The 134,191-nt window shown below is 39.9% G+C and overlaps 7 protein-coding genes across 11 annotated transcripts; 2 read left to right on the plus strand and 5 right to left on the minus strand.

Annotated features, from left to right (window-relative positions):
• Window positions 1-721: 721 nt before the first annotated feature.
• Window positions 722-26,492, minus strand: LOC311003951 (WD repeat-containing protein 37-like). Its single transcript, XM_083995868.1, has 14 exons — window positions 26,327-26,492; window positions 23,892-24,202; window positions 20,774-20,870; window positions 20,541-20,636; window positions 18,985-19,049; window positions 14,168-14,306; window positions 13,056-13,127; window positions 12,786-12,830; window positions 12,562-12,638; window positions 11,440-11,674; window positions 7,964-8,105; window positions 2,351-2,485; window positions 1,248-1,362; window positions 722-1,144 (listed from the first exon to the last, which is right to left on the minus strand). The coding sequence occupies exons 2-14, from the start codon at window positions 24,042-24,044 to the stop codon at window positions 1,013-1,015; spliced, it is 1,503 nt and encodes a 500-aa protein (XP_083851994.1). The 5' UTR covers window positions 24,045-24,202; window positions 26,327-26,492; the 3' UTR covers window positions 722-1,012.
• Window positions 26,493-26,619: 127 nt separating this feature from the next.
• Window positions 26,620-33,366, plus strand: idi1 (isopentenyl-diphosphate delta isomerase 1). The gene is made up of 7 exons (XM_083995877.1): window positions 26,620-26,762; window positions 29,196-29,350; window positions 30,446-30,618; window positions 30,700-30,792; window positions 30,908-31,038; window positions 31,720-31,824; window positions 32,618-33,366. The coding sequence occupies exons 2-7, from the start codon at window positions 29,199-29,201 to the stop codon at window positions 32,828-32,830; spliced, it is 867 nt and encodes a 288-aa protein (XP_083852003.1). The 5' UTR covers window positions 26,620-26,762; window positions 29,196-29,198; the 3' UTR covers window positions 32,831-33,366.
• Window positions 33,367-34,447: 1,081 nt separating this feature from the next.
• Window positions 34,448-46,615, minus strand: LOC311003970 (copine-3-like). Of its 3 annotated transcripts, XM_083995896.1 has the most exons (17): window positions 46,245-46,615; window positions 44,016-44,164; window positions 43,499-43,678; window positions 43,034-43,108; window positions 42,855-42,926; window positions 42,667-42,747; window positions 41,999-42,088; window positions 41,128-41,226; window positions 40,271-40,357; window positions 40,109-40,168; window positions 39,872-40,005; window positions 39,344-39,398; window positions 39,190-39,241; window positions 38,945-39,078; window positions 37,628-37,864; window positions 37,245-37,356; window positions 35,873-36,010 (listed from the first exon to the last, which is right to left on the minus strand). In XM_083995896.1, the coding sequence occupies exons 2-16, from the start codon at window positions 44,145-44,147 to the stop codon at window positions 37,246-37,248; spliced, it is 1,599 nt and encodes a 532-aa protein (XP_083852022.1). In that variant the 5' UTR covers window positions 44,148-44,164; window positions 46,245-46,615; the 3' UTR covers window positions 35,873-36,010; window position 37,245. The 3 variants fall into 3 exon arrangements, with proteins under 3 accessions (XP_083852021.1, XP_083852020.1, XP_083852022.1); XM_083995895.1 differs by lacking the exon at window positions 37,245-37,356 and having other exon boundaries at window positions 34,448-36,010; window positions 46,236-46,615; XM_083995894.1 differs by lacking the exon at window positions 37,245-37,356 and having other exon boundaries at window positions 34,449-36,010.
• A 770-nt stretch (window positions 46,616-47,385) lies between these two features.
• On the minus strand, window positions 47,386-59,501 carry LOC311003968 (copine-3-like). 2 transcript variants are annotated; one of them, XM_083995891.1, is made up of 17 exons: window positions 59,397-59,501; window positions 57,453-57,653; window positions 57,108-57,287; window positions 56,949-57,023; window positions 56,797-56,868; window positions 56,462-56,542; window positions 54,450-54,539; window positions 52,604-52,702; window positions 52,428-52,514; window positions 52,175-52,234; window positions 51,884-52,017; window positions 51,503-51,557; window positions 51,338-51,389; window positions 50,892-51,025; window positions 50,505-50,741; window positions 50,299-50,413; window positions 48,586-48,763 (listed from the first exon to the last, which is right to left on the minus strand). In XM_083995891.1, the coding sequence occupies exons 2-16, from the start codon at window positions 57,612-57,614 to the stop codon at window positions 50,303-50,305; spliced, it is 1,629 nt and encodes a 542-aa protein (XP_083852017.1). In that variant the 5' UTR covers window positions 57,615-57,653; window positions 59,397-59,501; the 3' UTR covers window positions 48,586-48,763; window positions 50,299-50,302. The 2 variants fall into 2 exon arrangements, with proteins under 2 accessions (XP_083852016.1, XP_083852017.1); XM_083995890.1 differs by lacking the exon at window positions 50,299-50,413 and having other exon boundaries at window positions 47,386-48,763.
• A 1,618-nt stretch (window positions 59,502-61,119) lies between these two features.
• On the minus strand, window positions 61,120-67,559 carry LOC311003969 (copine-3-like). 2 transcript variants are annotated; one of them, XM_083995893.1, is made up of 16 exons: window positions 67,455-67,559; window positions 66,871-67,061; window positions 66,592-66,771; window positions 66,428-66,502; window positions 66,164-66,235; window positions 65,980-66,057; window positions 65,785-65,874; window positions 65,006-65,104; window positions 64,823-64,906; window positions 64,377-64,436; window positions 64,148-64,281; window positions 63,854-63,908; window positions 63,618-63,669; window positions 63,369-63,502; window positions 61,956-62,189; window positions 61,120-61,566 (listed from the first exon to the last, which is right to left on the minus strand). In XM_083995893.1, the coding sequence occupies exons 2-16, from the start codon at window positions 67,045-67,047 to the stop codon at window positions 61,447-61,449; spliced, it is 1,644 nt and encodes a 547-aa protein (XP_083852019.1). In that variant the 5' UTR covers window positions 67,048-67,061; window positions 67,455-67,559; the 3' UTR covers window positions 61,120-61,446. The 2 variants fall into 2 exon arrangements, with proteins under 2 accessions (XP_083852019.1, XP_083852018.1); XM_083995892.1 differs by having other exon boundaries at window positions 67,451-67,524.
• A 1,059-nt stretch (window positions 67,560-68,618) lies between these two features.
• Window positions 68,619-75,229, plus strand: rmdn1 (regulator of microtubule dynamics 1). The gene is made up of 10 exons (XM_083995440.1): window positions 68,619-68,768; window positions 69,309-69,414; window positions 70,666-70,750; window positions 71,405-71,564; window positions 71,659-71,748; window positions 72,467-72,522; window positions 72,924-73,011; window positions 73,160-73,190; window positions 74,261-74,394; window positions 74,534-75,229. Exons 1-10 carry the CDS (start codon window positions 68,640-68,642, stop codon window positions 74,573-74,575), a joined length of 921 nt encoding a protein of 306 aa, XP_083851566.1. The 5' UTR covers window positions 68,619-68,639; the 3' UTR covers window positions 74,576-75,229.
• A 1,127-nt stretch (window positions 75,230-76,356) lies between these two features.
• Window positions 76,357-108,766, minus strand: wwp1 (WW domain containing E3 ubiquitin protein ligase 1). The gene is made up of 26 exons (XM_083995866.1): window positions 108,603-108,766; window positions 102,625-102,682; window positions 101,410-101,501; window positions 101,121-101,259; window positions 99,859-99,983; window positions 98,546-98,689; window positions 97,972-98,044; window positions 94,221-94,402; window positions 91,832-92,396; window positions 90,678-90,773; window positions 90,151-90,325; window positions 88,341-88,395; window positions 87,947-88,031; window positions 86,790-86,918; window positions 86,125-86,197; window positions 85,964-86,035; window positions 85,779-85,867; window positions 84,749-84,908; window positions 84,509-84,642; window positions 83,168-83,308; window positions 82,950-83,070; window positions 81,806-81,910; window positions 81,554-81,650; window positions 80,474-80,546; window positions 78,192-80,252; window positions 76,357-77,854 (listed from the first exon to the last, which is right to left on the minus strand). The coding sequence occupies exons 3-25, from the start codon at window positions 101,477-101,479 to the stop codon at window positions 80,153-80,155; spliced, it is 3,003 nt and encodes a 1,000-aa protein (XP_083851992.1). The 5' UTR covers window positions 101,480-101,501; window positions 102,625-102,682; window positions 108,603-108,766; the 3' UTR covers window positions 76,357-77,854; window positions 78,192-80,152.
• Between the last annotated feature and the right edge of the window lie 25,425 nt (window positions 108,767-134,191).

The following is a 134,191-nucleotide window of genomic DNA, read 5'->3' on the forward strand; positions in this document are numbered from 1 at the left end:
CGAAGAAGAATAAAATCTGTGCTCTCATCCATCCATCCATCCATCAATCGATCAATCAAGGCTAATAGCTTCCTCCTTGTAGGAAAATGACACCGACGATGACGGTGATAATGAACCATGTACTGTATCTCCTCCTGGCTTGGCGGATGTGGAGAAGCAGCGAAAAACACGACGAGAGCGAACGCACCTCACAGGGTCGACGGGGGGAAAACACTTAAAGGACCGGACAAATTCAATTCACTCTGGGCTGTATGTTCCTAACATTTTAGGTCTAAAAGAAGGAACCTGAAGATGTTACATTTAATTGCTCCTGTTTTGCAGTAGTTGTGTCTGTCCCCGCATCCCCACGGCAGTGATGAATGGAGCAGATTGAAGTTCCACAGACAGCATCAGATGGCGACTCAAACATGCACCCAGAAGTTCATTTACTTCAAGCAAGTCAAGAGTTGATGTTCCTGTGTTTATGACACAAACGGGAGCTTCCGACTGCACCTGAACACACCGAGCGTCAACTTGGGTCTCTAGATCTAGTTTTACAAACATGTCGGCTTGCTTGAAGTAAATAAACTTCTCGGTGCATGTTGGAGTCGCCATCTGATGCTGTCTGTGGAAAAAAACTGTAGCTTTAAGGGATGTAAACAGCCTAAGCAGCAGAACTTCAATCCACTCCCATTCATCGCCGCAAAACAGGAGCAATTAAACTGAAAATCTTCATGTTCCTTCTCTTAGACCTAAAATACAGCCCCGAGTTGAATTTGCCCGTAATTGTCCTTTAAAGCAGAGGAAGAGGAGGAGGAAGAGGAGGAGGAGACCACAGGTTACAGTGTTTTTATTTGTACCGTGCTGAATATATACACATGGAGAGATTTCTGATTTCTTGCCGCCGCCGCCGTCGCCTATATGTCGCTGTTTGTGTGTGTAATCATGAGTGTGCTTGTATATATTATATATACTGTATGTGTGTGTGTGTGTGTGTGTGTGTGTGTGTGTGTGTGTGTGTGTTTCAGTGGCTTCACTTCTCCTGCAGCAGAGCAGGGATGTTGATGTTCCAGCCGATCGCCTGTCGGTCGAAGCCGCACGTGAACAAGTTGCACGACTGGTTCTCTTCGTTCCACGCCGTGCAGCAAACCATGCGCCTGTGACCCTGCACACACACACACACACACACATTGATAATTAAAATTATTAGGTTGATCAATTAAAACACACTTCTTCCTGTCATTTTGATCGCTGACTCTCTCTCTCACCATCCTGTTGCTGCGGGGAAGTCTGGCCAGCCTCACTCCGCTCATGTCGAACAGTCGCACTTGTCGGTTGTCGTGCGGCAGAGCGATGATCCTCTGGTTGGCGGAGACGCTGATCCTGAAAACACAGAGAGTCACGAGTTCATAAAATCACCAAACATGTCACTATAGACTAAGGAATCATGTTAATTTGAAACAATAGTACAGCCAGAATATTCACATGTAAAAAAAATATTTGTCCTGTCTCTGTATTGGCCAATGTGATCGGTTTGTATGTCTAATCTATGTAATATATGTTGTTTTAATAGCTTTTTTGCTAATTACTCTTTTTTTTAAGCATACATTGCATGGATGAATGGCGAATCTATGTAATGTATGCTGTTTTAATTGCTTTTATTTATTATTATTAACATGTCTATTTCCATCTGGCGAAGGGGAAGAAATTAGGCCTCAGCTAATTCGGGCACATTTACTTTCTATTCAGAAATGTTGATTAACGTGCACTGTCCCTTTTTAAAAATAAAGAATTTGAAAAGTGAATTTGAAAAAAGGATGCAAAAAATTCTGGTTTGAATTTGTGTTTTGGCCTGTTGCACCGTTCATCGGCATCTCCCAATTACGAAGTGGCATTTCGACATCCAGCTGCAGCTACAAGCATTGTGGATTATACTGTATCTGACGTTGCTAAGATTAAAAGACCTTGGTTATGACTCTCAAAAACGTCTTGACAAAAGCAGAAACAAAACCAGGATCTGCACAGGAGATGTGTTTGAAAGATGGAGAGGACATGTAGAGGAAAGTTTTTCTGCAGCCTGAGATTTTTTATCCTGGTTTTGCTTTATTTTACTGTATTTAATTGATTATAAAGCTCTGTCTGTGTCTGCCAGAGGTGTTACAGTAAATAAACTTTGCTGAGGAGAAGTCTCAAAGGTTTAATATTAACAGAAACATCGAGGACAAACTCACATTTCATCTTTGTTCAAGTTTATAACTGGACTCAGATCAGTAACTGGGAGAGAAAACTGTCTCCACATAGTCGAAAAAAAATCTATTTGATTAAAAAAAAAAAGACCTCATTAATCTCCAACTTTCATCCCGTCACCAACCTGTTGACAGCTGAGTCCGTGCGGATGGTTGCTATGGGCGACCTCATGTTCTTCAGGTCCCAGACCTTGACGGTTCGGTCGTCGCTGCCTGAAACCACGTTGTCGCCCACGGTGAAGACGGCCGACGTCACCGTGCTGCAAAAAAAAAACAAGACAGATGTTACACAACATGACGTACTGTCGTTTTAATGACAGTCTGAACACCAACTGTCTCCTGTCACGTACGTTCAGTCACATACATGTATCGATTAGTTGATAATCTATTGAATTTACTTTTTCCTTTAACGGTATAAAACACCAACGTGTGAAAGGTGCAAAAACTGAGAAAAGACGAAGTTTTCATGTTCTTCTGGTTTGGCGATGAAAAGAAAAGTGACAACTGAACCTTTGTCAGTTTTTTCCTGGTTTGATTATTAAAGGGACAACGAGGAGTTTCTATTCGGTTATAAAAAAGTCTCACGTTAATGTGGATGAATCTCCGCTACCCACACTTGTTAATGGGCCCATTTTCGATAAATATATCGTTCTGTCTCTATCGTTATTTTGTTATTATTAGTGGTGGCGGAGATGCTGGTCGAGCCGACCAGCGTTTTTTACTTTCGGTTTCGCAACGAGTCATGAGAATAACGCAGCTGAATCGCCGTTTATGGTCGGAACTCCGACGGTATGTGAACATCTTTGAACCTCTGACTTTAATTATTGATGAATGAAAACATGAGTCCGTCTTGCGCCGGTCAAAAGAATTTTACGGTGCGCGCGGAGGCTCATAAATGTAGTGTGAAAACGCTTCGCTTTTCCAAAACTCCTCGTTGTCCCTTTAATGGAAATTGGGAATTTAAAAAACTTGAGTGGAAAAAAATCAGCTTTCTTAATTTATTTGGTAAGACACAGAAGTAGTAAATACTTTTGCGATTTTGGTTTTCTCATTTCAAAACGAAATGTCAATTTCCTGTTTTTCAATCTACAAATAAATCACAGATTATTCAAGATTCAATAAAATTCATAAAAACAGAGAAAGAAAGAAAGAAAGAAAGAAAGAAAGAAAGAAAGAAAGAAAGAAAGAAAGAAAAAGTTGGCAGCTGTGTGCAAAATCCAATAGCTATGACGACTTTATTCTTGTAAAATTATGACTTTTCTCTTAATATTATGGCTTTTTCTTATAATTTTTCGAGAATAAAGTCAAGAAAGGTCAAAATATTACGACTTTTCTCGTAACATTATGACTTTTTCTTGTAATATTATGAATTTTTTCTTGTAATATTATGACTTTTCTCGTAAAACTATGACTTTATTCTCAAAGTCTGTGTAAAAAAATGTCTCAATGTGGCCAAATACCCCCGTCGTATGTATGCATTTATGTGCTGTTGTTATTCTTCCTTATGTGGCTTGTTGTTGGGTTGTTTTCCCCTTCTGTTGTTTTGGTTTTTGAATTTCCCCTCATCTTGCATCCATTATTATGAATGTGTAAAAACAAAAACAACTTTAAATGGGACTTTGGACTTTAAGACTATAGCATTACACACACATCTATGTTTCCACATCTAGTTTTTTTTGCCAAAACAAAACAAAAACGTCTTCCCACTTGATTCAAACCGATGCAGCATTAAAGTCTAACTGGAGTTTCAACTATGAGAGAAACTGCTGCATCGTTACCGACACCTCGTGGCACCGGGGGGGGGCGACGACCCAGCGGGAGGAGGAGGAGGGAGGGAGGGAGGGAAGGAGCGTAATCAGACAAGGTAATTGATTAAAAGGTTGATTAAGGTTAAAGGGTTTGTAGAGTGGGAGGAGGTGAGGAGGGGGGAGTGAGTCAGTGGGAGTTAACGGCGTCTCTGCAGAGTCTTCGACGTCCAAGGTCGAGACTCCAAGTGACTGGAGAGACGAGGAGGGAACTCAAATCATCCCAAAAATAATTGATTATGATTTGACCAATGATTAACACGCCACATCGCCACATTCAGGTAATAATAATGATAATAATAATGGAAATGTATTGATTATCTGATTGATCGGGTCTGACCAGCAGCAGCAGCAGGTGAATGGATGTAAATGTAAAAATGAAATAATTAAGTAGATTTAGAGTCGCTACAGTGAAACTGACAGACACCGAGAGCCTGGTGGTGAATTTCTCCAGAGAGGGGATGTCAAATCTGCACTCACACACACCTACACACACACACACACACACACACTTTTCCATCAGCTGCAGTAAAATGTGTGTGTGTGTGTGTGTGGGAGACGTCAGCGGACGGACGGACAAACGTGACATGGCGTCCTGGTTTGTGGAGCAGGTCCTCTGTCACTTCTCGTTTGCTCTCCGTCGTCGTTTTGTTGGCTCATGTGAAGTCGTCATTACTCTGCAATTACAGCTGTGGGGCAGCATGTGTGTGTGTGTGTGTGTGTGTGTGTGTGTGTAGGGGGGGAGGAGGTTACAGGGTGTGTGTGTGTGCTGCACTTTTAGCTGCCGCCGTTCACTGTCAGGGAGCGTTAGCTGTAATTGCCAGTGAGATCGGTGTAAACGAGAGGATGTCTTCCCTCCAGCTCTCCGCTCCGTTTTTTTCTTTCTGCCGCTTTAAAACCACGGAGAAGACGAAGAAGAGGGGGGGCGGGTAGAGGGGGGCGTTAATGCCTCATCGTTAAAACACGATTTTTGACTCGGTACAATTAGCGAGAGACACGACGGAGACGACGATCCAAGTTCAGACTGAAACTAACAACTGTCAGGGGAGGAGGGAGTAAACTGCACATGTGTCTGAGTGGCCGTCCGACCTTTTATAACTGGACTGAACAAACATACACACACACACATATATATAAACACACACACCATACAGGCAATACAATCATGGTTCCCACTCTTTTCTTGAAAACAGAGTTGTTTTCAAGGTAAATTCATGCAAAACCGCTGATGCACGTTCCCGTCGAGTGCAGTTTTTCATCAAGTAGTCTCTGTATTTCCCTCTAAAACAACTCTGTCTGGTAACGTTCTGTTATTATCTCATAACGTGGTGAATGTGCAGGTCACAACTTGTCCACCAGAGCGTTGTGGAGTTGTTGGAAACCAAGAAATCCCATGAGCCTAGCGTAGCGTAGCTCTGAGCAGCTCACGGCTCTGCTCCACCGTTCTAAACATAGCTTGCACCGTTGTTATGTTGAACTATCCCTTCAACCAGTTTGTTTCTATGTTTATTCCTCTCTCACCCCCAGAAGTCTGATTTAAAGATGTGCAGTCTGTGGCTCTGACTCTGAAATCTCTTACATGCTTAGAAATTATTACTAATTTAACCAAAAAACAACTCGAACATGTTGTTTTTGTTTTTAAACCACACCCAAAACACCTCTCTGCTGCTCCTCTATCTGTCGCTCAGCAGAGGAGAGAAAACCCTCATGCTCGCCATCCAATCCTGGAAACACTCATCAACTCAAAGTCTCTAGTTTTCTTTGGAAAATAAATCCTTAGCGGGGTCTGAAAAAGTCAAATCGAGCTCTGGTAGCTGAGGTCACATTGTGATACATTTGACTTATTTTCTAATTTTCCAGGTTTGCGTGGGAACCCTGACACTGTCAATGCACAACTACTTCACACAACTCGATGTCAAATAACTCAAACTGTCCCTTTAAAGGCAGAAACAGGAAACTTTGACAAAGCAACAATTTGTAAATCGACAGAAATCGTCTTTTTAAACAACAATAGTTAAACAATTCATCATTTTATCTCAGTAATAACAAGTGCTTCAACTTTCCCTTCATGCATCTTGTTTTGTGCAACTACAGCAGAAGACATTAATCTGTGATGAGCAATTTCTGTTCTTTGTTTATGTTTTGTAGAACAATTAATAACTTAATTAATTGAGAATGATTGTGATGGTTCATAATTGAGTGACACGGCTGCTGAGAGAAGGGCAGTAAAGAAAAAAAAACACATGAATGACGAATAAATAAAAGAAAAAAGAAATAATAAACTTAGACAAATAAGTTTCTTTCTTTGTTTTTAGTTACAGACTCAGTTTATGAGCTGCAGGTTGTAAAAAAAACAGGAAACAAAAGATTTTCAGCATCATTGAGCCTGTTTCTGTTCCTTCTCTCCTCCATTCATGGTCCCAGAGTCACAGATAATGAAGCTGATGTTACTGTCACAACATCAAACTAACTTTTTTTAAATAAGACACAGCATTTGATTATATAGACTGTAAATGTTGTTACACATTCAAAAAAATGACTTTAAGGGGAGACACTACAGGTGAATAGTGTAAAGATTTTAAATAACAGATATCACCATGAAACTTCCCAAGTTTATCACTTTCATTAAGACAAATATTTTTTGTATAACACGTTTTGTCAAATTGTATGTTTAAATATGTAAATGAGGCAATATCTGATTAAATATGCGTTAATTTGCATAAATTTCCAAAACCGAAATCTGAAAAATGGATAAAGCCCCTTTCAAAATTCTTGTTTTATTTTGTTGACATATTAGAGTCAGAAGTTTTAAAATCTCAAAATTGATCAGTGCATGAAAAAACAGTGTTTTTGCCTGTAGTGTCTCGCCTTAATAGCTCCAAATGTAAGTTGTTCAACATTGTTCCACGGCTACTTTCACCAATATCGGCCTTGTGAGTGTTTAAATCAATGCCGATAATGGAAAAAAATGCCATTAATCAGTCCATTACTCGTGACTCTAGTCAGGTTTGATTCATTTTTATATGTATATATATGAGTGTTTATCAGCTTTGTGTTCAACGGCTCAGGTTTGAGGGAAATCGTTACATTTTCCTGAGCAGGTTTGGTGCCTTAAATGCAGCAGTAAAAGGGACGTTTTTATCTTTTTAAAGCACATCGACAACCGTTTGGGAAGGACGTAAGGACTGAAGGATGGATGGATGGAGAGGAGGAGGAGGAGGAGGAGGAGGAGGAAGAGGAGAGCTGTTGTTAACTGTGAAACACTGGTGCTTAATCTCATTACACCAATTGTCTATGGGAGAGAATTAAAGTGGGATCTGCAGGAATTATACATGTTGGGGTCGGACATAATGAGCTCTATGTAATCCCCCCACTCGCAATCAAAAGGCTGCCAGCCAGCCAGCCAGCCAGGACACACACATGTAGACAACGTGCACATAAATACACACACATGCACACACACACTTGCACAAACACACTTGCACACACACACACTCTCTTTTTAAAGAGCGCTGCCATTGAAAACCACAGACAAGCCTGACAGTCATCGTTTTGAAATGAGCGGCTGCAATTGAGTGTTAACAGCGACGAGCGAAGTGCCAAATTACACAGAGTGGAGGGATTAACGCAGAAACGGACAGATAAATGAACAGGAGAGAGAGAGAGACAGAGGAGGAGAGGAGGAGAGGAGGGAGAAGGACGAGCAGCAGCAGCAGCAGCAGCAGCAGCAAGCCGCCGGAGTGAGGAGAAGTGCTCGGTAATGAACGAGAGGAAAGTGGCGGATTTGGCTTAGAGCAGCAGGGTCTGTAAATTAATGTGGCAAAAAAAAAAACAGAGAGGTTTCAGAGAGCGGAGGAACTACAGCACCACCCTGTGGACCAGAGGAGGACTGCAGCGTGTGTGTGTGTGTGTAGGTGTGTGTGTGTGTCGTACTCAGTGTGTCCCTGGAAGACGTTGACCGAGTGGATGGACGGGTCTCTGAAGTCCCACAGCCTGAAGGTCGTGTCTCGGGACGAGGTGACCACCAGACGCTGGGTGGGGTGGGTGCAGCAGTGGGTCAGCTCCTGGTCGTGGCCTGCACACACACACACACACACACACACACAGACACACACACACACACACACACACACACACAGGTCACTATACATACAGTATATGTAACTAACTCTCTGTTATTGATCCAAATCTCATGCGGAAATTCAAGAGTGAGAGAAGAAAAATTTAACAACCATGTGAACAAGTGGCAGCAGATGTTCATCTAAATGAAACTATCAATTATATTTTTGATATATATATATATATATATATATATATATATATATATATATATATATATATATATATATATATATATATATATATATATATATATATATATACACAGAGGAAATATATTCATGATTATAATGCTTTTATGATAAATCAATATTTAAATAAGCGGCTCACTTTAAATGAACTGTAAATGTAAATCCGGTCGCTTTTCCGCTGTTTTGCTAACCCTCCTCTTGGCCATGTGTATTTGTTTACAGATATCCTAGTGAAAAATCAATCAATAGAGTGGTACATAACGTTATATACTATATCATAGACAATGTTACGATGTGTATATAGTTTAATCTCAAGTAATTACGGGTTACGGGGCGCGTTTGTGTCGCAGTGCCCCTTGCACATAAAATATTTACTTTGAGTTAAACTGTGTAATAAATACACCTTGATATCTTAAGTTTAAGTTTTAAAACGTGTTTGGGAGGTCATAGCATTGTTTTTATGTATATTTTATGTATATTATGTATATGTTATGTATATTTTAGGGGCTTTTTTTGTCTTTAATTGACAAGATAGTTGACAGAGACAGGAAATGTGGAGGCACATTAATCTTCTCATTTTCTTTTCTATTTTTTTTGCTGTTTTTAACATTTATTGCCTGCCACATCTCAGTTTTCTGTAACAAAAAATGAAAAAAATCCAATTAAAGATTGATCACAAAAAAAGGAAATGTGGAGGCAGAGAGAGGGGGAATGACATAAAAGTAAAGAGCCACCCGATGTAGGATTCAAACCAGGGCCGACTGCAGCGAGGACTGTAGCCTGCTCAACCCGCTGCGCCACACGGCACCCCGACCACTGAACTTCGCCCAACAGATTCTAATAAATTCATCCGTGCGTTCAAGTTTGCACCAGATGTTGTAAAATTCCCTCCAGGTTTTTCCTGATGTTTCCCACTGACAAGAACACGAGGTCATCGTGACCTTTGACCTCTTTGCCCTGAGCTCATCGTCTTTGGGTCAGATTGAATGTTTGTGCCAAATCTAAAATAAATAAATAAAAATCGCTTGTGGCTGTTTTGAGAAATCACATTCAAGAAGCCAAAACATGTTGTCAGGTCACAGTGACCTTGACCTTTGACAACCCAAAATCATTCAGTTGAGCCAAATTTAGTAAAAAAACAAACAAACTCATAGTTGAACTTTACAGCTGACAAGTCTGACCGGATAAACAACATAAACTAAATACACACTTTTAAATAAATTAAAGCCCCAGTCTGTAACTTATTTGGCTTTTTATTAGCAAAAATCAAACATTACTTTCATAAATACTTATTTCACTGAAGGTGAATCACAGCTGCATACAAATGAAAGCTTTCTCGTACCTTAGAATGAGTTGTTACAAGTCGTTATAAGTGGGTGACGGGTGAGTAACCGTGTGTGTGTGTGTACGTGTGTGTGTGTGTGTGTGTGTGTGTGTGTGTGTGTGTGTGTGTGTGTGTGTGTGTGTGTGTGTGTGTGTGTGTGTGTGTGTGTGTGTGCTGTCGTAACAAGGTTTCTCCTGGAAAAACAAAACCTGGAAAGTCCTGGAATTTAGTTTGAGAGGTTAATTTCCAGGAAGATACAATACATTTAAAAGCATGTTGTGTTATTGAGCTCAGCTATTGTGTCATTATTGTTATCTTTAATATTATTATTAACTCATTGAGTTACCGAGGCGGCCATGTTGCATCGCCATTTTTCACGTTCAGTGGCAGCGTGACCGTAGGTAACCACGGAAACTCAGCGGAGCTGTGGGCTCGGCCTGTTAAAACTGTCACCACTGTGTAGTGTGAGGAAGACGGAGGCACCGATGTTGCATTCAGGTGCAGTCAGGCAGACGGCCGTCGGCAAACCAACCGGACGTCATTTTACTTAGAAAACTTTTACTTTAGAAAAAGCACGCACATCCCAAAAAACCTAACGCTGGGTGCTAGACAAAAAAAGGGAGTAGTAACGTTTCGCGCTCAAGTGCCCTTCCTCAGACTGCACATACTTTTTTCTTATTTTTTCTTATTTTTCCTTTTTCTTGTTGAATATTTACTATGAAATGTTTTGAAAATTGTGCATTCAAGATGTCTGACCTGATCGATCATGTGACCCAAGAGTATATTAGAGGCTCGCTTTCTTCACCTGCGTTAGTCTAAACAATACATTGACATCACCATGACAACATATTGTCACGCCTGTATTGTTTTGCCTCGTGCTGGCGGACCACTTGTTTAACATAGACGCTTGTTTATCCTGTTACATGCAGCGTCTGTCGTCTGTCTGACGTCTGCCCCATTTCACGTGAATGCAACATTAAGAATACGTTCAGATATGCAACCGCACCGCTAGATGGGGGGAATTCCTACACACTTGGGCTTTAAATATACACAGGGCCGGCCCTAGGATTTTGGTGGCCCTAAACCAGATTTTTGTTTGTGGCCCTGCACTCTAAGCGCAAACACCAAATCACTGGTTAAAACTGAATACAGACGTGTTTATGCCCTCTGAGGTTTGAGGCCATTTTCTCGAATTTAACATATTTTCTTAAATTTATCTTTTTAAGATACTTGCAGATGTAACAATACTCAAGTGTTTTATGTTTAAATATTAGAACCTCCGCTGTAAGCACACTGAGGCCAATTTGTCCTAGAACACTGTAGAAAGAAATAATTTAGGCCAAATGCTGGAAATTTGAGGTCTGCTTTTTGAAAAATGTCATATCCCTTGTGAAAACACACCTTCAGTCATGAGAATGAACTGTTTTGGTGCTTGAAATAGGATATGAATACAGTAATATATAAGTGTAGAAAACAAGTCTAAAATGAAATTTTGTAAGATTGCTTTTTGAGCACAAATGTTGTCATTCTGCCGTTCTATTTTCACCAAATGTCTCAAATGTGAGATAAAAGAAGCTGAATATTGACTTCAAATGACATATAAAGCTCATAGCGTGCACGTGCAGACCTAAGGTTGTTTAAATGACTTGATGAACCCCGGTACCTTTCTGATCATGTGGCCCCCCACCTAACGGCTGTGGCCCTAAACAACCACCATAGAGTGTTTACGGCCCTGAATATACATATAGATAATAAAACAAACGGTGTTCACCAACCAGTGAGCGTGTGAACCAGCTCCGACGTCTCCACCTCGTACAGGTTTGCGGCTCGGTCCCACGAGGCCGTCACCACCTGCCGGCCGCCGACCAACCAGTCGGCCGCGATCACGACGCCCTGGTGGCTCTTCAGCGTTGCCGTGGCGACGCGGACCGTGGGGACCTCGCAGGGGCCCTCGCCGTCCACCTCGCCCTCCTCTCGGTCCGACGAGTCCTGGTCGTCGTCACACGGAGCCTGTGGGACGACGACGACGACGCAAACAATGACTCATCGTTTTATTATTCATTATTATTAATGTTTTGGATCATTTTCAATTTACATCAACTCTTCTAACAAGTTTTTATCTTCATTTTATGTTTTTATGATGAGTTGCTGCATGTAATTTGTTCGCCTATATAAATAATGTTTGTTATTATTATCATCATCATTTTAATTAATTACACAACTCTGATTGGACCTGGTGCGATTAATTTACTGCTGTATCCACCTGCCGCTAAAGTCTAATAATAATAATAATCAACTTTATCTATACAGCACACGTCTAAACACAAATACAACACAATGAATTACAGCAGAATATAATGAGATGTGTTGTTAAGTAAAACCAGGACATGCTCTTTAATGAAAATACGTTTTGAGGTGACGACTTTTAAAACAGATTCTGAGAGTGGAGGCTTCAACTATATTGAATTCTACTATAACTACCATAATAATAATAATTATCACTGTTATTATCTTTCATCAGCACTTGTATCATTAGGAGAAACACAATTACCTTTAATACTATTATTACTGTTGCTGCTACAACTATCACTATAATTAACATTACTTTTAATGACACTATAATGTCCCTTTACATAACTTCTGTTGAGAATTTATACTATATACTACCTAACCCCACTACTACTACTACTATTACTATTAATAATAATATTAAAGATAACAATAATTACACAATAGCTCAGCTCAATTACACAACATGCTTTTAAATGTACTTTATCTTCCTGGAAATGAACCTCTACAACTATAATTCCAGGACTTTCCAGGTTTTGTTTTCCAGGAGAAACCTTGTTACGACAGCACACAATCACACACACGTACACACACACACAGTTACTCACACTGACATCTGGCGGCGGCTGTGGGGCAGGAAGCTGCACCATGTAGCGCCAGATGTGAGCCGTCTGGTCCCCAGAGGCTGCGCAGCAACAACAACAGCAACAACAACACATCAAGTACGCGTCAACAATCGCCACAGAGCAACAACAAAAGATGGTCAGCAGAAATATTAACTGTCACCAAATAATAATCACTAAAAACAAATCTAAAACGTTGCGATACGAACCTGTGAGCGCCATCTGCTCCGTCGGGTGGAACTTGATGGAGTTGACTGCGGGCGAACGACGAGACGAGAAAAGACACGTTACATATGTTGCATCAAACCGTCCTGTCATCCGACGAGCCGCCATGTGAGCACGGCGTTGACAGACCCGCTGTCGTATCTCACGGCAACACAACATATGTGCGACTCGTGAACCGGTGTTGTATTTACAGAGATATGACACAACAACGACAGCAGCAGTGAATCCATTCAGTTTTTTTTTTTTCTAATTACCTGATCCTGCATGACCGGCATACCGCAGCAGACACTTCCCCGTCTCGATGCTCCACAGCAGCGCTGAGTGGTCTGAGGGCGGGACGACACGAAGACACTCACATTATTATTTCACAGTAAACACATAATGATTTTGTGTTTTTTCTTCTTTTTTTTATATATACAGTATGTAGTGTCACTATCTGTTGTTGGATTTGTCTGGACCGCACAGACTGAGCAGCTCATTTACAGCAGAAACTGAGCTTTTACAAAAATATACAGGTGCATATCAATAAAGTGAGACCAACTCAACCAAGTATTGAGTGCATATAAATGGACATACTTTTCAGAAAGCCAACATTTCCATATTAAAAATGTTTTTTTTTTAAATTGGTCTTTAGTAATATTCAAATTTTACTCCCCCTTTTTTTTGTTTTTTGTCCATTTTGTTGATGCAGGGCTCTGCTTGTTTACTTGCTTTTTATTTTTGTCATTAGTCCTTTTTGTCAGGGATTATTTTTTCTCATCTTTTGTAAAAACAAGGAAACATAATTGTTGACTGTTAATTTCTTTGTTATGTGATGTGTGGTATCCTAAAAAACATATTTGAAACATAGTAATATTCAAATTTGTAGATACTGACTTTTAGGTCTTCATTAAATGTGAGTCATAATCATTACAATTAAAAGAAATGAAATAAATAAAGACAAAAAATGTTTCATCCGGTGTGTAATGGATCTATATAATGTATTAGTTTCACGTTTTGAATTGAATTAGTGACATAAATAAACTTTTCCATGATATTCTAATTTATTGACATGCACCTGGATATTCAAAAATAAATAATAATCATTATATTCTGTCTTTATAGCAATTAGCACTAACAACACTACTGATGCATAACAGACGACATCAATCATTGTCACCTTACGCATCATTTTTGCTCATTGCAACGAGGCATCACAGGTAATTTGACAGTGATATAACGATGTAAATACTGAACGTAGCACCTTTAATCTTGACTAATTACTCCCATTGAAAACCACAACGCAGCATGTTGTGTTTATTATGTGACATAGTAATAATAATAACCATGTATAGTATGTGTATAATAATAAATGCTGGTGGTGAACCTGCAGAGGCGGTGCCCAGGACGACTGGCTGAGTCCGTGTGATGCTGAGGTCCCAGATCCCGTCCCTGTGGCCCACGTACTCCTTCAGCAGCTGGCACAAGGCCCGAGACCCGGTGGTGGCTTTGAAACTGGACACGATCTGAGAGGGGGAGGAAGGGAAGGAGGGAGGGAGAGGGAGGTGTGAGAGAGACAAGAAAGAAACAAAATGGATTATATGAGATGATGTAAATATCGGCGTGTATGTGGCTTCGTTTATATGTCCAGTTACAGAGATGAAGGTTCATCATTTTTATAATTTAAAGGCCCCACATTGTATAAAAGTAGACAACGTCCATGTGTTATTTCATTATAAAGCAGATAAATTAAAGCTCAATATTAGTCCTGTGAAAAAAGTATCAAAGCCTCAGTCAGTCCACAGAGAAATGCACACAGCCTGTTTCAGAAACTGAGCCTTAAGACGAGCCGTCAGGACTCCCTGTGACTTTGTGATGTCACAACAAAGCGGTCAACAAGCCCCGCCCACCTTGACCCACCATTCAGTACATGCAAGATTTGGTTTCTCTGAGTGTTTTTATTCTGAAATCTGCTCTGTTTTTTTTTTTATTGGATCACTCAGAAAACAGTAAACCAATCAGAATAGAGCCTCAGAACCTCCTCTCTTCTGATTGGCTGACACCGGCCTGTTGTTACTAGAGCTCCAGAGAGAAGCTGAGAGACACGTTCATCAAACTAAAAATATATATCTACATTTTTTACACCGGAAAAGTGTAAAATATTGAACCTTTAAGTAAAATTTGGCAAAAAAAAGAGAAAATCATTCTGTCAACTGAAAGACACGATAGAAACTTCTCAGGTTTTACTCATCTCACACTTCATTGTTATCGTCAAACATATAAATAAGGAGATAAGAGGTTTGTTATTTGTGGGTATCTGTGTCTTGTATCACTAAGTGACAGGATTAACTAGCTTCTCTGGGCTCGACTCAGGTTTTTCCAACTTCATGAAGCTGATTCCTTTTTAATTGATAAAAATCTGTCGGCAGGAAAAACTGAGTCATCGTTTCTACAGGTTCCTGACGGGGACAAAAATATTAAAATTTAAATGAAAAGCAACAGAGACATTTCCAATAATGAGTAGGATAACTCTGCTGCTCGGAGAGAAAATAACACAGCCCACCAGAGACTAATGAACGGCAATTATATCTGAATATTAATTATGCATGCCATTTAATTATAAAGGCAACATTTAGGCATTATCTGCCATTTCTTTTCTGCAGCCACTTCTGCACAGACTCTCTGTACTCGTCCTCTCTGCTCTGGCAGCAGTGAAACATTTTAGTGATTTATTTTTGTCTTTAAGTGTAAAAAAAAAATGATGCAAATATTTACAATATATTTACCTAATTACTCTACCTCTAATTTAAAGCCATAGGGCGACATTTAACATTTGGATTTTGGACCCACAGTGTAATAAGAGATGCTTCATCCCATCATGCATCACTCCCCAACAACAGCCGATCATGATGTAGCACCGTTATGTCACTGTCACCTTAACCACAACCACCACTATCTATATATATTTACGTATAGCTGTGCTAGAATTATTCTACCTACTGCAAACGATCTTTACCTTCTTAGTCTCTTCTCAGTCAAATATTCAAGTCTATTCTTATTTAAGTTGTTTCTCTTGAAGACAGTTTTTATATTTTTTCAATGGCTGTATTGTTGAGCTGCTGTTTCATGTAAAGTTTCCCCACTGAGGGATAAATAAAGTCTTAACCCATCTCTCATCTTATTTCATAGCTATATTTATATCAGTTATATTTTATAGTTTTTCTACAGGTTCATCATTACATTATATATGTTATGCAACACTGAACCAGCTACTAGTTATAATGTTGTGGCTGATCCATGTATATTAACTATAACTCATTAACAAATACAGGTGCAACTACATAGAAACTGTCGTATAGATATTTTTAATTCATGTACATGAACAAATTCTACTGTAAATGGTTTCTATGTGGTGGTCGATCAGTTTAAATTATATATATATCAAACAGATATAATTGCAAATTGCCATGTAGATATTTATAATACAAACTGTTACTGTTTTCTATGCTGTAGCGCTGTAAGTCACTCACACTGAGTTGAGCTTTCTGAGCCTGCAAGAAGCCAAGTGTGTGTGTGTGTACATCCTGTTGTATGTTTTTTTTTTCACATCAGAGTGACTCTCTTCAACTGCCACAAAACCGGTTTCAAACTGCACCAAACTGTGTGTCACTGGTTTATAAATATCACGGCTGCACAGGAGCCAATTCGAGCTCCGCTGGACATTTACTAACTAACTAACTAACGTACGTACGTCGCCTGCATCATGTGACCTCGTGGCGAACAAACTGAGCGACGGCTCGACCACAGCGATGAAGCTCACATCATTAAGCTGCAGCAGCGAAGCATCAGGTTCAACACGTGTCACTGCGTTAACTTAATATACACTACTGCTGCTGTGTGTGTGTGTGTGTGTGTGTGTGTGTTTACATTCACATATTAAACTACGACACGATGCGATTTGTCGGCCGTCATTAGGAAGAACAGCTCATTCCAGTCAAGGTCATCCCAGCAGAGAACTGAGGACGCAGTTAGTGCAGATCATTAGTTTTATTTCTCAGCCAGAGAGGAGCACGAAGCTGCGACGTCACGGCGACGTTTTGACCCTGAAAATAAAACCTGGCACTGAAAACATGACCTAAACTGAGAAAGGAAAGAGTGGCAACCACATTTAATTTTGATTTAACATTGATGTTTTTCTTATATTTTGTCTTTTTCAATGATTTTCTCCTTCATTTTGCCTCCATCAGTAAATTAAATAAGATTAGAGTCTATTATAACATTGCAGTTTATTCGCTGCCATCCTTTCCTTTTGTTTTCAGCGCCTAATCTTAATTCTCAAAGTCAAAAAGTTCCCGTCACTGGTTCAGTCCCACAGCTCAGAGGTTAGCTGCATATTAAATAGCAACTAGTCGTGTCGGGAGGTTATTCTAAGAAGTCCGGCCTTGATCTCATGTTTCCTCTTTTTCTTTTTCTTTTCAAATTACAAAAGAGGATTCCAGCTCAGACTCTCCGGCTGCTTTCAGATTATTTCTTTGCTCGTACTGGCAGTGGTGCCCGCACATGAGAGATTTTTAGAAATAGCAATGAATGCATTTCTTTTTTTTAAACACTGAATCCTGAACATACAGCGAGCACAGGAGCAAACCGACAGGACTGGGACGTTATTACAACACTCTGAGTCATTGGCACTGGTGCATCCACACCAATTTTTCACTGACATCTGCAGAACGCTTTTGCCGTTGAGACCTGCGTTACAGGAAGAGTTTAATCATTTGGGGAATGACTCAGTCGCTTTTCCTGCAAAGAGTTAGACTCAAATATTGACACTGGAATAGAGCTGCAACAATTCATCGATTAATCACACAATAATCGATTATTACATTAATCATCAACTATTTTGATAATTGAATAATCGGTTTGGGTAGAAAGAAAGTCCAAATTCTCTGTTTTCAGCTTCTTAAATGTGAATATTTCTGGTTTCTTTGTTCTTTTATGACAATAAACTGAGTTTCTCTTTGGTTTGTGGACAAGACAAGACATTTGAGGATGTCATCTTGTGGTTTGGTAAACACTGATTGACATTTTTCAACATTTTTAACATTTTATTGACCAAACAACTAATTGATTCATTGTTTAAATAATCAACAGATTAATTGATAATGAAAAGAATCGTTAGTTGCAGCCCTACACTGGATATTGATGTTGTATAATCTCACCATAGCTCACCAGTGCACTGGTTCTGACTCAGCAACATCCTGGTCCACTTGTATTTACATGCACTAAGTCTTGGTTTGAGGCCAATGTTTCTAAACTCTTGTGAAAAATAAATAAAACTTGTATCATTATGTGAGAAAAACAGTCTGACATCCTCTAATTGAGATTCATCTGTAGTATAATGATTAAATCAATCCATAAGAAAATCCAAATTAAGTGTATTCCTTTTTGGCATTACTGCACTACTGATATGTTTTGCTTTGCACAAGCCACTTTTTTTCCATTACCTCACCTGGTTGTATTTCAAGTAAAGTTTTTTTTTTCTTTTGCATAACTTATCCTTGTCTATTTTACCTTGCTCAGTTCATACAAGCTGCTCATTTACTAGTATCCATGCCCAATCTGATCAAGCAACTTGTAGGCTATGTATAGTTTTTTCCCCTCTATTTAAATATGTTTTTATACATATTTTTGTTTTTCATGTATTTTTGCACACAGTGAGTGTCTTTATATCTTTATTCCTTACTTTTTTACTTGTCCTGTACTTCTGTGCTACTGTTGCAAGTGAATTTCCCACATGTGCGCTCAATAAAAAAAAAGTCTTATGAACAAATATGATAAATGCAGCCGTTCACCTACACAACCTCTGAGGAGGAGAGATGAGGAGTCAAGGTCAGGCTTTAGTTAACAGCAGACTCAGCCCACAGCTGTATAGCCCCCTCCCTCCCACCCCCCAAAATGCTTAGTGGCAAAACAAAGCATCCAGGAAGTTACCCATGAATCTCCACCCCACAATTCCCATGAGGCCACACTGAAGTTGCGAGGTCCACCTATTTTGCCGTGGAGGCTGTGCAAGCTCTGCCTCGGCAAGAGATCAGAGAGGAAGACGTCAAAACATCTTCATATTGATCCATCGTCGCTTCAGAACAATTAACAATAACAACACAGCTCAGTCATTCATCACCACACAGGTGGGAACAACACAGGTACCTTGCTGGTGGAGGCTTTGTAGGTCGTCCTCAGCTTCTGAGACAGTTGGCTGGTGCTGTGGCTCGCTGTGAGACGGAGACAAGAGGAGCAACGGTCGGTTTCACTGCAGCAGCAAATAATAAAGTTTATAAAGCACAAAGATCATCAGACAAATATGTTTTTGTGTGTTTGTTTTGGGGTTTTTTTGGTGGTTTGTTCTTGTTTGTGTTCTTGTTTCTGCAGGGACGTGTCGGTCACTTCCAGAGGAGAAGTTTGATAAAGAAGGATAACGATCCAGGTGTTTTGTTTGGGCCGATGCTGATACCGATATTAGTACATAAGCAATTCTGATGATTGATTGATCTGCCGATATTCCTGATATTCAACATTTCTTTGCAATAATCCCTCAAAAATGCTTCAAACACTTGTGACAAATACGTACTGGAGGCTCAACGTGTAACTGCAGTAAACTGTTGGAAAATGTGAATAAAATAAAAACAAAATAACCATAAAAAGGTGAAAAGCCTCTCTGCAGACTACAAAAAACTCTTCACATTGGTCCCTACTGCACAACCGACACACACTGATACTGATCGGATCAGCTGATTAATCAGTCTGACCCCGAGGACAAGATCCAACAAAAACACATTGTCGTATTTTTATATTCTTTGGGAGTGAAAATGAAAAAGCAGGGCGCCGTTGGCTCACTGGGTTGAGCAGGCGCCCCATATACAGAGGCTATAGTCCTCACCACAGCTAGCCCCAGTTCGAATCCCCCAGTGTGCCCTTTGCTGCATGTCATTTCCCTCTCAACTGTCCTATCAATTAAAAGCAAAAAGCCCCAAATAATAATAATAATTAAAAAAATAATAACATGAAAAAGCAAAAATAATCCATCGAACTGAAGTCATAATATCAGTGTTATATGTTATATTGCTCAGCCTTCGTCAGACCTACAGTATGTTACCATGGAAACTTAAACCAGCCTGGTCGGGTTAGTTCTCAGGTTCAACTTCCTGTGACCGTCGCCAGGTTTTATCAGCATGAAGATAGTTAAGACCTGTCAGACTTTTCCTGAAAGTTCCTCTTTGCTGCTGCAACGTGAACCTGAGCCAAAAGTTTAACTCGTCACATTTGTTTTACACAAACTGCAAAAACTGTGTGCACATAATCTGAACAACTGCAATTAATGGTTAGAGATTTATCAATTTTAATATTTGGGTTTAGTACTAGTTTACTATTTTGCATGTTGTCTTTTCTATTATTGTGCATGGAAGAGGACAGAAAAATTTAATTGTTTGCCAATTGTTATCGACCACTATGTGAAGTGACACATGCAAATAAACTATATATCAATTAAAATCTCTGACTGGAAAACTTTAGTTATTTCAATACTTAATATTGAAATAACTAAAGTTTTCCATCCACAGCACTGAGACACTGTGTTTACCATTATTTGGATGCCACACGATTATCTCTATCAAGAAGAGGAATTTGCTGAATGTGTTCAGTACAAAAGACTAAAGAGAGTAACAGACTTGTGTAACAGACTTGTGTGTGTGTGGAAAATCCTGGACCTTTTGTCTTCAGCGCTCCCTTGGTGGGGTCTCCTCCTTCAATCGTCTGTCCATCGCCTGTCAGACGCTCATTCAGGGAGTCGATCTCCCGGCGCACTGTAATGTTAGCACAGTGACAGGGCATCCATAAGTAAACACTACCTGCACGCTGATACCATCAGTCAGTCAGTCAGTCAGTCAACACCTGGGCATTAATACAGTAAAGGGGTTTAAAAAAAAGAAAAAATACTCACATTCAAGGTTTTCAATGTAAAGATTTTCAAACTCGCGCTCAATTTGGCCGAAGAGGTCGAGGAGGTTGTTGCGTAGTGAGAGAGGAAGCTTGGAGTCCTGCACACACACAGATATAAACACACACAAAAATGTATTATTATAATAAACTGAAACAAAAGAAAGTCCAATATTTAACCTTTGATGAGCCACACCTGTTCATTAACAAACTTTCCAGGTGAGTAGCTCATGAAGACGAAGATAGAAGAGAAACTAAAGTATGACACAACACAGTTCCTGTTTCCAGTCTTTGCTCTATAATGTAGAAAATATAGTCTATTAGGAGGAAGGGGGGGTCCCATGCAGCCAAAAGTTTTCTAACTTCTTCTTTTTGCAATCCTTAAGAATTTTGATGATCCCCACGCAATTTATTGTCCCATGCATGTTTTTTTGACCATCTTTTGTGGCCATCCTGGATTTCCGACTGTGAAAAATGAAAAATTGTAATCTACAGTATATAGCTCCTGAACTATACATCCTACAGAGACAATTGACCCCATTTTCATTTTGTCATGGCATGACGAATTCGTAGAAATGAAGATTACCATGATTAAATCATGTATGGTACATAAAAACTCAAGAAAACACAAAGAAATGTTAAAACAATGTTAAAACAATGGCAGAATTTGATCACAGGAACTCCTCCCCCATGCACCCCCACTGACATTTATATTTTTATAATCTTCAAGACGTCTTGTAAACACATGTTGATGATCTCAATGTGAAATATCGTCCCATGTATGTTTATTTTGGCTATATTATATATTATAATAGTCTAAATAAAAAGGTTGTGCTTGAACAAATCAATATGTTTGACCTGGAAATGTTACTGCTGCCGACATGATCTGACATGAATGTTTCTTGATAAGGAGAGAAGAGAAGGAGGAGTTTGACTAACTCATTAAATACACACCACCATCTAAACAAATTAAAAAAAGAGAGCAGCTCATAAATCTCTCATCGAACGCAGCCTGTAAATCCACCTGCTTTCATCCGCCTCCAGCTTCACACTCACAATGAACTAAACTACAATAACAACAACATCAAGGCTACCAGTCACTCAAACTCCACATTTCTCATGACTTACCTCCATTGTTAAACTCCTAGTAGAAGTTACCCAGTTATCACCAACACCAACACCAACGCTAAACAGACGTAAAATGCTGCCGCGAAAACAATGGACTGAAAAAAAAAGCTGCTTCTGACAGCTCGTCTACTCTGCAGCCATCTGAAAGACGGGAAAACCAAAACACTTAACCGTCATCAACCCTCCTTCCTCTCTTTCTTTTTCATTCTTTCTTTCTTTCTTTCTTTCTTCTGGCACGCGCTCAAAAACACCAGCCGTCAGTCACAGTGTCGCGAGCCACCTGACCGTTCGTTCTGTCAGCGACACATGTCTGTCAACACATTACTTTAAAAAAACAACTAAAAAACAAGGTCAATTAGCAAACAACAGGCCGCCCTCATCAACTCAAAGCTGCTTTAGTTGTGGCTGTAAAAACCTACAGCTCACTTCAGGCTAATAATGGCAGCATTCAAACTGTGTTTTATGTAGGTTTCTAAAGCTCCCTGTGCATGTGCATGTGCATGTGTGTGTGTGTGTGTGTGTGTGAGGTAAGAGGACTAAGCACATAAACAGGGCCAGCCAGCCAGCGATGCTTTGGCAGAGGAGAAAAAGGCCTGTTGAAAAGACTAATCAGACCTGGACAAGCAGCACATATTAAAACTTGATGAGACAACGGGCCGGTGCAAGCTGAGCTCTTGTTTTAGAGGCCGATAAGTCAAGGACGTGGTCGGCCAGAGAAAGTAAATAACCGAAGTGGTTTCCAAGGGCCGGTGCCGGTGAATACAGACATCACATGTTTAGGACTAAAATAAATAATCCACAATTAGTTTCATGTTTTCCGTTAAATCGAACAGTTAAATCGCCTGAAGAATTCACCGTACAGCTGCTCAAACTCTTTTATTATTATACTCTCTGACTGAGAGACACGACAGACAATAAAGTCGCTTCACAGCCAACTCCCAAAAGTTAACAACCACAAAATCTTGAACAAACAGAAACAGCTTTTTATTATCAGAGGCTCGACAGTTTGCCATGGACGGTTTTTTTTTAAATTTACATCAGGAAACGTCTGCTGCTCATCCATAAAAAAAAAAGAGAGAGAGAACACCCTCCTCTCTTCTTCCCTCTCTGGAAGGAATAAATCAATTGTAGCTCCTATTTAAATGTTTGTAGAGATGGTTAATCACTAACCTGGCTTAAAAAGTCACAGTAGGTGCCTTTGTTTTAAGAGGAAGAATCAGTAACCAACTCTCACATCCAAACCAGACAGTTGAGTGTGAAATCTACACAACAACATTGACCACCATCAAACCAAGTTTACACTTAAAAAACAACATCTGCATTTTTCCCCCCGAGGGGAGAAGAAACCACGTGGAAAAGGCTGATGTTGTAACACCAGGTACAGTAGAAAATAAAAGCAATGCTGCTCGACCGGCTGGTACTGTAGTCATGACCAAAAAAAAAAACACTACTCACACAACTATAGATGACACTCAAAAGGTTAAATAACAGATAACATCCTTCTAGTACGTGTAAATGCTTTTTTATAACCAGATGAACAAAAACAAGGTATAAAAGGGCTCTCACACCATCCCAACAAATAATAAATACACTGGACTTTTGCTCTCTGTCGATTGGACCACTCTGTGACTTTGTGACATGCCATGCTACAAGATGAGACTGTTGTTCACTCATGACGGACAAATATGGACACATGTGCAGAAAATGTTATGTCAAAATGTGAAAAAATATAAATGTAAAAAGCAAAAGACAAGAAAAGATTATGATGAAGATTTTATTCTGTGGGTAATGGGGGCGGAACTAGATAAACTTTAGCTTCTCCCGTTTCCCCTATCGGCCATGTGTATTGTATTATTTGAACTAAGATGAAGTGTGATGATGATGATTTAATTGACATGCCTGAAATAAACAAATTAAAAAATAAATGTTGGATATTCAATTGGCTGCATGTTTACAATGTGTGTGTGTGCGTGTGTGTGCAGGTGTTTGCTCACCTGTCCCTCCAGCATGTCTCCTCTCTGGACGCCCAGGGGCCTGTCCTCGGTGCTGTTGGTGCGCCGGATAGACAGACTGTGAGCCTTGCGCTTCTGCTTGGGGTGACGGGCGGCGGAGGCAGAGCCGCTGCTGCTCCCGCCCTCCACAGGCATCCCTCCTACCTGCCCGGTGGCCCCGCCCCTCGCTGCTGCCGGCTGCTGCTGCTGCTGCACACGCTGCTCCTACTGCACCTGAGAGGCAGGTGTTTCCCCCTCCTCCTACTCCTCCTCCTCCTGGTTGGTTGGCTGCTGGGTGAGTTATCACCACCGCCCTGCAGGTGAAAAAGGAAAAGTCAAGTTCAGGTTCAAGTGCAAATGCTGAAGAGTTATGCAGAGATAATTTGCAGAGAGAATTTCTTATTTTTCACATCAATGAATTACTATATTTTTTTCTAAATGAATTTAAGGACCTTTTAACTCTTGTTTCTGAGAATTAAGTCTTTGAAACCACCTGCACTGATGAGCTGCTTTTAGGGGTTGGGGTTTCCTTCTTTGACAAACACAGCTTGTGTCCAATAGGATTTTAGAAAAAAAAAGAGCAGACCTGAAAGTAACGAGTACTTTCAGCCTTCCTAGAAATTAACTCGAGTAAAAGCTAAAATATTTGTCTTGGAAATGTATTCAAGTAAGAGTAATAAGTACCAAAGAAATCTAATACTCAGGTAAAGTACAAATCCTCTGGATATGTACTTAAAGCAGAAGTAAGCGATCCGGTCGTTTTGGCTAATGCTGCGTTCCAGGCAGGCTTTTGAAACCGTAAATTACAGCTTCAAGTCACAACTTACGACTTTGTAGCGTTTCAGGCAACCCACTCGTGTTTTTCCGACCTGTTTTACCGGTGAAAGTCACTATAACGGCCACTCGTAACTTCCGACCCGTGAAGTCGTACCAGATTGAACTGGTACCACTTCACAGGTCGGAAAAACACGAGTTACGAGTTTCCTTGAACGCACCATAACAGTCCTCGTCCCTACGTCACCACATTCACGGCGTTCCTTGGCTGCACACACAGCCCTGCATGCCGTTCTCTCTCCTCATTGGATAAAAACTGTAGGATACGAGAAATGTTTTCTCCTCGGCTCAGAGCAGAGCAGAGTGACTGACAGACCCGTGTTTCAGACCAAACACTCTATGTAAGTGATTGCTGTCGGAAGATATAACTATTTAAGACTTATATTAACACAAATATATCACTTACTTCTGCTTTAAGTACAGTACTCAAGTAAATTTACTCCGTTACTGTCCACCACTGAGAGTAACTTCCCACAGAGATCTGAACTAAAACCAGTTGGTCTGACACCTGCTGCCCTGAAACAACCTCCATCCATCCAGACATCCAGCTGTTTAATGCTGCAGAACATGATGTAAGATCTGTTTTGGCTGTGGAACAGACTGCCACTCGACATTCACACCATTACTGACCTCAGTCTTTTTAAATCGAAGCTACACACTTTTTTTAGATTAGCATTTAACTCTGACTAGGGAAGTCCTGCTCTTAAGTGTAGTACTTATTTTGCCTGTTTTATTTTACTGTATGCACATATGAGGGCCTTTAACACCCTGCAGCACTAGTAGCACTTTCTTGTGTTTCTTGCAGCACTGTGGCACTTTCTTGTGTTTTTATGTATTATTTTACTGCTTTGATGTAAAGCACTTTAGGTAGGCTACCGTCTGGCTATTGTAAAGTGCTATGCAAATACATTTTGATTGATTGATTGATTTGACATGCTTATTTAAGTGTCATGCACATTTCTGGACAATATAAATACATACATCCAAAGATAGCAAACACATAGTTAAATGTGTCCATATAGACCCATGCAACAAAGATTTTCGCGTTAACAGGACATTATATTGATGATAAGGATAAATGCCCTTGATGCAGTGAAACCTGTGATTAAGGTCACTGAGTTTAGGGAAAACACTCACTACTGCTGCTGCTGGAGGACACGGCGGCGACAGAGATTAAAAAAGTACAAATATAGACAAATAAAACAATGTGTTGTGAATTATATCCAACCCGAATTGACTATTAGTAACCGAGGAAGCAATAGATACAGAAGTCATCAGCTATAATTCACAAATACTGTGCCAAACAAACAAGATGAGGTTATATTTGCGGAATTTTATAATGGAGCTCGGCGCAATGCTAAGGAGGGTAGACGCATTTTGTATCGTGCAAGCCAAAATGCGTTAAAATATCTATAAATAGCTACTGTTACATGCATGTGCAGCTGTGACAGAGACGACAGCACAGGTGAATGTATTGCACCTGTTGCAAAAACACACAGCCGGGGTGAATTAAATCACGGTTAGCTGCGTGTTTTTTCATGACTTCCGTGACCCAGCATTTTTTTTTTTTTTTTTCTGTCATGCACGACTCTCACGACACTCACCGCTGTCTGTCTCACTTCACACCGTCAGCGTTTCACGGTGCAAATATGATCAATTTATTAATAATAACGTTCAACATCAGCGACAGTTTAATTAACTATCATTTTCCTTTCCTTTCCCCCACCGACACATCCACGTATTTCGTTTTTAAATCACGTGGTTTGTGTTTGCTTCTTTTTTCTTTTTTTTTCCTCTTCTATTTTTTTTTAGCCAATCAGCTGTCACGTCGCGGCTCGGCCAACCAATGAGAGCTCGTGACGTCAGACGCACGCAGTGGAACGCTACGTGACCGTGACGTCGTCCGAGTTGCAGTGCAGCACCACCACACAGCGGAGCGGTAAAATGTCGCCGCCGTAATAATAACAAACGGAGAAAACGATAGAGAAATAAAAAAGAAAAGACGCGGGTGTCGTGCACCGGAGACCGGAGAGTGGTTCTGTAAGTAACCGAGCGTCTTATCGGTTTCTCCATAGGTTCGTGTTGTTGTGAGGCGGACAGTGCGTACTTTAGGTCCGGGTTGTCATCGGAGGCCTGGGTGGTGCGGAGCTCCGCTGTGGTCTGATGGGGAGTTGTGTCTAAAACCCGGAGTGGATCAAACAACTGGACCGGTTCCTCATCCATATATAAATCCAAGCCAAAGTCTGCATGGCCCTAAGCAAAATGTTATATTTGGGCCCTCTATTACTGCCAGTAATACTGATTATTGCTCATTTACACACACATAACTAGCCTACAAACTTATTTAAAGATTCACTATGTCAATTCCTAGAGAAATCCTGCTTCATTACAAAAGCCCTTAATTGTTGTTGCACTTTACATTGTTGTTACACATTGCTATTGCAGTTTATTTAAAACCAAAAAAAAAAAAAAAGCAGATGATGTGCTTACAGAAAATCCCTTGTCTATTAGTTAATTAGTTAATTTTAGTAGCCTTGGCTTAGATGACCGTCAGTATCCCACTGAGGGAGGACTGTATCATTTTGAATATCAAGTGTAAATCAAGCCCAGGATGCACTTTTAGATTAATTTAGTACCATTTCAGATTAAAAACCAGAGATGCCAGGCTAGGAAGATGATTCGTAATGACAGATTAGAAAAATTAAAGGGATAGTTCACCCATAATTCAAATTTCACTCATTATCTACTCACCCTCATGTCGACTAAGGGCTGGGAGAAGTTTCAGAGTCCTCCGTGCCTTCTCTGAGTTACAGCGGGGCTCCGTGCAGCACTGCATGTCCATATGACGGTTGCGAACAGGGGTCACTTTTCTTCGTCCAAAAAGACACACCAAAAACCATCCAAATACCTCCATAGTGCTCGTCTGTAATGTCCCTTTTGTATTGAAGCCCCAACATGAGAAATTGTTCCGAAAAAAAATTAAATAAGTATATATTTTAAGCTTGTTTGTAGCGGAAGCTCCCAGTGTTGCTCTTCCTGGTCCGAAGAAAATTTGAATTTTGGGTGAACTATACCTTTAATTTTTCTAATCTGTCATTACGAATCATCTTCCTAGCCTGGCATATATGGTTTTTAATCTGAAATGGTACTAAATTCATCTAAAAGTGCATCCTGGGCTTGATTTACACTTGATATTCAAAATGATACAGTCCTCCCTCAGTGGGATACAAAATGAACTAATAGACAAGGTATTTTCTGTAAGCACATCATCTGCTTTTTTTATTTTTGGTTTTAAATAAACTGCAATAGCAATGTGCAACAACAATGTAAAGTGCAACAACAATTAAGGGCTTTTGTAATGAAGCAGGATTTCTCTAGGAATTGACATAGTGAATTGCTCTTTGGGGCACTGAGCAGGTGCTTCCTTCGCTTAATTATGTCAATACAAAATTATTAGCCCCCCTATGAAACTTTCACTTCTCTGTGAGTATTTCCCAAGTGCTGTTAAACAGAGCAAGGAATTTGTAACACATCTTTTACAAACATAGTTTTATTTTGGATGCTTGTATTACACACAGGAACAGAATTATTTCACAAAAACCAAAAATTACCAGGGTCAAAATTGTCACCGTCCCCACTGTGAAGACGTGTTCTTCTGTTTAGTCGCCTCTCCCTTTCTTTCACAATCACTAGAGCTCAGCACAGGAATAGATCGCAAGGTTGTAAACCAAGAAAAACTCCACTTCTGAAGAAGAGACACCTTTAACCCGGACTCAAGTATGCTAGGGACAACCTGAAGAAAGATTATCCGGATGGAAGCAGCATGTCCTTTAGTCAGATAAGATGAAACTAGAACTCTTTGGTCACATTGATGCACATTGATGTTTGGAGAAAGAAGACATGTGCTTTTAGAATAAACTACCAAGCTGAGTGTCTATACAGTAGTAACATTTTCTTTTCACAACTTACAATGATTATTAATCAAGAGTTTTTTTTTGTCAGCTATAGGTGATATTAATTTTTGGAGGGCATCACCTTGAGAAATGTTAATCCAATCCAATCCATTTTATTCATAGAACACATTTAAAAACAATTAAGTTGACCAAAGTGCTTTACAGATATATAAATAAATAAAAATCAACATTAACATAATTCCCTGGTACATTACATGTCTTAAAAATACTGTGTATATCTCTTGATAAAAACCTAAAAGTACATTGAAAAATTTAAAGTACGGTACATCGACAAAAGTTTAAAACTGTAGTAACAATTATGCAATCCGACTTAAACGAGAGATATACTGAACATATGTTGATAACAAAATCATTTCTATGATCAGTTTTATGTAAATTCCCATCCAGGAATAATAAATCAGTGAGTGTATCATCCTGATCCTGACTGAGTGAACTCCAGTCCGGTTTTTACCGACACCCGCAGCTTCAACCCGTGTGATTGGTTTTCTGTTTCGGTCAGGCGATGGTGCGGGCCGTGTGGGCGGTGCTTAGGACAGTAGTGTCTTGCCACGGAGCTGCTGCGCTGAAACCAAACGTACCTGCTGCTGCTGCACCGTGGGTCCGAGCCGCCGCTGCCCGCACACCTGTCACCACCTGCCGCAGAGCTTCATACAGGTAAGCGGAGGTTTTTTACCTGCTGGATGTCACGGTTTGATGAAAGAAGCTGCAGCTTATTAAAGTGCAAATGACCCCGAGCTGAGCGACTAGACTGTGCTATTGATAGCTGATGAGCTTATGCTTAAACCAAACTGCAGCAGCTTGTTTGTTTGTCTTTGGAGGGAGAGAGAGAGAGTCAGTCCTGCTGCCAACTGCGATTAATAAAACATCTATTTTAATTCTGCTCTCCACGTGGTCACAGTGATAAAAGAAACCATGAGTGAGTCTATCCTTGAAGCTGCATGTGTTTCCATGCTACTCTGACATGCGCGTTTTATTGTCCCAGCTGCATCAAAATGCAACTATAACTGATTTATTAGATTATAGCAATTTAAATAGCCTGCTTGGGCATTGGGACTTTATTTTAATCTCTGTGTTGATAGTGGATAATGTTCTCAGTGGAGCTTTTCATAATGTAACATATGGTTTGTAACAGTGTCACTTTGTTATTGTTCTCTTTTTGTCTTTATTTATATTATTTTATCTGTAAAAACACCTTGTAACTCTATTTATAAAGGTGCCATATAAATCAAATTTATTATTATTTTTTATTAGAGGGCAGATTATGTCATAATTTAAAAAGTTCCAGACAATATTATTCTTATGTTGTTTGAAATTTAAAAGACAAAAGCATAAAACGGTAGCGAAAAATGATGTAATTCGACTTAAATGAGAAAAATACTGAAAAATAAAGAATATTTCTTGTCAAAATAATGTCTTTGATCAATTTTATGTAAATTCTAGTTCATGTCCATTGAAATTCACAGGAATAAAAAAAAACAAGCAGCATCCGGATCTTAATAGATTCTTAACAGAATTGTGTTTTTACAAACCTTATTATGGTTTGTAAAAACCACTTTGTCACTTTGTCATTGTTCTACTTTTGTCTTTACACTATTTTATCTGCAAGAACACAATTCTGTTGAGCAAGGTGCCATATAAATAAAGTGTTTTATTATTATTACTGTTAGTGGGCAGATTATTCAGTAATTTAAAAAGTTTCAGACGATATTAAAACAATGTTCTCCCTCTGTTGTTCACCTGTCCCTGCAGTCAGGTCAGACACCTGCAGTCGACCGTTAAAATGCCCGAGATCACCACCGACCACCTGGACGAGAAGCAGGTGCAGCTTCTGGCGGAGATGTGCATCCTCATCGACGAGAACGACCACCGGACCGGCGCCGACACCAAGAAGAACTGCCACCTGAACGCCAACATCGACAAAGGTACAGTTTCTATCTCCGGTAGTAGTACTTTTCTTTTTTTAGATTTATACCTACAGTGAATTGTGTCTGTGTTTGTTTCAGGTTTATTGCACCGAGCCTTCAGCGTGTTCATCTTCAACAGCGAAGAGAAGCTGCTCTTACAGCAGCGCTCCGACGCCAAGATCACTTTTCCAGGTCAGAGTTACTTACTTACAACAATAAACCCCCTCTGAGTTAAACCCTTATAAGCACCAGTCGCAGCGTTAGTATCTTAACATCTCTGTCTCTGTGTGTGTGTGTGTGTGTGCAGGCTGTTACACAAACACATGCTGCAGCCATCCTCTGCACACAGACAGCGAGCTGGAGGAGGCGGATGCGGTCGGAGTGAGGAGAGCCGCTCAGAGGAGACTGGAGGCCGAGCTGGGGATCCCCATGGAGCAGGTCAACACTAACACACGTCCTCCTGCGCTGATTTGATTTGATTGAAGTTTATTTCGAATATATATATATATATTAAAAACAAAGACAATAAGACAAAACATTTAACATGAGAATAGAAATTCATATTCGAAAAGGAGTGAGAAGAAGTTAAACTTATAGACTCCCACCCCTCTCCTAAAATAATGAACACTACCTAAACTAATCTAATGTTACAAAAGATGATATAAGTTACATATACACCTAACACAGAATTTATATACATGTACCTACACAACACATAGGTACATGCGTCTCATTTCGAATACTTCCATATTTACAACTAGCAACAGATTTTCATATAATGGCGGCAGGCGGATAGAGTTCACTTTTGAATCGTCCAAAATACACACTATGAAACATCCAGATACCTCCATACTGCTCGTCTGTACTGACCCAAGTGTCCTGAAGCCGCCACATGAAAGAGTTGTTCAGAAAAAATTAATTTGATCTCTGTTTTTAGCCTTGTTGTAGTGGTAGCTCCCAGTGGTTGTACAAGATTTGCTGCGAGATGTTCTTCTGTGTTTGCATCAGCTACTGCTACAACAAGGCTAAAAACAGAGATCAAATTGTGAAATGTGCAGCTCTGGTTTCTGCTTTGAATGGACGACGTGAAACTCTGAATCTTTATCTCGTCCGCCTCAGGTGACGCCAGATGAAATGACATATCTGACCAGGATCCACTACAAGGCCCAGTCAGACGGCGTCTGGGGGGAACACGAGATCGACTACATCCTCTTCATGCAGAAGGTAATTGGTTAGGTCTTAGACTTAAAGTACATTAGGATAAGTGACAAGCATCTCATTTACCTCACTTTATTCCTCACTATCCTATTTATTTTATGAATCTTTTCTCTATTTCTAGTGTTTTTCACTTCCTTTTATCACTTTCATCTTGTTTTAATCAACTGCTCGTATGTTTCTTGGTGCTTTTTACTTATTATGACTTTATTTGTTTAAATTCTTTGTGTCTCATTCTGTGCTTTATGTTATTTTAGTTTTTATTAGGGCTGGGTATCGTTACTGTTTTACTGAATCGATTTGATTCCAATTCACAAGGTCCCAATTCGATTCGATATTGATTCATTTAGATATTTCAGTTTTAATACCAATTTGTTTGGTTATGAAATAAGATTTTCACTAAACTAATGTTGCAAATTGTACAAAGATTGAACTCTCTAACCTGGTGTATTAATAAAACATATTCATGTTTACATTAAATTGACAGAAAAGCACTTATATCAATGCACATTTATTTAACATGACCCGATTGATGTTAGGATTTTATGAATCGATATCGGATCTTTCAAATGAAGATGGATATGAATCGGAAAATCAATTTTTTTTAAACCCAGTCCTAGTTCTTATGGCTCCTTTTTTAGTATTTCTATTGTCTTTAATTGCTTTCATCATCCTACATCTTACTGTGTTTCTTGCTTTTTAGCTCTTATGTGTTTTTTATGTTGCTGTTGTTGGGTTCCTCTGCCCGTATTGCTAATTACCGTTTCTTCTTTCATCATCATCTCTCTCTCTCTCCCTGGAGGACGTGGAGTTGAATCCCGATCCCAACGAGATCAAAAGCCACTGTTACGTGAGCAAGGAGGAGCTGAAGGAGATGCTGGAGAAGGCCAAGCGCAAGGAGCTGGAGATCACGCCGTGGTTCAGCCTCATCGCCGAGACCTTCCTCTTCAAGTGGTGGGACAACCTGCAGAACCTGAAGCAGTTCATGGATCACAGCAACATCCACCGCATGTAAACTAAACCGCAAACCGAGATCTAACAAGGCTCCTCCTCCCTCTCTGACCTCAGGGCTCGTTGCAGTTGCAGCACCGGCCTGTTGAAACAAAACGAGCACAGCAACAGTAAAGCCGATCTGGTGGTGGCTACATCTGTCACTGTAGTTTTAAAGTGTAGCAGCATCTCTGCACAAGATGAGGAATGTTTAAGCTTCGGTTGAAGTGAGAGGTGGACGTGATTTACTGTAGGTTCGTACTAGCTCTGACGTGCATTTATCTACACACGAGACGATGCAGTAAAGCAGGACTCTGTGTTTTGTAAAGAAGCGGTTCAGGTTGTCTATTCTGATTGTTTAAAGTCTTAATTTAAGAGGCGGATTTTGAAGAGAATAGTATTTTTATATATAAAACGTGTGAAGTGCCTGAGCACAGGTCTTTAAACAGTGAGATGAATAGTCTCAAACAACCACTGTTAACTCTGTATTTTCTTGACAACAGTTTCAGCAAACTAGCTCTATCTTTGTTCTCTTTTTGCACAATAAAGTTTTTGATTGTGCGCATTGGTTGTGTTTTTACAATCACACTGCAGGTCACATTCGGTCACATCCCATCCTTGTTGAGCAACAATAATATTTTTTCAAACGTGTGCAACAGCTACGAGCTAAGTATTCCTTCAAAGTCGCTAAGAACATCCAGACTATGGTGTAATCCTGAAGCTTGAATTAACGCCAACTCTAAACCAAGCTCCGACCCGTTCCATCAAACGAGATCAGCTGTAAGCCACACCAGTCAAGTGCTGAAAGTATCATAAAATAGGGAACGAACGCACCGAAGCTTCTCCACAGCAGACTAAAACGCTGCTTATGGAGATTTATGATGAATGTATAAGGGCTGTACAAGAAGAAAAAGGAAACACTGCTCTAAATGGATCAATGCACAAGCGGCGCAAAGTTCCTTCTATTTGAGCCTCATATGAATCCTTACTCTTTAAGTGTCCTATAGCTCAGTGGGTAAAATAAATTGTTTCAAATGTTTTAGTCCTCGCTGCAGTGAGTCTGTATGTTCCTCTCACTCCCTGTTTTCTGTCTCTTTCCACATGTCCTCTTAAAATAAAGGTGTAAAAGTCTTTAAAACCCTCATCAAAGGGACAAAATGAATGTAGATAGTGACACCTATTAACATTCAATTAATTTAGCCTAATAGACCTAAATAAAATTCACAAAATCTATTCATTTATTCCTTCATAATCTGTTTCATCGCTTTCCCTTTCAGTGTTGATGTAGTGACACAGATGTGACAGCAGGTGGCAGCAAATTGGTAACTCATTCTGGAGCTAAGTGTATATACAGCTCAGTGTCAGAGCTATTTTCCCACTGTGAAGTGAAGTGAAGAAGTCTCATTATAAACTACAAAACAGTAGGTTACAGATCATAATATTTTAGCCAATGCATCAAAAAATTAATCAAATGTGTTGCATCCTGTTAAATGTAGAGCAAAGACCAGTGGATACCAGTTTTAATGTCTAATTTCTAAGGTGAGAGGTCTGTTCCATCTGTAGACAAAACAACTTTTACAATCATCTCCATTAAAATCCATAAAAGCTCCATTTCCAACAATTCAAACATATTTATTGTGTCTATTCGCCGACATCACAGAAGACTCTTCACAAAGCTGCGTGTTAAATAACTCGAGCTCAGTTCATACTGAATACGAGGTACTTTATTTTGCAGGCATTATGCACTTTTTTGGATGTTAACACTAAGGCACATGATGTGTTTCTGACACACAACATGAAAAAAAAACAGATAACATGTTTTATAGATGCCACAGATAAATGTATCATAAAAAAACACTAATAATAAACAAATCACAATAGAAAATAAACAGCACTGTTAATGCAACAGGAAGGTAAAAGCTACCAGGTAAAAGCTAAACAACCTCGTTAAGGTTCTAGTGGATTTATTACACAACTGTTCTCTTGTTCCTAATACACTGAAAACTGAGTGTACGTGTTGCACATGAGGCCATGAAATTAAATCACGACTCGGTCAAAATTCAATGATTATATATCATTGGTAAAAACTTGGTCAAAAGACACTTCTTCCTCCATCGTGTCTTTGCTGTCCAGCCTGTGATAGATAAAAGTAAACTGGCATAGTGGTGGACCACAGCAAATTAGCATAATCAACATAATGTGGATGATAAGAGCGAGTGTTTTTCCAGTTATCGTGATATTTTGTATTAATACTCTGAGGTATACACTTTGGCACTTCAGTGAGCAGAATAACCAATCACTATATCATACTGTATATAGTTATTATAGGCGAGTCGAGTGCATACGGGACTGACATGTACGTAAATATACACATATGTCTATTGCAGCAACTACAAAGCAACTTTATATGATAAAAGATGATGCTACTAGTGGAGCTGCAGCTACGTAAACAAGATATATGTGGAGTTCACTAACCTACGCTAAGCTTCTTCACCTCAGCCTCGATCGATTTACAGACTTCATGATCTAAAGCATCATCTTTCCTATCTTTTATATAACTATAACTTGATGCTGCAGCCATTTTAAACAGGCAGGGACATAAAAAATACAGCAGCACAAGGAGTTCATAACCCAGTGTGGCTTTTTCTGCAATAAAAAATACTACAGAAACACTGAGGTTTCAATAATTGTGCTGTCTTGCTGTGTCATACTTCTTTAGATAAACAGTTTTTAAAGTGCATTCCTGATGATCATTGTATCTGTGTAAGGTGATGGAATGATTTAATGATTGTTTTCTTTTGTTAGTTTCTGCTAAAAATGAACATACATGCACATTAGTAAATCAGTTACTATCTATAGTTGAGACTGTAACAGTGTGGAGCGCTGACGAAGGATCCACAGTGTGTTGTGGGTTTGTTTGCATAGTGACTACGCTGCAGGCTGGCATTTCATTCAGGTGGTGAAAATCAAAAAAAATAGTTGAATTAGTGATGTTTGGAAAGGAGGGAATCCTCCAATATAACAAGATGGAGGTGAAGATGAGTGAGAGTGGTCTATTTCTGGACAGCTCCTTAAATTAGACGGCCGCTGGAGGGTTTTCTCCAGGATTGGTGTTGGGTGGAGCCAGTTTCATGACGTTGAAAAACTCCACCACCTGACCGGGGACTTCAGCCAACACGCTTTTTGCGAGCGCTTCTTTGGGAGCCTGAGGAGCCCAAAAGAACAAAAAAAAAGTTCAAAACAATTAACAAGACATTAAGATAACTTGTTAAAAATAATTCATGATGTGTGATCATTATCCCCAGTGATTAAGTTAGATGAAGAAAGCATGAATGAGAAGCAGAGAGTTGTGCAGATGAAAAACATTCAGAGGAAAAAATTCCACTTAAATATGACAGTGAACTTTGCGGCCTCCGGAGGAGTGGCTTCTTCTTCCATTGTTCTCATTCAGGTCTGTTTACAAGCCAGACATGCTATAAATATTCTCAGTGACGAGTTTTGGCCTCGTCCACATCCACATTTCAAACAGCGGCATTTCAAATAGAAACTGTCTCCTTCCAGATGTTCGTTTTTCCCACTAAAATAATCTCCCATCATCCTTTTTTTTTTATGTATTTAGTATTTATACCATCCATCCATCCAGCCTCCGTAACGTAGCTCTGAGAAGCTCGCAGCTGCGCTCCGCCGTTCTAAAAATAGCTTACACCTACAAAGGTAACAAACCTACTCCTAAAACTATAAGGATTATGGCAATGGGCCAAATGTTGAACTATCCCTTTAAGGAAACAGACTCAACTCTGCAGGTAGTTAGGTGCAGAAAATACCACGAAAAGGCAAGGAAAAGACAACTTGTAATAAAAAGCTGCAAGCAGAGAGCAAGCAACAAGATCTGCGATCATTGCTATCAAGGTGTTGTCGGTGTTGCATTCACCACAGCTACTCAATCTGGCTTATCTGACACGTTCAGGAAGTGAGCGTGGGTGTCGACACCACATGTCGTTGAGGGTCTTTGTTTCCGAACTAAATGCATCTCTGGTGTTTTCAAACCAAGAGCAGCAGAGGAGATACTATACTGTACGTGTGGATGTGGCCTCAGATTCACAGCTAATCTTTAAAAAATACCAAACAAAGATCGAGACATGATTGGAATTTGTGACGGCAACAAAGTTATCAAAACTCTGAATTGTGACTCACAGATTTGGGGTTTTTTGGTGTGTTTTTAGTGAACTAGAGTGGAGTTTTCCCCACTTGATGTAAAAGAAGTTGAAGTTGAAAAAAAAAGGGTTGGAAAAGTACAGTAGGAATGGAGAAAACGCAGCAGTGATTAATGCAGTGGTTAAGTGAGTTAGTTAGTAGTTAGTAAGTAAGTACAGTTATGTGGGCTACAGGACAGACTGGGATGTGGTGATGGGGGTTTAGGACTGAAATATTTGGGGTACCCTAAGAAGGACTGGTTTCTTTGGGGGGCTTCAGTTTGAATAAATTGAAGAAGGAGGGCACTTGTTGCGGTAACTCGGCCAAAACACTTTGGGCAAGAGCCTGGATGGGCGCCTGAAAAGACATAAATACACAAGGCAGGGGAATCCCAGGGTTTGGATGTTTATATTATAATATAATATCTTTTATTATATATATATATTAGCATTTGACGATAATGATGCTACTGTGTTATGTTTGATTTGTGTCATTTTAAAGCCAGTTAAACTGAAAACGTAGCAGTGAAATGCTGAAAGAAAAAGTGCATGCAGTTTTTTTTTACAGCAGTGATTTGACTGAAAAAAAATCAGCTGAAACGTGTTAAAATAAAAAATAAATCCCTTACGTTTTGGAACTGTCTGAACGGCACGAACTGGACGATGTCTCGCATGGCGGGTTCGCCGGACAGAGAGCGCAGACGTCCGTCGTCACCGTCCAGGACGTCCATGGCGCTGAAGTCGGCCCCGCCCACTCCGACGATGATGATGGACATGGGCAGGCGACAGGCGTTGACGATGGCGTTGCGCGTGTCGTCCATGTCTGTGATGACGCCGTCGGTGATGATGAGCAGGACGTAGTATTGCTTCAGGGAGACGACGACAAAAACAAAACAAAGAAAGCAAAAACAACGTTTACACAGCTGCAATCTGTGAATGAGTGATTCTGATTCATAAACAAACCCAAGTCTCTGTCTCTTTAGTCGCAATTTCAATAAATCTCTGGATTTTTGAAGTGACAGCTTCTTTTTCTTTTTTTTAAAAAGGCAAACAAATACACAAAGAAATCTAATAACTCTGAGCCTTTCATGAAAATGGCTTTCAGGGGGTAATCACTGACATCCTGATGCTCTGGATCAGGCCATTATCAAATCAAATCAAATCAAATCAAATCAAATCAAATCATGCTGTTGCACTGGGACAATTACACAAAGAAATTAGTTTTAACGTGCAGTTTTCATCCTGCTTCACTGTGGCTCTGCAAATAACACGAGGATAATAAAATTTGCATTTGCTACCAGTCCTGCCTGTTTTTCATTGCATAACAAATGCAATTCAGTCTCGGGCTGACAGAACGAACTATTCGAACAGAATTCACATTATTTTAAAAATGACAACATTCAAAGGTGGAAACGCACAACGTTATGCAACTATGCAAAATAACACTGTGCGTTGCAACATTCGGGGTAGTAAACATGTTATGTTATCGATCGATCCGCGGACCAGTTGCGTGCTGATCACAGATCAACTGTGATCCGTTGCACTGCTACTTATAATATTTAGATTTCCCTTCTTGAAGTTTTATATCGAGTTGGTAAAACTTGAGTGTGTTGCGAATGTTACATAACAGATTTGGTTGGAATGCCCTTTAGTGGACATGGGACGTAATAGGTGTGTATAATGAGCTAAAAAAAAACAAAAAAAAAACATTAAAATTCTAATATAATCTGAATATATAATTATAATATATAATATATCTGAATAATAAGAAGTGTTAAAATCTGATTTGGGTGAAAGATCGACAGCCCTGATTCAGTCCTCGAAATGTATGTTATTTTTAAAACTGAGAATTGGCACAAATCAAAAACCATGTGTGAAACCAAATGAGGGTTAGTAGTTTTATATTTCACCCACACACACACACACACACACACACAGATACTCACTGATGCGGTGGTCTGCTGCAGGGCTTGCTTAGCGAAGCAGGCCACGTGGTTGATGATCGGGGAGAAGTTGGTGGGACCGTAGAGTTTGACCTGAGGCAGACACACCCTGTAGGCCTCCACCACACCTTCAATACCTACACACACACAAACACACACACAGACAGCAGTGTTCAGACTTGCAAACTGGGTATTGCCATTTCTAAATCATCAAGGTAAACCTATGATTCAATGACTTGTGAACAGACCTGCACAAAATGGATTCGATGGGTTGAAATTCAGAGGAAACTCGTGGGAAACCTGAAACGAAACCATAACCAGGTATGATTTCCTGGACTATATGCAAACAGTTGTCTCATATTTGCATTTACTTTTTTACTCTCATGCTTAGCTTTTAATTACCTGCCATGTGGGAGGAATCTGGGCTCCAAATCCAAAGGCAGGAAACATCTTGTCACTACACAGAGAAGAGAACAGACAGCCATTGAAGTGGAGGAACATTATTACATAATAATAATTGTATTTATATAGCGCCTTTCATACAAAAAATGCATCTCAAGGTGCTTGATCATAAGGCGATAAGACAAGTGATAAACAATCATACAAATGCTTGAGCCTTTTTAAAGTGTTTTTCATTGTGTCTTGTATGTCTTTGTGTGTTCTCTTTGTTTCTCCACCTGACCTGGAACAACCGTACAAAAATTCCTATGTGTGTATGCACAAATGGCAAATAAAGATTTTGACTTTGACTTTGAAATAAAAGTTAGCCAGAATTAAAACAAAGTTAAAAACAGATAGATTTTTAATTTGTCTTTTAAAACCATTAAGAAAAGATGCCATTCTCATATCCCTAACAGTTTACTTTATTAAAAAGGAAGGTTTTACATGACATTTAAATAATTGCCCTAGGTGTACGAGGAGCTGTCAGACCTGTCGTAGTCCTGGATGACGTTGCCCACAGACCAGATAGCAGAGAGATACTCGTTAACTCCCTGAGGACTGATGTAGTGCAGGGACTGAGGAGACTTCGGGTCCCCGTTGGAGCCTGTGAAGTCGATGGCCACCTGCCAACAGGACACAACGACGACATCATTCCCCTCATTAGTCACTGAAGACCCCGAGTGAACAAAAGTTGGCATTAATGAGAGAGAAGCCCCGATGACTCACGGTGAAGTTGATCTGACAGCCTCCCATGATGTAATCCAGGAATGTGTACTCCTTCACCACCTACAGGGAGCATCGTGTGAGATCAAATCAAATCAATAATTGTAAACATGTCAAGTATTAGAGACTCTAAATGCTGAGATTAACTACACAGTGTTGTCGTACCTGGCACTGCTTCACACTGACGACACCTGAGTTCTTGTAGCCTTTCTTCTTCTGTTTCTTCTTGCTGTTGATGCACTCAAACTCTGCCTGAGGACAAAACACAACAGTACAGGTCTGTGTCAACACCTCGTTACGATTAAGAGTTGATTAAAAAGACTAAAAAACAAGTAAAGGGTTGGCATATCGTGTAATTTATGGGTCAGTGACTAATAATTAGAAATTAATGAAAATAAAATTGTTTTAAAAGCATATATCAGTTTTGTTAAAATGTACATTTTGTATTCATGTTGGTTTTATGTCATTTGAAATGACATTTGAACCTTTTTCAACTGAAGTAAGACTGAATGCCCTTACAATGTCAAATGGTATAACCACAAAAGAATAATATCAAATATTTTATACAGTGGACCGTATCATAATAATATACTTTCTTCTAAAACATTAAATTGAAATAGATTTTTTTTGCTGTATTTCTATATTTAAATTGTAATGCATTTTAGCAACACTGAGCAGGACATATCCTAAAAACACCACTTTTCTACTAAATAGTGTGACAAATGATGTAATTTTTTTGTCAAGAAACATGGTGTTGCATTGAAAAAGTGAATTACATTTATTCCACATGAGTCCAAATGTATTTTCCTGTGTATAGATATAGATTTTTATGAAAAATACCAGTTACACCACTCGACATTGGGTTGCATCACATCATCGACCCTTACAACAGATGGGTTGTTGTTAGAACTGTGCTTTAGCTGACTGAAATGGTAATTAAAGAGTCGTTCTAAACCGTGAAGATATTTGAAATGCCAGCTGTTACGCACACACACAATGTAAACACACCCACACGATCATACCGGAGATGAGTGCGATGCTTCTTGGAGGCGTGTCAGCGTTGTCTCAAATATCCCAATAAGATCATGTGAACCATCGTTGTCATAGTCGTAACACTCGACCTGGAAACGAGCACAAACACTTGATGTGAAAACAATACACACTGAGAAAACAGAAAGTTTTCTTAAGGAGTCGGTTCACACAAACCACAAAGTCTGTACAGAACCTACAAATTATCCAGTGACACAGCAAAATATTAATTAAAACAATAGAACAAAATGATCAAATAAAATCAAACGTATCCACACTGGAGGTACGAGAGGTTTTTAGGTTTTGTAATCTACGTGAACCGACCCTTTAAGTGCATTAAATACTGGAGATGTAGACACAAACAACATGCAAAAGTGAGATTCAAAGCACAACTCTATGTTATCCTGTTGGACTAGACAGACACCGGCAGTAACATGACTCCAAGGAGAGAGTATGTATGTGTCGACGAAGAGGAACGAGCTGGATGAAGGAAACTCAGAGGGCTGGTCTCAGATTATCTCCCATCACCTACTGCATTCACACACTTCACCCGTGGAAGTGATGGTAAGATGAAAAAAAAAAGACGAACACTTGTGGCGCTCTGGGTAACTCACTTGTCCCGTACGGTTGGAAACTGGTTCCTTCCTGACATGTTTGCTTTAGAGGTTAAACAAAAAGGCGTATATCATCAAACTAGTGCTAAATCAACTATAACGAGTTCATACTGTATGTTTCCAGACATCTGAGAAGGGAAACTTGTTTTTATCATTAGTTAAAGGTTAAACTGTGTCATTAACACGAAAATAAAAAGTGCCACTGAAAACAGATTATTAATCATTAAAAAAAGAAAAGTATTAAACTTACTTTTATTGGTTTGTCCATCTCTCCTCCACAGAGAGACTGCAGGGGGATTCGGAAAGGTCTCCATGTTGGATTCAAGTTGTTCTTCACCACCTACGGACAAAATACACAAAGACAGACAGAAAACTTTACCAGGAATAAATCCACGATGAATTTATAATTATGTAGATTCTTAATCTCTGACTGAAATCGCATTTATGCAGTAAAAAGCAGAGACATGGTTCTTTAAAGACTGTCGTTTGGGAGAAACAAGTTCTTCATGCCAGAGAGAATTTAACTGGAAAAACTGTGCTTGTTTCTGGCTGCTGGAGATCCTGGAGACTTTTGGAGTTGCCCACCAGTGACTTCATCCTGGAATCTGCCCCTTTAATATGAATTACTCTCAATTTTGTCATGTCTGTAACTTAGATAAAAAAGGAAACCTAAACATTGACCTACATACATATAGTGTAAAATCTGTGGTGTAACACAGCGAGCAGAGGTTCCTCTTTTCACATAAACTGTAAAAATCAAAAGTGTTACAGGTAATCAAACATTAAAAAGAAAGTCTCTCCCAGTTGTTATATTGCTCCCTTCCATGGAAAAAGGAATGTGTAGCGATGGCAGCCGGGATCAAACAAAAGGTTAATAATTTAACGCTTGTTGAAGAATTGCAGTTCGGGTGTGTTTACCTCCGTCCTGTGAGCCAGCTGCCATCCAGTTGTTGTGGACTTGTAGAACTCCAGGTAAGGGTCCGACTTCCCGAAGAAATCCTGGAAACAAATACAGGAATGAAGCAAAAATGTAAAATGCACCTGAGCATTGAAAATAAAGAAATAAAGAAATAACAGTATTTAAGAGATTAAAAGGAAACACATACCTTATTATCTAGCTTCCTCGCTTGCACTTCAAAATTCGCCACCCGGTTGTCTTTTATTTCTTCTGCAACAATCTGCAGCAACATAAAAGAAAAATAAATGAATGAATGAATGAATGAGCAAAAATAAATGCAGTGAGACTTTATGACAAAATTCCTCTCTAACTCTCTGTGCCACTCACTGTGATGGTCCCTTTTCCTGCAGGCGACTTGTTCTTCAAGACGAGTGGTCGGGTCAGTTTTTTACTGGACACAATCTATAAACAAGTAACCAAAAAAAAGAAAAAGAAAAAGAAAAAAGAAAGCAGTTTAAATAGAAAGAATAAACTCGCCTGAGTGCGACAAGACAAATTACGTGACAGAACAAGCAGACAGACCGTCTGAGGTCAAGTTACACTGAGAGAGACGACGCAGCAACTGTTTATCTGGGATGTTAAACATTCGATCTCTGACACAGTGAAACAGTAGCGTCTCCATTACACTACAAAACACTACTGCTGCCTGCAATTTCTGTTTACTCTTCACAGTGACAGGAATACAGTAGTGACATTTAAAAAGTGAGGAACTGAAATATTCAGCAGAACATCCAGCAGCACAAACTGAAATTATTTACTTTCTGAGGAGGAAAAAGAAAAGAAACACTTTACCTGACCCAAGGTGCACTCCAGTTCCCCGAGGAAGTCGTCGTCACTCAGGTCAACAGTCTTGTTGTCGATGTCATAAATCCCAAACTTGAGTTTTTGCACTATTTCAAAGTAGTAGTCGATGTTGAACTTCTTCGCAAACTTTGGGGTGAGGCAGTTCTGGACTTTCTCTGTGCGGTCCACCTGTTGGGAAACGTGGGATTATTATTTCATGTATGGGAGAGTCTGAGATTTCTGTAAACTTCAGGGTGTAATCGTGCCCAGATGAAACAGGAAATGACATAACTGCTTTACACAATCACTTCTCTGTCTCGGAGGTTAAAGACTTGACACCACTGTGAGATTTTCTCCTGAAAGAGAAGTGGTGCCATAACGGCCGCACTAAGGAAAATTTATGATCCAATACATCACCTTATGTTTTCCAGAGAGCAGGACAGGTTCGCTACTGACGACTACAGAGTCACAAACTCAAAATCACCTACAGTATATTAACAAATCCAGATCCAATGTATGTACTGACCTCATACCACTGAGATTGAGAGGTGTTCATCAACAGGACGCAGAGGGGGTCCGACTTGGAGCCAATGTCTTTATCCAGGAGATGGTCACAGGACACGGTGAGCTCCACCTTGGTTACACACTGAGCAGCCATGTCTGCCTGGCAACAAGCTGGAGAAACAACACACAGACCAAGACACTAATATTAGGCTAATTATTAAAAGTTTTGGTACCCCTGGTCAAAATTTTTGCTAATGTGAACATCAGTTTAGCAAGTGGAAGATTTAATGATCTCCAAAAGGCATAAAGTCAAACATGAAGCACTCATTTGCAATATTTTAAGCAATATCATTGTATTATCTTTGTTTTCTACAAAGCAGAAACAAAAGAATGGGAAACCCAGGAGACTAGAGCTCTCAGATTACTTTGACCTATATCAGACAAGATATTTACTATTTGCACACTGTGATCGTTTCCAAAGGGAGTGCTACTAGGTACTATGCAGGCTGGCCAAACCTTTGCTGTGGGCCCTTTTCTTTTACTGTCATTTTAAAAAAAAAAAGAAAAAAAAAAAATTACATTGTTTAAAATGTAAAGGGAATGTGTCATCTGTAACTCCACGCCTTTTGCATTTGGTAAAAATCTATTTGTGCCCCAAAACTGAGGAAGAACACCCCACTAAAGACTGTAAACAGCTGATTTTTGACTTTATCATAACTCAATTACTCATCTTATCTCTTGTTTTATTGCTCTATTGCGGTTGTAATGTTATTGTGCAGCACATTTAGCTACATAAATTGTATGAAATGTGCTGAATACCCCACTAGACGCTGCAAACATCTGAAATCTGACTTTATTATTCCTCTATTGCTCTACTCGCCTCGTTTTATTGCTCGTTTTCAGTTGTAATGTTATTGTGCAGCACATTTAGTTACATAAAGTTGTATGAAATGTGCTGAATACCCCACTAGAGACTACACACATCTGAAATCTGACCTTATTATAACTCTTATAACCCTCTTGTTTTATTACACTACTTATTTTATGAAATACATGAATAGTGCTCTCTATCATAAAGTGTATTATCATTAGCCTATGATTGTGCTTTAATAATAAGCATTTCAAAGGGGGGTACACACAGGCACAGTCACAGTACACACCCAGTCCTACTAGACGCTGCAAACATCTGAAATCTGACTTTATTATTCCTCTATTGCTCTACTCGCCCTCGTTTTATTGCTCTTTTTTCAGTTGTAATGTTATTGTGCAGAACATTTAGTTACATAAGTTGTATGAAATGTGCTGAATACCCCACTAGAGACTGCAAACATCCGAAATCTGACCTTAATTATAACTCTTATAACCCTCTTGTTTTATTACACTACTCATTTTATGATATATATATGAAAGTGCTCTCTATCATAAAGTGTATTATCATTAGCCTATGAATATACTTTAATAATAAGTAGCATTTCAAAGGGGGGTACACACAGGCACAGTGACAGTACACACCCAGTCCTACTAGACGCTGCAAACATCTGAAATCTGACTTTATTATTCCTCTATTGCTCTACTCCCCTGGTTTTATTGCTCTTTTTCAGTTGTAATGTTATTTGTGCCGCACATTTAGCTACATAAGTTGTATGAAATGTGCTGAATACCCCACTAGAGACTACAAACATCCGAAATCTGACCTTATTATAACTCTTATAGTCGTCTTGTTTTATTACACTACTCATTTTATGGAATAGTGCTCTCTATCATAAAGTGTATTATCATTAGCCTATGATTGCACTTTAATACGGTAATAAGCATTTTAAAGGGGGGTACACAGGCACAGTCACAGTACACACCCAGTCCTGTAGTGTGCACAGTAAACTTACCTACCTACATCTGTCTTTTACTACAACTGGGCGTTAACGTCACGCCTTGACCATATAGCGGATTATCTGATAAAAAAAAATGAGCTTCATACAGTAACAGTTACACAAAAACCTCTCTAAAACAGCAGCAGCAGCCTGGTGGAGCAGTGACTGAGCCCCAGTGGAAAATATGACACATTTTTATTACACTGTAGTGGAGGGAACAGGGCTAATGCTAACGCTAATGCTAACGACGCTACCGCTGCTAACAACCAACCTCAGCGTTTGTAAAAACAAAACAAAAACTGACAGCAAGAGCTAGATAACACTTCTAATGAGCTAATTAAGTGCTAAATAATATATATACAAAGCTTTGGTACAAGACTCACGGGAGGGAAAAGATGTAACGTTGGTTTAAAGATGACAGTGAGCTGCTCCGTCCGGGAGAGAGAGAAGCGTCGGGGATCCAGCCCTGAAGATCTCCGGTATGCTCCGACTAGTTACACACACCGAGCAAAGTCCGCCCACCGAAACGTAACTCTGGTCTCAGACACACACACGAACACACACAGGCTCACTCACACAGACACACACACATCTTCTGTCTGATGGCAAAGCCTGCACCTCAGCGTTGCTACGGTATCTGTATATCTGCTTAGTAACGGTTGTAGTTGATGATCTAACGTTAGTAAGTAACGTTAACGTAAAGCTCGGTCTGTTTTTAACCTTTTATTTTGAAGAGCTCAACCGGATGGATACTGCCCCCCCCCCCCCCCCCCCCCCTTCCGTTGTTGGTAGCGCAGTTTAACATTTGTTCTCAAAATAAATAGATAAATAAAACATATATACATGTTTACAAATGTATATCGCTAGTTTGGTAACTCTATTTTGAAAGTACTCACCGGAAGTCGCACGTCCACACACTGCCACTACTACTTTGATGTTGTCTTCAAAGTGCGCATCAAGCCGCATATAGTAACATAGATGACTCACTATTAGCGCAGCACATTTGTTCTCAAAATAACTAAGTAAATGCATATAACTTAGTAAATACATAAATATGTAAATCACTTTTACCATCTGCCGGTGCATATTCTCATTTTTCCAGGTCGTATTTCAAAGGAGGTTAAATCGAAAGCAACTGGACTTAGTTAATCGTCTAAGTTTTCCTAGACAAATAACTAAGTCCAGTTGCTTTCGATTTAACCTCCTTTGAAACTTTTACCATCTATTTTCTCCAAAATTGCTGTAATTTGGTAATTTTATTTTGAAATCACTCACCGGAAGTCGCACGTCCGCCCTGGTGCTACCCTATGGTGCTACCCATAGACTGTAAAGATGCTACCTTGACGTTATCTTCAAAGTAGGCATCAGTGTGCATACATTAATACGTTAACATACCGGTAGATAACTCACTATTAGTATCAATATAATACACTTAATGATATCTGTACTGATTAATATTGGTGCTACTTATCGATCTGTTCTGTTCTAATTATCAATCTGTACAAATTAGGACACAAACTCAAATTTACTGAGATGAAAATACTGTTCATCTTTAATGTTGTGACATTAAGGAGAAGGCACAAACATTAAAAACATTGTTAATAACTGTAATTGTTAATAGAAAATGGCTATTATATTGATAAAATCTGATTTTCTTTTTACATAATATGAATAAAATCCAAATCTATGACAGACATATATATATATTATATAAGGCAATGCATAATGATGAATGCAAACAAGCTAACATGCACATACTTAACATACACCTATTCAACATAATGTTTTTTTTTTCTAACACAAATTCAACTTTTTTTGTTGTTGTTAATTTAACAAAATTAAACTCTCAACAGGTGTCATGAATCATTCCTAGGGATTCTCGTAGTTTAACATCCATATGAAAGCACCAACTAATACATGAAATCAATTATGGAAGTGAATTTATAAAAAAAAAAAAAAAAGAAGGAAAAAAAAAAGACAGAAGTACAAAACAGCAGCAAAGACACACTGCAGTCACTTTGTAGTGCAAAATCTACAAAAAGGCATGATTTGAAACAAACCTGTTGGTCTGTTATATTGTCATCTGTAAACATCATTGAGGTCAACCTGATTTGGGTTTGTTTGGTTGTTTGGTTGTCATCCCTTTGACCAAGATCCATGATTTCAGGGGAAACTGATGCTACAATTCCCACTGACACAAGAAAGTGTTAATGTAACGGAGATAGTAAGAAATACCAGCCCTTTAATCTACAGATTTTAACATGTGACTGTTAATAACTGCCTCAGTTTTTCTCCAGGAACCAAAGACCTTGACTCAACTCATACTTGTTACATGAGATACTTTGCACCAAGTAATAAAATAAAACACAATAAACTCTAAAAAGTTGTGGCACTTGTGTTGCATAATAAAGCTATTTGAGTTACATAGAAAAAGCTACATGTTACATGCAAGTTAACATCTACGTATGTACCATGGCGTCCTAATATGGATTTATACAATTGGTTCATAAGTTTCACCTAACCACTACATCACTACTTGGCTTGATGTTGCATGCTTGTTGTTGTACGACCATGGAAGAGTTTGTGTTATGAGTGATACACTTGAAAGACAGAGACCTATAAATACACAGTTTGTTGTAGTTGTAGCTGAAGTGAAGTGGACTCGCCTCCAGGTGACGTGGATGATGTCATATATGACAGGAAATTTGAAGGCGCTTTATTGAGGCGAGAAGCTGATCCTTATTAAGACACATCACTGCGGCGGCGGCGGTGCTGATGCTGAGGCGTCAGAGAGAGGAGGTGCGTCGCCCTGTGGGGGCTTCAGATTCATGCTATTGAAGAAGCCCACCACCTGACCTGGGATCTCTGCCAAGACACTCTGAGCAAGCATTTCCTGAGGAGCCTAAAGAGACGGGGCAGAGACGGGAGGGGAAAGACAAGGTTAACAACATGATGAATTGTGTGTATATAAGTAGATTTAGACAGAAGCAGAAGGGGTTGAAATGGAGGCACCAAACATGAAGCAGCCACAGCTGTCTAGGACTATTGCATGTACGATGTATCATACCACTACAAAATACTAATGCTAAACTGCACTACCCAGTCAAAAGTTTGGATACACCTTCTCATTCAATGGTTTTCCTTTATTTTTTATTACTTAGTAGTTAAACAAAGCAGAAAAAAATGTATATATTAGATTTTTCAAAGTAGCCGCCTTTTGCTTTGATGACAGCTTTTTGCACACTTTTGATTCTGTCATCAGCGGTGTTGCCAAGTCCGTTTATTATAAGCGACTTTGGGCTTCTTTTTCTGTGAAGTCGCTTCTAAATATTGGTAGTCGCGGGTTGCGTTTTTTTGGGGCTTGTTAAAGTGTAGTTGCTTATTTAGGCTTGTTTCCAGCTCCATGAGTTGTCCAGCAGATATTTTCGATATGTTATTTAAACGCAGGATAGTTTGTCCTCTTGCTGGATTTGTCACCCCCGTTCCCTCCGCCCCTCCCTTTCCCCCGTACACACACGTTGCGACGGTGACAGCAGAGTTTTTTTTCCCCCACCTGCACCACAGTCTCCTCCATTGATCAAGAGAATAGTAGTTAGTTGGCAACTCACTCCGACTGACCAAAGCTGGGTCAGTTCGGCAGTTGAAGCAAAGACGGTTGGAGAGTATCTTTGGTTTAAGTAAATAAAAGCCCGGGGGAGAATTTACTCTACATTTCCATTTTCCATAAGGTTGTGGATTCAGGGTGATATGTATGTGTGCAAAGGTTTTTTTTTTTTGGTTTTTTTTGCAAGATCTGGCAACGGTTTTCCAGAGGTGTTGAGCACTTATTGGCTGTTTTGCCTTCACTCTGTGATCCAACTCATCTCAAACCATCTCAGTTGGACCTCTCTCTCTGTCTCTGCAATAACCTCCCCTTGCTTTACTGCTTGTCTATGAAACATTGTGCAATAACCTCACTTTTTAAGTTGTATTTTATCCCTTATTGTACATAAACATATATATTTATATATAGAGTTATGTTTATATATTTATTGAGCCTGTCTATTTATTGAAGCACTCTTTATTTTAGTATTTATCTGTGTTTTTATAGAGCCATGCTTGCAATTTCGTTCTGCTCTGCATCTTTGATGGTTTTGTACAATGACAATAAAGTGAAACACATAACTCCATATGTGTTCCTTCACAGTTTTGATGTCTTAAGTCTAAATCTACAATGTAGAAAGTAATAAAAACAAAGAAAGACCACTAAAGGAGAAGGTGTGGCCTAACGTTTGACTGGTATGGTAATATAAGCAATAAAGACAGGGAAAAAAATCCCACATGCACTTCATTGGGGTTGTTGTTGTTGCTTCTCTTTAAGTTCATGCAGCTGTGGCTCATATGATAAGCAGCAGGGGGAGATGGGGGGGTTGGGGTGTAGATTGGGTTAACTCCTACATTTCTAGGAAGGACTGGGCTCGTTGGGGGGCTTCAGTTCAAATAAACTGAAGAAGGAGGCCACTTGGTCAGGCAACTCTGCCAATACGCTCTGGGCAAGGGCTGCAGTGCCTGCCTGAAATTAAGATATGGGGACACCGTTTAAGAGTTTGCAGAAGCTCATGGTGCATGCCGACAGAACGTTTTCTTCAGATTTTCAGTCTTACATTTTGGAACTGCCTGAACGGTACAAACTGCACGATGTCCCTCATGGCGGCCTCGCCCGTGGCAGAGCGCAAGTTGCCGTCGTCTCCATCCAGGACGTCCATGGCGTCGAAGTTCGCTCCCCCGACCCCGACGATGATGATCGACATGGGCAGGCGGGAGGCGTTGACGATGGCCTGACGGGTCTCATCCATGTCTGTGATGACGCCGTCAGTGATGATGAGCAGAACAAAGTATTGCTGGGAAACGACAGAGAGTGTTACCGTTACTGGGTGGAAAAGAAGAACTCGTTGTTGTTGAGATTGTGTTCAGTTACAGATGTAGAATAAAAGACATTTGCACACAATAGGTGTTTACATTACTGCAAATTTAAACTTCCAGAAACTCACAGAGGCAGTTTGTTGCTGCATGGCCTGTCTGCCAAAGTGAGCCACGTGGTTGATGATTGGAGAAAAATTTGTGGGCCCATAAAGCTTCACCTGGGGCAGACACTGCTGGTAGGCGGTCACCACACCCTCTATACCTAAAACACACAAAAACACACACACATTTTATAGTATATCCATGCTGATCTAGCACAGAAATTCAAAATGGCAGTGAGATGCTGAAGGAAATCCAGTTTACTCTTGGTAAATTACTGAATTACATTCATTGATCATCAAAATTGTTGACACCTCTTCTGCGATGACAGAGTAATCAGATTATCTGGTGCATCATTTATCCTCTTGTTGTTTCAGAAATTAATGGTAATTGACAAATGTATTGGAAAATAACAAATAAATAGCATCAAGTACATGCTCTCATCTGTTCCACAGAAGCTTCGGCCTATTATTACCTGCACAAAATGGATCTGATGGGTTGAAGTTGATGGGAAACTCGTGGCTGACCTGCGAACACACCACAATTATTAGTATGGATCACACAGCAGCTAATCTGTGATCATTCACAAAAACTATACATACTATATCAAAATATGTTTGAACTGAAATAAAACCATCACCTGCCAGTTCGGAGGAATCTGGGCTCCGAAACCAAAAGCAGGGAACATCTTGTCACTGCACAGAGGAAGTGGAGCAGAGTAGATGTTACAGTCCAAATGCAGGTAACACTTTATAATAAGTACACACTATTAAGCATTAGTTAAGCATTAAATACTGAATTCATCATTTATAACACTACTACCACTATTATAAAGTGTTACCCAAGTGCATTTTCACATGTGTCAGTCATGCAAAACATGTCTTTTTATATTACGTTCCTCACAGATGTATTTGGACTTGACAGGACATTTACTAAATGTTGGCTAACTTTAATTTATTTATAGTTGATTTTTGATGGATCATGATGATGTGATAGGATATAATATATAAATGGTATTTACCTGTCGTAGTCCTGGATGACATTACCCACTGCCCAGATAGCAGCCAGGTATTCATTATAGCCCTGAGGGTTGATGTAGTGGAGGGACACAGGGTACCTGGGATCCCCGTTAGAGCCTGTGAAATCAATTGCGATCTGACCCAAAGAGGAGGAATAAATACAGAGATTATCAAATAAAACTCTGACAACATCATAACAGATGTAATTTAACATTTTTAATCTGTATGAAAGAATGACAACTTCTTAGTATGAGGTAATCATGATGACAAAGAATGTGTCGAGCAGCACTCACGGTGAAGTTAATCTGGCAGCCACCCATTATGTAATCCAGGAACGAGTACTCCTTCACTATCTGCAACGAATATTGATGACATTCCTCAATTATTCAAAAATACATAAAAAAACACAATAATATATCCATTATAAAACCTAAATGAAACAACACATAGTAAAATGCTGTGCAGCTTTGTTAGATATACAGGTAGTTTTAAAAGAGAATATATAAACGTAAAAGAGTAAAAAAAAAGAGTAGAAAGTCACAGTACCCTGCACTTTTTAATGACGATAACACCAGAGTTTTTGTATCCTTTCTTCTTCTGTTTCTTCTTATTGTTGATGCACTGAAACTCAGCCTGAAAGAGGATGACAAACACACCACCTCAGCATCAGGAATAAATGTCCATCATTGTATTTCATCATGTTCAGATTTGACGGAGCTCACCTCATACGTCTGTGTTGCCTGCTGAATCTGGGCGAGCGTGGTCTGAAAGGACCCGATGATGTTGTGCGAGCCGCTGTTGTTGTAGTCGTAGCAATCTACCTGAGAATCACAGAACAGTTTGGTGACAAAGTGAGTCCATTCGCTTTTGTCCTTTGTTATATATTCAACTGATAAAGTCCTATCACAGCGCATGTATGGGTACCAAAGAGGATGAGACAAAAAGCATGCTGATGGGGGAGTGAAGCTTCAACGAGTGAGGCAACACCCTGCTACTGAAACATCTAACAGAAACACACACACAGGCTTTATATTTATAAGTGACAAAGAGAGTGAGCACAGCCCTGAACTCGCTTCTCTGTCAGAGTCGTGGGTCACAACCTGCACACTGCAGCTTCAGTGTTGAGAGAACAGGAGGAATAAGGCAAACAGGTCTAGGCACAGCAAAGGAGCAACCAGGGCAGATGAGACAAACTGTGGTGCTACAGTCAGTCTACAAGGTGAACGGAGAGGGAAGCTAATGGATTGGATAACTGAGAATAATCCATCTTAATGGAAAATAAAATCTCTACCTCGGGGAAAATGGCCCATTCGTCAACTCACCCATTGGAAAGTCAACAAATTAATTTCCTTAAGCACTGCACTTCTCTCTGAACACTTGGCATTTAATGCTGCGTCAAACTTCTGCATTACAGCTGTTGAGCCTTTTACTTCACTACATTTATAACTGATATACTGATATTTTTTTAAATTAAAACATGGTTTCCTTTTACAGAAATGATCTCAGTGTCAGATATTCATCCAAAGAGAAATCTCTTCTTCAAACTCTACACATGTTCATGGTCCAAAGACGAACAATTACCAGATATTTAGTCATTAAAAAGTAGAAAAAACATTGTAACAACTCCTCAGATCTATCCTGTGACCTTAAAAACTAGTGTTACTGATGGAATAATGCATTAACATAAACAATATAATAAAGTTGTGTATTATGTTATATATCGGTCATAGCAGAATTTCTTCTTCAGAAACAGTATTTTCAGTTTTTTGATAATACTTATGTACTTTTGATGAACTACGTATTTGAATGCAGGGTTTTATCAGTACTTTTAAGTGAAGATTTAAAGTGCTGGCTGTTGATAAATAATATATTCTATAGATACTAGAGTCATCAATAAATCCCTGGTAGTTTGTTGGCTCTGGTGCTCCACCAATACATTTCTGTTGTATTGTATTGTGCCAACATTAAGTCCATTGAGAATTGTTTTTATTTTAGTTTGACACATTCTTTCGTTTCTTTATCCAGTGTCCCAGCGTTTTATTAAATTGTGAACATGAAGCACTGGAGTCAATGATCAACCAGAGACTCATGATGACTTCAAACAGGTAGGTTCACCAATGGGCCAAACTCCATATAACTTTGCTTATTCCTTTAAGATAGATAGAGATGCATTTAGGACTTCTGTCCTGTGTCGTCACTGCATCCTTCACGGAGAACACTCACAGTGGTGACAGAAAAACTCACTTGCACTGATGACTGGAAAACATCTCTTCCAGATAAGTGTGCTTTATCGGGGGTTAGGGGACGGAAACAAAAAAAACAACATACATAAACTAATATACACATTTCCTTATTTGCACTAAAATGATCGGACCCTTGGTTGTGCACAAGAGGAAATTAATTTACACAACAGCTTGGTTGAACATAGGACATATCATAATTAACGTATAAAACAAGCTGTAAAATACATCGGATTAATAATGAATGAGAGATTGACACACAGATGGAGTTGTGATGATCAGTCATTTGATTAAATCTGTGTTTGTGTGTGTGTTTGTGTGTGTATACCTTTATAGATTTCTCCACATCACCTCCACAGAGCGCCTGTAACCGGACACGGAACCGTTTCCATGTTGGGTTTAGGTTGTATTTCACCACCTGTACAATGCCACAGAACAAAGAAGGAACACTTTAGACAGCCTGATATCCTGCCACGATATCCATAGCAAGAGCCTCTAATTATATCCTAGACTCCATAGTACATTACTCTGAGGTTTTCACTATGTATTATTCACAAGTTCTTGTCCTAACAGGAAAAATCCTTAATCCTTACAGTAATTAGTAAAACAAATTCACACTGGCAAGTTTGTCTTTATGACATACTAACAACTGAAACAACTGAAACTAATTACTCTAATAATAATGCACATTCACCACGCTATGAGATAAAAACGTTAAATGGCTGTTTTGGAGGTAAATGCAAAGACTGCTTGCCGAAAAACTGCCTCCGGCGGGAACGCACATCTGCGGTTTTGCATGAATTTACCTCTAAAACAACTCTGTCTTGTAACGTTACATTATTATCTCATAGCGTGGTGAATGTGCAGATCACAACTTGTCCACTAGAGCGTTTTGGAGTTGTTGGATTGTGCATTTGATGAGTTTGATGAAGGAAACCAAGAAATCCCATTAGCCTCCGTAGCGTAGCTCTGAGCAGCTCACGGCTCTGCTCCGCCGTTCTAAAAATAGCTTGCACCGACAATTAAAGGCAACGGACCTACTGCTATGACTATAGGGATTGTGGCAATGGGCTGATTTGCCAAAATATTGAACTATCCCTTTAATGGATTTTTCACAGCAGATAGCTACTAAAACAGCAGCAGCAGCGGGCCGTATGTCGTCCATGTTTGTTTTACACTTTGTGGAATGTGTTGACATTGACACGGTTGCCTGGCAACAGCGTTCACGGGTGGAATCACTTCTACTCACAGGAAGTTAGCAGGTGGTTCGCCGCTGTATGTTGTTGGCAGGAGGCTGATAAAACAAGTCGAAAGTTACCTCGACTGACCGCATCTGTCTAAATCAGTCACTACTCATCTACACTCCCACTAGGGTAGTGGGGAGGCCTACTGCTGCGGATCCACTACCCTAGCCCCCTCCCACCCCACAATCTGACCTCGGTCGGGTGAAGGGGATGGTTCCTGGCTTTACCATTCTGGTAACCCTTCCCCTATGTGGGCAGGGGGGAGGCCATGGCTGTGGATCTCATCAACCCATCAATCAGTCAATCATATCAATTACATCCGGTTTGCCTGTCCACCTGCTGGCTTATACCAACATCCCTTGCTCTTTCTTTTAGTTTTTAGTATGTTTTTATTTGAACTTGAATTATAAGTATTTTATTCTATTTATTGCACCCTGCACTTTCTTTCTTTCTCTTCTCTTGGATATGTTTGCCTTTGTTACTGTTTTATTGTATATTATGTACTGTGTATGGATGTTTTACATGTACATGGCAGCTGTTACAACTCCCTTGCCCAAGACAAATTATCCCTGTTGGGACAAATAAAGTTTATTTGATTTGATTGATTTTGATCATGCGAGAGTTTTCGCAAGAGTTTGGTGCGTTCAGTTGGTTTTACAAATCGTGTAGTCTGTGATCCCTCATCTGGCGCAGTCGTTAATGTGTGATCCCTATTCGTCATTAAAATCTGCTGAGGCCAGTCGGTTAGTGTGTACTCCAAGTCTTTTCTAAATTGGCAACGACTGTGAAAATCGTGTAGTGTGCCCCCAGCTTAATCAGAAAGAAGCTGGTATGTTAATGATCTGGACTGCACTCAATACCCCAGGGTGCTCTGCCTAGAAGTTGTGCCTGAAATGTTTCCCAGTCTGAAAATAAACTTGGTTTCATAGAAATGCTTTAATCAAAAAGTAACTTCCCACACACAAGCTCATTATTAATGGTGCAACAATGCTATTATTCTGGTTTCTACTTGAAATTGTGATCTTAAACTTTTAGGGGTTACAGCGATTTCTTTGAAATTATTGCTTCCTTTTTATTATATCCAGAAAAGCAGTACCTCTGTCCTGTGAGCCAGCTGCCATCCCGTTTCTGTCTGCTTGTGGAATTCCAGGAAAGGGTCAGACTTCCCGAAGAAATCCTAGAAAAAAAAACATCAAAGTAATATCCAGCTGAACCATGTAATTGTAATAATGAGGTGTCAGGACGTCCGTTCATTGTGACAGTGAGCAGGTGAATGATTGTTCTAGGTAGGTGTAGCAAGCACTTTCGTTTTGTGTTGCTTTGTATAAAACACAAGAAAGTCAAACTGACGTGTTGTTGAACCTGGATTTCCAAATTATTGATGCTTGTAAAATAATCTCTATTAATATTTCTGAATCCCATAATCGATACCTTTTTATCCAGTTTTCTAGCTGCAACTTCTATTTCCACTGCTCGGTTGTCTGTCATTTCTTCAGCATTTACCTACGAAAACAAGAGACAGTTTCAGGTTAGAAATATCAAATAAGTTCAAACACATCAACACTTGAATGAAAGCAACTTACGGTAATGGTTCCTTTTCCAGCGGGCCTCTTGTCCTTCATGACAAGCGGTCTTGTTATTTTGCGCGAGGACACAATCTGAACAGAAAAACAACGATCACCAAGAATGCCACAGAACGAACATCACTTCAAATTGCAGAAATACAGAAAGAAATGTGTTACCTGTCCCAAGGTGCATTCAAGTTCACCCAGGAAGTCGGCATCCTGCAGATTGCAATTGTCGCTGTCGATGTCATACAATTCAAACCTCAGCTTCTGCACCATTTCAAAGTAGTAGTCGATGGTAAAAGTCTTGGAGAAACTGGGATTAAGGCAGTTCTGGATTTTCTCTGTCCGGCCAATCTGATAGAGACATAAAGTATGTTATTCATTTTACTTTTTTTCAAGTCACTTAATCAGTACATGCACATGGGTGTGAGTAATACATGTTCTTGAACCTTTGTGCAGGTACAAAGTTTCACTGGAGAGCTGTATAGGTGTGGAAATGAAACCTTTTTTACCACTTACCTCACACCAGTGTGGCCCAGAGCTGTTCATGAAGAGCACACACAGCGGGTCCGACTTCGAGAACACGTCCATGTCGAGCAGATTTTGACAAGAGACGCTGAGTGACACCTTGGACATACAGTCGGGCGCCCTCGGACCTGGACTTCCACCTGCTGCTGCCATCTCGGCCCTGGTGGGGGGGGACACACTCACATACAAGAACTGACAAACAGAAACACAGATAAGAAACAGCCTTTTAGTGACTAGAGGGCACATTTAATCCACCATGGTGTTGGAGAATTACATGTTACAGGGGTTAGGTAATTAAATAACAACACAGGTCACACAGGTGTTGGGAGTGAGATCTAATACTCACTAACTTCATTCAAGCATTGTGTTTCATTATTGTTAACTTTGAGATGGCGATTAGGTTGTGACATCTCAGCAACAGACTAAATCAATGGTATTGAGATCAAATCAAAAAGTAATCAGATGCAATAGTCATTATTAGACCAGTTGAAAAAATATCCAAGGCACTCTCTGTCAACAGTTAAAAGCCTTTATTGCTATGGCTTGGTCTTGTTAACCTTTGAAAAAAAAAGAAGCTCCAACACGTTTCAGCTACACGCCTTCGTCAGGGAGTCAAACTATTAGACTACTTTGATCAAACAGTCAAACCTGTTACATAACTAAACAAACACATGTTAACAAAGACATCCATAAACTGTTACAAGGCTTCCTGTGTATCATCACATTGGTATGTTTCCGGTACTTTCTCTTCTGTGCACAGTGGAAGATTATTCCTAAAGGTTGGGGGGGATCATTGAAAGAAATAAAACTCACAAAATACAGTTCCTTAATTATTGTGAAACAGTTACTCCACCCCATTTTCCACCCTAGGCAGACATTAGTATAACTGCCCAGTGCCCACACTGAAGTTTACAGGGGAAATTTCAAGAAATACTTCATCATCCAGGCTGATACGTGTAGCCTTAGGGGGAAAAACCCTGTCTGCTCCAAACTACATGCAAAAAAAACTGCTCAGAAATTTGTCATTTATCATGTGGCTTAGCCTAGGGTTAGATAGATATAAACCGTACCTAATGATGGCCTATGATGTGTTATTATTCTGGCATGATGGTGTGCTAATAATATCTAATTCCCACTTTTGTTGGATGAGGGCATGATGAGGGGTGCATGGGAATGTTTATTAATTCGTTTTCTCTTATACTGTCACTTATTTATGTTTAGGACAGATTTGCTGGCCTCTATTTAGTATAAACACTACGTGAATCCACTTTGTTTAGATAAAATAAGTGTTTTTTTCCGGGGTTTAGAGGGGGGTTCAGGTTCATTGATGCTGTTGCTATCTAACGGCAAGTAGCCTACAGTATACCGAGACAGAAGTAAAGGGAAAGCCCGGACTGGAAGCCAGCTGTTACAGTCCGTATGGGGCTGGTATTAGCCGACTGAAGCCTGTATTACACACTTGCCAAATGAAAGTATAATGACAAATGAAACATGCAACGCCTGATGATTTTCTCTGTTTATCGTAAAAACAAACTGTTAGCAACGAAAGCTACGCTGACGTCACGTCAACGGAAATCGAACTGAACGCTGCTGCGGCTGAAGAAACGTTACGTTGCGTGACAGAGAGAGAGGCCGTGTCCCGCAGCAACAGCAGCAGAGAGACACGTTTAGACCATAGTATATAAAAGATTTAGGTTTCGACAACTTAATTTAACATAATAAGAATTACCACCCACTGATTCAAACGTTCACTTTTACGAGTTGAGGCTTGATTTCGTGTCGGCAGCAGCAGCAAACGGTCACATGATACGAAGGAAAAGTTTGAGCACAGACTGTGCTACAGTCACGAAAGTTAGCCCTTTTTTAATAAAAAAACAAACACTGCATAATGTAAGCTATATGATTAAGAGGAGACATACTCCTTCTTTATCTTACCTTGTTATCCAGTTAGTTCTCCGCTGTGTTTATGGTTGGCAGGCAGTAGCAGCAGCCCTATCGTGCGTAGTGGGCGGTGCCCGGTTCGCCCTGGGAATGTCTGTGGGCGGCGGCAGCACACGGTAAACCACTCCCTGTGACAGAGGTCTTTGGAAAATAGTAGAGCTGTAATAATAATCACATTGCTCGTATGTACAACACATAAGTGTAAATTTCAACATCACGCAAGAGGAAGTGATGTATGATGTTGTAAATGTCAGCAGTCAGTGGCACGACGGCTGTGATTCGGTCGAAGTCAGCGGAGTAGTACAGAAGACGAGCCAAACTGTCAGTGCTCATTCACTCCCTCTTGTGTAATTTTACTAATATACAGTTCCACAAGCGCCCTATTAATTAACAGTAGGCTAATAATCGACAACACATTCTGATTTTTGTTTTTATTTCATCACGTAGCCTTTTTTTTGGCAATATCAACCATAGACAATAGACACCAACACCATGTAGTCCTCCGCCAATTGATTTATTGACACTGTTGCTAAGCGACAAAAGTCAATTTTACTGAACTGTGTATTCTGTCTACCCCCTCTCTTCATCTCGTCATCCTCTTCTAACAACCAAACATTGTTCAATTGATAGTTATTTCGGGATAATGTGGTTGTTTTGTTCCCAAAATGGACCGAATTCCCTCTTTTCTGCAGTACAGTGGAAGAATCTGCCCAATAAATCTGGAACTGTTGCTCAGTTTCAGTGGCTGTTCAGTGTGATGTCTTCAAACCTTCATGCAAGGCCACTTCAAACTCCATTAATACCTTCACAGGGGATGACATCTCCTCATGCTGTCTTCTTCTATCCAGTAACTCACCGGACCAGCATTCAAATAAACAGGATTTCATAAGTTACTGAGCAGAAAATATACCTCAATAACTTATTTTTTTGTGATATAATACCCATCTTGTGCTGCAAAGTCACAGAGTCACAAGAGAAGATACCAACCGTTAGGCGATGGAGTGACAAAGTTGTTTGATAAATATGCAGACATAAAAATCATGCACAGAACAAACATGTTTCATTTTTAGATAAATCAACTTGGCTTTATAAACCTTTTTTTTTTGTTGGCTTTCTTTTAAACTTGGGTTGACTCATTTGAAACCTTGCTTTACATTCTGATTTATTGATCTCCCATTAAATTAAACCTTATTATTGGTGTGTTGTGGATGAACAAGTTCATTGTGTTTGTTGTTTTGCTTTTGGCGATAACATGATCCTGCCAATGTGACAACTCGATAGCCCCAGTATCTTCTTACTTGTAAACACTGCTTTAACAGGACTGATGCAAGAGAAATACAAAATATTTTTTGTCTGCTTACAGTAGTACATGTAGTCTTTCAAATTCAGTCTCTGTGTTGCTGATATCCACAATATCAAGATGAAGATTATTCATTAGCAAATTAAACTTTGCTTTCAGGCATAGGAGCAGCTGGGACTTGGGCCAACAATGTCTGGAAGGGGAACAGTGTCACTTCAGTTTGATGGTTGTGCTGCTGCTGACACACACATTCCTTGCCAAGGCTATGCACCACACAATGTATGAGCAGCACTATGCTTTCTCATACAATTCGGGATGCAAAACTTGTCTCTAAGGAAAATGGGGTGGAGTATTGAAGGATTGTGAGAGAGAAAGAGAACAATGAATAGAGTACTGAGAAAAAACTCAAACGACATGTACAAGAAATAATGACATTTAATGAACAAAGCCATGACAACTGACACATTTTTAGCGCACAAGAGTTCAATGTGATTGCATTTTTTATGATTGCTTGGTAACACTATGAGGCATTTTTTATTCTTTTATAAACTTAGAATCAAAAATGTAACAGTCACAGATTTGGGGTTAATTATGACATCTTTATATCATTATTTTTCTCACCCCCACCCATCTGCACAGACAGTAAATTACACTTTTTTTAGTACTGAATTAAAACAAAAGAAGGATGCAGGGGATGAAGGCAAGAGGTCAACAGGAGGTGTTTGGGTTTATCATCCCACCTCTCTAGAGAGGCTCAGACTCATTGAATGTGTACGGGGGTTTCAGCTTATAAGAATTGAAGAAGGAGGCAACTTGATCAGGCAGCTCTGCCAAGACGCTCTGGGCGAGGGCCACGCTGCTTCCCTGCAACGACAGTCAAACACAACCATACAGTACAACAGCTCCAGATGGATGATGGCAGTAAAAATACACAACATTCAGGGATTGAGAGGATCTAGAAGCACAAGTACTGCATGGAAATAAAGAAGAAACTGCACATTATTTCGATGTTGTAAATATAATTTTCCATTATCAGAAGAATTGATTGCTAATTTTAACTGATAATCATCTATGGAGACTTCAGTGGTAAGTTTACGCTTTGTGTGGTTCGGTCACATGTTTTCTCATTATTTCCAACATGAGACTTGAAATTAACAATTTGTAAAAGAGAGTGGTAGTATGTGAAATTTATTATTTTACATGTGTGTTGCATTTACAAATTGAGTGCAGTAAAGGTACAGGCTGACGTTTACCTTGAAGTCTCTGAAGGGCACAAACTGGACGATGTCCCTGGCGGCGACGTCGCCCGAGGGCGCACGCAGCAATTTGTCGTCACTGTCGAGGAACTCCATGGCGTCGAAGTCCGCCATGCCCACGCCCACTATGATGATGGACATGGGCAGACGAGAGGCCTCGACGATCGCGGAGCAGGTCTGGTCCATGTCTGTGATGACTCCGTCTGTGATGATGAGCAGCACGTAGTAGTGCTGCAGATGGAGACAGAGAAAAGAGATGATAAAGAATCATCTTATTATGAGTAAATATTCAAACTTTAAAGGTATATTGTGTACAAATTACTGCCATCTAGCGTTGCGGTTGTATATCTCAAGCAACTCAATCGTATTTTTCGTGCTGCATTCACGTGAAATTGGGCAGACGGCAGACGGACGACAGCCGCTGCACGTAACGGAATAAACAAGCCTCTATGTAAACAAGTGGTCCGTCAGCACGAGGCAAAACAATACACGTGGCAATATGTTGTCATGGCGATGTTACCGGCTTTCTCTCAGACTTCTGTGACTAAATGACATCTGGTTTGTTACCGACGGCCATCTGCCCGACTGCAGGTGAATGCAGCATCAGTGTAACGCTCCATTCCTCCTCACTGCGTTACCGCGGTGACTTTTCACAGACGCCACCTCGACCTGAGCCGACAGCTCCGGTGCACTGCAAAAACTCAAAATCTTTCCAAGAATATTTGTCTCATTTCTTGTCAAAATATCTAATTTCTAGCCAAAACTAATCTCTTTCCACTTAAAATAAGACTCATCACCTAAAAATGAACTTGTTTTTAGATAATTTTCACTTGTTTCAAACAAATTAAAATAAGTAGAAAAATCTGCCAGTGAACGCAACTTTTTTGTACTTGTAATAAGAAAGAAAAACTTGCTCCACTATCAGATTTTTCTACTTATTTCAAGTGAAAATATGCTTGAAAGAAGTAAAAAGTGTCAAAAACAAGCTACTTTTTATGTGATGAGTCTTATTTTAGGTGTAATGAGATTTATTTTGACTAGAAATGACACTATAAGACAAATATCCTTGGTAAGATTTTGAGTTTTTGCAGTGTGTCTCCGGTGAGTTTCCGTGGTTTCCTACCGTCATGCTGCCACTGAACGTAAAAACATGGCGACACCACATGGCAGCAGCACCGAGCTTACCCGCTCCATGTAGATATGAATGATATGAACGGCTCATTCAGAGCTGAAAGGAACACTTCAGTTTGTTGATGGGGGGGATTACTGATTAATGAAAAACAGACTTTTGAACGAAATAATCGATTTTCGTGAGTAGATAACAGGATAAGTTACACAATGTCCCTTTAAACATGCAGCAAAACAAGACTCAAGGTCAAATCCAGATGTTTTAGCTCTGCAGCTTCTTACTGAGGCCTTCTGCTGGTGGAGAGCCTGTCTGGCGAAGCAGGCGACGTGGTTGATGATCGGAGAGAAGTTGGTGGGACCCCAGAACCTCAGCTGGGGTAGACACTGCTGGTAGGCCTGCTCCACACCTTCTATGCCTGCAACACACATGCACACACACACACACACACACACACACACAGAAGGCAAAATGCAGCTTTACTGTGCAGCTTCTTGAGAAAAAAAAACAAAAAAAAGACAACTCAAACCCACCTGCACAGAAAGGATTTGATGGATTGAAGTTGATGGGAAACTCGTGGGAAACCTGTAAGCACGATTCACATAGAAGCTTATATTATCATCACCATACCATACAGTACATCAGAATATCAGATAATGTAAAACCTCACAATTAAATCAAATGTTACATTAAAAAATCAGACCTGTGAGAGCTTAGTTTGCTTTTTTCTGTATTAATAATCTCAAATCATTAATATCTGATGTCAGACCTGCCAGCTTGGAGGGATCTTGGCTCCAAAACCGAAGACAGGAAACATCTTGGTGCTATAAAAAAAAGAAAGAAAAGAAAACAGTTAGTTACACCATAAACTCACCAGTCACTAGATTAACTATGCTTTGATACTAAATCCTTTTAGTAAAGTTTGACCATTGAAAGAAAATGTCTCTTAACTGTCTTGATACAAGGACGGTGAAGTCAACAATGAGTAAAATAATAATTCAGAAACATAAAATATATAGCAAATGCAGTATGTCTCTATAGAAAGATGATCATCTGGCTGCACCTGTCATAGTCCTGAATGACTTGACCCACAGACATGATGGCCTGCAGGTACTCGTTGTAGCCTTCAGCCCTGATGTAGTGGAGCGACTGGGGAGAGGTCGGGTCCCCGTTGGAGCCTGTGAAGTCGATGGCGATCTGGACCAGAACCAGCAGAGTTTAATATGTTGATTTAAAAGTGTTGAAAAGTGTAATCATAACACATTGTGTGTGAGTGACGTTTTCAGACTCACGGTGAAGTTGAGCTGACACCCCCCCATGATATAATCCAGGAAGCTGAAATCCTTCACCACCTGAGGGAGGAAACATCAAATCTTTTCAATTTTCTTCCTGAACTATTTTGGCTCACTGCAATGTTTCAATTTACATGATTCATATGTCAAAATTATCAACTTTTCTGTGACATTTCTTCTTGTATTTTTTTTACTCAACTAAATAAAATAAAATAAAATAAAATACTACTACAACTAAAACTATTCATACTTTCTTCATATCAATTTTTGTCCCATAAAACAATGTGGTGGAGGAAATTTCCAGAGTTTATAAAGGCAGCGGTTACATATGAAGAGTCATTTAAGGTTGTCTGTAACATAGAACATAGATGTTGTAAAAATGCAACTAACAGACAGAAAGTTTCAGAAAAGTTTGTTAAATTCACAAACAACAAATAACTCATTACATGGCAGCGCTTGACGCAGAGGACCCCAGAGTTTTTGTAGTTCTTTTTCCTCATCTTTTTGGGATTAAGGCATTCAAATTCAGCCTGCAAGAGAGAACAGACTCATATTTATAAGTTTAGCAATTTTAACAGATAAGAGTTGGAATCAAATACACACACACACACACAAATAAAAAGACTCACCGGGCAAATGTGTGTTCCCTGTTGCATCTCTGCTAGAGTCGTTCTAAAGCTCCCAATAAGGCCATGGGAGCCATTGTAACGATGGTCGTAACAGTCGACCTGAGGATAAACGGAAAGATCTCCAGTGACAGGAGACACTGTCGTTCTACATATATCACAAAATTAATTTCAAACTGAAGACAGTATTTATAAGAAAATAACAATTAATGTTAGTTTATGTTAATCTATGTTAATGTTGAGTTTCTCTGTTAATGATAATAATATATGTATCTATATATGATATAAACATTAATTGAAACATACAAGATTCACTATTTATTGTCGGCAGGGAGACTTGTCTCTGCAACAAAACCTACAGTAGATCACACAGGTCGCATCTCACATGCAAAAGATATACAGTAACATTTCAATATCAATTTTAGATGCAGTAACAAACTGAGTAAAAAAAAAAGACAAAAAAAAGAAAACTGCACACCTTCATATGATGACGTCATTATCACGCATGCACACACACATCGCTTATCCAGCCAGGTGAGAAGCACAAGTCTTCTGTTTTAAGTCAGGGAGCATTTTTAAATGGAAAGAAAAAATGCAAAATGATTTATTAGTAGGTTAGAGCAGTCAAGAATCAATAAAGCCAATTAAAGCTGATAAAAAATAATAACAATTACAAAGAAATGTACTGTTTTAAACCACTTAAAACATTTTACAAGGGGGGGATTAAATAAAAACAGATTAGGCTGCACATTACAGGGCAAAAAGACCCCAAATACATTTACCTTTATTGGCTTCTCCACATCTCCTCCACAGAGAGCTCGCAATGAGATGCGGAAGGGCCTCCATGTTGGGTTAAGGTTGTTGTATATAACCTACAGTACGTAGTCAGGGAGCAGTAAACCATAAGTCTATAATAATGATAATAACGTTTCAGTGGAAACAAATGAATGAGTTGTTGATACAGTAAATGTCTGTACCTCTGTCCTGTGCGCCAGCTGCCATCCTGTTTCTGTTAGCTTGAAGAACTCCAGGAACGGGTCGGACCACCACAAGTACTGAACAAACACATTTGATTAATAAGTCATATGACTGTGAAGTGTATACAAAGGCTGTGCAAATATTTAAGAAACCACAATATCAGATTTAGATGATCTTCACTACCTTTTTGTCCAGCTTCCGCCCTGACACCTCCAACTCTGCCACTCTGGTGTCTGTTATTTCCTCTGCACAAATCTATTAAGATAAAAAAATATATATATATAAAGCTCTTTAAGTTTTAGTCTTGTGACAGAAAAATGACTTAATATGGGGATGTTTTTCCATCCAGTGTGTCTACGTCAACAAAGATAGTCTCCTCAGTCACAGCTGGAGATCCAGCTTATCACTTCTACACATCTTTGAGAAAGGAGAGGAGAGCGCACTCACTGTGATGGTCCCTCGGCCTGCAGGCCTCTGGTTCTTCAGCAGCAGAGATCGAGTTATCTGCCTGCTGGAAACAATCTGAGCACAACACATCATCAGCGGTGTCAGGGAATGAAGAAGTGATTGAGGAGCAACCAAATGTTATTAGAAAACGATGTGAAACTCACCTGCCCCAATGTTAATTCAATCTCCCCCAGAAAATCATCATCACTCAGGTCATAGGTGTTATTGTCAATATCATACACGCAAAACTTCAGCCTCTGCACCATCTCGAAATAGTAGTCGAGGACGAACTTCTTCGCAAACTTTGGATTGAGGCAGTTGAGGATCATCTCAGTGCGTCCAAACTGAATCACACAAGAAATTCATCTAGTGTCAGATAAATGTATCAGATGACACCAAACGTATCAGCGCAAAACTGTGTGCCATGATGACTTGATACACACCTCATACCAGTGGGAGCCTGAGGGGTTGATGTACAAGGCACACAGGGGATCAGACTTGGAGAAGACGTCCATGTCCAGGAGGTTCTCACAGGAGATGGTGAGCTCCACCTTAGTGGCCATGTGGGTGGCTGCTCCAAGTGGAGCTGTAGGTGGAGCTGAGGGCCCACCTGAAGCCATGGCAGCTTGTTGCACTAAGATGATCACACACAGATGTCACATGATGAACATTATCAGGGGTCCACAGTCCAACCACAGATAGAATACACTGCTTATTATAAAATATAATCAAATAATTAAATAAAGACATGTTGGACTATTTTACAAACAAGGCAGCTTTATAAGGTCGGAGCGTGCATTTCTATGGGCTGTAAAGTACAATTGACACCTATATAAATGGCACTATGATGACAATAATAGAGTTGAACACCCGGACTATGGCCTACGTCGCACTTGTCATTTCTCAGGCATGCGGTAGTTTGGTGGGTGTGGCCCCTCGTCCACCAAACTATCACAAACAGTCAGAAAAGTCTCTTCACAAACTTGTTATCGCTTAATATTTACGGACGCAGACTTTACGTACCTACCTGCTCGACCGCCTCCTGTCGTTTACGGGAAAACTATATCTGACAAGAACAGCTGGGGGAACCTGGGTGGAGCTGCGCCGCTCGGCGGACCGCCTACGACCGCCTGCTCCTCCTCCTCCCTCTGGGCGCTGCTGCAGTCGCTCAGCGGCCGCTTGTTGTGCTCTGCCCCAGGAGGTTTCTGGTAATAAAACGTTTACAGCGCCTGTTCACGTGAGCCCGCTGCGACAGTGAAGTGTCACAACCTTTTTTTTTTTTTTTTTTTTTACTACACTTCCTTTTTTTTTATCCCCAGGGCTGGAACTCTCACGAGAGTTGGCCGTTTGCCGTCTGATCGGCTGTATTTAAATGGAACACAGAACGCCGGGGAGCGTTCAAGGATGGAACGTTCCATAGAACGTTGATGAAGAATGTTTTCCCGCGTAGCCCCGCCCCCGTTCGAACAGTGAGCGAAGCACGCGACCAACTGAAGCTCGCTCCCGAGAGGCTTCACAACAAATGAACAAATTCAAGTTGTGCTTAATAATAATGATAACTGAATCACAGGAGAAAAAAAACCGGCAGTTTGAATTTCATTGATTATGACCATAGAATGTAAAAAGACATAGATTATACTTTACATATGCATGCTAAAATACAGTCTAATACAGTATGGATTATGACCCTCAGCCCACGCCGTAGATGAGTGCACGGCTTCTCGGGAGCGAGCTTCCCTCACGATTACAACTGGGCGGAGCTAAAAAAGGAAAACAGACAGAGCTCTAACAGGAAACAAGACTCACTTCAGTTTAAACCACTTTATTCTTCTTTTCTTTTGACAAACCGGTGTCTATCTCTTGACATTCTAGTTGAAAACAGACAATTAATTGTTCTACGCACATAAACAAAGTGCACGCCTACTGTGATGTTGTGCTAAAAGACTATAGAGGAGGTAAGAGAATATAATTTTTTTTCCCCCATGAAAAAGAAGGAAAGTGATTTTAAAAAAAAGAAACAAAATGTCAAAGTGACTCAATACGTCACAGGTTTATGCAGCAAAAAACATAAAACATGTTTGCTTTCTCTTGTCTTGAATGTTTTGCTGATGTTTCTGTTTGAGCTCTTGAACGCAGCCTGTTCGTGTCTGCTATAAATATGTGATTCCGTGTCTGACTGCGATGGTTCAGCGTCTGGACGTCGGACTCGGCGATGGCCTGGAGATCATTGACGCGGCTTGTGAGCAGGACTTGGTCCGACGCTGCTGCGGCCGGGGTGAGGGGGGGCAGCAGCCGGCCGTACTGGAGCAGCTCCACGGGGAGGACGGCCGCAGCTCTGGCCGTGAGTAAGACACTGTTTCCCGGCTTTGTAGAAGAGTTGATGGGGCTTTGCTGCGGAGCTAATGTAGGTGAAAGGGCAGCAGCAGCTTTAACCCCGGGTCAGTGTGACCACCAGGACTGTTTGTAATCTAACTATTGTATTATTTACAACAGTGCAGTGACCTACAATGTGGGGGTTACCTGGGTTCACTTCACACCTGTCACCTCCTTTCTCTCACAATTCAATTCAATTCAATTAGCTTTATTGCACACCTGCAAACTGGTCACCCTTTGGCTACAGTCACCTTTTTTTAAATGTCAACCAAGGTAGTAGAAGTGAATGAAGAGGGTTTTAGTTTTGTAACTTGTCACCTTTTTCACTACTCCAGAGTTTGTAGGTCTGTTTAATTGGCATGAACAGGAATTTTGTTGTTGCCAAAGCATTGTACAAACTATTTACAAATAGCTACATTTCAATATAACAAATATATAGGTATAAATAATGGTGCAGGTTAAGATGTTAAAGAGTCCCTCTCTCTCTCTCTCTTTCCCCTGTGCACAGAGTGGAGGAGCTGCATTCCTGCTGGGAGCTCCTGCTCTGTCCTGTCTGGGCTATGGAGCTTATCACCGGGTGCAGAGTTCAGTCGTGATCCACGCTGCAGAGAAAGGTAGATAGATACAATACATGATGATAACACTGTGCAAAAACATGTGTGAAGAAGACGTTCAGATACAAATTATACACAAGTTTGTTTGGCACAAGTTGTTCAGTTTCTACAAAATACTGTTGCAACTAAATGTGAATTCACTTCTCAAAGAGGATCAACTCTGTGTGTCTCAGAGCAGATTAATAGACAGCGTTATAACTTGACTTCTTAAATAATAGATTAAGGGTGTCAAACATTCGGCCCGGATGAATTTACCAAGTGTGAAAATTACATAGAAGATAGAAGAAGCATAATATTGTTAAAATAGCACATATTTCCGGTTGTTCATAATGATTTGTCAAAGGATAGTTCATTAACATCTTAAAAATGTGCTTGTACTTCTTCCCACTAAATGAAAAGGGGAAACTTTCTCATTATTTATAGGTTATCATGCTTAACTTGAAATCAAATTGCACTGTATGTGGCCCCTGAACTAAAATGAGTTTGTTATATTATTTGTCTGTTATAGATCAATACCCCTGTTTCATTCATATGTTTAGCACAAACCTGATTCCTATCATTGGACTGTACTACTTTACCACATCCATTATAGATTTTCTTAAGCTTTCTACTCAATTCATTATAATAGCTCAAAAATCATAATATAATCTCCTTACTCAAATATAAAAACATACCTTGTCAATAGTTCTGTTCTGTTTTTTTAGGTTTTAGGGTTAATATTCAAAAGTTCTTATTACATGAGGTAAACATGGGGAATGTGACCTGTAACTGGTGTAACTGGTTTCTATATGTAGAGTAGACAGCTTCTCCCTTGAGATCATTTCAGCTGGTTTCTCAAGACCCTGTTGTTAAAAGATGTTTTTTTTTCTTTAGTCAACACTTCTATGCAAGTCTGATTAAAAAAATATGGACTTATACTAATATAAGACTTGTTTCCAGATGTTTTTAGCCAGTTACAGACTCAGGATTTAGAGTCACCCAAAGCACAGAAACAGCCCTGGTTAAGGACACGTATTATCTCTTTATAGCAGCAGACAATACACATGTCTCTATACTTGTCCTTTTTATATGTTAGCTCTGCATTTGTTGTTGCTTGTCGTTAGTTTTTTACAGTAATAAAGTCAAAGATATTTACATTTAAGAAGCTGGACACAGGACTGGTGGTTGATATGTTTTGACAGATGTGGTCAGTAAATGCATGATAGCAGCTGTTAAATAAAGTTTTCTGTTTTGGATTTTGCACCCGTGCAGAGGATGTGTTGGAGCAGGCCGACTACCTGTACAGCTGTGCAGAGACGGAGAAACTCTACCAGCTGCTGCTGCAGCACAAAGACAAGTGAGACTCGCATTCTGCCACCAGGGGGCGACAAACTAAAACATTTAAAGGGATAGTAGCATTTTTTTAAAAGTGGGGTTGTATGATCTACAAATAGCCCCTAAGTACTTTAATTGCAGTAGAAGACTCTCTGCACTCCTCCCGTTAGCAACGCCAGCCCATAATAGCCCTGCCCAGAGATTTACGACATACATTGTTGTGAATGGACCCAAAGAAACGGCCTATTTTCGTGGCCTAAAAGAGGTTTTACCTGAAAAAAAAATACACAGTTCCATTGTTCACTATAATATAATTATTTCCAGCCCTTCAAAGTGCAGGAAAACGCAGTTTTTATTTGGACCTAACCAACTCGCGTATCCCTCCGCCCAGGGTTAGCGCCTGCCGATCTGCAGTTGGCCACGAAAATAGGCCGTTTCTTTGGGTCCATTCACAACAATGTATGTTGTAAATCTCTGGGCAGGGCTATTATGGGCTGGCGTTGCTAACAGGAGGAGTGTCTTCTACTGCAATTAAAGTACTTAGGGGCTATTTGTAGATCATACAACCCCACTTTAAAGAAAAATGATACTATCCCTTTAATACACAACTGTACATCTAAGACGCCAGAAGTGGACAGTTATTATTACAGTAACACACTGTAAACCTTGTCCACAGTGACGATGCAGAGTTCCTGTGGAGATTGGCCCGGGCGTCTCGGGACCTGTCGCAGCTTCCCGACATGGAGGCCGAGCGGAAGAAGAAGCTGACGTTCGAGGCCTTCGAATACGCCAAGAGGGCGCTGGAGAAAGACGACAAGTGTTTCGCAGCGCACAAGGTGAGATGGTCTTATCATCGTTTTCTGTTCCAAAAGATGAAATGAAAACACTTGCAGGACGATTATCAGCTCATTACGACATGAATCTCTACAGTGGTACGCCGTGTGTCTCAGCGACGTTGACCAATACGAAGGAGTCAAGGTGAAAATAGGAAATTCAACCATCATCAGGGGACATCTAGAGGTGAGAGGATATTTACATCAAACCAAATATTTTATACTGGAATATTTTACGATACATTCTTAAAGGGATAGTTCAACATTTTTGGCAAATAATCCCTGTAGTCATAGCAGTAGGTTTTGTCGGTGCAAGGTGGAGCAGAGCCGTGAGCTGCTCAGAGCTACGCTACGGAGGCTCATGGGATTTCTTGGTTTCCTTCATCGAACTCATCAAGTACACAATCCAACAACTCCAAAACGCTCTGGTGGACAAGTTGTGACCTGCACATTCACCACGCTATGAGATAATAACAGAACGTTACCAGACAGAGTTGTTTTAGAGGTAAATTCATGCAAAACCGCTGATGCTTGTTGCCTTCAGGGGCAGTTTTTCGGCAAGCAGTCTCTGCATTTCCCTCTAAAACAACTCTGTCTGGTAACGTTGTGTTATTATTTCATAGCGTGGTGAATGTGCAGGTCACAACTTGTCCACCAGAGCGTTTTGGAGTTGTTGGATTGTGTATTTGATGAGTTTGATGAGGGAAACCAAGAAATCCCACTAGCCTCCGTAGCGTAGCTCTGAGCAGCTCACGGCTCTGCTCCAGCGTTCTAAAAAATAGCTTGCACTGACAACGAACCTATTGCTAAAACTATAGGGATTATGGCAATGGGCCAATTTGCCAAAATGTTGAACTATCCCTTTAAGTGAAACATGTTTTGTTTTGTTTTGTTTTTTATCCCAGAGAGCCGTTGAACTCAATCCTAAAGATGCCACTTCCTTCCACATTCTGGGCTACTGGTGAGTTTTATATAAAGAGATGGTGCAGGAAACTGATGCTGCTGGACAAATGGTGAAGGGAGACTTGATGCAGTTGTGACTGTTGGACACTCAAGGAATAGAAACCAAGAAAAACTGCAAAACAAATCTCAACCAATCTGCTGTGACATGACAAACATCTAATAAATCATATCAAAAACACTAGAAGAACCATATTTAGAGCGAAAACGAAGCATCTGTCCAACAATTCACCCTGAACCAAGTTTGATTTCAATCCCTCCGACAGACATTTGTCACAGCAGCAGGTTCAACTCATCGAAATCAAACGAAACTGTTGTAATCTCAGATCTTTTTTTTATCCAAGATCTCAATGAGAAACTCAGCTTGTTAATTAAACATCGTCCTCATGTGTCTGGTCTTAGGTGTTTTTCCTTTGCGGAGCTGCCGTGGTATCAGCGTAAGGTGGCTGCTATGATCTTTGCAACTCCACCCACGTCCACGTACGAGGAGGTGAGGTCATTATCTCTCCCCTTCGTTTGTTAAATAAAAACGTCAAAACGGCTTCAGGCTGGAAAGATGTCAGGTTTTTTGTTTGTCTTGGCTCGGTTACAAAGCTTGGTTAAAAACCTGAATGAAGTCAGTGTTTGTCTCTTTTCAGGCGCTGGAGTTCTTCCTGAAGGCTGAACAAGGTAAACACACTGCAACTCAGGCACAAGGAATATATATATTTTTTTAATTCAAAGGTTTAAATATATTTATTGATTGACACAGTGGTGGACAGTAATGGAGTAAATTTACTTGAGTACTGTACTTAAGTACATATTCAGATGATTTGTACTTTACTTGAGTATTAGATTTCTTTGGTACTTATTATTACTCTTACTTGAATACATTTCCAAGACAAATATTTTTACTTTTACTGGAGTTAATTTCTAGGAAGGCTGAAAGTACTCGTTACTTTCAGGTCTGCTCTTTTTTTTTTTTTTTTTTTCTAAAATACTATTGAACACAAGCTGTGTTTGTCAAAAAACGAAACCCTAAAAGCAGCACATCAGTGCAGGTGGTTTCAAAGAGTTAAAGGGATAGTAGCATTTTTTAAAAGTGGGGTTGTATGATCTACAAATAGCCCCTAAGTACTTTAATTGCAGTAGAAGACTCTCTACACTCCTCCCGTTAGCAACGCCAGCCCATAATAGCCCTGCCCAGAGATTTACAACATACATTGTTGTGAATGGACCCAAAGAAACGGCCTATTTTCGTGGCCTAACTGTGTATTTTTTTTCATGTAAAACCTCTTTTAGGCCGCGAAAATAGGCCGTTTCTTTGGGTCCATTCACAACACTGTATGTTGTAAATCTCTGGGCAGGGCTATTATGGGCTGGCGTTGCTAACGGGAGGAGTGCAGAGAGTCTTCTACTGCAATTAAAGTACTTAGGGGCTATTTGTAGATCATACAACCCCACTTTAAAAAAATGCTACTATCCCTTTAATTCTCAGAAACAAGAGTTAAAAGGTCCTTAAATTCATTTAGAAAAAATTATAGTAATTCATTGATGTGAAAAATAAGAAATTTACTCTTACTCTTATTTTTACCTAAAGTATCTTTAAAAGCAAGTACTTTTTTACTCTTACTCGAGTAACATGTCGACTGAGCCACTTTTACTTGTAACGGAGTAAATTTTGACCAGTAGTATTTGTACTCTGTCCATCTCTGTTGATTGTAAATGTCTGAATGTTTTTATTTTATTTTTTTCCTCAGTCGATCCTGAGTTCTACAGTAAAAACCTGCTGATGCTGGGGAAGACCTACATGGGCATGAAGGACAAGGAGAAGGCTCTGTACTGGCTGACCAAAGCTAAAGACTACCCCGCTCACACCTTCGAAGACAAAGAGGTGACATTTTATTTTATTTTTTAACTTGTTTAAATCAGGGAGGCGTTCAAGTACCTGTGGGAATTTTGATGCATGAGTAGTAGTAGTCGCTGCTGATGTTGGTTGGTGTTGGTTTTACATTACGTTTATTTTTCTGCAGGTCCATAAAGAAGCTGTTGATCTTCTGAAGAAACTCGGATGAAGATGTTTTTTGTGTTTTTTAACCACTGAGTGGACCGTGACGCCTTTCAGACTTTTTTTTTTTTTGTACGGTGGCCCTGAAGGCTCAAAGACATGCAAATAAACAGACAAACGTGCTGCAAATTCAGAAAACGACTCATCAACATGACAACGCAGTGAAAAGTGTTTCCAAGGGAGACTGACAAAGTGATGGTCCTCCATCTCGGCTCGGGGCCCAATTGTGGCTTTTCAAATAAAAAGCACAGAAAAACAAGTGCGTCACAGCAGGTTCATCACTTTTTCTTTAAGTTTTTTTTTTTTTTTTTGGCCTTAATTCTGATGGAGGAATAAATTTGCAGCATGTTTGTGTCTTTTCATGTGTTTGAAGTACTTTTAGATTAACAAACTGTTTTTTAATGATTCATAATTACTGATACATGGGAACTGTTAATGAGACAAACTGAACACACTCATGCCTTTTGAGATAATAAGCTTGTGTTCAAACATTTAGCTTGTTGTTAATTTAAAATGACATTATACTTACATCTATTTATAATGTATATAATAATTATAATATACATATGTTCAATCATTGTAGTTATACAAGCAATTTGAATGTTGAGGAGATTAAGAATTGTGACCAATTACTATTATATTAAACTGTTATTGTTTTTTCCTCTTAGCTTTTTTCTGGTTGTTCTGGTTGTTCTAACATTTAATTGATCCATTCCTGGACAGTTACAGTTTTTCTGGATTGCTAATAAGGCACATTTCTCAAAAGCTTCTCTCATTTTCTCTAAACTGTGAACACAAACCCCAATTTTCAAGCTACATTCACAAAACCTCAGACTCTTCTTGCAAAACCAAACTTTCACCCCAAAACAGTTCAATCTGTGCCCAAAACTGAACTATGTTGTCAGATCGTGCCCCGAGTCAATCAAAATAAAAAACACTATTGAGCAGCCACTAAACACTACATAGAAAACTAGAAAACACAACGCTCAGCACATGAAGCTGTAGAAATAAATGTTTTTCGTTCACTGTAGGCTAAATGCATGTTGCAAAACAAAAAACCTGTGCATTTACACTGTAGCACTTCTCTCCTTCCCTTTCTTTCACCCTCCTCCTTCCCTCTCCACATCCATTTCATCCCCTTTTCCTTCCTTCTTCTTTCTTCCCAGTTCATCCCTCCCTCCCTCATCCTTTCTTCCTTCACCCTGTCGTCTCTCATCTTCTCCTCTTGCAAAACCAGAAATCCTGTGCATTTACACGTAGCACTTGTACAGTACAAAAACAAACAGAAATCTTGTGCATTTAGCACTTGTACACAGTTAGCCTATGTAAAAATAAAGTACAAAAATATAGAAATGAGAAGTGCATAACTCAGCCACAGCATCATTTCTCTGTACTGGATCAGGCCACAGGACTTCATCCTGAACTAGCTTACAGTATATATGTTCCCTCACATCATTGGACACAAGTGTGATCAATTTTGAGTTGTTGTGTCCAACCGATGAAACTTGTGCTTTACTTGTGTTTGACTTTTGCCACCTGTGCTCAGCATTATGCAACACAGGTGCATCACAATGAAAATGTGTTGGTAAGTTGTGTCTAAACAGGTGAAAAGTGCTTATGGTTTTGCCAAAAGAAGTGACTGATTCAATCAGTGGGTTCAGGCAACTGGGAATTTGGTTCAGACAACAGGGTTTAATGTTTTAGCAATTGAGAAAAACTGTAAATGTATCTATAAACCAAACACACACATGCATGCACTGATTGGACTAAAAGGATTCAAAGCAGCAGTAAAGATGGTCAGATGCATTTATTAAATATGATTCTTTCCAAAGGCAATTAAAACAAAAATAAAATGATAAACCCAGAGCACATCACTTTTCTGTCAGAACAGAATATAAATTTTCCACCGGTGTAATTGTAAATCCTGAGCAGGCGGCCTCGCACAAAAAACAAAAAGAAAAGAAAAGCAAGCGTGGTCATGGAGAGGGTCGTTGGGCACGGGGAGGGGCGGGCGGGCGGTTATTCACTTATGTGTTTGTATTTCATAAATCCATCTGTCTTCATTTAAAATGGGTCAAAGCGGATTAAAAATGAATCTTCTATACACATCGTCTCCAGTAAAGGGGCATTCTGTACAGTGTAGTTGGTGTTTACAGTGTGTATCTACACGCGATATGTTACAATTAGGGTGCGTTCAGGTGATCATCCACAGCATCGGCGATCAGTTTCACGAGTTATAGTGAACGCAACCTGGAACGCCCCACTTCTATTTCTGATAAGAACAAAAAAAAAAAAGGCATCACAGATTTCCATCAATGGAGCGGCGGCTCTGTGTAATTAATTATAATATTTAAGTACTTTATTTACTTTCATTATCTTTATACAATGAATATTCACATACAGTTGATTTTCTTTGATTACAGGTTTCTGTTCAAAAGGAAGCACAGTTACGCAGGTTTGACTCGGCCTCCTTTTGCTACAGTAAAATGTTCGTCCCCCTCCTCGCAGCTGAACTAATGTTATATACATGACTGATAACTTCACTAATCACGAGCTCCTCCTGAACGAACTTAAAGCATCTTTTTTTTTCATCTTTTTTTTTTTTTTTAATTTAAGCTTTAAAGTTTAGTTCAGATAACTGACGGAAAGAATAAGCACCAGAGTCGTCGTTGCGTTAACGATGGGGTCGGGCGTGACAAAAACAAAAAGAGGGCGTCTCTCCCCCTCTGAAGCGTTTGAGGAAAGAAAACAAACGAAACAATAGAAACATACAGCAAAGCAGCGCATCATCATCATCATCACCAGGCTTGTTTCTGCGTCAGTCTCTGAACACATCACAGGAGTTTCGCCTGGTCTGTGGCACATTAGTGTCTCTTTTACAGAGTTTTATCATCTTTTTTTATTATTATTATCATTATTTGTAAGTAAATTAGCCTGAACTTTACTGATTGATACACACAGTTCTTCACCAGTTTAAGGCTTTTGTGTTTGTGTCAGCTCAGATCAATAATAATCTTCTCTGAGAGCACTGTGGCTTCATCTTGTGCAGCTGAGGCTGTTACACACTAGACGATTTTCAACAAATATTCATTCAAATATACAAATATTGGGCGACCGCACACAGTTTAAACCTATTTAAACATTATTATCCTCTGAATACACACAGTAGGCAGCTAGACACAAAATCTCGCGAGATCAAACGTGACTTCGGAGGATAAACGAACGCATCGGTGTGCGATCTTTCTCAAATCTCTGATGTGAAGACGTGTAGCCGTGGCTTATCCACCTTTTTCCGAACGTCAAAAACGTAGCCTGTTTTGCCGGTTTTGGAATGTTATGTTTACGTTTCCATGGTTTCAGTAGCCGCGGTAAATGCATGGATTTTTTTTTTTTTTTCCCCCAATGAAAATCTGTAAAACACATGGATCATCACAGCAGCTTTTAACAGTGGATATCACACAAATTGACATCTGTGTTAAAAGCCAGCGTTAATAGATCCATGCGTTTACCGCAACTATGACAACGCCTGAAAACCATGGAAACGTAAACGTAAAATTCCACCAAACCGGCAAACCGGAAGCCAGTTTTGACCATAGATGACATTCGGAAACTTGTGGATACACTATGCAACGGAGCGAACTAGACGAGTACGCAACATCCGGTTAGTGGCGCTTCCCGGTCTGCTCGTTACTGCGCGTATCTCCGCCCGAAGTGGCCCGATCCTGACGATTTCGGATCGGGAGAGAGCCCGACTCGATCGGGAGCAGTAAAAAAAAAAAAAAAGTATGTGTATATGTGAGGATTATTTAGATAAATAATCTTTTACCAACCCTACGAATCCGACCCAAAATCGTCTAGTGCGTCCAGCCTACGCTGTCGACGGAGCAGCCGCTAGCAGATACACACACACACACACACACACTATATGCGACAATCGTTACTCTAACAATACTTTACAGGTGCAGGTTTATGACCCAGTTAATACTTTCAGAAGCCCCACATTTCTTCACTTTACACTGTTTGTATGTATGTATGTCTGTATACGTCGTTTTAAAGAGGTGAGATTTGATACTGTGCTTCTATTCTACTTCATGATGATCGTTTTTTTTACCAAATTTAGCTACACCACTGTCTACGGGACATTCAACAATATTTACTGCCATGATAATGACATTTCTGCAGAGTTTTTTTTACGCAGCGCTGTCTTCATTTTTGCGATGAGGGTTGGTTGGTGGTGGCTCCTTCCAGGACACGTGTAGATGAACTGAACGGAGTACATTCATCAGGATTTTGCGAACGAGAGAGGTCGTTGACCTTTTATTACAACACAAGATGAGAGATGAGATTCTTTCAGTTGTCACATATAATGTCGTCTTTGATATTCATGGTTAAAAATCTCTGAGTGAGTGTGTTTTTTTATCTGGTGCGATGCCAAGAAGTGAGGCGTTGAAGTAAAGGGAGATTTTGCATGTTGTCAAAAAAGAAAAAAGACAAAAATCAGTCGAACACACGTGAACAACTGAGTCACTGAATCTCTTTGTGTTTTTTTGTTTTGTTTTTTGTGGTGAAGATTTTCCCAAACAGCTCAATGTTTAGATGAAAGCTGTGAAGTTGCAGTCGACTCAGTCTCTGGCTTGAATATCTCCACTGTCGACGACGACACACATTCATACTCAATATTTTTCCTTTTTGTCCCCGTGTTCCTTTTGATTTTTGATATAGAAGCTTTTCGTCCAGCAGCTTCACACTCGATTAGTGTCTTTGTCCGAACAGGATGATCCTGATGATGCTTCTCTTTCTGTCTCTCTCTGTCTCTTTCTGGGCCGACGTGACGTCCACCACAATCTCACTGAGGGTGAAAACTGTACGAGATGGTTATTCTCCACTTTGTCTGCTTCAGACAGTTTGCCTTTTACATGATGGTTCAAAAAGAAAAGAAAAGAAAGGAAAAGAAAAGGTAATTTAGAGACCGAGCGAGAGTCCATGCTAAAACGTCTATGTGTGTGTGTGTGTGTGTGTGTGTGTGCGGTGGTGGAAGACAGTCTTCTCATCTTCAGAGGCAGCCATGCAAGCACGCAAAAAAAAAAGAAAAAAGATTGCAGTAATTACTATGGATCCAACGGGGAAAAATAAGAAAGAAAAAAGAAAGAAAGAAATTCAGGCACCAGACCGCAGCACTACTCCTGCCCTTTTAAAAGCTCTATAGAACTAGAGCTTTAAAAGTAGATTACGCTTCTACTATAAAATCCTCTCAAAAACACGTTCAGTCTATTTTAAAAAGCCAGTCAGCAGTGGGGAGGAAATTAAAAAAATATCCATGATTTCTGTTTTCGAACAGAGGAGCACAAAATGCTGAAATGCTTGCATATTTCATGATGGGGTATCATATACTATATATAAGGGCTGGGGGACAGGGCTGCAGCAAAATGATGCTGCAAATTAAGATTTGGTTTAAGATGAGAAAATAGCTTATATACATTGGTGGTTATCTTGTGCAATTTTTTTTTTGTTTTAGTTTGTTTGTTTGACTGAATAAACAGCGATGGGGGAGGAGGAGGGAGACGACAACAGGGCTCCTCCTCCTCTATTCTTGGCCAAATCCTTCTGTTTCCTCGATGGCGAAGAGCAGCTTCTCTTTCAGCTGTTCGAAGCTTTTGTAGGGAGGCAAGTCCAGACGGTTAAAACTGCAGAAACACCAAGAGGGAGGAGATAAATGTTGGTGTAAAAGTTGCACAATTAAACATCTGATGATATATAAACCAGAGATTCTGACTGACTGCGAGAGACTTTCTAGAAATCACGGTGTATTGTGTCGTATTTGAGTATTTCAAATGTCAAACAGTGTCCTTCAGTAACGTCCATTTATCATAAAACTCATATCATAAAAGAGTCTCCATGAACTCACCACGTGTGGCTCCGAGGAAGCCACGTGTCCTTCCCCACCTTCTCGATGCAGAACTTCTGGGGCCCGTTACTTCCTGCAGAGCAAAGACAAAAGACAAACAATTAGTGAAAGGAGATGCCGATGTGTCATTGCTGTTGGTTAATGTATAATAAAGTTATATTTGCATAAAACAAGCGCATTTGTCCATTCTATAAGGGATAGTTCAACATTTTGGCAAATTGGCCCATTGCCATAATCCCTACAGATTTAGCAACGGAGGTTCATGGGATTTCTTGGTTTCCCTCATCAAACTCATCAAATACACAATCCAACAACTCCACAACGCTCTGGTGGACAAGTTGTGACCTGCACATTCACCACGCTATGAGATAATAATGGTTCGTTAAGAGACAGAGTTGTTTTAGAGGTAAATGCAGAGACTGCTTGCTGGAAAACTGCCCCTGAAGGCAACGCGCATCATCGGTTTTGCATGAATTTACCTCTAAAACAACTCTGTCTGGTAACGTTCTGTCGGTATAAACATTTTACACCGACAATTAAAGGGAACAAACCTACTGCTATGACTATAGGGATTATGGCAATGGACCAATTCGCCAAAATGTTGAACTATCCCTTTATTAAACAGATGTTTCCCTGTCAATAATCATGAAAAACACACACAAACTCCTGTTAAATCTCAGCTGTACAGAAGCCAAACCCACTGGACGACATTTCATCATCCAGCGGGACAACGAAATCCTGACTGTACGGCCAAAGCAAACAAAGAGTGTGTCATGGTCAGAAGGTCGAAAATCTACCGGCTGAGGACCAGACTAAAGGCAGAGACCCCCACCCCCCCACCCCCCCACACCCCCACACAAGAGGCGCTGAGGGAGGCTGCGGTGAAGATACAAATCACCTCTGACATTAAAGGAACCTCCTCACATCACAGCAGCTGAGCCTCCGCACTTTAACTAAGTCCATTATTTTACTCTAAATTCAATTAGCTGCAACTCAGAGTCTCTATTATGTGTCTAACTCTGAGAGTGTGTGTGTGTGTCTGTGTGAGTGTGTGTGTGTCTTTGTGTGTGAGTCACTGACCCATGAGTTCGGCAAAGCCACCCAGAGGAAGCCTGCAGGTTCCCGTGACGAACTGCATGAGCCGCAGTCGCACTTCGTTGTCCACTTCTTTCACCAGCTGCAGGGGAGGAAGTGACAGCAAACACGCTCGTCAGAGAGTCACGAAGCAGCAGCAGCAGCAGCAGCAGCTTGTCAATATCACGCACACACATACACACACACACTGGGGGAGAGGGGGCAGAGGGTGAAGGTGGAAACATAATGTGCCTCTACCTGCCAGAACCAGATGATCTGTTTGCTGTTCCTGGTGTAGTGACGGTACACGGTGTTCCTCTGCCAGTCCTGCAGATCCACCTCCTGCATGCCGCACAGCATCACCTGCAACACACACACACGCACACACACACACAATGAGAAAACAGGACATACAGACAGAGCAATGAGTGTGTTTATCAACTCATTTAAAAAGAGATACTTCACCCAAAATCAATAATTCACCAATTTTCTACTCACCGTCATGCCAAGGAAGGGTCAAAATCGCCTGACAACGGATTTTCATATAATGGCGGCGGATAGAGTCACTTTTGAATCGTCCAAAACACACACTATGAAACATCCAGATACCTCCGTACTGCTCGGCCGTACTGAAGCCGCCACATGAAAAAGTTTTTCTGAAAAAATTAATTTGACATCTTTTTTTATCCTTGTTGTAGTAGTAGCTCCCAGTGGCTGCATGAGATTTTTAAATCCAGGTTAAAAACATTTCTCTTTTCACGTGCTTATAGCTGAGCTCTTTTAAGAACTTAAAACTTTACCTATTTTCTTTTACTTTACTTTTATTTGCTCTTGCTTTTAACTCTGTTTTTAGTGTTTTGTTTGTTTTTATTCTGTCTTATGCTTCTTTTTTAATGTTTTGTCTTTATGTAAAGCACATTGAGTTGCCTTGGTATGAAATGCGCTGTATAAATAAAGATGCCTTGCCTTGCTGCGAGACGTTCTTCCATGTTTACATCATACATCCATTGGTTTACAACGACGAACAAACATCTCGCAGCAAAAGGCTAAAAACAGAGATCAAATTCCTTTTTTCAGAACAACTTTTTCATGTGGCGGCTTCAGGACACTTGGGTCAGTACGGACGAGCAGTATGGAGGTATCTGGATGTTTCATAGTGTGTGTTTTGGACGATTCAAAAGTGAACTCTATCCACTGCCATTATATGAAAATCCATTGCCAGGAACTCCTAAAGTGTTTTGATGACTCAGAAAGTTCTCCGAACCCTTCCTTGGCATGACGGTGAGTAGAAAACTGGTGAATTATTGATTTTGGGTGAAGTATCCCTTTCTTTAAGTAATGATTAGTTAACCGTATTGGTCATTTAGTTGAAGCCTAACTCGTGTGGTGGACGAGTGCTCACCTCCAGCTCCTTTTCGTCAAAGTACTGGAGCCACTGAAGTGGAACCACCTCGTTGAATCCGTCCAGGAAGGCTTTCGTCTGACCTTCGACCCCCCGGGAGAACCGCCACTCTGCCATCAAACTGCGAAAATGTAATTTACATCAATTATTTACTTTAAAAAAACAAAAAAAACACCAGATATCGCTGCAGTCATCGTAAATCCGTGGATGCAACGAACCCGATATACTCCTCCTTGTTCTCCTCGGTCACCAGGACGTTGGTGCCGTCGGGTTTCAGGTCATGAGACGTGATCTTCCCCAAGATCTCCATGTCCACTGAGAAGTACATCTCCAGGCCGCACTCCTCGATGTTGTTGTCCCTGAGGGGGAATGGCGGAAAAAGACTTATTATTATTATAACGTGAGTAATGTGTCTGCGCCTCAGACTCAACCGGCTTTTGTTTCGTTTCTTTTTTGGTTTTCTTATCTGCAATTAACTGAGTCATCACCCTCCTCCCTTATTCCTCTCAGCAGCTCTCATCTGTGTTAATGTTGCTGAGCTGCCTCTTGTATCTACATCTGCATCCTGGTGGAGGTTTCCATGGTTTTCTCCCCAACAGTACTACAACATTTACTTAGTATGAGATGTTTTGTACTTTCTGTACTTAATTCTGTCATTTTAAAGAGGAACTGTGCCAAGTCCAGCGCTTTTTTTTTGCTGTTTTGCTAAAGGTCAGAGGGTAATATGTCTAGATAATATGCAATATAATATGTTTTTTACTCTTAATTTACTTATTTTCTCCCCCTTTTTTTCTTTTTCATGGCCTCTACTGGTCTTTTGGTTTAGGTTTTTTTTATTTTGCTGTGAATGTCCTCTATTTAAACTTATTTCACCATTTATTTAACCTTGCCCCCATAAGTTGTATATTTATCTGATTTTTTCTTAGGAAACTACAGGTCATAGAGGGGACAATAGCCCTCCACATTTTCCAACCTCACCTTCAAATTGTTTTTTTCTATATAATTCACTCGCTATAGAGTGATTTGTACCAAATGTAAACAGTTTTTATTTTATTTTATGTGCAAATAAATACATATCAAAAACCCTCTGACACGTGACATGTGGTTTATTCACACCTGCATATTATTAGTGTGGTCAAAACCAAACAATAAAAAGAAGAAGAAGAATGCGTTGTTTCCCTTTGGTTCATGTAATTTAAAACTGTAGAAATCTGCTTAAAAAAAACATCAGATACAAGTTCAGTGTGACAGTATTCACTCCAGTGACAAGAGACCTTTAGAGATTATCCAAGCAAAGAAGAGCAGGATAACTCTCTGGGTAATCTAATTAAAAATGCACGTGCTGGCTCTTTAATCAAAGGCTTCACTCAGAGTGAAGAGCCCTGACATTTAAAACTGTCAAATCAACAATAAAACTGTCTTTTCACTCTTGAAAGCTCGACAGTAACGTGATCACTGGAGTCAGGATGTGCTCACAGACTTCAAACGATGCAAGTTTTATTTGTTTTTTTTAAATCGCGGTCGTGCCTGAACTGTAAAAGCTCGTGTGGTCAAATCACCTGATCCATATGAGCGAATTGTAGAACTCTGGATCAATGGACTCGAGATCTTTGAGGATGAGCTTCTTGTTCAGCATGCGTTTGTAGAAAGGCAGAGAGAAGCCTGTGTCGATGAACTTGCCGTGGAAAAGTGCCTGCAAAGAGACAAAACGAGAGAGAAGTTGTTTTTTTTTTTGTTTTTTTTTACTGTGGCGTTCGATCTGAAGAAGCGAACACTGACGGATCAGATCGTGAACTCACCATTGCAATGAAGCGGCCTATGAAGCAGAAGTAGGAGAGGTGGTCCGGGTTGATGGCCGAGGCCGGGTTGATCTGCAGACAGTAGTTGCTCTTGCCGGCGTACTCAAACAGACAGTACATGGGGTTCAGCACCTCATGCGACAACAAGAAGAACCACTCTCTGTGTGGGACAAGAGGGCAAAGATTAGAGAGGAAAAGAAATCAGTGTTTAAGTTTTCCAAAGAACTATGAAACTAGGGATGTACTGAATAAAACATCAACTGAACCGAACACTACTCAGGTCAACGTAATGACACTGCCAAATGAAGGTTTATGAACAACAAGGTTTAAAGCTCTCTCGGTGCAGCCAGCATCACTGTCATTATCACAATCTAAATATAGTCTGATAGCTTGATGCTAACACATAATGGAAAACATCATAGACAGGCTGACGGAAATAGCATCGCTATCGTGGTAATTTTAAACCAACAAACAGCTGTTATTATTTTAACATAAACATGTGAACATTACAGGCAGATATTTTCTCTGCTCTGTGGAAATGATTTAACTTTTTGTTTCCTGTTTTGAAAGAGAATAAACACTAACGCTGCGTTCGCGACAAGTCGGAACCAGGATCACAACAGTAAAACATAAATTAAAATGCATTTAAATGCCAAAATGCATTAAAACATTCTTTTAAAAATTGTTTCCGTGTCCTTTGTAATGTTTTATGCCTGACGTGAAGCACTTTGAATGCAAAGTTTGTCCCGGTCCACCATGTTTGTGGTTATTCTGGCATGGAGTCGGTACTCTGAGTTTTCAATTGGGAAAGATCTGAGTTCGGACTTGTCTCGAATGCAACATAAAGCCTGTATCCTGAATGACTTGCCAATTGTTTTTTTACAGTTAGAATAAAACACTCTTTTTTACTACATTTATGATATGTTTAGTGCATGGGCCGATGATGGGAGTAGGATTCGGTTCAGATTCGGCTGAAACTTAATCAGGATTCGGTACATCCCTATATGAAACTATTGTTTGTTTATATTACCGGGCTAATCCACCGTAGTCAAGACCCTCCTCGCCTCTGAAGATGACGTAGAGTCTCCTCCTCAAGTCGTACGGCTTTAGTGCCATAATCTACACGGAGAAAACACACACAACAACATCAGCTACAACACAACGCTTGAAATGTTTCTCTGCGCGACAGGAAAAGGAGTCGAGGAAGCAACTTACTTGCTGGAAAGAGTCTTCAAACAACGTCTGTCTGGACACGGTGATCTTCACATGGCTAGGGAGAGCGTTGGACTGAGGCCAGACAGGATAGAAAATTAATGCACGTGAAAATAAGACACAGATGTTTGTTTGACTGGTTGAGTGTGAAAAAGCCGCCTCACCTGGCACAAGTAACGGAAGTGGGCCAGCTTCCATCTGAAGCTGCGCTCATAAGCGATCTGAGGGCCTTTGGTGCTGAGAGGAGCAAATTAAAAAAGGTTTAAATGTCCGAGAGGAGCTGCATGTGGCTCATAGTGTAAAAGTAGAACGTGTGACAGGGTATATGCAGGAATCTTGAAGTTAATTTAAATACCTTTTAAAGACTTTTTCAAGACCTTATCAATATTTTTTAATACCTCATCGCCACTTCAAGCTGTAACCATTCACATCAATGACACTTTTAACTTAACAGTTTTAGTGTGTGATTAAGACTGTAGACCACTTACAGTACAACAGAATTCAAAATAGGCTGGGATAATAAATCAAAGGAAAAGTTTATCAAAAAAGAAATATTGCTCAACTCCCAAAAACAAAAACTACAATCACGACAGTCATGAGCCTTAGCTCGTTTGATTTTGTTTCTAGTAGGGCTGTAGCCGATATCCGAGTGCCATTTCCCTACTATGATTCCTTCAAAATGTAAGACTTTATAATGTCGTGAAAATACTTTTTAATACTTTTAAGGGTCTTCATTTTCCCAAAATTGATTTATCACCTTTTAATACTTTTCAAGACCCCGCGGATACCCTCTGTGAACAAGTTAATTATTTTGAATTGCGGCTCTTACACGGAGGACTTTCCGGTGCGGGGGTCGCTGAAAGTCGTGGTCCGGGTGTTGTGATCCACAAAGTAGCGCACCCCTTCCCTTGTGTAGCGGATCTCCCAGCCCTCGGGCAGAGGATCCTCGTTTTGTAGCCTGAACACACAAACAATGATATATACATGGACTGATTAATGTTTGGATACTGTGTTCCAAGAACAAAACCCACAATCACGACACATAAATAACATTTGAATGCAACACATCTGTTAAACTTAAAAAAAAAAAAACACATCCTGATCAGATTTTAATAATAACTTGTTAACATCTCCTCAAAAGTGAGAGCAGTGATTAAATGAATTTCAGATTAAGTTTTGTCTTTCATACTATATCAGTATGTCCTGTACTGCCTAAAATATTAGATTTTTTTTTAATAAAATGAGAATCAAGTCATATTTTGAGACATTTTCTGATGGTTTAACTTGTACAAAACCTTCTCTAAAAGTAAAATGTTATCAGGGGATGATAAATTAACCAAATTCAACAACAGAGATTATAAACTTATTTGCTTCAGGAATTTATTTAAATGGATCCTGATTAAATTCACATAATTAATTTAAAGTTGAGGCTGTTGCTGATTTTGAATGCATTGTTTTTTCATTACATATTTACCCCCGGCAAACATAAAGGCAAGAGTGATTGTGAAAGAAAAAATATATTTTTGTCTCAAAGTGCAGACAATGGTGGCTTCACCTCAACCAGACGTCACAAACCGTCTAAAAACTCAAATTAAAGCTTAAAAATAACCAGTCCTAGTGAACAGATCAGTGATTTCTGTCTCTCAGAGGAGGAAGAGGAGGAATAATTATTATGGTATCAGTGAAAATATCCTTGAACTGCTCAACACTGAGTGAGACCAGTGGTAGCGAGAGAGAGAGAAGCTGTGATGATGATGATCAATGTGGTGCAGAGCAGGAAAAAGCCCATTAGCCTTCGAGACGATCTGTCACATTAAAATGATGATCTCTCATTATACATTATCTCTTCCTGTTTAATTTAATTAAATTTACAATGGGTTTAGTCTAGTCTAATGTGCTCACACAGCTTCTGTGAGTTATGACTGAGTGATGATGCATTATTTATATCTTTGCTGAATTCTCAAAGAGTTTTATGCGAGCTCTCACCCTTGGGTTCGAGGGTCTTCCCACTGCGTTGTCTTGGTGTTGTGGTTGACAAAGTACACTCGGTCGTTGGAGTCCACACGTCTCTCTGAAGTTGATAAACAAATACACACATACACACAAACAGAGAGAGAGAGAGAGGAATCTGTAGCTTTATAAAGAGAGAGTGAATGTGGCAACACACTGATAATCACCGGAGCTGCTGACTCGTGCTATAAACACAACAATCTGTTCAACAAGCTGTCGTCTGTGATCTTTGTGAAGCATTCAGGAAAAGGAGGAGGAGGCGTTGTTCGCTCATGTTTCACATTAAAAACACAGATTTTTTCTTTCTTTTTTTTTGGTTTTAAAATAGATTTGATGAAATGTGAACGGAGAGTAGAATACGTGAACTCACCCCAGCCAGGAGGTAGCGGGCCTAGAGGGTCGTTCTCAGCAGACATCATGGATGCCTGGAAATGAGGGATGCACACATAGACCTCCATTCAGAAAAACACCAGGAAAACCCAACAAAAATATTCCCAAATATGTTGGAAATCTAAAAAAATAAATAAACAGTCCAAAAAAAAGAAAATCTGAAAAAGTAAAAAGATATATTCCACAACAGGAGGACTGGATGATGAAGCAACCGAGCGTGTTTGGGGTGAGAAGGCCTCTGTGGGGCTGGTTCCTGCTCACTGGGTCTCAGCTGTCTTGTCTTCTGTCTTTTGATTTGTGTCCTAAGCTCATCATCATCAATGAAGATGACATCACTGCTCAGATCAAACACACAACTGGGAGAGGGGGCCCTTTACAGAGATAACCAGATAAAGGCGGAGGCTGGGGTGTGAAGATTTGAAGCCCCGGCCAGGTAAAGTTTTAATTTATTCAGCCTAAATGAGGCGAGTTACAAAACAAAATGCACTGGGATTCATTATACAAAATATAGACATAAATTTGTCCTATGATTTCTGAGATTACTGTGCTTACAAGGAAGGAAAAAAACATTATCACAGGGGTGAGAGAGTAAAATTAAGGACATTGAAAGCTAATGTAAGTGGTTAGGTATGACAGTCTGTGTAATGTCTTTGAGATTTGTTGTTATAAGGCTGGATAAACTAAACCAGGTCCTTTTAAGAGAGCTGTATTTAAAAAAAAAAAGACAGTAGAGTCTGGATTTTTATTCTCTGAGCGGGAACTAACATTAAAGAAAAGGGAAAGTGACTATCAGAGATCTGCAGATATTTTAGAGATTCTTGAAAGTGGTTTTAGTGGAAGGCCGCAGGTCTGTTTTCTGTAGTTCAGCGGAGGCCGAGGAGCTGATAAAGGCCGACAGCCGGAGAGATCCGGTGCGGTCAGGTGACTCATTAAATGCACAGTGTTCACAGAGAAAGGACTGAGGTTGAACACAGGGCAGCATGTTCTCCTCCGTTTGTTTTGCTTTCATGCACAGAAAACTTCAAGTGGACAAAAAAAATGCGTCATCAGAAAGAAACCACATGAGAAAACAACAAAAAAAACCAGGTCAGAGCTCGAGACCAACGGCATCGTACCAAGTTTGGTTGATTTTAACCAAACTAAAAAGCAGCCTCGCTCAACAGTTAAAGGGATAGTTCAACATTTTGGCAAACTGGCCCATTGCCATAATCCCTATAGTTTTAGCAGTAGGTTCGTTACCTTTAATTGTCGGTGCAAGCTATTTATAGAACGGCGGAGCAGAGCCGTGAGCTGCTCAGAGCTACGCTACGGAGGCTCATGGGATTTCTTGGTTTCCCTCATCAAACTCATCAAATACACAATCCAACAACTCCAAAACGCTCTGGTGGACCAGTTGTGACCTGCACATTCACCACGCTATGAGGTGGTAACAGAACGTTACCAGACAGAGTTGTTTTCTAGGTAAATACAGAGACTGCTTGCTGAAGAACTGCCCCCGACGGGAACACGCATCAGCGGTTTTGCATGAATTTACCTCTAAAACAAATGAGTTTGATGAGGGAAACCAAGAAATCCAATGAGCCTCCGTAGCGTAGCTCTGAGCAGCTCACGGCTCTTCTCCGCCGTTCTAAAAACAGCTTGCCACTTGACAAAGGTAAAGAACCTACTTCTTAAACTATAGGGATTATGGCAATGGACCAATTTGCCAAAAAGTTGAAATATCCTTTCAAAACCAAACTCATAGGCAGGGAAACTTTTCCAGCAGTGAGATGTGGTGAGGGTTTTCTTACAGAGTAGAGGTATCTCTGGTTGAACTGGTGCATAGCTCCCTGCAGTTGGCTGCGTTGACTCTGCCACTGCTCAAAGTTGCGGACTGACTCCATGGTGGGACGCTGCCACGTGGTGGTGCGGGTGTTGTGGTCCACATAATAGATCCGGCCCCGGTCGTCCACTCGGCGCTCCCAGCTGGAAAAATGGACGGTGCAATTAACAGAGAGTCCAGCGAGGAGGGTCAAAGCTTCTCCTCCATCCTGACACTGATTACTGACAATACTATGAAATTGACCGATATTTCAAGGCTATTTCTTGACATTATCATGTAATTAGCAACCTGTAAATTAAAGTGCTACCAAAATCAACAGATTACTAAACTTAAAGTATCCTCAGAAAACATCACCTTACTTAATATATGGAGACCAAATGTAGGTGCAAGAAATGTAAACTGATACTACAGGTTTTGTTTAGTTTTAGAAAGGGCTGAAAGAGATTCGAAGAGAAAAAAATAAACCTTATTAAGTTACTCAAGACGAATACTCACCCTGGCGGTAGTGGCTGTGGTCTTTCCCAGGTCGTAGTCCTGGTGTTGTGGTCGACATAATACGTTCTCCCATGCGGGTCTTTCCTCTGCTCCCATCTAAAAACAAAACACACAATAATACTTTACAATAACAAACAGCAGCAACATGCAGAGTGCAGCGAGCAAATAAAAGCTTCGTATGGCTCTGCAATAAACCCATTTCATTCTGAAATACGAGTCTGTGTGGGCTCGTTTGTTTGTTACCCAGAGGCAGCTGATGTGTCACTATGTACAGGTAATACTCAGAAAATTAGAATATCGTGAAAAAGTTCATTCACTTCCCCATGATTGCGAACTGTACTGAACCAGACAGAGAGCTTTTAAAGGCTCAGGAACCCTTTGCAGGTGTTTTGGATTAATTGGCTGACAATTTGAGCTACAACATTGAACTTTTTCACGATATTCAAATTTTTTGAGATTCTGATTTTGGGGTTTTCATAAGCTGTAAGCCATAATAATCAAAATTCTAACAAATAAAAGCTTGAAATATCTTGCAATGCCTGTTATGAGTCTAAATAATATATTCATTTCACCTTTTAAGTTGAATTACTTAAATGAATGAACGTTTTCACGATATTCTAATTTTCTAGTATTACCTGTATATATAATAAACAACAAAATAGTATAGTATATATGCTTTTAAAAAAGCTCTAAAAGAACATTATTTAAAGAAGAACTTTCACTAATTAAGATGCTGTCCTTCATATAAAGATAAGGGTTATATTATAGTCAATTATTAATATATGGGCATCATTATAATTTAAAAAGTCAGTCTGAGCTGACTTGTCTTGTTAATTTTAACTGTAGTTATTGTTTTGTCAGTCATGGTATTGTTTAAAATGTATGTAATGTTGTTAGTGTATCTACTGTTTCATGTCTATGTCTATATTGTCTATATTTATTTTGTTAGTGTATGTATTGTTTCATGTCTATGTCTATATTGTCCAGTGTGACTGTGTATTCTTTTATTGTCTCCATGAATATGTTTTTGACCCCAGGAAGAATAGCGGACGCTAATGTGCATCTTAATAAACAGAAACAGAAACTTCAAGGTAAATAAAATGTATAGTGATATTAAACAGGAGCAGTTTTTGTTTTTTTTTGTTTTTTTTTACCCCGGGGGCAGAGGGTCTGAGGTTCCAGCATTGGGGGCCTGTTGTCTGGGCTTGGCCCCGTCTGTAGTCACAGCTGCACTGCTGCTACTGTTGTTACCACCGCCTGCTCCCGAAGCGTTCGCCTCTCCCGGTGCTGGGGGGGAAGAGGACGAGGGGGAGGAGGTTGTTGTGGTAGCGGCGGCGACGGCGGCGGTGGCAGCGGTGGAGGTGGTGGTGGTGGTGGTGGAGGAGGAGGTCGTGGAAGCGGCGGCCCCCGGGGCTGAGGATGTGACCGTAGAGGAGGAGGAAGTAGAAGTAGCAGCAGCAGCAGCGGTGGTGGTGGAGGAGTCAGGAGGCTTAACAGCAGCAGCAGCAGCAGCAGCAGCGGAGGAGGAGGAGGAGGAGGAGGAAGAGCAGGCTGGAGTCTGTGTGGAGGCTGGAGGGGGCTGAGATGTGCTATTTGGTGCTGAGTCGGGCAGGACGGCATCTTGACTGCAGTCCTCGTGGTCGTCTGCAGGGGGCGGCGCTTCTCCCGCTGTCACAGATGATGATGACCCAGGAGCGGCGTCACAGGACTCCCCGTTCACTGCAGGCAAGAGAGGGAGGGAAAGACAGCGGCGCAGTTTAGATGCATGAGACGAGACTCTTTCTCCATCCACGACCAACGGACGATGTCAGTGAGAGAAAAGAGATAACTGACTGATTTTACATCTATCTATATCTATATATGTACACATGCACACAGAAATCAATATTTAAAAAGCAAATAAAGCTGTAAGATGTAGGGTTTTTTTTGTGTTTGATTTGCCTCTTTATTTTATAACCACTGTGCATTGGAGTTAGGATGTCACAATTTCCTGTTTTCACAATTAACCGCGGTATTAAATGCCACAATTAATTAATCGTCATGATTTCTAAATACTGTCACTTTCCAAAAAAAGATTATGTCGAAACCATATAGGCAGATAAGCGCTACACTAAAGGGTAAATGCACAGATACAAGGTTAAATTCCCTAATGTAACATTGAATTGGTAGGAATTTAAATGTTAGCTCGTCATTTGTAACTTGCAATTAAAATAAACTAAAACATTTGGCATTGATGACAATAAATGACTTGAATATTTAAAACAGTTCCCCTGGGGGGTTAATTATTGGTCATATTAATGATTAATGATTCACATCTATTGAAAAGATTTTTATTGACTGGCCTTGTCTTATTCATGTCTTGATCGTAAATGTATGTTTAAAGGTACTGTTTTTAAATATGGACCCCAGTAAGATTAAAGGAGATCCTGACAAATAAACATAAATATAAACATGCACCAGGATGAATGAAAACATATCTAATACAGCTTGATCTCTGCACCAAATCTTGGGCAAAATGAATATTCTTAAATACATCATGACACCAAACCACATGAGAAGTTGTGAGTGCACTGTGCACATTATCATTTCTTCAAAGCATGACAACACAACTATAGGATTAATATTCTTTAGTCATCCTCAGTTTGATGTGAGCTCTGGTGCTGTGTCTACTCTCTACACTGCACTCCACTCTGCCTTTCTTTCTTTCTTTCTTTTTCTTTTCCCCCCTCTCTCTTTCTGTCCTGGGAGTTTTTTTAGACAGAGGTGCTGACGGCAGCAGAGATTACAGTGCCGCTCACTTAATGAAAATAAATCTACTTGTTCTTCTGTGCTGAGTGAAGCGAGTGAGGTAACCAGAGCCCTGCCCACTGCCATGGCAACACAATGAATCACTGCTGCAAATACACACACATGTGTAACCGATAATTATCTGTATTAATCAATCAATCAATCTTTGACGTGAGCCTATACAGGGTATATACAGGAATCTTGAAGTTAATTCTAATACCTTTTTAAGACTTTCTCAATATTTTTCAATACCTCACCACCACTTAAAAGCTGTAACCATTTACATCAGTGACACTTTTAACTTGACAGTTTTAGTTTGTGATAAAGACTATAGACCACTATGATACAACATAATTCAATAGGCTAGGATAATAAATCAAAAGCAAAGTTTATCAAAAAACAAAAACATTGCTCCACTCTCAAAAAACAAAAACAACAATCTTCTTTTCTATTTTATGTACTGTTTCATCTTTGTTTTTTAATAAAATGAATAAATTCACACAGTTTTATAATGTTTTTTAGGACTCAAACACTTGGACAGCTACTTCAGAAAAAATACCTTCAAAATTTAAGACGTTATAAAGTCGTGGAAAGACTTTTTAATACTTTTTAAGGGTCTTAATTTTCCCAAAATTGATTTATCACCTTTTAATACTTTTCAAGACCCCGCAGATACCCTGTTATACAAGGAGAAAACCAAATCTGAGAACTCACAGATGTTATTTTAGCCACTAAATCACACACACTCACACTCACCTGTCCTACTCTCCGTGTCGCTGTCTGAGGGTTGGTGGACCGGGGTGGAGTTGGCCGTGGCGTCTCCGTTGACGACATGGCTGAGGGCGGGGCTGCAGGAGCTGGAAGGCACCTCGCCGTCCACACCGTTGGAGGCCGAACAGGAGTCTGACCTCGGCCCCAGGTCTGTACCATTCACTGTGCTGTGGGAGGAAAAAAAAACACAACCGATCCTCGATTAACTAATGGATTATAAATCTGAATGTTACTTCATGTGTGCATAGTTAAACACAACTTACAACTGGCGCGCAGAAAGCATGTGATAAATTTAGTTTTACAGGAATTACTCAGTGAGCCGACTGTTGTGTGCTGCTGTTCCCACTCACTGCGCCAGATAAAAAGACTCACTTGTGACACTGAGACTATTGTCTTGTAGGGGGGAGGGGGGGCAAGCACAGGACATAACGGGGTGGTGGTGGTGGTGGTGGTGGTGTGGTGATGTAATGGGCACAGCTCAAGGGGCCCTTTTGTGAGGCGCAGGAGTTCAGTCGGTGCCACAGAAATGCCCGCACAAAGGCCGATAAAGGAGCCGCCGTATGACTCGAGGCGAGGCTTTGTGTGGGCAAGAGGTGATAAGAGAAACGGCACAGGAGCAGGTACGGAAAGCAAGAAGGAAAAGGACAGGAACACGGTGGCCCCGAGAGCTCAACATTAATGGGATAGTTCAACATTTTGGAAAATTGGCCCATTGCCATAATCCCTATAGTCATAGCAGTAGGTTTTGTCGGTGCAAGGTATTTTAAGAACGGCGGAGCAGAGCCACGAGCTGCTCAGAGCTACGCTACGGAGGCTAATGGGATTTCTTGGTTTCCCTCATCAAACTCATCAAATACACAATCCAACAACTCTAAAAACGCTCTTGTGGACAAGTTGTGAGCTGCACATTCACCACGCTATGAGATAATAACAGAACGTTACGAGACAGAGTTGTTTTCGAGGTAAATGCAGAGACTGCCCCCGATGGGAATGTGCATCAGCGGTTTTGCATGAATTTACCTCAAAAACAACTCTGTCTCATAATGTTCCGTTATCTCATAACTCATTATGTTATTGGCGTTATTACATTTAAAATGGTCAAAATGTTTACGTTATTGGCAGCCATTTCATTATTGGCCGTTAATTTGGGTTGCTACAGTAAGTAAGCAAACACGCTGCTAAAAAAAAAAACTCATACTGCAATCAAAAGAAACATGTAAATAAAAGAAAATGCCTGACAACATAACAAAAACTGATGGAGATGCTTTTCTGAGTTTGTGTTTTCTTCCATTGTAGAGCGTTCAGACAGGATCGTAGGTGCTGACGACTCCAAAGCATGTCGATTTTATGACTCACTGTAACCACAGACCATAAAACTTCTAACTCCACTAATACCCAATGTCCGTAAGACCCACTGCACAGCCAGCAGAGCCGACCAAACCACCCAGTTATGATCTTTGTGTCTATTACAGATCTTCATTTTCAGTATTAATAGGTTCATTACAACCACAAAGTCCAAAGGCCACTGGTCTTTGCTGCTTTATAGTGTTGAAATCTGATGCAGAGAGACAACGCAGATGAGCACTGATTGAAATTCTTCGAGCAGGAACACCCACAGACTAAATACAACATTACACTCCTTGGAGCCCGGTATTAAAGTGTTTTAAAAGCTGTGAGATCTGACACCTCCAACTCCACAGGAAGGGTTTTCCTACTCGACGGTGTGAGAAACAGCAGAAACACAAGCTCAGGGAAAGAAAGGAGGGAAATACGACAAAGAAAAGCGAACTAAAATAATAAAAAAAAAACAAAGAAAAAATCACAGCACAGACAAAGTGAGTGAGGCTCAGGAAGTAAAGATTTCAGAAGAGGACAAAATAAACAAAGTGAGGTGGGTTGAAAGAGAGATGAGGAGAGAAGATAAACCGAGGCAATGGTGGGAAGACGGCCAAAACAAAAAACACACACGGCGGCATAACAGTGACGTAAGATCGTGAAGGACAACACGTTGAAGAGACAAAGAGACACAGATGGACAGAAGTAGGTCAGAGGGTTTTTCTGAGCGTCTGCTCCCAGATAAACTGCAGACTAACTCGGTTTATACCCCCCCCCCTCCCCTCTCTCCATCCGCAGCAGGTGAAAGTCACATTGAGGGAAAGGAGCAGTGAGACGGGAAACAGAGCTGCATTGAAAATAAATGTGGTTTTATCCACAATATCGAAGTGTAATCAGATACTGAGATGAAGGAGCAGTTTATACCCCGCTGTTGTCACTCTGCAGTTTTTGTGCTGCCACTCCTGTCAATCAAGTCTGATCAAAACAAAGCTGCTTAAAGGGGAATGTCCGTTTTTTTACAATCTGAACCTTATTTCTAGCATAAAATACGATCATTTACTTTAACTTTGGTGTCATTACAAGTCGTTCCGATGAAATTAGATTCAGCCGAGAGCCGCGTATATCCATATAATGCGAGTACACGGGGCAGCAGAATGCAGCCTCTCTATAACACATTATCTGCAGCGAAACTCGTTCATTTCACCAATATTTAGTTATGATACACTAGTGCCATTCCCCTCTGAGTCCGGGGTTACTTGTTATCAACATCCAGGGTCTGTAGGTTGACCTACTGACCTCTGACCTGGATGATGTCGACGATTTTTAGCGCAACTAGCCGGAGCTTTAGTGAGTCCAGGTTGAGGAGAGGAAGCCTGTGGAAGCTGAACTTTGTCGGAAACACGCAGAAACGAACCATAGCATTAGCAGTAGCAACTTTCAGGTAAACAAGACGCACTGCGCAACACTCAGAAATGATATCATCAAAGTCAGTAGGTCAGTAGGTTAGTAGGTCAACCTACAGACCCCGGATGTTGATAACATGCCACCACGGGCTTGGAGGGGAATAGCACTAGCCTATCATAACAAAATATTGGTGAAATGAACAAGTTTCGGGGCAGATAATGTGTTATTTAGAGGCTGCATTACGCTGCCCTGTAGACTCCATTATACGGATATACGCGACTCTCGGCTGGATCTAATTTCGTCGGCACGACTTGTAATGACACCAAAGTTATCTGGGTGAGTAAATGATCGTACTTTATGCTAGAAATAATGTCCAGATTGTAGAAAACGGCAATTCCCCTTTAATGCATAATATCTAATTGTTTTTCTACAAACTTCAACTTCATTAACTCTTGAATATTTAATGATAAATTTTAATATTCTGGTTTGAACAAAGACGAACGCAGGGGGTTTTTAAGCATGGAGTTGATAAATGGAAGCGATACAGTGTTTTTCTGAGAAGTGATAAAACCTTTTATGTTTCATTATTATCATCAGGACAATATTCATCACCACAAGTGTCCCTCAGCTGTCCACCTCCTCTAACACTTGCAGAAAAGGGAAACCCTATTAAGTTTTAAAAATCCCCCGGCTTCAGCTTGTGTCTTGCAGTCCTCTGAGCAACTGCAATGCAGAGAGGAGCCAGTCAGACGTTCCAATAAAAAAAACCCGTTAGCCTCATAGAAGCCCCGTTTACTGTGTGACAGATGATAAAAACTGGCACCAGTGGGGCAGCCGGTCGACCATAAAGCAGGAGGAGGAGGAGGAGGGGATTGGATGCAGAGACAAAACAACAGACAGGAGGTTGAAAAAAATGATCGAAAGCCTCTTTTTAAATGAGCTAATGCGAGGCAATCGAGTCTCTCATTAATTATATCGAGCCGGTCGTTTCATTTACCTGTTGGCAGCCCTTGAGGAAGAGGACGACGAGTCTCCATTTTCATGGATGGCGTCACCGTTCTGTTGGACTTCTGAGGAGAATTGGGGAAAAAAAAAAAACAATGTCAGTTTGCAGAGATTAGTTGAACTGCAAAAACTCAAAATCTTTCCAAGAATATTTGTCTTATTTCTTGTCAAAATGTCCCATTTCTAGTCAAAACTAATCTCTTTCCACTTACATAAGACTCATCACCTAAAGATTTACTTGTTTTTAGATCATTTTCACTTGAAATAAGTAGACAAAACTGATAGTGAAAGCAGGATTTTTTTGTGCTTGTAATAAGAAAGAAAAGCTTGCTCCACATATTATTTTAAGTGAAAATATGCTTGAAAGTGTCTAAAAACAAGCTACTTTTTTTGTGATGAGTCTTATTTTAAGTATAATGAGATTTGTTTTTGACTAGAAATAAGACAAATATTCTTGGTAAGATTTTGAGTTTTTGCAGTGTGTTTAGTGAATTCATGTTGTGACATTTTCCTCATCTTATCTGACAATTCAAACATTCATGGTAATATTTAAACACTGTGCTCACTGGTGCCGTTGCCGTTGGTAAGCGGCGCCAGCTCCTCCTGGTCAGTGACGGTCAGTCCATCTAGGAAAACAGTCAGCTCCCCGGCCGGCACCACAGCGCCCTTCTGCTCCACGCTCAGCTTCAGCACCTCCTTCACATTCTCCACTGTGAAGTCAAAACAGAGTCGAGGTGTGAGAGGAGGCATTAGATATAGATACACTGCAAAAACTCAATATCTTACCAAGAATATTTGTCTTATTTCTAGTCAAAACTAACCTCTTTCCACTTAAAATAAGACTCATCACATAAAAAGCAGCTTGTTTTTAGACACTTTTTACTTTTTTCAAGCAGATTTTCACTTGAAATAAGTAGAAAAATCTGACAGTGGATCAAGTTTTTCTTTCTTATTACAAGCACAAAAATCTTACTTTGACTGGCAGATTTTTCTACTTATTTCAAGTGAAAATATGCTTGAAAAAAGTAAAAAGTGTCTAAAAACAAGCTGCTTTTTATGTGATGAGTCTTATTTTAAGTGGAAAGAGGTTAGTTTTGACTAAAATTGAGACATTTTGACAAGAAATAAGACAAATATTCTTGGAAAGATTTTGAGTTTTTGCAGTGTATATATCGTATCATGCTGTATCGATTCTTTAAAAGATTTATATCAATACTTTATCAGTAGTTTACATGGTGACAGGTGGTTTTGTGTTGTTTATGAGCTGAATTCCTCTGCTCAGATTACTGCAGTTGGATGCTGCAGCAACAAATAACACTGTTAACAAATTTAATTTCTTGCTGTTTATCTTTTTGACTGATCGAGGCAGATGTTAAGGTCTCTGTTCAGACTGCACAATAACTATTTACAATGTGTAGGATGTTATAGGAACTGTGAAAACATAAAAATACAGGTCCAACTGTTCTGCGCCAGTATGCATAAAAATAAACTGTACTTGCTTACGCATACAAGATTGTGTACTCTCAAACTTTAAACATTAATTCTTCCATCATAAATCACCCAACAGGACAACTTCTTTTGCGTCATCTTTATCTTATCTGTTTATTCTTACAATGAATGTTTACTCTGTTTATTCTGGACTTTACCGTCATTTGGAAGACATGATAACAATGTTTATGTTGCAAAAAGTTCAGAGCGCATAGTCCTGTGATGTTGGCGAGTCTGATTAAGTTAACACCACAATAAATCTGCGGCGGTGGCTCTGCAGTAACTATACCACACCTGTGTTTGCTGAATAATGAACCGCTGAATCACTGTGTACAACTTTCTGTTATCGCACACTTCTGTTGTGCTGTGTGTTTAGTTTAGTCATACGCACATTTTCTGTCATGCTGCTCCAAGGCTTGCTTCAGGTCCAGTGTGGCTTTGCCCAGCAGAGCGTCTGCTTTCAGGGTGTGGTGACTCCATACTTTGAAATCCACGTGTGTGTGCGGCGTTACATTCCTAAATAGTCAGGAACACACAAACACATCATATGTAATGTCTAATATCAAATTCATGTGTGATATTACTCATCAGATGTTAAGGGAAGAACAAGTAAGACACAGTGTGCACATTTAACACATAAAACCTGCTCATCCTCTTCAAAAAAGCAACAAAAAAACAACTATTTCATCAGAAGCCTCTCAGTCTTCAAGTTTCTCTCTCTTTCAACAACCGCTCCCCCTCAAAAAATCTCCAAAGAGTAACTTGTCCTTGCTGCGGGGCCGAGCGACTGATGTACTCGGCTCAAATAATGCTGCTTTATGGTGTTTTCTGTCCTCTCTCACAAAATGAACCCTGCACAGGCAAAGTCATTGTGCTCACGGCCGAGCGCATCAGCCTAAAGAGAAATATCTAGGATTATAGCCCGAGCGTCATGTGTAGGACGCCCAGAACGGCTTACAAATGATGCATGGTGTACAGCAGCAGCAGCACACTGGCTTGTCAGCGCTAATTACCCAATCAAGACAATTAGCATTTCCGATGACATGTCTCTGGCATTTGGAGGAGCCGTTCAGAGGCCAGAGAGCTGTTAACGTCTGTCATGTTCATGCTGCTGGCTCCACTACTGTCTCCAGTGATACAAAGAGCTCTGTGTGTGTTCTCCTGCAGGATTTTTGTTCTAATAATTATCAGATGAGGCACCTGAGGGGTTTTTTCTCTGTTATTATATTAAGAATTACCAAAGAATATGATTTTTTTTAATAAACGTGTTTCACATTACATAAGATATACAGTAGTGTGTTGTCTCACTAAAATATCACCTAGAAAGGAGGAGGAAAGGACTAATTCACGACTCCATCTTTCTCTCTCAGTGGGTTTTAAACACAGGCATAATTGGAAATCAGCACTTTTTCTACGAAGCTTCAGATTAAGGGCGAATGTGAGAAGCCAGATGTTTGAGGTCGTCTCGACTCGCAGTTTATCTCTGGTTTTATCTTTCCCCAAATAATAAAACAACTGGGGATTCGTGGGTTATTGTCGCGTTTGACGATGGAGAGAGATAATAAGAAAGAGGAGAGAGACCAGGAAGATGCAGGATTAAAGCCAAAAAAACAAATCAAGACACACAGGTGAAGACAGATTGTTGATTCTTACAGAGTGAGTCTCTCGTCCCATTTCGGACTGGAGGAGCTGTGAGACTTCACTGTGCGGCGCGACTCCCCCTCCGCTGTCACCTCCACATAAATGGTGGTCCCAAACAGGCTTTTCTTCCTCTTGATTTTGGCACAGGAAACTGGCAGCACATGAAACAAGAATCTTAACTTATACATAAACATATTATTTTCTCACTATATATTTAGCATGCTGCTCATTCAAGACACTGTGATTACACAACGGAGCTTCGGAGCGAGCGAGCGAGCGCGTCGCTGTGTTTAAAACATACCAATGGCATGAAGCTGTGACGTTCCTCTGTGGTTATGGCTAGACTCTGCTCTGGATGAGGCCGTGGCCATGTCATACACCACAGTGGGAAACCTTCGAAACCACACACACACACACAAAGTCAGTCACAGTCTACTCAAAAAAGCTATATTTAAAAATAACAGCTGACCAAAGTGTTTTAAAATCAAAATAACGAAACCCACAAAAGCCTCCCCCATTAAAAAACTGTTTAAAAGACACAAACTAATGGAAACATCATCACCACACTGTGTAAATCAAGGGAATAAAGATGTGTTTTACGACAGATTTTAACATTTAAGCCAGTATCACTATCCATCATCACATCCTGATTCTTTCAGTGGGTTTCACATATTTTTTCCAGGGAACACAGGTCGATATAAATAACTTAAATTCAGTTTAACTGTAATCAACAACATTTTAAGCCCTGATTTTTTTTTAAAGATTTTGTATCTTTCACTTTCAAAGGCGAATATATTTGAGGGACCTCTGCTTATAAGGTGGAACAAGATCTTCTTGTATTTTTTCCACCATACAGGGAGCATATGCAGATAAAATGGGATTGGCCCGAGAATAAAACCATGAGGAACTCCACTACTCCATAAGTACAGCTATATATATATATTGCTCCAGGCAAAGAGATGAGGACACTTTGGTCTACTGTGTAAAATACAGCTGTGAGATCTAAAAGAATAACAATGACTGAATCCCTGGAGTCAGTAGCCAATAAAAGATGATTAAAACCATTTAAACGTGCAGATCTATGGCTCTGAAGGGCTTTATAAACCAGACGGGAACACCTCAAGAATGCCGTGTATGCCTAAAAAAAAATATTGCAAATGTAAGCACACATCAAACGCACACGGCAATAAACCCTGAAAATACCCAAATAAGAAACAGGCAAACTCTGCAGGGCTCCAATAAAGCAGAGACGTCTTAGGAGCCGCTCGTATATTCTGCACATTTTGTTAAGCAAATGCTATTAATAGAAGAATTAATCTAAAATTGATCTGAGTCGGCCTCATCCATACTAAAGTAGCCTGGACGTTTCATTATCTGTCCTCATTATACAAGTTTCTGTGGTAATGGGAAGCATTTGGAGGAAAGTAGCTCAACTTTCTCCTTTTCATTTTATGTCCAAAACGTTTTTTTTGTACATTTTAAAAGTTAAATAAACAGAAAAATCATTTATACTCACAATTGGTGTGTGCTGTTAAGACCCTGTGCTTCAGCCTACTCCGTGTCCCATGGTTCCTCTGAAACAGAAAACAGCTCATTTTTAGGTGAAAGCTCAGCGTAACGGCGCCAAACGAGCGACTGATTAAGACACCGGTTTATGAGTTTGTGTCTCATACCATGGCAACAATGGTTTCGCTTCCCCAACATCCAGTAATGATTAGGACACTGTGTTGTGTGTAGTTGCAAAACGGCCGAGATCCTCACCAATCACACCTACACAGAGTATGACTGATGCTTGATTTCTACAGTCACAGTGATAAAGTGAACTATTTCTTCAGTAAAAACCATTTTTGTGCAGCGAAAACATTTTAATGTGACTAATGCTTTTTGTAAATGAACGTCAGCCTCTTCTGTGAGCGCTAGCTTCAACTGAACACACCAATACATTTACAATAAAATTACACTAGAGCAGAACCTACAAATCTTGTTAATTAGTGAAATAAATTTGGTTAAAGGTTAAAATGAATATGTGTCAGTACCATGTGTGGATCTTACTTTGAAAATATGTATATAAAAAAAAAACATTGTTTACATTTTACAAAGCCTGGAGTCCCTAAGTACGTCAGTCTGCGTCACTGATTTCCTCTGGGTGCTCAGAGATATTCCCACGATCACATCCAACTCAGACGAGGGACGTCCTAATTGAGTTTCCATTCATCATCATCGCCAATATAATATTTTATTTTCTTGCAGATCAGGCCCACTTTTGAGCACATTAAAAATCAATTTAAGTAAAATAATTGGGTAATCTTTAATACTTTCTCCCCCCGACTACATCACAGATCTCGATTAATGATTTTCTAAAGTGTTTCAAATCGATTTCTTAATAAAGTTCATTTTGTAAATATTGATCTTACAGATCAGCTCGGGGCTCGGGCCTGCTGCAGATAATAAATTTACTTCAGCATGACTGTGGCCGCCTCACACCGAAGAGCAATGAAGAGCCCGGTGTTTATAAACACACAGGAAGACAACAGGGAGGTTTTCTTTAGTTTGCCAGAAGCCAACAAATAAATGTTGATAACAAAAATCATATAAAAGACCTTTTATCTTCATATTACCAGCATATATTAGTGTATTAGTCATAATGACAACTCTATGCAAAGTCAGAAACCATTAAGTAAATGCAGATATGTTTAAATGCACTCCCCCACACAGTCTAAGTGCGCTAATAGACAACTACCTGCAACATTATCATCAAAGGTCAAAGTCATTAGCTGCTCATCACGTCTTGGTTGTTATGTGGAGTCTGAAAGAGCAAGTTTTCCTAAAATAAAATTCCCCATCTGGCTTTAGACCTCCTCATGCCAGATTAAATCAGACCACCGAACCACCTCTAACAAGGTTGTGATTTAGAGTGTCAATTGTGATTGAGACATTTTATTTATTAACCAATCTAAAATTAAAATCACTGTTGGTTGCAGCACTAAATCTGAATAATAATTAAACTTTCTGTTAATAATATACACAAAGGTCTGAATGCTGTTTTGTTTTCTAAAATGCCTGTTTGCCCTTGAGGAAGAATTTCAATTGCCTCAAATGAAGATAATGAACATTAATTATGTAAAAATCATCACACGCTGAGGTGAGAAAAACAACTCTGAGTTAAAAGAGCAACCTGCACACAATGAAATTTAACCTTGTAGCACAGGTTCCCTTCAGTTGTCCATTTATCATTGTGGGTGACCGGTCGGTTGTGCTGGGCAGCCTGTCGAAGCCAGCGCCGGTGCTACGTATATGGGTGGTTTTGCTTACAAAACAGGGAACGCTCATCTTACTGCCAGACAGTGTGTTTGTGTCTATCTCTGCATAACGCCAAAATGCCAAAGCTTCTTCAGGTGACAGATCTTCAAATGTGGCCTCATAGAAATGGTATTAAAGTCCTCCGATTTCACACACATACCAACATGCACACTCATCATGCCTGCAGTGCACACACACAGTGTTACGGTGGCAGCACCAGGAAACATCTGGCGAGGCCTTGTCATCAGTGGGATTCACGCACACATCCAAGGTTCACAAAAATGAGAAAAGATAAGGATTTGATCAGTTTATGTTGATCACAATTATACACTCTCTCTCTCTCTTTGTGCAACAGTTAATGCTAAATGCATCCAAAGCACTTCAAATTTCCCAAATCACAACAACAAAGGCTCTTTAAACATTAAGTGAAAAGCTCAACCTTTAACTCACAGCTCTCCTTCATCTCAACAACAAACAGGAGCACAACTTTCTTTTATTTATGTTGGCATGACACATCAGCTTCACACAGTGGTGGCAGGCTACAACTCCTGCTGTCCCCACAGCTGCTTTCTTGCTGTTCAAAGGTCAGTGCAACAGAGACAGAGGAAGACCGAGAGAAAACACAAACGTAGTATAATTTGGAGCCAACCGGGCCGGCATAATGTAAAGTTTATGCTCCTTTCCAGTTATGGCACCAATATATTTCATATGTTGCATCCGCTATGCAGAAATCCTTCATTTTTAACTTCAACAATATACACACACAATATCTCATAATGACAAAGCTGAATTTTAGACAGTTTTTCCAACACTACTTAAAAGGAAAATCTGAAATGTCGGCAATCGGTGCCATGCAAAGTGGCAAATCTCCTGGGCTAGATGGTTTCCCAACCGAATTTTTCAAAAAGTTTTCCAACCAGTTATCTCCCTTGTTATTGTTAGTGTTCGAAGAATCCTTAGTCACTAATTCCTTGCCCCTAACTATGCGTCAAGCAGTCATCTCTTTATTACTTAAAAAGGATATAAAAAAAACTCAATTGCAGCTCATATCGTCCTGTCTCGCTGCTGAATACAGACGCAAAGATTCTTGCAAAGATTTTGGCGCGTCGTCTTGAAAAAAATCGCTATTCATTTCACTCATACATGTTCGAAATAAATCAAAGCAACGCAAAATGACACTTTGTTGTGACACTTGAACTTAACCTCAGGTGCCTCCCATTTCTCCTAAATACCTTTCAGATTTTTACCTGTGGTAAAAAATCAGCTGATCAGGACTGAAAGGCACCCGACCGGACCAAGGTCTCGCAGCGCATATCGGTGCAATAATCAAACCATAAAGTCTGGAACAACCAGGACGCCTTAGAGCCAAACCCAACCATTAAAAGGGAAGAAGAGCCATTGTAAGAGAGGTCACCAAGAATTCAATGATCACTCTGGCTGAGCTCCAGAGATCCTGTTGGGAGATACAGAAACTTCCAGACTAAAAAAAAAACATCACTGCAGCACATGACAGGAGTTTGCAAATAATGACCTGAAGAATTCAGACTGTAAGAAATAAGATTCTCTGTCCTGGTGGAAACCCAAGATTGAACTGTTTCTGAATCCTAAGCGCCATGTCCGCAGGAAACAAGGCACCCCCTCATGACCTGTCCCAGCACTGAAGCATGATGGTGGCAGCATCATCAGGCTGGCGGCTGTTTTTCAGCAGCAGGGACACAGACAGAGAGAGAGAGAGAGACTGGACTGGAGAGAGCTGAACAGAGAAAACTGCAGAGATATCCTCTCTTTCTGAAAACCTGATCGAGAGCACTCAGGACCTCAGACAAGAGCCAGAGATTCACCTTGCAACAGGACAATGACCTTAAAGCCCAGAGCCAAGACAAAACAGGAGTGGCTTTGGGGAAACGGTCACTAGTAGTGTCCTTAAATGGCCCGGTCAGAGCCCAACCGTCAAACTGAGTGGACGGGCACAAAAGAGTGGCAGAAAATCTTAATGTGCAAAGCTTGTCTCGTTATACTGAGGGAATTATATCAATATTTATGTTAATAGGATATTTCTGCTTTTCCTTTTTAACAAATTTGCAAACTAAATCTGTTTGGGCTTGTTATTATTTGTGTATTGTGCGTGAATTGCAACATAACAAGATGTGAAGGGAAGGAAAAAAAAAAGTGATGGGGTTGGAATACTTTCTGAGCGCATTGTGTACAGATGTGACATCCTGATCTGCCAAACCAGGACGCAGACTAATGGACCTGAAATACAATAGGCTGAAAAACCTTCAGCGTCTACTGAAAGTCCTGTTTGACCATTTCTCTTTGCATAGCCTCAAAAGGGGGAATGTAATAAGACAACACGGCCCGGTCTTAATCGATTGGCAATACACAATCACATCCTGTCCATGTTATTATCAAGGTTACTCTCCTGTGGTTCATTGTGATCAAAACTGTTACTGCCAAGTCAAACAGTAACTGTGCAAGTGTTATATTGTTCGTGTACAGTATTTATAGAAGGGGCGCTACTGATATGTGGTGGCAATGCTGTATTAAATAGCAGTGTGCCTGCCTGCCTCATGACAGCCCCGTGTTTACCTGAGACCTGAGTCTTAACTTAGACCCCAGTTGTGCGTGATCAAAGTATGGTTAAAATCAAAACTGTTTTTTCTTTCTATTATTATTGTTATGATCATGAAACTTGTTTGCTCTATTTTTTTTATTTTTTTATTGTTGATCATATGCTCTGTGTTTTAAGAAAAGCCACCTACAGTATGGACTGGTGTTGAAAATTAGCAGGTGTGCTACTATACACACCCAAGCAAAGCATCTGGTCTGTCCACTGGATCAGTCTCGATGTACTTGTGATGTCCATAGCAAATAAAATAAATATAACATAACATGACCACAGTGAGAGGGAGAGACAACTTGCAGTTGCATCAATATCACCTCAAGATGACAAACTTTAGTAAAACAAAAACCATGACTTGCTGAATTATTGACTCTGCACGCAAGAAATATCCACAGGCCCTATTACCCCCCACAACAACAGCCTGTTATATGAAACTGATCATAAACACAAACTCTTACGTGATTAAGGCACACTGGGCTAATCCACTGACAGGCTAAGGTTAGCTAAATACAAAAAATAAGCACCACAACAAGTTAAGAGATAACAACAGGGCTTCATGTGGTAAAAGACAAAAAAAAACGTATCCAGTGTTTCCAGTGTAAACTTGTGTTTGTATAGATGCAGCAGCATGGCAATAATGTATTTAATAGCAGTGTGCCTGCCTCATGACAGGCCCGTGTTTACCTGAGACCTGAGTTTTAACTTGGACCCGAGTTGTGCCGTGACCACAGAGAAGAGAGAGACACCTTGCAGATGCGACATGTCAACACCACCTCAAGATGACAAAATTTAGTAAAAGGATAAAACCATGACTTGCTGAATTACTGACTTATTGGCACACAAAGATATCAACGGGCCCACATATGCCCCGTAACAGCCGCCTGTTATTATATTAAACGAAAACACTGATCATAAACACAAACTCTGACGTGATTAACGCACACTGGGCTAACTTTGGATAATCCACTGACAGGCTATGGTTAGCAAAATTAATATATAAATAAGCACCACAACAAGTTAACAGGGCTTCGTGTGGTAAAAGACAAAAAAATAAGGGTATCCAGTGTTTGGTAAACTTGTGTTTGCATAGGTGCAGCAGCATCTGTCACACAAAGCTAACTGCATACAGCAGGCTAACTGCCAAAGCTAAAGTAAAGCTAACTGATCCATTAGCCAGTTAGCTTCAGAGATAAACCACAGAAACGCACTGTTACCCTGGTAACTAGCTGAAAGCAGACGGTTAAACACACGGTTATGTCTGCGTACAAACGAAACTCTCACTCTGTGTGTTTGTCTGTGTCTGTACGTGTGTTTGGTTTGATCGCAGGTCCGGCTAGTTTAGCCAGCTGACGTTACGTTATAAAGTTAGCCAAGTTAGCTGCTAGCCGGCGTGCTAACTAGCCTCCGTGATGCTAACATGCTAACAGTCCGCCATCACGGCAAACAGCGGCGCTTATCTAGTCACACAAACAGTTTTTTCTTGCTTCGTGTGAATTCACTCTTGACATTAACGTCGGTGACATTCGTGTTTGTTTTTTTAAAGTCACGTAACCAGGTGTGTTTTTATTTACCTTGCCCTCTCCGCTCCTGTCTCCCACTCTCTCCGGCTCTCCCTGCGCCTCTCAAAGCGTTACGGTTGTCGGCGAAATACCCAACCGGACAGGCAGGCCCCGCAGTCCGCTACGGTTCTCTTGCCATCGCTGTCTGTGCTGGCGCTGCTGCTGGAGCCTCCGACCAACAGCGCGCCACCCCCAAATACTGCTGTGTAATAACACACAGGACAAGACAGGAGTTGGCTCTCAGACAACACTTTTAGATATAGATGCCAACGACAATCTGTTATTTTAAACCAAAAACACTTATCTAAACATGTAAAAAAAAAAAAAAAAAAAAAATTGAAGTGCAGAACATTATGGGACAAGGGGAAATTACAGAACAAAATACAATTTATATTGAGTGAGCAGGCATATTGAGGGGTGTTGAATTTGTTGGGAATAATAATTTAAAAAAAAAGATAGAGAGAATGAACAGTGTGGAGTAGTGTTTGGAGCAGGGGTGGGCTAACTTTTTGGCTCAAGGGCCACAATGAGAGTTCAAAGGGCTTTTATTCTGAAATCCCACATCAGATTGACCTGATTTTTTCTGGGTGTCATCCTGGGGTCAAGTACTATCAGTCTGAAGTGGAATGGTTGAGTAATAACGGGTAGTTTTTAAGAAATATGATTCCTAATGTACGTAGGATACAGTGAAATATGGAAGTTCAAAGGGCTTTTATACTGAAATGCCAAATCAAATTGGCCTGATTTTTTCTGGATATCATCCTGGGGTCAAGTACTATCAGTCTGAAGTGGAATGGTTGAGTAATAACTGGTAGTTTAAAAAAAAACAAAAAAACAATCTTACTGTACATAGAGGCCAGTCAAATTTAAAAGTTTAAAGGGCTTTTATTCTGAAATTCCACATCTGATTGACTTGATTTTTTCTGGGTGTCATCCTGAAGTCTAGTACTACCAGTCTGGGGTAGTTTAAACAAAAAACAAACAAACAAAAAACAATTAATCCTACTGTACACAGAAACAGTGAAATATGGAAGTTCAAAGGGCTTTTATTCTGAAATTCCACATCAGATTGACCTGATTTTTTCTGGGTGTCATCCTGAGGTCAAGTACTATCAGTCTGAAGAGGAATGGTCAAGTAATAACGAGTACTTAAAAAAAAAAAAAAAATTAATCCTACTGTAGAGTACAGTCAGTCCAGTTAGCAAATTGTACCAATGTTTTATTGAAAATCTTGTGTTATTTTTTGCCCATGGTTAGTAGCGATGAGGATGAATGTTTGAAGATGTTTTGGGGTTGATGAAGAGAAGAGGTCACCACTCACCAAGCAAGCAGGGCTATGGGTGGGAGAGGGTAGGATGCTGAGGCTGAGGATCTTACTGTAGCTCTCCCATGACCTCCGACCAAATCTGTCAGACTGGATGGGCAGTACCAGAGTGCATGGGGTAATTATCTATAATGGTTGGACAACAGTGCGTTCATTTATAATCACACCACATGGGTGCATTAGTGCCATAAATTCAGACTAATAATGACTTTTTTTTCTTCTTTTAATTAGGCTAATTTATTCTCAAAATAGATCATTTTATTTTTCAAACTACTGCAGCAGTACTAGTCCATTGTCGCACTCGAAAGGCCTGCTTCATTTCACTTCACAAATTGTGGTTTATGTTTGAGTGATACAGTGGTTCCCAGCCTGGAGGGTCAGGAACCAAGTGGGTCCCAAAAATAAATATGAATAGTCACAAGATGAAAAAACAAGAGAGAAAACAAATACTTTCTGTTACTGAAAAGTGTATTTATAGTGTATTATGTGAGCCTTTTCCTCTTGGCTTCTATTATTATGATGAAATATTGAATAATATGAACTCTGATTCGTTTTCAATAAAACACTGCATAATTAATTACCGATAATTAAAGAGTTATTTTTACACATTTAGTGTGTCAGTTCATGATTCCTTAGATACACCTTTTTACCCAGGATCATTTGGGATCATTCAACAAAAGCATGGCGTGTGTACACTCTAAATCCCCAAGTAAACATGTTTGAAATCCATTGTTTAGAGGGAGGTTTATACAGTTAATCTGTCAGTTTCTGGGCCAAAACCACATGATAAGTTGTTATGGATATTAATTGTTGGCCTCTTTTATTTCCAAATAACATTTCAGCCAAAGCTTGTGTGTATTAGATAAATAATCCATCTGCAAATTCTGACAAATTTTGACTGAAGTTGAAAGCAGGCTCCACCAACAACCTCAATAGTTATTCTTTATGATCTAAGCCAAGTCAATAATAATTATGTCGACTACTCTCAGTCAAGATTTACTTACTTTACAAGTCTGGCTAATGCAAAACCATGTTCTCACTCTGACAAATGATTTTGGATTTTAAATTATGACTGCTGAGCATGCAGGGCAACATGGATACACTTATCTTAGTTGATAATAACCATCAACCAAACGATAGTATATATAGGCAATTTGGATTCTTTCCTCTTCTTTTTTTTTTAAAGAAAGAAGAAATGTTTTAAAATAGTTCGGATAGCTCTCAAGTCAGGGTGAGAGCCTTTGGTCCATTGGCAGAATCTGGTCAACTCTGATTGGTTGCAATCACCACTAGATGTCACACATAGTCCTCTAAACTAAAGTAGATCCAGTATTACTGATAATGATGGACAGGTGAGACTGATCAAGGCAGGGTAGGCAACCATATACACATTAAACACACATACAGGAGTTAATAATCTGAAATGAGAGGAGAGGTAACCCTACAAGGAGCCCTGTCTATATTTGGCAAAATATGACACAGTCACAGAACCTATAGAACAGTATTTTATACAGGCAAATATACAAAGAATATACTTTGTGTGGGGAAAACAACACAAAAAAACCTTTATGGCACATACAGGTTTCAAACCACAGAGTTATGACCAGCTCAGGTGACCAGCAGAGGGCACCAAAGTACACGTATAGAAATTTCACCACACTTGCAATTATGGACTTTACAGTAGCTGGACATACATACATGTAAGTGACTCTACATTTTACCCCAATAGTCTACACACAATCTGTATACACAATATACTTAAAACGGTGTAGTTATATGAAGTCAGAATGTGCATTCGCTTGAAATGTGTTTGTTTCAGTCCCACTGAATATTAAACAGATGGACTTTTTTTTTTTTTACTGAGGCCAGGATATCCCAAAAGAGAAAATTCAGTGACATAATTTGCTTTACTGGATTCCTGCAGCGCTACCAGTCAAATCATTACCCACAACTTCCAGGATAATACTGACGATGAGGATCTGGAGGGATTATTAGTCCTTATAAAACTTTTTTTAGACCCATGTCTTCCTCTAATAAACAAGTGTCTCGTTATACTTCTTTGATCTCCTGTCAAAAAGAGAAGAAAAAAAAACACACTAGGTAAATAAACAAATAGCCCTGTCATTACATGACGTAGGCCAACACAAATCTTGCATTGCCATTGTGAATTTCTCATGTCTTATGATCTTTGTTTCCATATCTCACATTTACAATCGCTGTGGATTTATGATCAAGCAATGGTGGACATACAGTAGGGATATAACCACCTAGGCAAGCTGTGCAGTTCATACTTTGTGAAACCATAATATTTAGGTTAACTTGAGTGTGTCAGAGAACTGTTGACCCTATACAATTCTTTTCAAAGCCATGTTTTCTTTGTTATTGTATTTGATCGATTGTAGAGGGTATGCATTGATGCCACTTTCTTTTTCACAATGCTGATGACGTCAACAACATGAAATGAAAAAACAAACTCAACAATGCTGCCCCTGCGACTAAGGTGTCAACTTAAGGAAAGCACATGAGTAAGGAATTTGCTTTGATGCATGGTATGGGTCGATGGATAGCCTATGCTTTTTCCAGGGTTGTTACAATAATAATTTGTGATCAAAGGGACCGGTACCTGATATGTGGAATCGATACACACAAAACTACTCCTAGAACTCACTGCAGCGTTTAGGTGTTTCTATCATTTTGTCCCCATCCATTAATGTCAAATAAAGAAGCCTCTGTACAGTATATGAAGAGGAAGAAGTGGAGCCTATAGCCTCTGAGCATGTATGTTAATTTGAGAGGATAACAAACTCTGAGGTGCAAAATGTTCTGGCCAAAAACACTACCTGTCAAACTGAGTCACTGATGTGACTTCTCACTTACATTATTCATCATTCATCATCTTATCTTGCTCCTAGGACATGTAAACTCCCCTGGCCTGGGGGAAGATACCTGCTCTGAGTCCATGAGACAAAACACACTGCTTTCCCATGGTGCCGTCTCCTATGTTCCCTCAGCCCTATGTTCCCACTGGACTCTCTCTACCTATCTGGACTCTATCTATCTGGCCTGTCTAGCCTCTACCTGGTCTTTTTACTATACTTAACCAACTCCTTTGCCTAAACCCAACCAATGGTGGGACCAAAGGGCTGTGGGAACATAGGGCCTCATTTTCAGTGACAACAAAAGTTAGAAATGTGGGAACATAGGGCTGTGGGAACATAGGAATGACCCCTCCTTAAGCACACTAGTTCCTCAGGAATGGAACAAGGAAAAACTGAGAATGAACTGGGGATGAACCTGAATCTCCATGATGATGTGTGTTGTCTTGGCAAACTGTCCTCAGTTTGAGCTAAATGAAAACAAGAATGATGAAATACATTGCAGAATCTAGATGCTTTGTGTCGCGCAGCGCTGTATTTTTTCTCAACAACAGCTCTTTTGATCGACTTCAAGGTGTATTGGTGAGGACCCAAGGAAGGACAACTGTCAGGTCTTTTGAGAGAGTAGATGGTCTTGAGAAAACACCAAATTTATCTACAGATTACTTGAAATTAGAAAGGAATGAGCAGGTCCATCCATCTATCATCCATCCATCCATTTTCTGCCACTTACCCAGGTCTGGGACATGGTGGTATAGTTATGGTTAAGAGAGGTATCCTAAGATTTCCCAGCTCTCTCTGGGTGATCCTGAGGTGTTACTTGGCCAGATGACATTATGTAATCTCTGTAGTGTGTTCTGGGTGAGGTCTACTCTAGGGCCTCCTACCTACCTAGAAGGCACCCAAACCACCACAACTGGCCTGTTTGGATTTGGTTGGAACTCCAAGCATTCTTTGGATGTCAGAGCTCCTTGATCTACGTATCTCTAAGGCCAGCCACCCTGCAGAGGAAACTTATTTCAATTTCTTGCATGTGCCATCTTGTTTGTTTGGAGTCCAAAGACTTTAGGAGGTGAGGAAAGAAAGATAGATAGATGTTGGCTTCCAGCTCAGGTTCCTTCTTGAACTGTATACAGCTGCTTGGTACAACCCCTTGCCTTATCGGCTTGTCCATCTCCATGTCCTACTGCCATCCTGCACTTCATTTATTCATGAGCACAGATGGACTCTGCATTGTGGGTTTGCAACACCGCACTTGTTGTTTTGTAGTGATTTGTCGGACAAACTAAAAAGACAGGAAGCAAACATTTTGTACTCTAGCTAGAGGGGAGGAAAACTCTGGGAATGGGACAGGGCGAGGGAGGATGTTAAGCCCACTTCCTTTGCTTCGAAATAAATTAAAACCAAATGTCAATTTTTTTTTGGCAGTTCATCTGGGTAATTTGCGGTTTTCCCCGTTAATATGAGGGGAGACAACCTCCAGAGGCAAACATGTTATGTGGAAATGAACGCTGCTGATGTGACCTGAACGGACCTAACTAACGACCGTCGTCATAATTATATTGTGCAAATTTATTTTTGGCAACCTCTTTACTGACCACATTTAAATCTTATCTTCTTGGTTTGGCTTTTTCTTGTTTTAAAAGCCTTTTATATGCATTCTGCCTCTTATACGACTGTTTTTATAGTTTTTATGTGTAATTTTGTCTTTAATTTCCTTGCTTTTAATGTTTTCATGACTTTATCACTTAGTTTAAAATGCTGCTATTAATGTTTATGTCAGTGGTCCTGATTATTTTGGAAGAACAGACTGTGGTTTGTGTGTGTGTGTGTGTGTGTGTGTGTGTGTGTGTGTGTGTGTGTGTGTGTGTGTGTGTGTGTGTGTGTGTGTGTGTGTGTGTGTGTTACACTCCACAGCACCCCTAAAGAAGGTCGTTAATTCTTGGGTAAATTAAGGTAACATCCAGTACAGACAAATCCAACTGTGAGGTTGCACCTGTGGGGGAAATGTCCTAAGGAAGCTTAAAAGAAGCGATTTCCTAGTGCAATCAAAACCCGCAGTGCATTTGTTTCTGTCAGATCGAAAGTCACCATTTCATAAAGTACACAAAAGATTCTTACTTGATTCTTTGCAATTTTAATGTATCTGATATTTACTTTTTCAACTTCAATCTTAATGTTTTATCTTTAATGTATTTAGGCCTGTCTCTATGGTGCTATACAAAATAAATGGGCCTTGTTCCTCAATTTAACTTTGAGGTAAAAGCGTTACAAGTGTGATAACTTCAGCTGCTGCAATATAAACAGCTGTATAAATAAATACCAAATGGATGGCAGCACACAGTTCACCATGTCTTAACAAATGAATTAATGACTGTAGATGGGTACATAAAAATACACTTAAAATATGTGGGCCATACCAATACTTAAACAATGGAATACATTCATGAATAAATAGAGATACACATTCATGCATATGATTTCATTGATCAAATATTTAAGACCAGAGTTAATTTCAATGAACAGTTACTTCATGATCAGTCTACATTTTCAAATATATATTGAATTGTGCAGATAAACTGTATTCTTACAGTTTATATTGTATTCTCTGTCATTTTCTTTTCATGCACACATGCACTGACTTTGCCTCTAAATCCCAGTCCAAAGGTTTGGGGTTCAAACCCCATCTCTGACACCTGAACTACGAAGTAAGATCAGTTAGTAGTAAGTCTGTGGCCTACTTTTCACCAGGGTCACTACTAAAATTGCACATCTAGCCTGCTCTGGGACAGGTCATGTTCAAGACAACAGATCATTGTGTCTCAAACCTACTGTACTGACGAATGCAGTCTTAGCAAATGGCATCACCATTCACAGAAGATCCTGTGGAGCTCAGTTCACAGGGAAAGGGTCTCTGAGGAAAGCAAGAGTGAACCTGGTTGGTGCAGAGGGCCAGCTTGTGGAGGCACCTCCTGTCTTCTTTATTTTATTTTGGCTGGATCACAACAGTAGGGTCAACCTTATAAATGTGAATGTCCATGACTGACTGTCTGTCAGAAGGTGAAGTGTCGACCAGCGTTGAACTATCAAATTCATTAGAGGACTGTCTACAGCATCTCGTCTTCTTGACATTTTGGACAAACTTTGACTTTGTCTTAAAACTTTATCACTTTCTCTCTGAGTGATCTGAAGTCATGGCAGTCTGTTTCTTCTTTGTGTGTATTGTGTTGTACTGCATATGACTGGGACAAACTGCGTCACTGCTTTGTTCTCCGCTAATCCAGCACTATTGGATTCCTTCTTACAAATTAATTGTTTTTGACAAAGAATCAACCCAACATCTCCACATGCAGCTGCTTAAATGGTTTATATAAAAAAATATATGTAATATATGTAAAAGACCTGTTGACAGATATAGCGGAAACATAAATAAAACATAAATTGACATCTACCGCCATAATTTCTATGTACTGTATGTCAAGGAAGAATCTTGAATCCAACCATTTTACAAACTGCATATAGAGACAGAAGGATTTTAGTGACACTTATTCAAAAATACTGACATAAAGTAATGTAAAGAAATTGAACATTTGAAGTGCGGACAGACAGCAGCAGAGTGATGCAGCTGCTCCACACACAACACAGGTCAGGCAGTGTATTCCCAGCATTAGGCATAGTGCAGCCAGATAATTACAGGACATCCAAGTTATGTTGAACTCTTGTTTCATCGTAAACGTTCCCTTTTAAATGGCAATTCTTCAAATTCTTGGGCTGAATGGCTTTAAAGTTCATCTTGTATTTGTCTTCTTGCCTTCATACTGTCCGTTCGTCCTCCGGCAGAAGCAGATAGCATTGAAGAAGCGGCAATGGCATACTGTGTTTGGTTCACAGCAGCCAGCCTGGGGTAAACAGCTTTGTGTTACGTGCGAACATGTTAACTTCTCAGATGTGGGTTTCACCTGATGAAGAGCAGGAGTAGGAAGGGCACGGGGAGCAGGAGCAGGAGTAGGAGGAGGAGGAGGAGGAGGAGGAGGAGGGCGAGCGCGAAGCCGAGGGCGAATTTGAGATGCAGGGACCGCTCTGGATTTCTGTAAATTGGAGAGAACAGGAAGAGAGAGCATCAACTTCAGTCTGGCTTATCTGAATGTTTTTCTTTCAACAAAAAGGTCTATGTTTTGTTCACTTAAAGATACAAACAATTTTGAATCTGCTATTGTTCAAACAGGCACAATTATTGTTAGCTTAATGTTTTCATTGTGCACATGATCGACAGAAGGTTAAACCTCCAGCTTACCGGCACACTCTGCCGTTCGTATTGTCCTCTCCTTGCAAACAGGGGCCTCAGTCTGCCTTGGCGGGAAGACCCTCCTGAAATAACATTAAGACAATGTGAGTAGGTCACTCGAACTACTGCCTCATGGTTGCACACCTCCACTGACCACCCAAGTTGTAGGAAATAAGGTCACAAGCTCCTTTTTCTGAGTGACAAGCTGTGAATAATGGCCAGAAGTGTTTTTGCAGAACATTTTGTTGTCACAGCAAAGCTGACCTTTGACTTTTCGAGTATGAAATCCCAGAGTTTTTAGTTTTTTTTAGTTTAGTGATCTTGATCTTTGACCACCAAAATCTGAGTTATGAGTTAGGTTGTGCTCCTCTGAACAAAATGTATTATCAAATGCAAGTCAATGTTTTTGAACAAATGGCAAATTGAAAAAACCCAAAGTCATAATCTTAAACCGTCTCTCTCTCTTTATTTTCATATTGGAATCAAGGCACAAAATAATTTTAGTGATGAACCTGCTGGGACGCAGTTGTTGCAAAGTGTTTTTAAAATGTTCATAGGTAAAACATGTAGTAACCCCAGGCCATTATCACTTATTTAGGCTTTAACTGAAAATATGAATAGTGTATAAATGTATGTAATTTACAGCCAACAGTTTAACTTTTCCGGTTGAAATGAATCAGACCCAGTTGTGACAACCGGTTGAACTTCTTTTGAAGCGCTAAACCAAGCCATTAGAAGATCTCTGCAGATAAGCAACCACGGAAACCACATGTCCTACTCAAGCAGGAAACCCTGAGAATGACAAGATAATTAACAAACCCAAAAGGCAGCCAGTTGTAGAGAGGTGACAATGATGCCTGAGGGCCTTGCCGTCTTTAGTAAGGCTTCACCATTAAATCCTACTGTCCCATTTGATGGATACGTTCTGGCAGTGTTTACCTGCCACATGAAGTGATGAATGAGAAAAGTCTCAGTTAGAAGGAATGTTGAATTCAGTAATTTAGAGCAGCGTTGCTCACAAAAGGATGTCAACAGCCTATTACAGATGTGCATGCAAACACACACAAACAATAAATTATAGTCTTTTTTCTCTCATCTCATTGAATTTTATTATCCTTGACGCCTTGGTAATAAAGTTCACCTGACATTCACGCTGGGAAAACATCCTGAATTTAAAGTGTGTCAGCTGTACATAACATAAGAACACCGTGTGCCTCTTTCAGGTCATGTTGTACCAGCCTGACGTTTTAAGGTTTCCCTCTTTTGAGGGCTTTGATTATACGTCTGTGACTAACAGTAAGTTATAACTTTACAGGGAGCATTCAGAAGTAAATCTGGACGTCATGCATAAATCTGTCACTGAAAACATCTCGAAATACACTGAACACTTGTAAACCTGACAGCGGTGAAGGAAGATCTGATCACTCCTCAGATTAAGAAGAGTGAATATGCCTCATTCAAAAAATGTATATCTTAATTACATTAATTTGCAAGAGTAAACAATATGATTTTGCTAATTTCTCCAGTAGGAAGCTGAACCAACAGATCTTGTTTGGGTATGGAAAGTCTGACACAGATTCCCTTCCAAAAATGATTAATTTTAGTAGTAGGCTACAATTTAATAGGACAAAAAGACTGTTCCATGTGGCCATTTGATATGAAAAGTTTATTCATTGAATTTACAGAAAATGTGCCGTTTGTATAATCTTCATCACAACATTAGACTTAGGTCATATCACACAGCTCACACCAAACCCCATTGAAAAAAAGAAAGAAAAAAGAAAAGTGAAGTAGAGTTACCTGCAACTCCAGCAGGTGGCAATATTTCTAATCATTTTAGTCCATACATTTCTGCATCTGATATTTGTAAGCAGTACTTTTCAATTCCTTACCATCAGTGAAATAAGTGAAATAGGTCATATTAGAACTGACTGACTTTAAATGAGTTTTCTCCCATGCAAAACTTATAAGCAGTCATCAGTCTGTAAACAATACCTCAGCGGTTCTGTGCATTTTGGCCAGGACAAGTTTTATCTTGACAGACCCTGATGCTGTCCAGATCAAGGCAGTTCTTGGTACCCATTTCCAGACTCATGAAGAAGTCCAAGATGTGTTTCTACTTCCAGAGCTCCACTATGAACCTAAAACAAATAGACAGGTTTAATCATAGTTTGCATTTTGAGTAATTTAAATTAATAACTAATTCACTTCTGGTGGTCAGTATGTAGACACTAAAATGGCAATGGTTGATTTGAACTCTTTCCATATTATTCATAATGTGGACTGAGGAAAGAAAAAAATGTGTATTACTTTATCTCACTGCATTGTCATTAATGTTCCTCAGTTAATTTTCCACCTCAAATGTTTTCATTTTGCCAATAACTAACGTACCCTAATCAAATATGAGTTTTTGTAATAGGCTACATCTTTGAATAACTCTGCTACCTTTGTTAGTAGTAATTGTATAAATATAAAATTGATGTTGATGGGCACAAAGTCTGTGAAAAAATAAAATAAAATGAATTAATCAATAACACTGTATCCATTTTCTCCCTTTGGTCTTCTTAGAAATAACATAAAGACTCTATTAATACAAAAGATGAACTGTAATTGTTGTCCCGAATGTTGAATGATTTAGTGGTACCGGAGTGAGCAACAGAATGAAAAGATCAAATTAAAACTGTTATTTTATTCTCATTATTATTATTTTTTTTACTAAATTATACTCATTTTCCCTCCATCTCATTGTAAAATTGGATTGTCCTCACTTCACTCGCTTAGTAATATTGGCAAACCTAACATTCAAGAGCAATCTCAAGTGAGAAGGAAAAATAAAATTGTATCAATACAAAGAGAGGGAGAACTACATCTGATAAAATAAATAAATAAATAAATAAATAAATAAATAAAAAGTTAGGGAATTAAAGTTTTTCTGATTCATGCTGGTGTTTACAAAAGCCCCCCAAACAGATGTACATCTTCATACTCAATACAACTTATTTTACTGGACTTTGTGAGAAAACGTCAGCAGTTCAAGAGCTAACGGTTCAAAACGTATCGATTCAAAATCTAACGGTTCAAAATGGAACAATGGAATGGAACAGCCAGTCATCACTCAGCTAGTAACCTTAGCAACCACAGCTCTTGACTACGCAGCTAACTACGGTAGTTCAATTACACTTACGCTAATTTAGCTAACGGTAGCTTGCAAGTTAACATGTTTTTCTAAGGTATACCGTGTTTTTCCTGCTGCAGTAACAGCTAAGTAATGCAAAGTAAGTAAAGCAGTTTTCTTTTTAAATGCCAACGACTCACCTCTTCGTTTCCTTTGAGTGACTCCGTGGGAAATGCTGCACAACAACTTGTTGTCAGTGGGAGCAGGTGCGTCCTTCCGCCGTTGGAAGTAGTCCGCTGTAGTTTTTAGTGTCAATATTTCAGCCATTGTTGGAGTACTACAGCTTTAACTTCTGTGGATAACTAACATAGCGTCCTTCGTTAGTTTAAAAATAAATATCATAACTGTTTCATAATTTCAACAATTTTGTTTTACTGTAACTTGAAATGCCAAGATTTCCTCGCCGCCCATCCTCTTCCTGTTTACTTTACAGTAAGACAAGGCCTAAATGAAATCACAAAACTCAAAATGTTTGAACTTCCATAGGCAGAAAATAAGTGCAAGAAAATAAACACGCTTGTAGTAAAGCTTAATGGAGCAGCTATCATATTTTACAATGTGGGCCTATGACTCCAGCAGAATTATGACTTGTCAGAGATGACCAGTGAGTGACCACAGATCAGCTTACAGTCTGAGCACCATTTGCTACTGACTTGCTACTGACCTCTCTGTATTGCCCCCTAACCATATTCTAATTAGGCAATTAAAAAAATAAATAGCCCTAACCACTCTCTTGCAACCCCACCCCACTCTGAGTCAAACTCCAGGCGTGTAGTACAGACCCTCTTTATATGCACAGGTTTTCAGATTCAGCTTTAAAACCTTTATTTATTTATTTATTTATTTATTTTTTAGATCATTTCAGCTTTTTACAGACGAACTTTGACTAAACTAAATTTCATATTTGGAAACAATCCATCCACTTCAACCCTATGTTTGAGACTCTTAAAAGTACATTTCCAATTGTATAGGCTACCTAACATTTTTTATACACATTTACGCTGAATGGCAGCGGTTGCATGGTCACAAATCAAAATTTCGTTTAGGCTGTATAGTAGCCTAATTGATATGCACATTTAAGTTCACTGTCATGGTATCTTAATGTTTATTTTGTGTTAGTTATCTTATGTTGTAGCCTATTATCGTGCAAAATTTAACAATTGTTGTAACACTCATTAAAAAACAAATACCCACCTGTGCTTTGGGTGCCCTGGGCCCTGCTCTCTGACAGTGCGCGGTGGGCAGTTTGCAGATCGTTACGGGTGAAGATTCCTGCACTGGATACGACCACATGGAGAATGCACAACCATGAGAGCACCAGCTTCATCCTTCCAGTGGCCATGCTCCTTCTCCTCCGATGCCACCAAGATAAAAGGTGCGGTGCGGTGCGGTGGCGTCAGCGGCTGCAGCGCGTAAGTCCTTCTTGTTGATGTGATGTGTCAAGCTCTCTGTCTCTGTCTCTTCTCACACTCCTCTCCGACTTTAACTTATTTGAGAGGCAGGCTTGCACATGCATAGCGCACGCCCCTCTTTGTCTTCACGCCTCACAGCATCATAAACATCAGTGACCTGCGTGTTTTCAGTTCAGATCATTCATATTGTCGTATTTTACACAATTTAGAGCAGAGAGACTTTGGGGCTTGAGAATACATAAGCTACATATTTTATACAAGTTTATTGAATAATATAAAACAATTATCAGTTATTGTTTTTACATTCATGCTGAACCCCTGATCATAATAAACTGATTAAAATAACTTTGTCCTTTAACAAGGCCAGTGATATTATAAAATAAGTCATGATTAAAGCATTTGACTCATAAAGCAATAATCTGTCCCTGTGAAAACAGCATGATTATTATAATGAAAAACATAATTTCTCGTCATCCCTAAATATCTTTGGACCTGTCCTGGATTCATACACACTCCATGTGCTTTTGTTTTATTTCTAAAAATGTTCTATAAATTCAAAAAACAAAAATGCATTCAGGTTGTCATGTGTGTTTAATATTTACTGGATAATAATATCCACTTTTCAGGCTGATAAAGCTAATCAGATTTCAAAGGCAACAGCTGCTTAACACTCTTATGTAACTGTATTTGATGGTGGTAGGCTACTTGCTTCAGGGCTCTCTCACTTTTTCCTTGTGTTGCGGTTGTTAAAGATCAATGACGACAGCTGACACTGGTCACTCACTACAAAAGAAGCTAATTGATTTGATTAATAAATTGGATTATGCTTAAATCCCCCTCCTCCCTGGAAACATACTTTACTCAGCGGATCAGCTTACACTCTACATTCCAGTTACAGACCTTTCATGTCTGGTCATTTACAATGTTGTCCGTCAGCGTGGCGGGGTTGACAGATGGTGTGTTAAACCCATATGGATGCATTTTGTGAGAATGCATCTATAAGAATTATAATTTTTTCTCTCATGCCTTATAGGCCTATTATATGGGATGTGATGTTAAAGATGATGGATCACATCTGGTTTCCACATGTGTCCTACAACCAAACCAAAACCTCTGACTTGTTGATTCGATGCATCCCAACATTTTTTTCTATAGTCCATCAGGATTTTGGTTTTCTGGGAGACTCCCTTGTTGCAACATATCTGTCTCCAACTATAGCTTCAGGAATTTATAGGGATGTTAAAAAAAATTCATACCTTCTCACATTTGTGTATGGACTTGTTATTTTGTCCGTCAGACAGAGAACAGCCTCCATCTGGGATCCACAACACTTCAGCTTTTATTTACTTTAAATTCAGAAGTTAAATATTATTCATTAAAGGTTAAGTCTTTTAGGCTAATATGTAAAAAATGTGTCTTATATTCAGTTGCTCCTCTTTTTCCTCAGTAATTATGATTACAATTAGTAGCAGTTTATTTGCTGCAAAGCGGTGAGACTCATCATGTGCCATGGCAGACGTACAATCACTCACTTACTCAGTCAGCCAATCAATCATTCAGCCACTCAGTCAGTCTGTCAACGATATTCTTGAGCCCCCGTTCGTCAAAAAATGGCAACCTACAAGGCTTGTCTACATAGACAGGTGACAGGAAAATAGAGGGGAAATGGGGGAAACAGCTGAGAGTCTCATATACAGTATATGACTAAAAAGCAAAAAACAAAAAGCAAAGTCACATTGTTGTTTTTGTTTTATGTATTACGTTTTGAAAAGTAAAGTAAAACAACCAGCGTCTCACCTTTGATTTACATTTTTGACTGAAAGACTATAAATTGTGTTTAAAGTGGTGTAACAGCTAGAGGGGCTGAGATAAGAGACGAGCTGCTGACAGCCCTAATAACACGCCCAAGGACCTGCACAGTCTTCACTATATGTGTTTTCTCTGTTAAGAAAATCTTAAATGAGTACATGCCAATGTGAACCTGTTGTTTTTCTTAAGATGCAGCTGTTTGTTACGCAGCCCAGCAAAGATTCTTGAATGGTCACCTGTTGGACCCGTGATTCGAAATACGTGGGTCACAGATCATCACTCATTGAATTTACAGGGACCTTCATGGACTTCTGTTGTGAATTGGTGTTCAATAAAACCTTGACCCAGTTCATTGCCTGAAAGAGCAAACCCAACACTATACATTTTTCGCTTCAGGTGATCTCCATCCTGCTACTCTGCAGTTTCCTGACATCTTGCCTTGACACAAAGGTCAGATGTGGCGACTGCCTGATGAATTCACCGCCTGGGTGCCTTTACACACCTGTTAGAAAGCAAGAAACTGGAGGGTAGTGCTGATCAAAGGTGAAGGGGGGGGGGCTGAATACAGTAGAGAAGCACTGGTTGAAATAAAAACCATTCCTAACCTTTACATGTAGAGATAAGGAAGTTAACTTGAATTTGAAATTGGCTTGCCTTAATAAGTTTGTGTTACATGCAAATGTTACCACAGAAAGACTGAGCTCAGAGCGTTGCCTGAGTTGTACCTGAGTTCTTAGACCCCCTCCCCCCACATCCGTAACCTTGGAATTTTCCTTGACAGCACCCTCTCCTTTGATCACCACATCACCCAGTTAACCCGTACGGCGTTCTTTCATTTACTAAAAAACATTGCCCGACTTCGTCCCTCCCTTACCTTCTCTGCCGCTGAAACCCTTATCCATGCATTCATTCATCACCACCAGAGTTGACTACTGAAACAGCATCTTTTATGGCCTCTCATCCAGAACCCTCAATAAACTCCAGTACGTCCAGAACTCCACTCTCTCCTACCTCATTACCCCCCGAGACCAAGCACCGGACCTGGGGCAACAGAGCCTTCAGTGTCGCTGGAACTCCCTTCCCAAACTAGGGATGTCACGATTACTTGCTTTCACAATTAATCGCGGTATTAAACGCCACAATTAATTTATCGCAAAGATTCGTAAATACCGTCACTTTCCAAAAAAGATTATGTCAGAACCATCTTGACAAATGTGCGCCAAAGTAAAGGTAAATGTACAGATACTGGTCCATTTACTGTACCTAATATAACATTGAATCGGTAGGAATTTAAAAGTTTGTGTGTCATTTGTAACAAAAACAAATGATTAAAATAGACTTAAACATTTGGTAAAGATGACAATTAATACCCCTGGGGAATATAATTGGTCCTTTTATTAATAGAGCATTGTGATTATTTAGACTATATTTGATTTTACACATACATAGTGTTGTGAAATTAATTAATGCATAATAATCGTGATAATCGTAATACCGTGATTATTTCTCTGACAATAATTGTACCAAGAAAATCTATAATCGTGACATCCCTATCCCTAACCCATCCGCGCCTGCTCTGACCTGTCCACTTTCAAAACCTCTCTCAAAACCCACCTCTTCAAGCTTGCTTAAATGTCGTATCTGTTTTTATTCTTAACTGTTGTAATGCCCCTGATGTTTTAATGCTTTTCTGTGCTTCTTGTGTGATTTTTTGTTTTTTATTTCCTATACAGTGTCTTTGAGTTCTTGAAAGGGGCTTTATAAATAAAATGTATTATTATTATTATTAGACGTTCACCACCTTGTTTCAGCCAAAACATGAAGAAAACTTCGGTGCTTAACGAGTGCTTTCAGCGTGTAACGGAGGAACAAACCAGGCTCTGATATTATCCTATTGGAGGATGAAAGAATGCCTCCAAACCAGCCAATCAAAACATACAACTCAGCCATGGACCTTACCCTAACCCTATCCATCCATCCATCTGTCTGGTCTTTTCCCACAAAGCCAAAGGCAGTTTGATTTGATGCAGACATGCAGTATCTGGGAATCAACATTATACATTATATTATATATTACATTATATTCTCTCATCTTTGGCAAACAGAACCGTCAATTTCCCAGCCGACTCTGTTCAGCTGACACCTCATTTGTGTCACTTGTCACTTGTCACCGCACCACCTAAAGAACCTTTGAAAGCTCTCGGGATCGGACAAATATGTGGCCGTCATGAATATGTAATCCGGTCCCCTAGAACGAACATACCTGTGGTGGGCAGAGAGGGCACTCAAATTACATCTTTGCTTTGTTGGGAGTGAGAAGTTGCCACAAAGCCGGCCGTAGGGAAAAGCCATAGCTCTTATGGCTCCACTGAGTCCCGAGCATCAGCATCACAGGAAGCAGTCACGTTGAGATGCAGGGCGTTCAAAAATGTGCTAAACAAACCAACTGGCCTCCTGCAAAGACACAATAGTATGATAAATCTATCTGAACAATCTCTTGCAATACATATTCTAAATTATGTTTTATACTGACCAGGTCAAACATATTTCTATATAATCCACATAATATTGCCATAATTACCACCAGTAATTGCCTGCAGCTGTTAGTAGCTTCCAGAATTAAGCTCAGTGATCGGGGTGAATATCTTGGGTTTGTGGGTTTGGCTTTCGCATAAAGTGGGGATGAAATAAAAACAATAAACTTGTGCTAGAAATTTGGCCATACTGTAGCATCGCTGGCTGTGGTAACAACGATGCAAGAGTTGGTTCATTGGGTTCAGTCTTCGTGGTCTTTGACCTTTTCTAACCAGGTACAGACCCACCGCGCTCCCCCATCAACACCCTGACTAATGGCCTGTTTCTATCCCCAACATATGCCATCCATCTACGGAGAAATTTAACTCACATGTAAATATATATTATTTCTATTCTGCCACCTTGACCTTATCGAAGTCTGGCTTTTACTGGATGAGTCAGGTTGGTATTCAGAGCTGCCGTTTACTGTTGCGCGCTAATAGAAAACAAAAAGGAACTTTAACCTCCTTGAGGAGTTTTTTTTGTGGAAAACCAGAGAAGAATTTCAGTCCAGTGTGAGGTTGCGTGCTTCTGTGTCCGGACACGGTGTATATTTCAGACCTCAAAGAAACACACTGAAGGGAAACATGTGCCTCTGGTTGGTTCTTGCTTACTACATCTTTCATACACTTATCCTGAATCTTTTTACTGCTAAATAAGTTAGTAAGTTAAAGGGTGTTCACATAAAATTTGACTTTAAAAATTAACCTGTTGCTAGATAATGTAAACATGTTTCACATAGTGTGTATGATCTAATAATAATAACATGTAGAGACATTTTCCTTAAATCACATATGAGGGGGCGCAGTGGTTAAGGCGGCCGCCCCATGTAGAGGCTACAAAAAAATCATATATGAGACAAGTAACAGCGTTGGGTAAACTTTCCAGAACATGCGCTCTGGTAGCTCTGAGTTTTTACTCAAACTTTGCTTTATTTTTGTTGTGTTTTTGTGTTGTTTCTATCACATTTTGTCAAATACTTCTGTGGGGAGTGGAGATTCTTCAGGAGAGGAGCTTCTTTCATTGAAAATAGAGCAAGCCTGGAGGATGACACCCTGTTCCAGCTGAGATGAAGATTAAGTGCTTTCGTGGTTGCCGTGCTGCTTGTGGTGCAAAGGTTAATGGCCTGGAAGTGGAGATGTACTTTAGCTGCTTTTTGCTGTCAGTCATCATGAGAAATATCAACTCTGCCAAACAAAAGTGATGATGAGCTGGAGATGTTGGTGAAGACTCAGAAAGTAGACCTTCCACCATGACAACTGCTGAAGTTCCATGTGAAGATCTCCATGAAGTCATTGCTATCAGACTAATGGTGCGCTCCAGGCAACCTGTAGCTAACTAATGTTTTTCCGACCTGTGAACTCGTACCAGTTCGATCTTGTATGAGTTGATGGGTCGGAAGTTACGAGTTTGACGGCCGTTATAGTGCACTTTCCACGGGTAACAGGTCGGAAAAACATAAGTTACGGGTTGCCTGGAACGCTACAAAGTCGTAAGTCGTGACTTGAAGTCGTAACTTACGGGTTCAAAAGCCTGTCTGGAGCGCAGCATAAACATCCCGAGGAACTTCTAATGATGTCAGGGATTTTCAATCATGTTTCCCTGATGGATTCACTGGGAGATGTGGTGGAGAGATGCTCGCTGAAGATGGTGGAGGCCATTCTGAACAACTTGGATCATCCACTTATTCACCTTGATGGACCAAGAAAACAGCGGTGGTGGACGGCTCCTCTCTCTTTGCTGCAGGACGGACAGATAGAGAAGATCCTTTGTACCTTTTTAATTCTTCTGCAAATGGTAGATGAGCTGACAGACAAATGAATTTCCCTTTGGGGATTAATAAAGTAATTCGTATTCATATTCGTACTTGTAAACAGTGACTTTCAGCAGGCACCTTTACCCTGTGACCACCGAGTGATTTCGACATCTGCTCACAGGCAACCCTCTGTTGCTATGTAAAACACCTGGTGTTTACTGTTTGGATACACCTTGTAAGTGCAGTCTTTTGAAGACAGATTGCAGCTTGTTGATGCCTTTAAAGTCCACGTGGCTCATTAAGTCTGCAAGTATTGGATGGGCACATGTGACAGAACAAGCAGGAGCAGGAGAAATTGGTAATAGGATGCTCAATGTGAGTTTTTCCCTGGAGGTTTCTCAGGGTATCTTTATCTTTCCTCTGTTTCTTTATCTTGGGCTTTTCCTGTTATCCTCTTCTTCCTGGAGAGCTGTTGTTGCTGTGTCAGGGTGTCCTGTTTCCGTAATGTAGCCTACACTTTTTAAGGACTCTCCCATTTAATACTTGTGACATCACCTGCCTGTGGATGCTCTGTTTGATGGTGACAAAGGTTTGGTGAGCATGGTGGACGAGCACTGATCTCAGTGCCTCACCAGGAATGCTTGCCTTGTTTCTGATGCCTGGGATTTTGAGACATTATGACATTATTTTTTCCATCTTTGTTCCATTTTTCCTTTTTGGTTTTTTAGTGAATCTTTCAGAATTTGAAGATCTCTGTGCATGCTTTCTTCAGTCTCACATAAACAAAAGAAACCACGATATTAATAATGAATGAGCACACTTATTTTTGTTACACAATCTTCATGTTTCTGCTGTTGTAAATCTCTGCCTTTTTTTCCTTACGTTCTTGATACAGTTACTTGGTTGTCTGGTCGGCGTTGGTAAGTTCTTTCTCTTCTCTCCTCCATCAGGCCCCTCTTGCTTTCTTTTTCTCTCACATTCATCTCTGCCACTGTTTTGCCCTTGGCTCCTGTTCTGAGGCTGCTCCACGTCTCCCTCTGCTTCTCTTTTGACCAGACCAGCACCCCGCTGAGTCCTGTATATCTACTGCATCTCTGCTGCTGACATCTGTTTAAAATCATGAGCAGACATCCATTTAATCTTTTGGCACATATGGACCTGAGCTATAACAAAAAATATAGTGATCCATTATCATTGATGGACAATGTTTACCAGTTTCCTCTCCTGGGACACTTAAATGGGATGGTTGACATGAGATTTGGGATGAACCATGCTCCAGGGAGGTGTTCTGACAGATGTTTATGGACATTGCAAACTATATATTTCTAAATTCAAAATATTGTGTTGTGTTTTTGAATTTTAAAATACTTCCATTAATGCTTTTAAATCATTATTTTGAAGCCTAAACTCACTCAGCTGTGGACATCGCAAAAGTTCAATGCAATACAACAATTGTTATATATCATATCTTTCAATGTTTATAGGTTATTCAGTAATTAAGAAATCAAATACTGTATATTGATAACTTATAAATAGATAACAGGGTAAATAAATAAGGAGGTTTTATTTCTAATGGCTGTGAAGAAAACCTGATTAACATTTAACTGAATTTTAGTAAGAGTTTTTTTTAGAGTAAAATCTTTAAATAACAGTTCTGGGTTACTGGGTTATTTATGGATAGTCACTTTTGGCTTTGACTAAAGTACATTTTTTCAAAAATTCAAACTTAATTGATGAGGTTGTTTTGTTTATGCAGCTATACACTGTACATATAACACAGCAATAATGTCCATTACGTTTCCCTCATTTAACAGACAATGCAATCACTGTAGTTCTTTCACAGCAGTTTTAGTAGAAGCTGGAAGCTATTAAGGCTGCAAATATATTTTGCCAACAAAGGAACTTTTTGGGGTCTAATGAGCAACAAAAAGACCTGATTCAAGATCATTTTACATGACACAGGCAGAGAGGGATTACACTATAAACTGGGACACGCAAACCTTAATCCCTAACTTTTATAAAGAACACCAGTAAAGCTCACTTTTACTATCTTGGGACATTGCCCCATAATCCTCAGTTGGGAAACAAACAGTTTGCTATGCCATGTAAAATAATAGGCAGGCTGACAGGTGTTTCATCAGCTTCCCTGTCTCTCCGCTTCCCTAAATATGTTTTTGATGCTTTCACATGGACTGAAGCCTCAGTTACCATGGTCACAGTTGGACCATTAGTGCAACCTGAGCCAAACTATGTCCTGTAAACCAGTGTTCCCAAAGTGGGGTCCTTGAGCGGGTTCAAGGGGGTCCCCAAACCTTTTCTCAAAATTTTTTTCCCAGACATTTCTTGAATTTTTTCCAAAAATTCATGCCATTGGCAGTAATTTGAGTACATTGACTAAAAAAAGCAATGTTATTCAGTCTCATTTGTGTATTTCTGGTGTTTGTTGGGGGTCTGTGGTCTAATTTGTTTTCCACCACTGCTGCTGTAAACAATGTCCTTCCGAGGTCGTGTTTCTTTTCACCCCCATTTTGTTTATTCTGTGTTACTTTACCTTTCCTCTTCTTTCAAGTGACCACATCCTCCTGACACAAGTGATTTGTTGCACCTTCCTCTGTTAACTTGCACAGGAAATGGTGGGAGAGGTTTGTGCACTCACAAGAAGATCAGTAAGACCAAATGTGTCGTTTTTTACTCTCTTGCATTTGATGAAATACCGCACTGCGCCTAATTGTTAGCTTATGCTGCGTTCGGGACACCTCGAAACTCGGAGTCTTCCAGTTGAAAGTCATGCTTTAAAACATTACAAAGGGCACAAAAACAATTAAAACATTAGTATTTGTAAATAATAAAACAGACCATTCAAAATCAAAGAGAAATAACAACATGAATTTGTGTTACACAACATCATTAGGTAATCTATAAGTGTAAATAATTTTAAACATGCATTTTAATCAATGTTTTACCATATGGTGTGGTTCTGCGTCAGACAACTGATTCTGGGAGAAGTCGGGGTAGATGCCGAGGCGTTCGCTTGCACTTTTTTAAGTAGGAGGTCGGAAAATCCTGAGTTGTCTCGAACTCAGTATTAGTTACCACACTCCTAACCTATGTAGTTTTGCGACCTTACTAGAATAATGTTTCTAAACTCATTTAAGTGGTAGAAAAACAGTTAATAGGATTAATCGATGGTGGCAACAAATTCACGTAGGCTACTGTACTGGGAACGAGGTAGAGTAACAGTTGCTCTTCTCAAAACCTGTACCACAAAATCCTACATGGTGTTGCTTTAACTGGGCTCCTCTCTGTCTGCTCCTGTCATACTAACTAGATGTCGCCCTAAAAATATACGTAACTATGGGTCCAGTCAAGATGCTGAACAAACTGGGTCAGTTTTTAGCCCTTTAGAAATGGTAGAAAAAAATGTGGTCAACGAGGCGGGCCAAATCTGACTGTGGACTGATTTTGAAAAGTGGTAGCCTATAAATAACGTTTAGCTGCATCTGGTATGTGAAGCCACTGATGATCCATGTCACAAAGCCCAATAAATTAAAACTTGACCAATGGTGGAGCGAGTGAGTGTCCTCCTGTTGGGTTATAGATTGGGTATAAGGTCATAGGTCATAGTTTTACTAGCTCTCTTGGAGGACTGTGGCACAGCATGAATGCCCACATAATGTATGAAATGGACAGAGAAGGAACGGGTGAATTGGGCCTGCCTCCAGGGATGGAGATTCCTGGTAAGATTTATGTTCTTGTTAATGTATTTAGCAGATAAAGTGACCTGGTTTGCCTGTTCAACTAGATTTGTGTGTTGTCTTTTGCTATAAATTATAAGAGCTATTATTAAATTTTATTGTAATGTATACACCAGTTGCAACAGAAGGCAGAGTGGGGTATTTTGTAAGGTGGGATGTCCACTATACCCAACTTTCTTTAGCTTTTGACTGGATGGGCAAGATGCTTGTTTCAGTGAGCTCAAGCCACTAGGGGCTCGTTTTTTTTTACGGCAGGTCGTTAGCCATTTTCTTAGTGTGTGTGCTATTTTCAGTTTTACAGTTTTGTATTTGTTCCGCAGCCATTCCCAGTCTGGGTCCATATAGTATTGACCCTTTGCTAAAAGTAAACTCATTTTGTCAACAGGTTGAGCCTTAATGACACGTCTCAATTAGTGCAGCCTACGTCTCAAATTGTATAAGTTTGGTCTTGTTGGAGAAAACAAGATCTTTGAAAAAAACATAAAAAAAAATATGTTGCATAACCTTATCTTAAGTTACTTCACTTTAAGGTTAAACACTGTCACAAATGACATATAGTTACATCAAAAAACAAACATTCAATTAAAACCTGCACAATGAATTTAAGACCATCAATCTGAATTTAATGTTTTGTGATACTTACAAAGTACGATGAGTCTGGCTAACGTTATTTTTTAGTTTATACCTATATAGCCTCTTTTAGTTTGTGGTATATAGCCTATGTGTTGTGGCCACAGCAGACTGGACTGAAGGATCGTCCGGCCGCCCAAGATGAATGTGAAATTATACACCCTGTTTGAAATGTGTGGCATTTGGTTTCTGCAACCATCCAGCGGCGTTGCAAGGTGTGAAAATGCCATTGAATCTTCTTTTGTGGTCAATTAACCAAATCAATTAGCCACACTCAGGCAGAAGTTTAAATATACATACTATTCTGAGTGGACTAAAATCTAAATTACTCCAAGGGAAATAAATAACTTTCCCTAAGGAATGTAAAGATGTGAAAAGGTCACTGTAAAAGTGGAGGGAAATGTAACACTATTCCCTGCAGTTCTAAAAGTGTTGTTTACTGCCCTCCCTGTTGGTGACAGGGAGGGCAGATGCCAGAGAAAACATGTGAAAAGAAGCTCTCCTCTTAGATTTTGCTTTTGCAATTTATCATCAGGTTCACTGTTCAAAAGAAATGAGAAATAAAAATGTTTTTTTTCTCTCTCTCTCTCTTTTGTATTTGCCCACATACTGTTGAAATGTTGCAAAATGTACTGGTCTTGAATGTGCCCTACTGACACCAGGGCACCAGGTGAAGCAATTCTTTAAATAAATGGCTGTTGGCTTGCTCATGCCGGGTTCTTGCCAGCCAAACAAACTCAAGGCTGTGTCGTGTCTCTGTGAACCCGGTATTCTAGCTCTTTGTGAAGGCTGCGCCAACTGGGGACGGACTGGCCATAGGGCAATATGGGCAAATGCCACAACGGCCGCGTAATGATGCGGCCGCGTGAAGACACAACCGAGGTGGCTGCGTGAAGATGCAGCTGTGCCGATGTGGCTGTATTTAAAAAAAGAAAAAGGTCGGTCGGGGCCAGCTGTTTTCGGTCTGCAGAAGACAGAACACACAGTGACAAATGGGAGCAAGGCTAGTTTATAGCTCACCTGGTAGGGGAGCTTTCACTATGTAAGAGCTATGGTCCAGTCTGGGTTTAAATCCTGTTTTTGGTCTTTGGACGTCAATGCATTTTCTTTTCTCATCATCATTATGATCACTGCTATGTATATATCCTATGTATATACATATATATAGCCCAGTGTTTGTGTAATGTGTGGCCTCTCTCTGTCAAAAATGCCTCTTTTTGGCGCCAGTCCATCACTGGTGGAATCCAACGGAAGCGTTTGATGGGAAAAGTTCTGAGTTATGGGAAACTAAGTTCCTCGGCCACCTGCGTTTGCTCAGCCTGAATAGTACCATCCTCCATGAGCCAGATGAGGGTGCAGAAGAGGATGCTGAGAGAAACAAAGAAGTGTACGCTGAATTAATCCAGCTGTTGTGGAGCTGTGTTGTGATGAGGGATGTGGCTGATGATGTTAGGAATACTGAGGGATCACTACGCTGGCAAGGGGAAACCTCGTGTGATAAATTTGTGAAATGTGAGGTCTGTATGCAAGGGAAATTAACTCAGAGTAGGAACAGAGAACCAGATGATAGAGCAACGACAGCACTTGCACTCACACTCACTGATTCAAGTGCAATTTTTGTGTATGTTTTGAAAGCCAAGAGTGACACAGTCAGAGCTATACAGAAAGGTTTTTGCTGATGTTGCACCTTATGAGACCTCAGCTCCTTGTTCTTCCCATCAAAACGGGACGGCTGAGAGAAATTGGAGACAGAACACTGTTTAAAATGGCATGACGTATGTTGATTGAGGGTAACCATCCCAAAAGAACTGTGGACATATGCAGTTCAGACTGCTGCGGCAATCTGCAACAGGTGTTACAACAAGCGGAAAAGACAGGCTCCATATTACATGTTGACAGGGAAGGTGCCTGATCTTTTGGGTCAGTATGCTATGCATGCATATAACAAAAAAAAGCTGGACTCACAATCTGAAAAGGGGATTTTTGTTGGTTACGACAAGAATGA

This window comes from Trachurus trachurus, assembly GCF_905171665.1.
Source record: "Trachurus trachurus genome assembly, chromosome: 20".
Lineage (NCBI taxonomy): Eukaryota > Metazoa > Chordata > Actinopteri > Carangiformes > Carangidae > Trachurus > Trachurus trachurus.

What these genes read in the sequence shown, in the direction of transcription:
- LOC311003970 (XM_083995895.1), bottom strand. Translation starts at nt 44,147, where the DNA reads ATGGCTGCTCAGTGTGTAACCAAGGTGGAGCTCACCGTGTCCTGTGAC. An exon ending in CTCAATCTCAGTGGTATGAG is followed by an intron (nt 43,679 to 44,015) that starts GTCAGTACATAC and finishes GTTTCCCAACAG; the next exon opens with GTGGACCGCACAGAGAAAGT. An exon ending in AGCTGGCTCACAGGACGGAG is followed by an intron (nt 42,089 to 42,666) that starts GTAAACACACCC and finishes TTTTGTCCGTAG; the next exon opens with GTGGTGAAGAACAACTTGAA.
- LOC311003951 (XM_083995868.1), bottom strand. Translation starts at nt 24,044, where the DNA reads ATGCCTGTGGAGGGCGGGAGCAGCAGCGGCTCTGCCTCCGCCGCCCGT. An exon ending in GAGACATGCTGGAGGGACAG is followed by an intron (nt 20,871 to 23,891) that starts GTGAGCAAACAC and finishes GTGTGTGTGCAG; the next exon opens with GACTCCAAGCTTCCTCTCTC. An exon ending in ACAAAGCCTCCACCAGCAAG is followed by an intron (nt 14,307 to 18,984) that starts GTACCTGTGTTG and finishes TCCCCCTCTCAG; the next exon opens with ATCGTGTCCAGTTTCAAAGC.
- LOC311003968 (XM_083995890.1), bottom strand. Translation starts at nt 57,614, where the DNA reads ATGGCAGCAGCAGGTGGAAGTCCAGGTCCGAGGGCGCCCGACTGTATG. An exon ending in TCGTCATTAAAAAGTGCAGG is followed by an intron (nt 52,235 to 52,427) that starts GTACTGTGACTT and finishes TATTCGTTGCAG; the next exon opens with ATAGTGAAGGAGTACTCGTT. An exon ending in GTCATCCAGGACTACGACAG is followed by an intron (nt 51,558 to 51,883) that starts GTAAATACCATT and finishes TCCTCTGTGCAG; the next exon opens with TGACAAGATGTTCCCTGCTT.
- wwp1 (XM_083995866.1), bottom strand. Translation starts at nt 101,479, where the DNA reads ATGGCCACGGCCTCATCCAGAGCAGAGTCTAGCCATAACCACAGAGGA. An exon ending in GTCACAGCTTCATGCCATTG is followed by an intron (nt 101,260 to 101,409) that starts GTATGTTTTAAA and finishes ATGTGCTGCCAG; the next exon opens with TTTCCTGTGCCAAAATCAAG. An exon ending in AATTCGCTCATATGGATCAG is followed by an intron (nt 83,309 to 84,508) that starts GTGATTTGACCA and finishes ATTCCCCCTCAG; the next exon opens with GGACAACAACATCGAGGAGT.
- idi1 (XM_083995877.1), top strand. Translation starts at nt 29,199, where the DNA reads ATGGTGCGGGCCGTGTGGGCGGTGCTTAGGACAGTAGTGTCTTGCCAC. An exon ending in GAACGCCAACATCGACAAAG is followed by an intron (nt 30,619 to 30,699) that starts GTACAGTTTCTA and finishes TGTTTGTTTCAG; the next exon opens with GTTTATTGCACCGAGCCTTC. An exon ending in TGGGGATCCCCATGGAGCAG is followed by an intron (nt 31,039 to 31,719) that starts GTCAACACTAAC and finishes CGTCCGCCTCAG; the next exon opens with GTGACGCCAGATGAAATGAC.
- rmdn1 (XM_083995440.1), top strand. Translation starts at nt 68,640, where the DNA reads ATGGCCTGGAGATCATTGACGCGGCTTGTGAGCAGGACTTGGTCCGAC. An exon ending in GATCCACGCTGCAGAGAAAG is followed by an intron (nt 69,415 to 70,665) that starts GTAGATAGATAC and finishes GCACCCGTGCAG; the next exon opens with AGGATGTGTTGGAGCAGGCC. An exon ending in TCATCAGGGGACATCTAGAG is followed by an intron (nt 71,749 to 72,466) that starts GTGAGAGGATAT and finishes TTTTTATCCCAG; the next exon opens with AGAGCCGTTGAACTCAATCC.
- LOC311003969 (XM_083995893.1), bottom strand. Translation starts at nt 67,047, where the DNA reads ATGGCTTCAGGTGGGCCCTCAGCTCCACCTACAGCTCCACTTGGAGCA. An exon ending in CAGGCTCCCACTGGTATGAG is followed by an intron (nt 66,772 to 66,870) that starts GTGTGTATCAAG and finishes TGTGTGATTCAG; the next exon opens with TTTGGACGCACTGAGATGAT. An exon ending in AGGGAACACACATTTGCCCG is followed by an intron (nt 64,907 to 65,005) that starts GTGAGTCTTTTT and finishes TCTCTCTTGCAG; the next exon opens with GCTGAATTTGAATGCCTTAA.